Source organism: Ursus maritimus, unplaced genomic scaffold (genome assembly GCF_017311325.1).
Source record: "Ursus maritimus isolate PB19 unplaced genomic scaffold, ASM1731132v1 scaffold_19, whole genome shotgun sequence".
Lineage (NCBI taxonomy): Eukaryota > Metazoa > Chordata > Mammalia > Carnivora > Ursidae > Ursus > Ursus maritimus.
This window is the reverse complement of record NW_024424341.1, coordinates 23,674,658-23,818,836: the sequence shown is the minus strand read 5'-3', so window position 1 is coordinate 23,818,836 and position 144,179 is coordinate 23,674,658. Positions and strand designations below refer to the sequence as shown.

The 144,179-nt window shown below is 44.8% G+C and overlaps 2 protein-coding genes, 1 non-coding gene and 2 pseudogenes across 5 annotated transcripts in view; 2 read left to right on the top strand and 3 right to left on the bottom strand.

Annotated features, from left to right (window-relative positions):
- The window catches only part of TANGO6 (transport and golgi organization 6 homolog), a 176,946-nt gene extending 144,635 nt beyond the window's left edge, over positions 1 to 32,311 (bottom strand). The window contains exons 1-7 of one of the 2 annotated variants that reach the window (XM_040633505.1): positions 32,182 to 32,311; positions 19,577 to 20,217; positions 17,307 to 17,423; positions 15,362 to 15,503; positions 10,385 to 10,521; positions 8,495 to 8,657; positions 1,748 to 1,830 (exon numbers count right to left, since the gene is read on the bottom strand). In XM_040633505.1, the coding sequence (XP_040489439.1) occupies positions 1,748 to 1,830; positions 8,495 to 8,657; positions 10,385 to 10,521; positions 15,362 to 15,503; positions 17,307 to 17,423; positions 19,577 to 20,217; positions 32,182 to 32,278 (1,380 nt within the window). In that variant the 5' untranslated portion in view covers positions 32,279 to 32,311. Of the gene's footprint in view, positions 1 to 1,747; positions 1,831 to 8,494; positions 8,658 to 10,384; positions 10,522 to 15,361; positions 15,504 to 17,306; positions 17,424 to 19,576; positions 20,218 to 22,441; positions 22,567 to 32,181 lie in introns of those variants that run through there. The other variant, XM_040633506.1, reaches the window with a different exon arrangement.
- Positions 6,089 to 6,195, bottom strand: LOC121103570. Its single transcript, XR_005835821.1, has one exon. It is a non-coding gene; the product is annotated as a U6 spliceosomal RNA (small nuclear RNA).
- On the top strand, positions 6,347 to 7,546 carry LOC103673618 (annotated as a pseudogene).
- Positions 32,312 to 38,099: 5,788 nt separating the features above from the next.
- On the bottom strand, positions 38,100 to 113,975 carry CDH1 (cadherin 1). Of its 2 annotated transcripts, XM_008702415.2 has the most exons (16): positions 113,839 to 113,975; positions 112,854 to 112,968; positions 65,960 to 66,177; positions 62,044 to 62,187; positions 61,761 to 61,916; positions 60,878 to 61,022; positions 58,881 to 59,056; positions 58,489 to 58,617; positions 56,099 to 56,281; positions 54,601 to 54,845; positions 49,553 to 49,698; positions 46,328 to 46,552; positions 45,770 to 46,000; positions 43,061 to 43,191; positions 41,309 to 41,452; positions 38,100 to 39,706 (listed from the first exon to the last, which is right to left on the bottom strand). In XM_008702415.2, exons 1-16 carry the CDS (start codon positions 113,884 to 113,886, stop codon positions 39,497 to 39,499), a joined length of 2,646 nt encoding a protein of 881 aa, XP_008700637.2. In that variant the 5' UTR covers positions 113,887 to 113,975; the 3' UTR covers positions 38,100 to 39,496. The 2 variants fall into 2 exon arrangements, with proteins under 2 accessions (XP_008700637.2, XP_040489438.1); XM_040633504.1 differs by lacking the exons at positions 56,099 to 56,281; positions 58,489 to 58,617; positions 58,881 to 59,056; ... (4 more) ...; positions 112,854 to 112,968; positions 113,839 to 113,975 and adding an exon at positions 54,949 to 55,012.
- Positions 113,976 to 120,729: 6,754 nt separating this feature from the next.
- Positions 120,730 to 121,343, top strand: LOC103673626 (annotated as a pseudogene).
- Positions 121,344 to 144,179: the final 22,836 nt, after the last annotated feature.

Below are 144,179 nucleotides of genomic sequence, written 5' to 3'. Positions count from 1 at the left end.
GAATAAATAAAATCTTAAAAAAAAAATTGTATTGTGGTGATAGTTTAACTCTGTAAACTTACTAAAAATCATTGACTTGTACACTTAAAACATTATTTTATGGTCTGTAAAGTATATCTAAATGAAGTTGTTTTATAATAAAAGGTTTATTCTAAAAAAATTCTGAAGAGTGAAACAACTCAATTTTTTAAATGGGCAAAATATATAACTAGGCAATTTACAGAAGGGAAAATTACGAATGAATCAAGAACACAAAAAGATGTTCAACTCACCAGTAATAAGAGAACTGTTAATTAAAACCACAATGCACCTCAGGTAGGAAGCAAGGGAAATGTGACCAGGGGTAGGCAGATAGAAGATTTCAACTGAATTGGTAATGTTTAATTTCTTAAGCTGAGTGACGGGTACATGAGTATTCATTTTTTTGTATATTTAAATTATTTCATAAAAAACTAAATATTTACTCATTGTTCAATTTACTGCTATAGAAATGGGAAATGTAGAATTTTTAAATTATTGATGAATAATTCACATGCCATAAAATTCACTCTTAAAATGTACAAGTGGATTTTAGTATATTCGCAAGGTTGTATAACTATCACCACTGTCTAATTCCAGAACATTTTCCTTACCTCGAAAAGAAACCCCATACCCATTAACAGCCATTTCTAATTCCCCATCCCCAGGCCCTAGCAACCACTAATCTACTTTCTGTCTCTATGAATTTGTCTATTCTGAATACTCCATGTAAATGGAATCATACAAAGTATGGTCTTTTGTTTCTGGCTTCTCTTAAAGTTTAAAAATTGTTATTTTTAAGTGTTTGTGTTGTGGCATGTGTCCATACTTCATTCCTTTTTATGGCTAAAAAATATTCCATTATATGGATATATCACATTTGCTTATCCATTCATCAGTTGATAGACATTTGGGCTGTTCCCACGTTTTGGCTATTATGAATAATGCTGCGATGAACATCTGTGCACAGGTTTGTGTCTGAACATGTTTTCTTTTCTCTTGGGTATATACCTACGAGTGGAATTACTGAGTCATATAATAATAACTCCATGTTTAACTTTTTGAGGAACTGCCGAACTATTTTCCAGAGCAGATGTACCTTTTTACATGGAATATAATTTTGAAAGCTGTTTACTACTGTGGATATTTTTAATAGTAAAATACTATTACAAATTTATTGAAAAAAGAAGAATATTTACTTCAACTCCATCTGACCCTCACACAATGTATTTCATTTTGTCTAAAATATATGTTTCATATATATTTATAAGACTGTAATCATAGAGAACATACTTTTTTTCATTTTCAGTAATATGTTTAGGTAGTCTTTTGCAAGGTTCATTTATTCAGACTTTTTATGACGGTGATTACTATCAAAAGATATAAAGTAGATTCAATACTATCATACAGTTTTGGAAACCTACAGCATTGAAAATGTCAGCTAGTTTCTTCAAAAGACATGCTTTCATCAGTGGTATGTGCCAGTTAGAGAATCTAAGCAGTTTAACATTCAGAGTGAATGATGAAATTGACAGTTTCAAAATGTATCAGTTTTTTTTTTTTTTACAAACAGCTTATAGTTTCCAGTTTTCAAAGCGAAAAAATATTGATCATTTGGAATTCAAGATTAGTCATTCCAATTCTTGAAGTACTGATTAAAAAGGCAACACTATTTTAAAAGACTAAGTATAAATATTAGCTAAAAACATCAGTGACTCAAATTACCAACCTTAAATACATCCTCAATACATCTAGTAAGTTCTTCTTCTGTCACCAAAATGATCCCTGGCACCATGTCACTCTCTGGAATCTCTAGAGAACAAAAAACAAAATTACCCATACTCAGTACCTGACTGAATAGGACTCAGGACTTGAGAAAGAAAACTTTACTAGAAAGACAGTTCTGTAACAGCTAAAATTAGAGATTTGACATGGTTACCAAATACAATATTTTATGAAATCTATGATGCCAATGATTATAAACATTCATTATTATTTCGTGTATCACTAAAAAAGAAACAAGTAACCTATGAAACATTATGACTTGAAATTTTGTGAATTTAATGAATGAAAAATTGGGGATTGGATTAAATGAATATGACAGAGTCAGTGGTTATATTGAGGTGACTGGTACAAAGGAATTTATTAAACTTTTCACTACAGATATGTTTGAAATTTTTCCTTTAAAAAGTTTTAAAATAGGGGGGTGCCTGGGTGGCTTAGTTGTTAAGTGTCTGCCTTCGGCTCAGGGCTTGGTCCCGGCGTTCTGGGATCGAGCCCCGCATCAGGCTCCTCCACTGGGAGCCTGCTTCCTCCTCTCCCACTCCCCCTGCTTGTGTTCCCTCTCTCGCTGGCTGTCTCTCTCTCTCTCTGTCAAATAAATAAATAAAATCTTAAAAAAAAAAAGAAAGTTTTAAAATAGGGCACCTGGCTGGCTCAGTCGGCAGAGTATCAGACTCTTGATCTCAGGGTGAGTTTGAGTCCCACGTCAGGTGTACAGATTACTTAAAAGTCTTTTTTTTTTTTTTTTAAGATTTTATTTTATTTATTTGACAGAGAGAGAGAGTGGGGGAGGGAGGGAGCATAAGCAGAGGGAGCAGCAGAGGGAGAGGGAGAAGCAGACTCCCCCATGAGCAGGGAGCCCAACATGGGGCTCAATCCCAGAACCCTAGGATCATGACCCGAGCCAAAGGCAGATGCTTAACTGACTGAGCCACCCAGGTGTCCCTTAAAAATAATTTTTTTTAAAGATTTTATTTTTATTTATTTGACAGAGAGAGAGCACAAGCAGGGGGAGCAGGCAGAGGTTGCCTGCTCACCAAGCAAGAAGCCTGATGCGGGACTCGATCCCAGGACCCTGGGATCATGACCTGGGCCGAAGACAGACACTTAATGACTGAGCCACCTAGGCGCCCCTTAAAAATAAAATCTTTTTTTTTTTAAAGATTTTATTTATTTATTTGACAGAGATAGAGACAGCCAGCGAGGGAGGGAACACAAGCAGGGGGAGTGGGAGAGGAAGAAGCAGGCTCATAGCGGAGGAGCCTGATGTGGGGCTCAATCCCATAACGCCGGGATCACGCCCTGAGCCGAAGGCAGACGCTTAACCGCTGTGCCACCCAGGTGCCCCTTAAAAATAAAATCTTAAAAAAAATTTTTTAATAGACTTTTTAAGAAATTATTAAAAGAGGAGAGGTGGGTAAGGGAAAGGGTGAAATAGGTGGCGGGGATTAAAGAATACATTTACCATGATGAGCACTGAGTAACGTACAGAATGGTTCAATCAGTATATTGTACACCTGAAACTAATTTAACACTGTATGTTAACTATACTGGAATGAAGATTTAAAAACTTAATAAAAAAAAGTATTGAGGGGTGCCTGGGTGGCTCAGTTGTTAAGCGTCTGCCTTTGGCCGAGGTCATGATCCTGGCATCCTGGGATGGAGCCCAGTGTTGGGCTCCCTGCTCAGCCGGAAGCCTGTTTCTCCCTCTCCAGGTCCCCCTGCTTGTGTTCCCTCTCTTGCTGTGTCTCTCTGTCAAATAAATAAATAAAATTAAAAAAAAAAAAAGTATTGAGAGTTCTTTTATATTTACTTAGACAAACAGTTTAACAGTTTAACAGTTTTAAAGCTTATACATTCCTTGTATAAGCTTTTTAATTAGGATAAACCCAATAAGAAATTCTTGAAACTTCACATTAAAAGTCCAACTCTTCTGAAATATTTCAACACCATTACTGATATCCATATTTTGCCGTAATATATTGTCCTCTGTGCCATCAAGGGCGCAGGTGAAGTGACATTTCTTTTTTTTTTTTTTTTAAGATTTTTTATTTATTTACGTGACAGAGAGACAGCCAGAGAGACAGCCAGAGAGACAGGGAACACAGCAGGGGGAGTGGGAGAGGAAGAAGCAGGCTCCCAGCGGAGGAGCCCAACGTGGGACTCGATCCCGGAACGCCAGGATCACGCCCTGAGCCGAAGGCAGACGCTTAACGACTGCACTACCCAGGCGCCCCAGGCGAAGTGACATTTCTTAAAAAGTTCACCACTCTACTATTGTCTTCACGATGTTGTTCTGAGTTGCTGACATCCATTCTACAAGTTTTAATGCTCATTTGCAGACACAGGCAATGCCATGATTGCTACCTGGCCAGCAATAATTATGAGATGCATCTTGATATCAGAGTTGTTAAAATGTGAAAAATATATCCAAAATTAAAGTTTTTTATGTGAAAAGCATATGCACCCTAAAATTGATAAAATATAGTAATTCATCATAATCGTCACATAGTCTTAAAAATGTGATACAATATGAAAAATAAAATAAGAAAGATTAGATTGTTTTTCCAGTGGCAATGATGGGGCTATCTATCTAAAGCAGTCAGATTATTATATAGTCCCTTTTTGTTATCCACAGATTGTTGATGCAAAACATGTAGCTGGTGTTACAAATATAACTTAACATATGAAGAAATGCCTGGCAAACAGATGTCCAATAAATATTCCTAAAATGAATGAAAAAGGTCCAGGACAAAAACAATTGATCCACAAATGGACTGAATTTAGGCCTCCCAAGAATAGTGTTCTTAGACCAGGACTCAAACTTGAACACATATTTGAATTTCCCAGAAGGGCCTGTTAAAACACAGACTGTTGGGACCCACACCAGTGTTTATGATTCAGTAGGTCTGGGAGAACCATATTATATTTCTAATAAATAATAATAAAGTTGTATTTCTAATAAATCCCCAGGTGATACTGATGCTGCTGGGCCTGAGACCACACTATGAGAACCACTGCCACAGACTAGAAACCTAATCAGACCAGACAAGAGAATAAACAGATTAGTAATGAGGTATAGTCTTAGTACATGAAATGAGATATAAAAGAATTCTTACACCCTATTGCTGAAGGCCAACAGAAATAATATTTCAGGGGCACCCGACTGGCTCAGTCAGTAGAGTATAAGACTCTTGATCTCGCGGCTGTGAATTCAAGTACCAAGTTGGGTGTAGAGATTACTTAAAAATCTTTAAAAAGAAAAGAGATAATACTTCATTTTCTGAGCGATTTTTTGAGGAATATACTGATTCTAGACTAGATTTCTATAAAATATATAAAGGAATTTTAATTACTTATTCAAATATCATGTTCAGTTTGGGCCCATCCACGGACACCAAAAAATATATATAAACAAAATAAAATAAAGTATACACACACGTTTATCATGTTTGAATAATCATAAATTTTACTTCACCAGGCTCAATTTGGTTAAGTTTTACTATGCACCAGACTTGGACTTTCTTAGGGCACCTGGGTGGCTCAGTCGATTAAACATCCAACTCTTGACCTCAGCTCAGGTCTTGATCTCAGGGTTATGAGCTCAAGAACCTGCACTGAACTCCACACTGGGCGTGGAGACTACTTTAAAAAAAAAAAAAGAGTTAGACTTTATCCCTGGCCACCTCACCACCACACATGCTCAGAAAAATTTATACTACAAATGACTTTTTGAAAAAGTCTACACAGAACTAAATTTGGTTTAACCATAACATCAAACTTCTTCATTTATAACCTTAGGAACTGTTATCTAGAAAGGTTTTTCTTTTCTTAAAGGAAGAATGCTGAAATAATACTCTGTATCCAAGTATTAAATTCAGTAAAGTATGGGGGAAAAAATCCGGTATGAAATTAGTATGAAAACATACCAAGGGAAGTGGTAAAATGTCAATCTTCTAAGACATTAAAACAGAACTAAACCCACCAACCAAATATGGGAAAATCTGAGCATCAAAATGAATGACATGAATGTCTGGTAACCCAGCGAGCTAAAGAAAAAATCTCTGGGGGCGCCTGGGTAGCGCAGTCGTTAAGGCGTCTGCCTTCGGCTCAGGGCGTGATCCCGGCGTTCCGGGATCGAGTCCCACATCGGGCTCCTCCGCTGGGAGCCTGCTTCTTCCTCTCCCACTCCCCCTGCCTGTGTTCCCTCTCTCGCTGGCTGTCTCTATCTCTGTCAAATAAATAAATAAAATCTTTAAAAAAAAAAAATCTCTGAATCTATTTTTTTTTTAATATGGAACACTATACGAATTTATATGTCATCTTTGCACAGGGGCCATGCTAATCTTCTCTGCATCATTCCAATTGTAGTACACGTGCTGCTGAAGGGAGCACTGTCTGAATCTATTTGATAAATAATTAGTTTTTTAAAAGGGATGAGGTGGGGAACTTGGTTGGCTCAGCCAGTAGAACGTGCAACTCTTGACCCTGGGGTTGTGAGCTAGAGCCCCATGCTGGTGGGGTAGCTTGTACTTAAATTGTTTCTTATACCTTAAAAAAAGGGGGGGAGGGGATGAGGCAAGGAGAAAGAAAAGCTTCTCTTTATAGAAGAATATCAGCCTAACAAATTAGAAATAACAAAAGAAATAGAAAGCCACAATTTTACTGGCAAGAATCATTAACGGATACCAAACCACAATATGAAAGACTATTGGGAAATGGAATACATATAGTCTCAGACTATCATCCCGTAGATTACTTACAAATTACAAGAAAGGTATTTGAACAATGGAGAAATACGGCTACTAATGAAATGACCAAATTTAACATCATTAATAATGGGATAAACTGATAATGTGTGCCCTCTAATCTGATGGAAACAGAGAAAAAATAACCTTCATCCTATGTAGTACTGCTGCTGAAATGTTTAACCTGGATCTAATCATGAGGAAATAATTAGACATACAAATTGCAGAACATTTTATAATTAAGACTCTTCGAAAATATCATGAGGACAGATGCCGTCCCTCCTCAGCATGGCCTGAGTGCCTGGCTGGATCCCAGCCATGAGATGCTGCTACAGCTTCGAGAACAAGGACTTGAACCAGGACCGAGAGGAGCAGAAGCTGCTGCTGGACCCTAGTGCCCCCCCTTACCAAAGCCCTCAGTGGAGCTGAGCCCAACTACCACAGCCTGCATTATGGCTCGCACAGATGAGCGGGCCCTGCTCTCCCCCGTCTGTTAAGATAGCCAGCAACATCCCCGAAGTGTCTGTGCAGACTCCCAGGGCATGGGCAGCACGAATACACGGACCCAGCAAGGCAGCACAGCACCCGCTTGGCTGTGCGGAGCAACAGGCTGACCCGCGGGAAGAAGCTGCCACTGGAAGAAGCCGCTGCCGCCGCCGCCATGTCTCACCTACCAACCCCACCATGTGCAGGCCAGCGAGCCCGGCCCCTTCTCCGACTTGCAGCAGGTCTCCAGGACAGCTGCTTAGGCCTCCAGGGCACTTCCTCAGATCGGAGTGGACACAAGAGGAACTGGTTGCACAGTTTGGGATACATGAAGAGAAGGATCGTGGGACAGCTCTTTTCTCTACACCCGCACTCCACCCTGCCTCTCCTAGCCCCCAGCCTCACTGTGGCTCACACAGTACCCTAACCTGCTACTAATCCCAGAAAAGAGTGTGGAGGAGGAGAAGAGTGAGGCTGGAAGCCTGAGCAAGTGAGGACAGAGCAAGGGAGGGCAGAACCATTTGGGAATAGCCTTCAAGGCCCTTGCCAGGGATGGGGGTGGTCAAAAGGTTAGGACCTAGTAGGTCCTCACTGTCACTGGGAAGGTAGAGGTACCACTGTGAGGGTGATCCCTAGGGAGCCTATGGGGGCCCCTTCCCACCCCTTCTCTTGGCCTCACTCCTGTCCCCCTGCCCTGGTGCTCACATGCATCTCACTAGGGTTTGCGACTGCAGTCTGGACGAGCTCGAATTCAAATGAATTGAGTTTATATTTCTAGCACGCTGGGTTTTTAAATGTTTGGGGTTTGGAGGTTTTGTTTTGGTTTGTTACCCTTGATAAAGGAAGTATATTCATCTGGGAAAAAAAAGTCATGGTGAAAAACAAAAGACTAGGGAACTATTCTACATTAATGCAAACTAAAAAGATATAACAAGTAAATGAAATGCATGATTCTTGATTGGATTCTAGATTTAAAAAAAATAGCTGCAGAGGAAATTCTTGAGAAAAGTAGAGAAATTTGAATCAAGTCTGTTTATTATTTTTTTAACTTTATGTATTTTTAAGTAATCTCTATGCTCAACGTGGGACTCAAACTCATGAACCCGAGATCAAGAGTTGTGTGCTCTTCCAAGTGAGCCAGTCAGGCGCCCCGAATCAAGTCTGTATATTAGACGATCTCTGCAACTAACTCTCAAGCGCTTCAGAAAAAATGTACATGTATAATAAGAGAAAGATAAAATAAACATGGCCAAAAGGGTCAATCTAGGTAAAGTGTATAGGGGTGGTTCAATGTACTCTTCTTGGAACTTTTGTGAGGTGGATTTTTCAAAATAAAAAGCTGGGGAGAAAAGAAAGCACAACTAAAGTCACTGAAATACTACAGACTTAAGTCATTTAAACCTGAAACACTGAGGAAGATCCTTGAGAAGGACACCCAACCACCAGACTTCCTTGTTTACCTGCTGTATTTAAACATCGATGGAGAGGAGCCAGCACTGGCTGAAGCAAATACTTCGAAGCCAACTGTGGGCGTTCTCTTGACATTGTTATAAAGGTAGTGGTGGCAACTCTTTGAAACTGTCGCGCTGTCAATTTATCTTGAAAGTGAAATAAGTCTAGAATCTACAAGAAAAAGTACATGAGGTAAATAGAAGACTCTTTGCAAGGAGCATTACATTAACTAGAGAAAGCACTAATGTCTTTAGACCAAAAAATAAGCTTACTGCAGTAATACTGATTCAACAGATTTTTTTTTTTTTTTTACTTTTAACAACCCAGTATCAGAGGGTTTGAGAACCAAGCTATGCTTTTATCAAGGAATGCTATCTAATTTATAAAATACATGTTCATCATAGAAAATTTGCAAAAGAAAGTTTGAAGAAGAAAAATCATACCAAATCACTGAAACATTTTTGGTACATTTTTTCCAATCTATCTCTGTATAATATTTTTCTTTTTAATTGACACCACACAATATCATTTTACATATTGCTGAAATCTGCTCATATTGTTATAAATTTCTCAAAAATATATTTAGGCTGTATGAAAGAATTTATTAAATTATTTCCTAATATCCCAACATTGTTTTCTCTCAAAATTTTGCTATTATACTATACCTGAAACTAACACAACCCAGTTATGTTAACTATACTGGAATTAAAATTAAAAACGTAAAAAAAATTATCCTATAGCACCACCAAATGAAATTTCTGAATCAAGGCATATAAATATGTTTAGGGTCTGAAGAACTCTGAACTATCATGCCTGAACTATCCCACAAAGAATCTATCTTTTTCTCAAAGATAAATACAGTTCTCCAGTGTCTATGAGTGGTACACCCTAGTATAAGAAGTCAACAGAAAAATGTATTTCTAGGGGACACCGGGTGGCTCAGTCTGTTAAGCATCTGCCTTCGGTTCAGGTCATGATCCCAGGGTCCTGGGATCGAGTCTCACATCAGGCTCCTTGCTCAGTGGGGAGTCTGCTTGAAAGATTCTCTCCCTCCCCCTCTGCCCCACCCCCTAATTGTGCACTCTCTCTCTGAAATTAATTAATTAATTAAATCTTAAAAAAAAAAATCCTCTCTTGCCTTCTGCCCCTACCCTACGCTCTCCCTCTCTTAAAAAAAGTTATAGATATTAACTGCAGCATGGTTTGAAGCAGCAAAAGAATGGAAACAACTCAATGTCCATTAATAGGAGGCTGGTTAAGTGTGTTATGGTACATTAATACGATGAAATACTATGTACCCATGAAAACAACAGGGCAACTCTATATGAAATGACTCTTTACAAAATGATCCCCTACGTACATTGTTAAGTTAAAGAAGCAAAATGAAAAACAGTGTGTGCGGCACATTATCACTTAGATAAAAATTAGAGTATATATACAGATACATACACATATAATTGGATATGCATTAATGCACAGAATGTCACTGGAAAAAAAACAAGAAATTGGTAACGGTGACTACTTCTGAGGGACTAGAAAACAGAGATGAGAGGAAGACTTATTTTTGCTTCCTCTTCTGTGCTTTTTAAATTGTATACCATGTTAATTTACTTTGTTTACTTAATATCTGGTTTTTTTAACTAATTGAAAACACTGAGGAAAGATAATGAACAAGACGAAACTTTAGTTTCATATTCGAGCTCTGAGAGCAAGTGGGACTACTCATTTGACAATGGGGAGGCGTTCCTAAACCTAACAACAAGTGTTTATTCGCCCCTCACTGAAAATAAACTTAAATATTATGTTGCTTTTACCTCCACATTAGAGAAACATTAAAGTCTCCTTTCTGTGAATAAACAGATAATCCTCACCCAGTGAAAAGAAACAAAGCTGTTTACCTGGGGGCAGATATCCCTGTAGTAATCCTCCGGGGAAAGACACTGCTGAGGACAAGAGGCCAGGATCTTTGCAATCAGGTCACACTTCTTCCAGTCAGCAGCCGCTGCCTCGCCATCACTCCCACCGGCCGCCCCAGCTGTCAGCAATGGACACAGATGTCAACAACAACTCATACCAGTTGCCCTACACGGCTCCTTAAAATTTCAGCAAAAAAGTGGTTTTTCTCTACTGAAAATTGCTCATCTCTTTTATAAGATAATCTACCCCTCTGCACTTCCATGTTGATTTCTGCGTAGTTCAGAGGAAAAAGTCACACTTAATCATTGTAATGTTATTATCGACATAAGTTGAATACTAGCTTCTTCTCAGTGTTTATTACTTTTATTATTATTATCATCATTATGTCTCTTTATATGCATCTTGTCATTTAAACTGCCTTAAACCAAAGCTATGCAGTAACAGCTACCAGATTTACCCTACCACCTTACATTACTGGGAAACTGGACAAAATATATAAACAATGGTTTTCAGACACTGGACAATGGCAGCCTAGGACAAATGACCCTTGAGACAAAAGAAGCAAACAAGGTGAGCTCCATGAATACCCTAGCCTACTACTACCTAGAGAGAGTTTTGAGGCCACAACACAGCAAAGGGGAACCCAAACAAAGCCTGGCATTTTGTTGAGTTAAAGAAAGATAGTTCACAGTTCAGGGAGGCTAAGGCAGCTACAATTTTCAGGGTAAAATACCAGAGATGAGGTATGTAAAGAGAGAGCGCCAGAGATCGGCAAAGGAGTCCTCTTTCAAATCTTTAGTAGAGTACAACTTGTGTATATGTGCAAAAAAAAAAAAAAAAGAAAGAAAGAAAGAAAGAAAAAGAAAAAGAAAAAGAGGGGTGCCTGGGTGGCTCAGTCGTTAAGCGTCTGCCTTCGGCTCAGGGTGTGATCCCGGAGTTCTGGGATGGAGACCCACATCGGGCTCCTCCACTGGGAGCCTGCTTCTTCCTCTCTCCCTCCCCATCCTTGTGTTCCCTCTCTCGCTGGCTGTCTCTGTCAAATAAATACATAAAATCTTAAAAAAAAAAAAAAAAAAAAAAAAAAGAAAAGAAAAAGAAAACCAAGGCTGAGGCAAGAATCACCAGAAAAAAGTAGGGGGAAAATCCCTAAAGCTCACACAGGGCTGGGAATAGTTTGTGTTCCCACTAGTGAGCATGGAAAGGCCTCTTAGTATACAGGGCATCAAGCAAAATCTCAGAATGGTATTGGCTCAGAAGGGGGCCAAATTACCTCAGATTAAAGGCTACTCTAGACACAGAGTAACAAGGCTTAAAAGCCAGGATCAAAGAGATCAAACTGAGTCTAAGAAAATTAACTGCATCCCAGAACAAAGCCTAACAAAGAAATACAACAAAATCTAGCAGCCAACAGTATAAAATAAAAATGTCCAGTATCCATTCAAGAATTTCCAGGCATATGCATACGATGGAGTATTATTTAGTCAGAAAAAGTAATAAAGGACTGATTCATGCTACAATATAGAAAAACCTCAGAAACATACTAACTGAAAGAAGTCCAACACAAAAGAGCACATATTGTATGCTTCCATTTGGACTAAATATTCAAAATAGACAAATCCATGGAGACAGAAACTAGATCAGTGCTTATAAGGGGCTGGAGGAAAGCAGAATGGGGAGTGATTGCTAATGAGTATAAGGTTTTGGGGGGGAGTGGGGTGGTACAAACGTTTTGGAATTATATTTTGGTGATGGTTGTACAACTTTGTGAATATACTAAAAACCATTGACCTGTAAAGTGGATTTATGGTATGTGAATAATTTCTCAATAAAAAAAACTTACAAAGCATGCAAAGAAGCAAGAAAGTATGACCCATAATCAGGAGGAAAAATCATAGAAACAGACTCATTAAAACAGAGACAACAGGATTTGGAAACAAGGACACTAAAACAGTTTTACAAATTTATTCCTTATTTTCAAAAAGATAAAGAATGATCATGATAAGAGAAATGCAAGATATAAAAAAGACCAATATGGAACCTCTATTAATGAAAAAGAAAATATCTGTGGGTCGCCTGGGTGGCTCAGTCAGTTAAGCATCTGCCTTTGGCTCAGGTCATGATCCCAGGGTCCTGGGGTCAAGTCCCGCATCAGGCTCCTTTCCCAGTGGGGAGTGTGCTTCTTCCTCTCCCTTGGCCCCTCCCCCCAACTTGTGCGTGCTCGCTCTCTCTCAAATAAATAAATAAAATCTTTTTTAAAAAAAGAAAAGAAAATACCTGTAATGAAAAATACACTGGATGGGATTAACAGCAGATTAGACACTGCAGAAGAAAAAAATCAATAAACCTGAACTCATAGCAATGGGATTACCCAAAATGAAAGAGTAAGAAAACTGAAAAACAAAACAAAAAAACACAGAGCATCAGTAACTTATAGGACAACATTAAGCATAATATTAGGTGTAAATCAAATTCCAAAAAGAGAGAAGAGGGGCACCTCCCTGGCTCAGTGGGTAGAGCAGCACACAACTCTTGATCTGGGGGATCATGAGTTCGAGCCCCACATTGGGTCTTGTACTTTTTATTTTTATTTATTTTTTTTGAAGATTTTATTTATCTATTTGACAGAAAGAGACACAGCGAGAGAGGGAACACAAGCAGGGGGACTGGGAGAGGGAGAAGCAGACTTCCTGCTGAGCAGGGAGCCCAACGTGGGGCCCAACCCCAGGACCCTAGGATCATGACCCAAGTCAACAGCAGATGCTTAACAAGTGAGTCACCCAGATGCCCCTGGGGCTTGTACTTTATTAAAAAAAAAAAAAAAAAGTTTTAAAGAGAGAGAGCTCTCAGAGAGGATAGAAAATAATATTTGAAGACAATGTCTGAGCAATTATTTCCAAATACGACAAAAACTATAAATTCTCAGCTCTAACAAGCTCAAGAAACATTAAGCAGAAGAAACCTAAGGAAAATCACCCACATCAAGGCATACCATAATCAAATTTCTAAAAACCACTGACAAGGAGAAAGAACCTAAAAGCAACCAGAAGAAAAAAGATACATCACGTATAGAGGAACAAAGACAAAAATGACAGCAAAAATATTTTCAAAAAGGAAGGTGAAACAAAGACTTTTTCAGATAAATAAAAGCCAAAGGAATTCACTGCCAGCAGACCTGCACTGTAAGAAAAGCTCAAGTTCTTCAGGCAGAAGGAAATTTGAATTAAAATTTGGATCTACACAAAGAAATGAAGAACACCAGAAATGGCAAATGTGTGAGTAAATATAAATTGCCTCAAATCAGTTTTGAAAAGAAACAAGATTTAAATAGATAACAAAAAAATATATACATGCATAAGTAGAGGGAAAAAAGCTCATAGCAAAAATAAGGCTCTATGTGTCTTATAACAGCTCTCCAATTTCCATGACCTTGGGTGAACTCTAACTTTTCTTTAGCAAAAAAATTTGCAAAGACCTCTTTGCACACAGCAACTTCTCTCAGATAACTGGTAATTTTTCATTTCATTGACCCTGGAAGGCACGGCTGGCAGAACTAGGAAGCAACATTACAGTCACTCTAGACCAAATCTATCAATATCTGCCTACCACGCTCACCTCACCTTTGTCTGACCGGACCAAGGTACATTTACCACACTAGAAATGGAAAGTCAAGATTGATTCTTCTGTCTCTCCTCTTTCCTCTCCACATATCCAGCCCTTCATTAAGTTCTGGCAATGCTACCTCTTTTTTTTTTAATTCATTCACTCATTCATTGAGAGAGAGAGCACGCACACACATGCGCAGGCCGAGGGGCTGAGGGAGAGGGAGAAAGAATCTGAGGCAAACTCCACACTGAGCGCAGAGTCCAACCCAGGGCCCAATCCCATGACCTGAGCCGAAATCAAGAGTCAGATGCCTAGCCTACTGAGTCACCCAGGCACCCCTGGCACTGCTACCTCTTGAATACTTCTTATTGTCATTAATTTCTCTCCATTTCTATGGCCACTGCATTGATCCAAACCATGGGATCCCTCAGATGACTGCTTCTTAACTGATCTCCCTGCTTCTGCTCTTACCCAACCAATTCTTCACAATACATCCAGATAGATATTTCTAAAATGTAGATTTGATCATACCTCTCTCCTTTTTAAAACCTTCCAATGGTTTCTCACTGCCCTAGAAATAAAGTTCAAAATCCTGAACACCACACTCTGCCCTCACTGCTCTACCCACACTGAACCTTACTCAAAAACATTATGCTTTTTCTAAGTCAGTCCCTTCATACATGCTATTCTCTCTGCCCATGTCAGTCTTCTTTCACTCTTCAACTGATAAATTCTTACTCAGCCTTCAGGACCCAGTATAAATATCATTTCCATCAAAAAGCCACTAAGTATGCGGTAATTTGTCACAGCAGCAATAGGAAATGAATGTGCATGAGATATGGGAGATAAGCGACTAAACACAAAAGAAAGGCAAAGGAATCACCAAGATAAAGGTGAAAGGAGATCCCAGGAGGTTTGCTGTGCAAGAGATAATTAGTCCAGATTAGAGAAGACTCAGAGAGAGATGTCTCCAAGAAGATCAAATCAATAGAATATTGGGTGTATTCAAAAACACTGAAAGGAGACTTAAACAACAGGGAGAGAATCTGAGAACAGATTAGTCGTAGGGCTTGATTCCAGGACCCAGAGATCATGACATGAGCCAAAGGCAGACACTTAACCATCTGAGCCACCCAGGTGCCCGTAAGCAGTTTTAGAAAAATAGTCTGTTTTTGAAAAAGGACGAGAAAATGAGTTTCTGTGAAAAAGAAGTTCATTAAGATTTCATCTCCAAATCTAACCTCCTCAATCTCCACAAAGGCAGAGATGAGTCACAATCAGACCTTACAGTCAAATGCTAAAGACCCTGAGCAGAAGGAAACTGGATACCGAAGTAACAAAAACATATTTCTTACCCCCTGCTCCTTCCAGAATACCTCGGACTACTGCCTGAACACCACTGGGTCTCATCAACCTTTCAGAGAGCAGTTGCCCACATAGACGCCGAAGCCAAGCTGGGGCCCGATACCTAACTTGAGTCTTCTCATCTGTGCAGGGCTGAAAAAGGATGGAAAAGGCATGAATTCAGCGTCAGTGAAATAGACAGGATGTGTAGAAATCATTAAAATATATAAATATATACTGAGTCATACTGACAAGTAACAGTATGATAAACAGACTTCGGAAGAACACCATTTTTTTTCCAAAAAGAAACCTTCTTCAGCATCACTTATAAGTAGAAATACCATAAACTTCAAGCAAAGTATCAAGTGAAATTTCAAACCCAGAAATAGACAAACACATAGGTGAGTAAAGTACAGATTTTAGAAACACAAAGTTAATGTAACCCATCTCTGAGTGCAGTCCTTCCAATCAAATCTAGTTTCCATGTAAGAGTCCTATGAACGTTACTCACCACTAAGAGCGCAGTTCGTGACAGTAAGAGGCCATGCTAGTCCTTGCCTCCTTGGTCTTAGCTACTCTAACTCCTTGTGGCACAGCAGTTTTCAAAAAAGAGTTGAATTTCTTCAAGCACTCCTTTTTGAGAGCTCTGTGGAGCCACTATGAACAAAACAGACTTGGGGTCTCTTGTTTTGGGTCTAGAATGCAAACTATGTTGCAGTCAATCATGGTATGTAACTATGTGAACATAAAAATTAGTGACAGAAACATTTACTCCTATCTAGCCTGTCCTCTCTCTTTTATTTAAGGAGGACTAATAATTACCACTTATTGAGGGGGTTATGATTTGCCAGGCACTGTGCTAAGTAACTCCCGCATCATCTCATAATGGACTTGAAAGGAGTTACTATCTATTGTTAGGGAAACTGAGGGAAGGAAAGGTTTACTAACTCACATAACTGCGTGCTGGGGGGTGCTGCACTCCAGAGTATGCTGACCTCCAGAGCATCTGCTTTTCACCATGTTCTTAGACCGTATTGATTTAATCTGCCAAACCGTGGAGTCACCCAGAGAAGTGGGTGTGAGGCCAGAGGGGCCCAATGAGAGGCTACAGTAATATTCTAGAGATGAGATGAAAATGACTTCATCTAGGAGATATCTTTGCACCCAGCTTCAGCTGGTCCTTGTTCCTGACCTACCACTAATTCCCTTGGCCCTTCACTCTTTACTCAGCTATAGTCATAACTAAATGTAGATACTATAAACAAGGAGGTAACTTCATCTACATCATCAATTAAAACATTTCAGATAAATAATTATTTTTAAGGAAAAAAAGAACTATCTTATACTTAGCAGAATATATACTGATGTTTTCAAACAAAGGAGATAAAAATAGTCCCAATGATAGCCCTAATGTTAATGTCTTGACTATATATATTCCATTCAAAGAATAAGATGTCTAAATATTTCTGCCAGAAGAATGTATTGTCAAACAGCCAAATTTTAGTATTAAAAGAGTCCCATTTTCAGAATGAATAAAATATATTTTCAATAAAATTGCCATATTCTAAATTTAAAAAATGAGCAAAAATTCAAAATAAATAAATAAAAAGGCCATGTTCTTGGAAAAAGTGGCCATAATTCCATTAACAGAAAAATCCTTAAAAAATTACCCTAACGGTCGTGGTGCCTGACTGGCTCAGTTGTTAGAGCATTCAACTCTTGATCTTGGGGTTGTAGTTTCAAGCCCAACGCTTAGTGTAGAGATTACTTAAAAATAAAATCTTTAAAAAAAAATTATCTTAAGGATCAATATAACTTCGTTTTACAAATATCATTTAGCAATCTAAAGGATGAAATAAGACTCAACTAGATTATCAAGTTTCCCAGGAGAAGACAACACTCTCTCTGCACATAATCTTTAGTGATCCACCCACAAAAGTCCCCAGGCCTGAATACCTGGGGTGGTCCTCCCTGGAGGATAAGTAATTCTCGGACTGCTAATGGTTGATACACTTGATCCAAGATGTCTCTCAAGGCCTCCCTAGATAGCGTTCTTTCCTCTTCTGTTAAAACCTAAAAGAAACACGTACTTGGCTTTAGCAGGCAATAGAAGGTAATGTTTACAATACTGTACAAAAACATTGATGAGAGGACAGGAGAACAGGCTTCTTTTCCTCTTGACTCCCTTCCACACGGAGGAAGTTATAATATTAAAACGCTCCTGGCCCCCTCTGCATCCCCTCACTCACTTCCGGGCAGGAGATCTTAGGCACTTATCTTATTGGTGAGTTTGGAATAAACTTACTGACTGATGAGTGCTGGCATGTACGACTTGGCTCGTTCCTATTCTATGTCTTGGGAGCAAGTGCGCGTTCTGCTCTGCTCTTCCTTGCTATGGATTTTACAGAGGCATATCCCCTGCCATGGGGGAGCAGAAGGTGCCGCAGTTTCCTTAAAACTGGGTGAGTGGTAAGTGTGCTTAACTCCGGAAAGCACCGTTAGGAAGCCCAACTGTCTGCATCAATAAGCTGTATCCCCAACTCTGCCCTCAGGAGCAACAGAGATGACATTTTGAGTTTTCATCTCACTTACTCGGTTAACTTTTAATTCATTCAGAAGTTGGGTAGCAAAGAGGGGTGCTATTTGTTGGGTCCCCTTGAACCTCAACAGTACTATTCCCCTTCAGTAAGTGAGTAAGGCAGTCAGGATTGTGCCCATTAGCATCCAGCAATGTGAAGCACACGCACCGCTTAGAGCAGCTCCTAATGCTGGCACTTGCCCAGCTTCAAAACACGCACCCTCTGCGTTTCCCCTTCTGTCAATTCCCCTTGCCTTCCTACGTGGTCCTTTCTGTGTGCTTCCCTTTTCTCCCTCCTGCTCCACACTCTGGGGCATTGCTTAGGTAATAGTAATAAGACCTCTCAATCCAGACCCCCCCCCCCCATCTCAGAGAACTGGAGGCAGTAGGCATGCATAGTAGTAAAGAGCACAGTGCCCTGCTTCCCATAAGATGAAGCTACTGGGGGAGCTCACAATTTCATGTCCCTGCTAGGATGATAGCAGCTTTCAGACAAATGTTTGTGAACATATGCAGGAGACAGAAAAGAAAGGGAAAAACAGAAAAGAAACAAGATTAGAAGGTGACAGAGAGAGGTGACAGAGAAATGAGGTAGGTGGGCATTATGAATCTGGCTGTAGGGGCTAAGGAATTAGCATAGCCCACACCTAAAACACACTGACCTTTGATACATTTATATCTTTTTTCTTTTAAGATTTTATTTATTTGACAGAGAGAGAGACAGCCAGCGAGAGAGGGAACACAAGCAGGGGGAGTGGGAGAGGAAGAAGCAGGCTCTCAGGGGAGCAGGGAGCCTGATGCAGGGCTCGATCCCAGGACCCCGGGATCACGCCCTGAGCCAAAGGCAGACGCTTAACGACTGAGCCACCCAGGCGCCCCTCGATACATTTATATCTTAACCACTTCTTCTGGCTAGGCTCCTATGCTGATGCTGGTGGCCTTCTCACGAGGGACTAGTGGTCCCTGCTATGTTGTCTTGTCTCTTCAGTTAATGTCTTATGCTTCTGTAACCTCCACAGCACCTTTACAATCCAGGTACTCAAATCCTCACTATGTCAGCAAAAAAAACAGGCAAATACCCCTAATAGCTAATAATAACAATGAACAGTGATTGAATTATGCAGTGTACCCAGTGCTTTACATACTTCATTTCATTTAATCTTCCCAAGAACTTAATGAAGGAGAGATGAATAGTTTAAAACTAATATTAGTAGTAATTACTTTTTGATGAGCACTACTGGGGATTGGGCTAGGTACTTTACACACATTATCCTTAATCCTCACAACCACCTTCCAAGGCAGGTATCATTATACACGTTTTATTAAAAAAGAAACAGAGGCAAAAAAAAAAAAAGAAGAAGAAGAAGAAGAAAGAAAGAGAAAAAAGAAACAGAGACTCAAGAAAGAGCCCACAAAAATTGTCACAAAATGACAAGAAGAAACAGGTGTGCTAAGGACTAGCATCTAATACGTGAAGCTCCAGCCATCTAAAAAGATTCATTTATCCACTAGATATGCTTTGGCATTCAACAGGAATTCACCGTCTTTCCAACAGCCCTTTTCCGAAGAACTAAGAGTTGTCTCTTATGACCACACACACAAATATACACACATTCACCAAGAGAGACACACACTCATGTGTGTTTACCTCTTCCTCAGGGTTTAGTGGTTTTCTCTTGGTTGGGCAGAATCCCAGCTGGCACAGACCTGCAGCAAGATCCCCAAAATGGCGGCAGAAAATCAAGCTCCCCAGAGATGTGTGATGCGCAACATTTAGAAGAACCTTGCAGCTGCTGTACAGTCTCCGGGTTGCGTGAGGAGGAACATCGAGACACACCACGTCCTGAACGACGGCCCCAAACTCAGTTCTGCATCTCAAAGGGACTCCAACTCCAGGCATGAGATAGGGGCAGACACCCAAGGTGACTACGAACTGCAAGGCTGACTGGACAGTCTTCTGCTGTGAGATGCTGAGTGTATCTGGGCTCAGGGCAGGAGCAGCTTCTGGAGTCCTCAGGTTGGGTTTACCTGGACTGAAGTCAGCTGCAAGGTGGATCATGGTTTCCTTCAAGCACAACAGCAACAATAAGGCTTGAGAGCTGAAACTCCAGGTGACATCCACAGAGTTTTGTGGCCATTCTGCCTTATTAGCAATTTCATCCCTTAGGAATTTCAGTTTCCTCCAGTGAGGATCCTTCAGCAATTTGTCCTCCAAAGTAGACAGGTTAGAATTCAAAGTAACCAACAGGAGATCATGTTTTGTGATCTGTAGTGAACCTGAGTCCGATCCTTTTGAAGAAAAAAAAAAGGATCACATACATGGGAAACAAATGGTACTTTTCTCTGTGTGGAATGCCTTACCCACTCCAGCTCATCCTCTGGGGCCTGGCCCAGACGTCAGTGCCCCTGGAAAGCCTCCCCCAGCTGCACCACCCAAGCCCCAGCAGAATTCAAGACCACATTTTCTGCCTTCCCAAAGCACTTTGGAATGTGGTTAGAACAGTGTACCTAACGCATTATACTTCATCTAGTTTGTTTCTATTCCCCATGTGTTCTGAGGGCAGAGGCCATGTCTAGCCATCTTACTGGGCTTAAATTGTAGCCGTAACAGAAAAATAAAAGGCTGAGTATTTACCACAGAAGATTTTTCAAACTGTTCTAGGTGCCAGGGAAAAAGTACTGAACAAAACAAAGTTACTTCCTTAATGGAACTTATATTCTAGTGAAGCAGATCACAAAATACAGGCCTAAGGTTCAGAGGGATTCATTTAATCACCTCTCCCCCACAAAATATCTATTTTCAATTCCCCTCCAACCCTTTCTAAAATGGTCTTGTCTGCCCTCTACTGGTGAAGAAGCCTTACACGCTCACAGCAGTAGCTGACAGAGCTGACAACTCCCTCCTTGAAACACAATCATCTCTTGGCTTCTGAGACACCTCAAGGGCCATCCGTCCAGTGCCTCTGCTGGCGGCTCCTTTTCTACCAGGTCTCTACATTCTGCAGGGCTTCTCCTGAATTCTGCACTCCTTTCCTCGAGGATCTTCTCCAGGCCTGTGGCTTTAAAAACCATCTGTAAGCTACCAACTATGAAATTTGTATCCCCAGCCCATGTTGACCCTGTAAGTATCAGGATAAGTAAAAAGAAAATCACATCTAGGCACTAGATATGAAGCACTACATATGAGGGACGATGCTGTGAGTGTGAACTTATGAACGGGACTGCTAAAAGATGGTAGAAAGGCATCTTTAACACACTGACAGAACAGGGGCACCTGGGTGGCTCAGTCAGTTAAGTGTTAAACTCTTGATTTCGGCTCAGGTCATGATCTCAGGGTCGTGAAAAGGAGCCCTGTGTCGGGCTCCTCGCTGGGTATGGAGCCTGCTTAAGGTTCTCTCTGCCGGGGCGCGTGGGTGGCTCTGTCGGTTAAGCGACAGACTTGGTTTTGGCTCAGGCCCTGATCTCACGGTTATGAGATCAAGCCCTGCATCAGGCTCCATGCTCAGCATGAAGTCTGCCTGTGTCTCTCCCTCTGCCCCTCACACCACCCTCCCTCTCAAATAAATAATTTAAAAAAAAAGAAAAGATTCTGTCTCTCCTTCTCCCTTTGCCCCTCTCCCACTGCTCGTGACACTTTCTCTCTCAAAAAGATAAAATAAAATACTGACGTAAGAAACAAAATGTCAACTCGGAATTCTAGATCTAGTAAAACTAACTTTCAAAAATGAAAGTAAAATAAAGACATTTCAGATCAATGAAAACCAAGAGAAATGTAAAATAAAGACATTTCAGATCAATGAAAACCAAGAGAACTGTCAGCAGATCTGCACTACAAACAAATGGTAAAGAAAATTCTTCAAGCTGAAGGAAAATAATACTCAGTGGAAACTGGGATCTTCCAGGAAGGAATAAAGAGCATCAGAAATGGTAAACATGTAGGTAAATATAAAAGACTATTGTCTCTCTTAATTTCTTCAAATATATATATGTCTTAGGCAAAATCTACAAAACGGTATTGGGATTTGTAACTTCTATATATATAATAAACATGAAAATCATAGCACAGGGGCGCTTGAGTGGCTCAGTTGGTTAAGCATCTACCCTTAGCTCAGGTCATGATCCCAGGGTGCTGGGATGGAGTCCTACATCGGGTTCCCTGCTCAGCTGGGAGCCTGCTTCTCCCCCTCCCACTGCTGCTCCCCCTGCTTATACTGTCTCTGTCAAATAAATAAACAAAATCTTTAAAAATATATGTATAAAATAAAAAATTTAAAAATCCTATCATAAAGGTCAAGTGGGGGTGTGGGAGCTATAAAATGACCCTTATAGTTGCAAGGTTCTTAACTGTTATGTGAAGTAATAACAATATTAATTCTAAGCAGATTGTGAAAAATTAAAGACATATATTGTAATTCCAGGACAACTATTAAAAATACAATACAAAAAGGAAGGTTATGGTTAGAAAACCATAATAAAATGTTGGTAATGTAAATAAATATAAGAAGTAACACACCTCAAAACTAGTTAAAACACCTTCTAAAAAACAAACTAGAGGCGCCTGGGTGGCTCAGTCGTTAAGCGTCTGCTTTCGGCTCAGGGCGTGATTCCGGGGTTCTGGGATCCAGCCCTGCATCGGACTCCCTGCTCTGCTGGGAGCCTGCTTCTTCCTCTCCCACTCCCCCTGCTGGTGTTCCCTCTCTTGCTGGCTGTCTCTCTCTCTCTGTCAAATAAATAAATAAAATCTTAAAAAAAAAAAAAAAAGAAACAAAGGATTAAAATGAAATAACTAAAAGAGTGCTCAACAGCGCATTACCTATAATAGCATAAAATAAGAAATATATATTCAGTAACAGGAGATTGGATGAGTAAATAACCGTCTACCTGTGCCTAACATACTCTATGTAAGTGTAGTATTTATTTTATTATTTATTGTCTCTTTGCCAACTACAATAAAAGCCACTTGAGGACAGGAATGCTGCTCTGTTTTGTTCATTGTCGTATCCTTCTTGCCTGAAACAAGGCCTGTCAGATAATGTAGTATTGTTCAAAATAGGTAGTAGTTGAATGAATGAATAATGGAATATTTGTAGCCATTAAGTTATGTTGAGAGGCACGTGGCTGGCTTAGTCAGGACAGCATCTGACTCTTGATCTTGGGGTCATGAACTTGAGCCCCACATTGGGTATAGAGGGATTACTTAAAAAAAAAAAAAAAGTCTCAGGGGGCACCTGGGTGGCTCAGTCATTAAGCGTCTGCCTTCGGCTCAGGGCCTGATCCCAGAGTCCTGAGATTGAGCCCCACATCGGGCTCCTCCGCTGGGAATCTGCTTCTTCCTCTCCCACTCCCCCTGCTTGTGTTCCCTCTCTCGCTGGCTGTCTCTCTTTCTGTCAAATAAATAAATAAAATCTTAAAAAAAAAAGTCTCATTGAATATTATTTAATGACATGCTCATTAAATACATTCTAAAGTGAACAGAGGGGTGGGACGCCTGGGTGGCCCAGTGGGTTAAGCAGCTGCCTTCAGCTCAGGTCATGATCCCAGCGTCCTGGGATCGAGCCGCACATCAGGCTCCTTGCTCAGTGGGGAGTCTACCTCTCCCTCTCCCTCTGCCCGCTGTTCCCCTGCCTGTGCTCTCTCTCTCTGTCAAATAAATAAATAAAATCTTAAAAAAAAAAAGTTAACAGAGTATGAAATACTATATGAGCAAAAGATATGAACAGTTTACAGAAAAAGAAATGCAAATGACTTCTAAACATAAAAATATGATCAACCTTGCTCATAACAGAAAAGTAAATTAAAACTATACTGAAATAGCACTTCCCATTTATCAACTGGCTAAAATCCAAAAGTTTCTAACACATTTTGTGGCAAGGTTTTGGAAAATCACGCACTGTCATACATTGCTGGAAGAAACGAAAATGGTAACATTCCTGAAGAGAGCAATTTGGCAATATCTAGCAAAATTACATACGTATCTAACGTTTGGCCCAGCAATTCCACTTTTTAGGAATCTATCCTATAGATAAACACACGGGCAGAAATGCAAAATGACATATACACAAGGCTATTCATTGCAGTGCTTCTTGTATTAAGAAAGGACCTGAGACAACCCACATATCCAGTAAAAGAGAACCGACTGAATAAACAATGGTATATCCAGATAATGGCATACTTGTAAAAGAGGAAGACTGCTGTGAACCACTATGTAGTAATCTCTAAGACATAGTAAATATTAAAGGTAAGGTATAAAAGAATGTCTATATGCTACCTTTTGTGTAAGAAAGGAAACAAATATAAAATACATTATTTGCTTTTGTTGTCCAAAAGGCAGTGAAAGAACAAATTAAAAAGTAAAGTGAGTTATCTACAGAGAGAAAAGAACAGTGGGGAGGAGCTAGGGACAAATTATCCAGTTTCAGAGTTTTTGTTTTGGAACCTTATGCTTTTCATAGTTAAAAAAATTAAATAATTTTTTTTCAAAATAATTCCTAAAAATCAAAAACATACAAATGGATCTAACAATTCTGTACTTCATGTCCAAGGTTGTCAAACTACAACATGGAGATCAAATCTGGCCCACCACATTTTCCATTAAGTTTTATTGGAACATAGTCATGCCCATTTATTTATATATTATTTATGGCTGCTTTCAAGCCACAGCAGCAGAACTGAGTAATTATAACAGATTATATGGGTCACAAAGCCCAAAGTATTTACTGTCTGCTCCTTTACAGAAAAAGTATGCAGACTCTGGCTCTATACCAAGTTAGCAGCATAAATGCAGAGAATTCTTTCAAGTGACTTGAAATATAAAACTTTAGGGGCACCTGTGTGGCTCAGTCGATAGAGTATGCGACTCTTGATCTCGGGGTCGTGAGTTCAGGCCCCACACAGAGTACAGAGATTACTTAAAAATAAAATCTTAAAAGAAAAAAAGAACTTTATGCATCCTGAGGACAACAAACAAAAATCCCCTAAAATAAGTAGGTTTGTTGAGGATGGTGATGTAGGATTTGTTATTTTAAAATATTATATGCGTGTGTGTGAATGTGTTAAGCATATACTTATATATGTATGTATATATATGAAATAAGTAAGCTAATTTCAATTCACTAGATCCAATATTTCCAGATAAAAGATACAAATACAAAACTATAAATTATAGAAGAATGGCTAGGTGGACAAATATGTGATAGAGAAAGAATCTATGTCATGGTATATGGGTTTTCACTGGAAAACTCTGTCCACTTTTCTATAAGTTTGAAAATCTTCATAATGAAATGTTAGGAAAAATTTAAACTCCATATTTCATTTTTATGTTTTTTAAAGATTTTATTTATTTATTCGACAGAGATAGAGACAGCCAGCGAGAGAGGGAACACAAGCAGGGGGAGTGGGAGAGGAAGAAGCAGGCTCATAGTGGAGGAGCCTGATGTGGGGCTCGATCCCATAACACTGGGATCACGCCCTGAGCCGAAGGCAGACACTTAACCTCTGTGCCACCCAGGTGCCCCCATCATATTTCATTTTAATTGGGATATCAGAACTGTGGATTTGTTTTGTTTTCTGAAAATCCACATATTTCCTAGCTCTAATAATTTTTTTTAAAGATTTTATTTATTTATTTGACAGAGAGAGAGGCAGTGAGAGAAGGAACACAAGCAGGGGGAGTGGGAGAGGGAGAAGCAGGCTTCCTGCCGAACGGGGAGCCCGATGTGGGGCTCGATCCCAGAACGCTGGGATCATGACCTGAGCCGAAGGCAGACGCTTAACGACTGAGCCACCCAGGCGCCCTTCTAGCTCTAATAATTGAAGAAGTCTGTAAGTAATGACACCAGGAACAATGAATATGCCTAGTATCCATATTGGGGTCTCTAAATACCACTCCTCCTTAGGGGCTCCTGGGTGGCTCAGCAGGTTGAGCATCTGACTCTTGATTTCATCTCAGGATTGTAGGATCAAGCCCTGTGTGGGGTCTGTGCTGAGTGTGGAGACCGCTTGAGAGTCTCTCCGCCTCTCTGCCCCCCCCCCCGCCCACTCATACTCTCTTTCTCTTTCTCTAATAAATAAATAAATATTACTTCACCTTAAAGATAGCTGTTTTCAAGAATGGGGCAAGAAATGTGTAAGATGAGTCTGAGACATCTTGTCATGCTTGAAAGCAAGAAGGCTAACAAAGACTACTAGAGTCATGTCAAAGAGCCCAAGAGCCAATCTGGGAGTAGCTCCCACAAGCCACAAATGGACAATTTGAGTATCAAGACTAATGAGTACAATTTTTGAAACATATCATATACACAAAAAAATCTATTAGTTCATAATAAAACAAAGAAATTACTTCATTGGTTACCTTTGAAGATTGACACTATCATTCTGAAAACTGATCATAAAGGAACACTATGAACCTGTTATTAAAATATGCATATGTATATATACATATATACACACATACAAAGGGTCTCAAAGGTTATACGTCGAAGTATTAAATGATGACCTCTGAGTGGTAGGGTTATGGGTGATTTTTCTTTTTTGCTTAATTATATTTAAAAGTTTTTTCTAGAGTCAATATGTATAGTTTCTGTACTTAAAAAACTTATTTTAAGGTTATGAAATAGTATATAGTCTATCCATTTTTATCAAAAAGAAAAATATTTCCCAAAATGCAATCTCCAGATAGTGGAAATTAAGGTAATTTTAATTTTCTTCTTTCAGTTTCCATAAGGAATATAAACTATTTCTATATAAAGAAAAAGGAACATAACCCTACTGGTTAAGAATAATGAGACTGATTGGGGCGCCTGGGTGGCACAGCGGTTAATCGTCTGCCTTCGGCTTAGGGCGTGATCCCGGCGTTACGGGATCGAGTCCCACATCAGGCTCTTCCGCTATGAGCCTGCTTCTTCCTCTCCCACTCCCCCTGCTTGTGTTCCCTCTCTCGCTGGCTGTCTCTCTCTGTCGAATAAATAAATAAAATCTTTAAAAAAAAAAAAAAAAAGAATAATGAGACTGAGAAGAGTAAGAATTTTTCAGTATTTCTCTAAGACCGTCCAGGGCAAGTGTTCTATGCGGTAGCATATCTGGTTCCTTTAGCTAATATGTACCTAAAAAGGAAAAAGGAGTGCTCTCCTAACTTGTCACCATTAACCATTAAGGTCACTAAACAACCTCTAAGTGACTTCCTGCAACTTTGTAAGATCTTTGAACCCAAACATGGGACACAAAGAAAATGATTTAAAACAAAAGCTATTAGCTGTTTTTCAAGAGACCCTTAATAAAGTAGTCTTGTCTGCCCTCTAGTGGTGATAAATACCATCTACTTGAAAATAACAAAAGCATCCCCCAAGGCTGTTTTCAAAATAGGGTATAGGGGCTCATGTTTTGAGGGGTTTCAGATCCTCCGGGAGTCTGCAAGTTCAAAACTATTTTCATATTAATACTAGGCCATTATTTGCCGTTTACGGTCTCATTCACTCTTGAGTGCGCCAACTGTGAGAAGTTCATTCGGTTCAGATTCCATAACCCAACTAACCTTCCAGATATTAACCTCCTGTTCAGTTTCAGTACGGTATGAAAAAATACACACAAGTAACTGAAAAGGCAATTGAGTTCTTCCTTTTCCAACTACATATCTACGGGAGTCTAGATTTTCTTCATCTATTTCAATCAAAACAACCTATCATGACACTAAACAGAGAAGCAAATATGAAAATCCAGCTGTCTTCTAATAAGCCAGACGCTAAAGAGATTTGCGAAAATCAAAACAATGCCACTCTTCCTGATAAGTTAGCTTTTGATCACTACTCTACACGATGCAGCCTCAAAATGCTACGTACATAAAACCATCCCTATCACACTTTGGGAAATGCTGTTCTTATGGACATTATTTATTCTTACCAATCACCAATTTAAATGCCTATGCCTTGTGACATTTAAAAGCAGACTTCAGTTTGCGTGGTACTTTTTATTATGTTCAAAGTGCAAAGCAATATGGAACGCAAAAATCAGTGTGGTACAGCTTATTTACAAATTATCAAAATTTTCGGCCCCTTCCCAACAATGTAATTCAAATTTAATGACAGAGTTCAGTGAATCTATATTTGGTATAGAAATTTATAGTTAGGAAAACTGTTGCTGAGATGGTCTCCATTTCTTACAAATAAAACTGCACTAAAATTGCCAAACCCCTGGGCACCTGGGAGGCTCAGTTGGTAAAGCATCCGACTCTTGATTTCAGCTCGGGTCATGATCTCTAGGGTCGTGGAATTGAGCCCCGATACAGGCTCTATGCAAAGTCTACTCGAGATTCTCTCTCTCTTCCCTCTGCCCCTCTTCAACCCTTGAAATAATAAATCTTTAAAAAAACATTGACAAATCCCTTTCAAATGTTGCTTAACACATTTCCTAACAACAGAGGTGAAGATACTATTATTTGCCCCATGATAGAGAATAGAAATGGAAGGCAGAGGAAGAGAAAAAGCTAAATGCAGCAGAACACTTCATGGCTCAAAAACGAAAGACCATTGACATCTTCCTTCCTGTCTATGTAATTCCCAAGAGACTGAATTCCTCTTCGTCTTATAGACTTCCACAGCTCCACTCCTGATGACTCCTCCTTTTTCCAATTGCTATCTACACCATCCTTTCACCACTAGCATTATCCCACCATGTTGAATCTCTCTCTTGGTCTATATGCATAGTACCATCTCTCCCAAGACAGACAAGATACTTGGGAGCATAAATTTTTATGTAATTTTGTTTCTCCAATAGCAGTGAGGTCAGACTACTATATACAGATGACTCCCAGTGAGTATTACCTCAAAGGGAGTCAATTTAAAGGCAAATCAAAAATAGTTTAATCCAGCTGGATGTCATTTTAACCAGTACTTTCATCCTGACTCCTCAATACCTCAGTCCATCAGGGACATCTGAATACTCATGATGCACAGATGTTTTTTAATTCCCTCAGCAGCTGATATGATAAAAGGAAACAGCAGGCAGATGCACACAATATATAATAGACTGGATGTGCAAAATCATTTTACCACAGTACATACTCTTTTTCAAATAGGAATGCTCGAATTCCTGTATGTTAAATGAGTACATGTACGTAACTCTACCACATATTTAGAGAGCATCTTTTATAAATGTGGTTTGTGTATATGTGCTTTGTGATAGATGATTATTTCCAGATTTTTTACTCATTTAACCTCATTCTCAGTCATTTCCAGATTCAGTTGCTAGACAAGTGACCTCTCAATTAGCAAGTTCAACTATGTTTTGCAGTTTACTTCTTCACTGGGGCAAAGTAGTATAGTTATCATACTACAGTGGAAGGCACCTGAGTTCAAATCCTGACTCTATTAAAAAAAAAGTATCCAAAATATATAAAGAACTTATACAACTCAACACCCAAAAAACAAATAATCTAATTTAAAAATGGGCAGAAGACATGAACAAACATTTCTCCAAAAAAGACATCCAGGGGTGCCAGTTGGAAGAGCAAATGTTGAATCACTCCTGATCTCGGGGATGTGAGTTTGAGCCCCACGTTGGGTGTAGACATTACTAAAAAAGTTTAATAAACTTAAAAAAAAAAAAAAACATATCCAGGGTACCGGGGTGGCTCAGGTCATGATCCCAGGGTCCTGGGATCGAGTCCCACATCAAGCCCCTGCTCAGCTGGGAGTCTGCTTCTCCCTCTGCCTGCCACTCCCCCTGCTTGTGCTCTCTCTCTCACTCAAAATAAATAAAATCTTAAAAAAGAAAAAAAAGATATCTAGATGGCCAACAGACACACAAAAAGATACTCAACATCACTCATTATCAGGGAAATGCAAATCAAAACTACAATAAGATATCACTTCACACCTGTCACAATGCCTAAAATCAGAAACACAAGAAAGAACAAGTGTTGGTGAGAATGTGGAGAGAAAGGAACCCTTGTACACTGTTGGTGGGAATGCAAACTGGCGCAGGCACTGTAGAACTAAACAGTTTGAAGTTTCCTGGAAACATTAAAGATAGAACTACCCTACAATCCAGTAATCACACTACTGGGCATTTACCCAAAGAACATGAAAACACTAATTCAAAAGGATATATGCACCCCTATGTTTACTGCATTATTTACAATAGCCAAATTATGGGAGCAGCTCAAGTGTTGTCCATCAACAGATGAATGGCTAAAGATGTGGGGTATGTGGGTGTGTGTGTGTGAGAGAGAGAGTATTATTCAGCCATAAAGAAGAACGAAATCTTGCCATGTGCAACAATATGGGTGGAGGTAGAGTATAATCCTAAGCAAAGTAAGTCAGAGAAAGACAAATACCATATGATTTCACTCATATGGTGAATTTAAGAAAGAAACAAACAAAAACACAAGCAAAGGAAAGAGAGCGAGCGAAAAAACCCCAAGAAACAGACTTAGCTATAGACAACGAACTGATGGTTACCAGAGAGGAGGTGGGTGGAGGGATGAGTGATACAGGTGATGGGGATTAAGGATTGCACTTGTTGTGATGATCACCAGGTGTTGTATGGAATTGAATCACTATATTGTACACCTGAAACTAATGTAACACTGTCTACTAACTATACTGGAACTTAAAAAAATAATTTAAAAAACATCCAGGGGTGCCTGGGTGGCTCAGTTGGTTAAGCATCTCTCTTTGGCTCAGGTCATGATCCTAGAGTCCTGGGATCAAGCCCCACGTCAGGGTCCCCGCTCAACAGGCAGTATGCTTCTCCCTCCTCCTCTGCCCCTCCCCTCAGCTTATTTTCTCTCTCTCAAATAAATAAATAAAATCTTTAAAAAAACAAACAAAACTCATCCTGGCTATGGCTGTCTGACTGGCTAAGTGGATAGAGCATGCCACACTTGATCTTGGGGTTGTAAGTTCAAGTCCCACACTGGGCACAGAGCCTACTTAAAAAATGAAAATAAAAAATATCCTGGCTTTGGGGGCCTGAGTGGCTCAGCTGGTTGGACATCTGTTTTTGGCTCTGGTGGTGATCCCAGGGTCCTGGGATCAAGCGCAGCATTGGGCTCCCTGCTTAGCAGGGAGTCTGCTTCTCCCTCTCACTCCTTCTGTGCTTTCTCTCTCAAATAAAAATCTTAAAAAAAAAAAAAAAAATCCTGGCTCTACTACTTAATAGACTGACATTGTACCAACTTCCAATGTGCCTGAGCCTTGGTTATTCATCTGTAAAATGAAATACAATAACTATCTCACGGGATTGTCCTGAGCATTAAATAATATACATACAAACAGCATGCTATTGGGCCTGATACTTAGTAGGCACTCAGTTACTATTATTAATGACTTCTTTTCACTTCTCCCAGGTATGGTACAATGTTTGGGGGAGGTTTTGAATTTTGGGGGGTATCTCAAAATCTGAGACTTGGAACATCACTTCCTACAAACCCCAGCCTGCACATATACAATCCTATCTCTTGTGTCCTTTCTCAAAACTTCAAATAACATCAGAGGCTCCACACTGAATAATTTGTCTTGGTTTGAGAATGGAGTTCGGCAGACCTCCATTCTGGGTCCGTGTTCTGCCCCTAATTTGACCACATGATCTGTAGCAGGTTACTTCATCTCTTCAGTAAGCCTTAAGTGTCCTCAGGTGTAAAAGGTCCGTGCCAGGCTCAACCACTGCCAAGGTCCCTTCAGATTCTAAACTGGGAAGATCTTGTCAACTCATCACGAAAGACTAAAAGTGACTGTAAATCCCTCCCACACACTGTATATCCCTAAATACTCTCCCCAAATCCAGCTCAAACGCCACTGCTTCCTTTTTCTATACGCCTCGGCAGTCCTACAAATCTCCAGCGTCCACATTAGACCCAGCGCACTCAAGAGGCTGGACCTCACTTTCGGAGTCACAAGCGCCTACCCTTTTGGAAGCTCTCGCCGCAGTCCCTACCTCAGAGGGTGATAGTAAGGAATGAATGGAATCATGTACCCAGGGCGCTTAATAGTGAGTGCCTGGCACAAGGTAAGCGCTCAGGAGACGTCGGTTACCATCAGTATTCAGCGGATCCCATCCCCTTCTTGATTCGGCTTCCTCAATTAAAATGAGGCTGGACGGACAATGCCCAAAGCCCCCAGGAGCCGGGCGGGGCGACCTCATAGCTGGGGATCCCAGGGAGGGCCTGAGGGGCGCACACTACGGAAGGCAGGGCAGCCCGGGAAGACTGGCGCCCTGAGAGTCCCGAGTGCAGCCCAGAGCCGAGATCCGTCCTCTCACCTCCCGGGCTCAGCAGCAGCTTCAGCGCCTCCAGAATGCTCTCCAGACTGCACTTTTCCAGAGCCTCGCCGCCCGCGGCCTGTCCGGGGGCCGCCATGACTGGAGTGGAACGCGCCGCTAGCGACCGGCTCAAGCGCCTGGGCGGACCGGAATTGCCGTCATATTGAATGTGGCGGAAGGCGCTAGGGGGCAGGGCCCGCTGCAAGGGGCGGGGCCTGTGGGGCGGGGCCGACGTTGTGGAGATGGGCGTTTTATAAATATTTTCTCAGGCCTCGTTTTACTCCCTTGGGGAAAGAAAACTGCTGACACAACCTGCCTACACGCACAATTTCAGAAATTCAATATGATTAACCACTAAATAAAGAATAAGGAACAGAGAGGTACAGTAGATAATCATGAAATAATACGTATCAGTATGAAATAATACGTATCAGTATGAAAATAATTGGGTAACGAAGCACTAAAAGATAATGAAGTAAACAGATGCTATGCCTGTTACAATGAAGTCTGGATACATAAAACAATATTCAACTGAAAACTGTTGAATTTCTTTGTGAGTGATAGTTAAAAACAAGTGCTAGGGGTGCCTAGCTGGCTCAGTTGGTAGAGCATGTGACTCTTAATTTCAGGGTCCTGAGTTCAAGCCCCACCTTGGGTGTGGAGTGTACTTTAAAAAAAATAAAATTAAGTGCTAAACGCAAACGCATCATTTTGAATAGCTACAAATATTACTATTGGTGATGGATATTTGAAATGGACTAATTACAGTTCCCAATAAACTTTAAATCTTTGCTCTATTTACATTCTTGGAAAATTCTGTGTGTATTAAAATATGACCCCCATCCCCACCTGAAGAGTGTTAACACATAAAATAGCATTCATTTGAGAGTCAGACCATCAGAGACAGGTTTTCATCTATGTGAATCCTGGTGGGACATTTTTTGTTTTTAAGATTTATTCATTCATTTTAGAGAGAGAAAGCAATGGAGGGACAGGGGGAGAGGCAGAGGAAGAGAATCTCAACTAGAATCCCAGCTGAGCATGGAGCCCCATGCTGGGCCAATCCTACAACCCTGAGATCACTACACGGGACTTGAATCCACCACCCTGAGAGCAGGAGCAGAGGCAGACACTCAACTGACTGAGCCACACAAGTGCCCCTCCTGGTGGGACATTCTAAACTCAGGTTGTCTGAAAGTCATGCTACAAATCTAGCAGAGCACTTTTTTAAATAAATATTTAATATTTAATATATTTATGTATTTAGAAATATTTATATATTTAATATATTTATTTAACAAATATTTTATTTATCGATCCCAGACCCCGGAATCATGACCTGAACTGAAGGCAGGTGCTTAACCCACTGAGCCACCCAGATGTCCCTAGGGCTTTTTTTTTTTTTCTTTTAATTTGAGATTTTAAGTAATCTCTACACCCAGCGTGGGGCTTGAACTTATAACCCTGAGATCAAGATTCACATGCTCTACAGACTGAGCCAGCTAGGCACCACAATCTCCATTTATTTTAAAGGAAAGATTTTCTCTTTGTATTACCACTCTCTTTAGTGTCAACCAGATACTTACCGGAGAGGAAGAACTTTTCTCTGTCCTGTTAGATTCTAAATAGGGAGGCCTGTGAATTACACTGACAAAAGATTAGTGAGAGAAGGGGCGCCTGGGTGGCACAGCGGTTAAGCGTCTGCCTTCGGCTCAGGGCATGATCCCGGCATTCTGGGATCAATCCCCACATCAGGCTCCTCCGCTATGAGCCTGCTTCTTCCTCTCCCACTCCCCCTGCTTGTGTTCCCCCTCTTGCTGTCTCTACTTATCTCTATCGAATAAATAAATAAAATCTTAAAAAAAAAAAGATTAGTGAGGGAAAAAACAGATATTTATTCACATCCAGGGGAGTTCACAGAAAAATGTGACTCAAAGAGGTGGTTAGAATTTGGGGCTTATATTCCATCTTAATAGAGAAAGAGCACTTATGGGAAAACCAATGATTTTGAGAAAAGATAAATGAGATGAGAGATAGGGTTTTTTGACAGTATCTCTTCAGGTGATTTTTTTTCTTTTTGAGAGAGAGTGTCCCCCTCCCCCCCCACACACACAAGCAGGGGAGTAGGGGCAGAGGGAGAGGGAGAGAGAGCATCTCAAACAGACTCCATGCTGAGTGGGGAACCCAACACGGCTCGATCTCACGACCCCTGAGATCACGACCTGAGCCAAAATCAAGTCACTCAACCCACTGAGCCACCCACGCCCCTGCTGAGGTGATTTCTTATCCTAGGGTGCCAATTTCTAATCTCTGGTAGTAGGAGTCAATCCTCCTTCCTTATGAAACTCCATGAGAGGGGAATTTATGACTGCTGAATTGGGGGGGGGGCTCTGCTTTTACGCAGGTGAGTCCAGAAAATAAACAAAAAACATCTCTTCGCAGTGGTATACTCTGGATCCCTTCATTCTTCTTTCAACTGCCAAAGTCTCTTTATTGTCTTAGGTACCCGCCCCAGGCCGACTCATCACCCCTGCAAATTCCCAGAATGCCACTTTGGATCAAACAGTTGTCCTGCTCACACTTCGGTGGTTCTATTGGACCCATGAAATCCAGTCCAAAACAGAACGCTTAGCCTTTTCTCTCCTAATACTCTGCGTTTGCTTAAGTGATTCTTTCTACTCAAAAGTCCCTTGCTGTGCCCCTTATTTTATTCAATAATAGAAACAAGAGCTCACATTTAACAGGGCACTGTCATGTGCCAGGCACTCTTCTAAATGCTTTATATGTATCGACTCAGTGCTCACAACCACCCTACGAAGTCGGCCCAGTTCTCCCTTTGGCGATAAGGAAACAGGTAGAGAAAGTAACTTGCCTAAGCCCACAGGGGGAAAGGACAGAATCAGGATTTGAACTCAGGCAATGCGGCGCGCGCGCGCGCACATGTGTGTGTGTCTCCTCTGAATATGACCTCGTCAGGCCTCGTCAGAACCGGCGGAACCAGCGAGAGGGAAACAGGTGCAAACACCACCTGGTAGTCTTCCTCACGCCACATTTCCTGACCGGTGTAGCCCTCTGCACACGGCAGGCACTTTGGTATTTTATTTTTCCCTAACCTCTCGTATTGTGGTAAGATATGCACGACATAATGCCAAACCCAGCGTCATGGTGTCTATTTTCTTCTGAGGGTTTTATAGTTTCAGCCCTTACATTTTGAGTCTTTGATCCATTTTATTTCTTGTATATGGTGTAACAGTACCTCTCATTTCATTCTTTTGCATGTGGACATCCAATGTTCCCTGCACCGTTTGTTGAAAACACTGTCCTTTTGGCGGAGCATGAGGAAAATAGTGATTATCGAAATAGCGATAGAACAGGACAGATGGCAGCTACACTTGTGGTGAACACAGCATAATGCATAAACTTGCCAAATCACTAAGTTGTACACCTAAAACTAATATTGTGTTAACTATATCCAAAATATATATGTATACATACATACATATATACACACACATATATACATACACATATACATTCATAGATAGATAAATGGTCATCTTTGTATTACCAAAAAACCTGTCCTTTTCTCACTGAATGGTCTTAGCACCCTTGTAGAGTATGACTCGACCATCTATGCAAGGGTTTATTTCTGGCTTCCTTATCTCTCTCCAACTTTTAATTTTGAAATACTTTAAACCTGAAGAAAGACCGACAGGCTAGTACATGAACACGTGCATACCCTTCACCTGATTTAGTCGTTATGAACATTTCGTCACGTTTGCCTTTGTGCTACCACTCTTGACGTACTTTTTTGTTGAACCATTAATTTCCAGACATCACAACACTGTATCTCTAAATTCTTCATTATTTATCCCCTAATAAGGTTCTCCTAGTGAACTATGTCCCCCAGAAGACCAGTATTTATTCAGGAATATCATCCACTCTAAGATCCGTATTAAAATTTGCCTAATTTCCAGGGCACCTGGGTGGCTCAGTCAGTTAAGCATCTGCCTTTGGCTCAGGTCATGATCTCAGGGTCCTGGGATTGAGCCCCAAGTCAGGCTGCTTGCTCAGCGATGAGTCTGCTTCTCCTTCTCCCTCTGCCCTTCCCCGTGCTTGTGCTTGCTTTCTCTCAAATAAAAATCTTAAAAAACAATAAAATTTGCCCAATTAAAAAAAATGTCTTTTATGGGTTTTAAATTTTCACTCCTGGACCGAATCTAGGTCTATATGTTGGCAGCTTCTCAAACTACACATAGAATTACCAATATAACCTAGCAATTCTACTCCTGGGTAGATAATCAGAATTTAAAAGTTTTTATATGCCAGTGTTCACTGCAGCAATCATTTACAATAGCCACAAGGTAGAAACAACCCAAGGTGAATGGGTAAGTAACACATGGTTATAGGCATACATACAATGAACAATGCGTCCTGACACGTGCTGCAATACCGGTGACCCTGGGAACCATGAGGCCAGGTGAAACAAGCCAAGTTTAAAAGGACATGTATTACATGACAACCCTTACATGAAATACCTAGCAGAGTCAAATTCATGATGACAGCAAGCAGAATGGAGGTCACCAGGGCTGGGAGGGGAGGGAATGGAGTTATTTATTGCCATGGTTACAGAATTTGTTTGGGATGCTGCTGAGGTTCTGGAAACAGAAGTGATGGTCATACATTTTGAATGTACTTAATGTCACTCAACTGCACCCTTGAAAGTAACACATTCAGTAGAAACTATACTTCAAATTTTGATCTTGTCGTGGGCTAGCGAAATATGGTCGGGCTCTCGCGTGATGCTGGGCAGTGGCAGCCACAGCTTGTCGGTCCTGTGATCAGGAAGGTCAACAACCAACGCACTTACAATCATTGTTTCTCACGGTCCATATTCAATAAATTACACAAGCTATTCAACACTTTATTATAAAACAGGTTTTGTGTGAGATGATTTTACTCAACTGTAGGCTAAGTGTTCTGAGCACACCGAAAGTGGGTTAGGCTAAGCTATCATGTCTGGTGGATTAGGCATATTAAATGCATTTTTGACATATTCTCAACTTACTATGGTTTATTGGCACGTAACCACATCAAAGTCGAGAAGATCTATATATTTCACCACCATTTAAACACACACACACACACACACACACACACACACACACACCCCTCCAGCAGAGGAAAGTCACAGAACAGGGTTTCTCAACAGCAGCACACTGGCGTTTTGAGCCTGGTGATTCTTTGTTTAGCAGCGTCCCTGGCCTTGACTGGATGCCAGTAGCACCTCCTCAGTCATGACAATCAAAGTATCTCCAGAAATTGCCCGTGTCCCCTGGGGAGGAGGCCAGAGTCTTCCCTGATGGCGGACCAATGGACTACACAAACTTTGCTGACCGACTGAATGTTGTCTGAAGCTCTACTTCGGTCCCTCAGCGCCGCCGACAGGTTTTTCCATTGACGAGAGAAGAGTTTTAATGGTTTTTCCACATACCACATAGGTATTCTTCAAATAAAATGACCTTTTAAATGCACTTTTCTGCACTCTGCCCGCCAACAGAATGACACCAAGTTCTGGAGAAGTCATTTCAACATGAAGCATCCTTCTCCACGTTTTGAGTGAGCTCAACTACCACTGGTCTTGCCTGGAATTGTGCGGTAACCAAATAAAGCAAGTGTCTGACAATGGTTTAACAAAATTCTTTAATAAAATTTATAAAAATGAGTATTTAAGAATTTTCTCAGCTTAAATTGTTTTCCTTTTCCACCCCCAAAGAAAATACAAAATTATCCGCACCCACACACATATACACTCAAAACTATAGTAACATTCTCTATGCAGGACTACATTAGAGTTTCATTTGCTGAAAAATCAAGACAATTCCAAGAAGTGATTGCAGGGATGATTTTTTTTTTCCTTTGAAAAAGAGCTGACAGACAGTAAAGCAATTTAGATAAAATTATTTTCCGCGGTTGTCAAAAGTTTCTTCAAGTTCCCATTTCAATTAAAAGAAGATCCAAATCAAAGTTCTCCCACCCTCCCCTTGCTAACACCCTGTAGGGCCATATTTTCTTCCTGCCCCTAAGGGAAAAAAACCTGGATTTCCTAATATTCTTGATTTTCTATGCACACTCAGAATTTGGGGCAGATGTGTCCAGATCGGCCAGCATTTTCTGTAGACATCAACAAAAACAGGCAGTTGGGGATTCTGGGCTTCAGGTACAAACTCTGGCTTGAGGATCCTGATAGCACACACATGTTAAGATTCTTACATTCTTCAGAATTTTCAGGACTAGAGGTAGAGCCACCTCAATCATCCTCAGCCTCACTTTGCTCAACTGCCAGGCTCAATGACACATCTCTCCCGCCACCTCCAAGCCCATCTTTCACGTTGCCCTCAGTTGTGACAAACCTCCTTCCGTCTTTGGCTGCAGCACTCAGGCACTATCCTAAGTGTCCAAAGAGATCACTCTTTTGAGTGATAAATGAACATTAGAAGTTGAGTGGCACCTGAAAACTCACCACCTTTTCTGCTCAACGCACCCTGTTTAGAACCAACGTACCTCAATAATGACATACACGTAACAAACACACTTATGCAGAACAAGTAAGTGGATGGACACCAATTTCAAGTTACGTACTTAGGAAATAAAAAAGAAGAACCATTAAAGGTCTTACGAGTCCACGATACCCAGTCACACTATGGCCAGACGAAGACCAAGTCTCCTACCCTGAAAGGGCCCAACAATTTCTCCATCAGAGAACTCCTATCTGGGGCAATGTAAGTTCAGAAGGAGTAAGAGTGGGTATGAGAATAGGGGACACCAGTGCAGTGACAGGAGGAAAAAAGATCACAAATTAAAAATAATTATACATATATACATACATACACACACACACACCAACAACAACAACAGGGCAGGTGAGTCCTCCCTTCCTTTAAAAAAAAAATGAGACAAAAGCCTATAAGGAAATCTGCAAATTGCTAGCAGAATCTAATCTTCAAGTTGCTAGTAGAACCTTCTGGAGGCTGAAGCTATTCTTTTGAAATATTAAACATGTGGGGGTCTTTTGGACAGCATCACCATTTAAAGAATGATGAAAAGAAAAAAAGCTTCAAAGAATAGGTCAAAATCGTTCTCACATACACAGATTAGATCTATAGAGTGGTCATCCTAACTATCCTAACTGCATCACTGAGCAATCTCTCTTCCCCAGAAACTCATCTCAAGTGAAGGGAGCTGAAAAACAAGTACCCTTGCATTTTCCACCACACGGTGTAAGGACCCCTCTCCTCCATTTGTCTCAAATGCCCTAGTCGTCCTCGCCACCTCCGTACATGTCCGCCAGCTTCTTGAAGCGATTGCCCCATTCGTTCAGGTAGTCATAGTCCTGGTCTTGGTCTGACTCTGAGGAGTTCAAGGAGCTCAGACTAGCAGCTTCAGAACCACTTCCCTCGTAGTCGAACACGAGCAGAGAGTCGTAAGGAGGAGCGGTGGGGTCGGTGTCCGCTGCCTTCAGGTTCTAAGAAGAAGGAAGACGGTAGGATCTTTCAATGAGAAGAATCGCACACCTATCAGGCAAGATGCCTTCTCTAGGTGCCTCCAGCAACATGTAATGCCCAAGAACGCAACCATCCTATAGAACACCAGGAGCAATTAGCCCCAATAAGGTAAATGGATACAGACTGGCAAGGAAGACACACAACATACTGCTGATGCAAAGAGAACGCTACGGGTAAAGATGCAGAATGTTTTCCCCTAAACTAATGATAAATTTTATGTAGGCAGGAGAGAAACAAGCCAGTCAGGTTGGACAGAGGCTGAAAACAATGACGACAGTCGTACTGGTCCATACAGCATTTCCACCTGGAAAGGTCTGGAAGGATGAATGCCAAACTGTTAACAGTTAACTCTAGAGAGTAAGGTTGGGGGCAGTAACGAAGCACCTGCATTTTTTTCCTTCATATACATTTTCAAAGTTTATTATTTTATTTTTTAGTAGCAAACACTATTTTTGTAATTAAAAAAGAAAAAAAAAGCAAACTACTATCAGCTATGATGACACACAAATGATTGTGAATGGAGGAAAGGACCTGAATTCAGATTTATCTAAAAAGGGAGGTTTTAACTGGCCCTTTCCATTCCCAGCTTCCTAGAATATCCAGCCTGGTCACTTCCAACACTGCTTTGTGTAGTTCCTGGTGAGGACCCCCACAGCAACTAAAGCAAATCCAGCCTCTATCACGAAGACTTGCTGAGGGCCACTGGACCATCAGACAAGCACTTAAAATCATTCCAGTAACTGAGCAAGGCATCAGGTAACATAGTTTAAGGAAATAGATTCTATTGGACTATTTTCTTGCTTGGTTCTTTGCTCACTCCGACTCCAAATTTGTCCTCATCTTACCCTAAGCTCATTAACAATGCCTCATTACTCATTCTCCCTTGCAGATAAGGACCATCTTGTGGCAGTTCTGGCCAGTACCATATAGAATGAACTCCCCACTTGTATTAACAGTTTGCTAGAACAAAGATTTTTAGCCTCTGCTCTGCCCTTCCTACTTCTTCTTGACTGGAATACAGACCCAAGGCCTGGAAGTGTGGCAGCCATCTTGTGATCATGTGGCAACAAACATGAGAGCGAGGATTTATGAGGTTAATCTCATATCTGTTTAAGCTCCTGAAATTCATGGCTGAATGCATTTCCGATATACACCAACTGATATTATTTTTCTGGCCCTTAGGTAGACCTGTGATACATATTTAATATCATATCCCAACCAGCAGTGGGATGCAGGGACAAAAAGACCCATTAGTGAAACCAAACGGGATCTACCAAACAGGATCTCCTCTGAATCTCTTTAGTTTCATTTCTAGTTCTACTAAATCCTTACAAGCAATTCGTGGTTTTGCCATATGGATATTGCAAATTCACTAGGAACAGTGTGAAGTGCTTTTAGTTCTGAAATTCAGATGAGACACAAATAAAAAATAGCATTCAGGGAGCAGGCGAGGAGAAAACGTGGTAAAGCAAAGGATCTAAAGACTTTTTCCTCACTTTCAACCCAACTGCTCCTGAGTTTAGAGATAAGTTGCACCTTGGCTTTTGACTTTGCTAACTTACTTCGTCAATGAAGTTTCCAATTTCATCGGGATTGGCAGGGCGGGGCCGATACTGGGGCACACTCAGGAGGGTTGGCGCCACATCATTGCGAGTCACTTCAGGCCGAGCATCCAGGCCCCTGTGCAACTGGCTCAAGTCAAAGTCCTTTGGAGAAAAAGGTAAAAATAGAGGAAAGAGTTTAAAAAAAAAAAAAAAAACCCACAAGTCCAGGGCTATATTTGGATTATAGATCCGGTATCAGATAATGCCCTTTCAACTGCATGACAGTAATAAGCATGTGCCAATGCAATCTGAAATGACAGTTTTTTTTTTTTTAAGATTTTATTTATTTATTTGACAGAGAGAGAGAGACAGCCAGCGAGAGAGGGAACACAAGCAGGGGGAGTGGGAGAGGAAGAAGCAGGCTCCCAGCAGAGCAGGGAGCTTGATGCGGGGCTCAATCCCAGGACCCTGGGATCACGCCCTGGGCCAAAGACAGACACTTAATGACTGAGCCACCCAGGCGCCCCTGAAATGACAGTTTTCAACCTAGGAGTTTCCAAAATAGCACTAGAAGGATAAACAGCATAAAAGCGTTGTGAGGAACAACTGTGGGATTGGTTGTAGACTGTTACATCTTACTAAGTCCCAGCCCATCTACAGATTGAAAGCCTAGGTGCCACTGACTGAATGTCTGTGTCCCTTGCCAAATTCACACATTGAAACTTAATCCCCAATGTGGTGGTATTTGGAGGTGCGAGTTTTGGGAGGTGATCAGGTCAGGAGAGTCGATGGAGCCCTTGGAAACAGGATTAGTGCCCTGATAAAAGACACTTTAGAGTTCCCCTTCCGCCATGTTGAGTACATGTGAGATTATGGCTGATGGTGAACCCGGAAGCGGGCCCCCACCACACACCAAATCTGCCGGTGCCTCGATCTTGAACATCCCAGCCTCCAGAACCATGAGACAAATTTCCATGGTTTTTAAGCAACCTGTCTGTAGCATCTTGTTATAGCAACCCACACGAACTATGACACTAGCTGAGATCAGCAGTTATCCCACAAACGCCTGAAGGACATGTCTCTGTACCCCCTAATATGTTGTACAAAGCAGGTACTGAAATTCTAATCAATGGCTGTTATTCCAGACCAGAGAGCTCAGCAAATATGCTCTTGCATGGCCAGAGTCAAAGCACAACTCCGAAATGGGGCCCGAGGTTCCCTTTCTAAATAGAATACACTTTTGAGAATTCTCCAAAAGTCTCCTGGCTGGCCCAATCAGTAGAGCATCTAACTCCTGATCTCGGGGTCATGAGTTCAAGTTCCACATTGGGCACAGAGATTACTTAAAAAAAAAAAAAAAATTTCCAGAAAACTCTAGGCTAAGGCAAGACTATCTTTAAAATCAGGGAAAATCAAGAAGGCCTAAAGATTTAACATGTACAAAAAGAAAGAAGAAGTTTAGCATACCTACAAGCTCAAGGGAAATAAAATATTACAACGGAGTAGTTGCTTTATGTCGATGATAATTTGAAGTTTGTGTCCTGAGAAAAGTGGCGGGGAGCCTAGGCCCTGGAGTCAGACGACCTGGTTCTCCTGCTTCCTACCCGTGTGACTTCGGGCAAGTTTACTTAACTGCCCTTTGCCTCTGTTCATTCATCAGGGCGCTCAACAGAACAATGCTATTTCAAATGTTTACCTTCTCCTAATCATCGCTTCTTCCAAATAAAGAGATCGCCATTTTAGCTTTTTATCATGATTTTAAAAACATACCTGATCCTCTTCTCCACCTCCTTCTTCATCATAGTAGTAAACGTTGTCCCGGGTGTCATCTTCTGGGGGTAGTAAGGGCTCTTTGACCACCCCTCTCCTCCGAACAAACAGCAGAAGCAGCAGGATCAGGACTGGGGTGGGGGAAGAGAACGAGAACAGCCACAGGTCAAGAAGGCCATAAAAAGCAGCTATCGCAGAGCACCGCTGCCCTGCCTACCCGACTGATGGCTGCCAGACAACCCACACGCTGATGCTCACACACATATTGGTGTGACGTCCTGCACAATGACATGGGAACTCAAGGGCGGGCTTTAACTGGCCTTAAACCAATCAATCACTTCCCAGAATCTGAGCTAAAATTCTCCAGGCAGAGGCAGGAGCATGACTGACTGGCATGACTAAGGAGAGGCGAGGTCAGCATGGCATAGCAGGGTGAGGGAGGGAGGAAGAAGTGAACAGGAGTTCCAAGAGGTGGCCAGGATGTGGTGACTACTGGAAGGACTTCGGCTTTCTGAACTGGAACCATGAAGGTTTGTGAGCAGGGCTGCGTCAGCCTAAATGCGATGGACAGATGCATATTAGTTTTAATCTGTTCCAAGGAAGGGGACATATACCATTCAATAGCCTGGTATATTCCTTATTTTGCTCTTAAGATAAAAAAAAATCATATAAGCAAGCACTAAAATCTGTTTAATTTCCCAAGTTTTCATCTGATCTTGGGATATTTATAGGATATATATGATAAACAATTAACTGTTAAAAAAATTTTAACTGGGGCGCCTGGGTGGCGCAGTCGTTAAGCGTCTGCCTTTGGCTCAGGGCGTGATCCTGGAGTTCTGGGATCGAGCCCCACATCAGGCTTCTGCACTAGGAGCCTGCTTCTTCCTCTCCCACTCCCCCTGCCTGTGTTCCCTCTCTCGCTGGCTGTCTCTGTCAAATAAATACATAAAGAATCTTTAAAAAAAAAAAAAAGAATTCTGGCCTTGTTTCCACTTTCAGTACTGTTCCAAATTTGAGCACTCTGCAGTGTTGCTCTTGTCCTCTGTGCCTAATAAAATGCATCCGAAACACGCTGAGGTAATGCTAGGACTCAAAAGTTCATTATTTTAAGTGTAACAACAATCTTCAATACTTTCCTTAGAATGAAAGTACTAGTTAGTAACCGCTGTCCCTGAAGCTGACTGGCCCAGTCAAATATAATGGGAATAGGAAGTGTGGGCAGGCAGGGCTGGTATTACCACGCCCATGATGGTGACAGAGAAGGTGAATTCACCTCATCCCCCAGTGGCAATAAAGCCATGTGAACGCTGAGGAACAGAGATCCAGAAAGCTCACTGAATTCTGAACATCGCTCTCCTTCCTTCTCAGTTCTGAGGGGATGTCGGGAGCGAATCAATCTGCTGAGGCAGCAAGCAGCGGCCTTAAGAACACCCGTGTTGAGTCTAAACTGAACTCCCAGAGGTGGTCCCACTGCTCCCGCTAAGAACTTTGTCCTACTCCAGCCACACTGGCCTCCTCTTTGCCCTCCACTGTCCAATCGATCCTTCCTTTCTGTGCCTTCACTAGTGTGGGAACCCTCACAAAAGCCCCTCTGTCCATCTGGATGCCACCAGCCTCCGTCCCAACCATCCTACACCTTCCACCAAACCTCCCTTGAGGTTCAACTAACATCCCCCTCTTCTGATCGCAAAGGCATTCATGACCTGGACCACCCTTTCCAGCCCCTAATTTATAAACTATATTTGAAAATTTTCTAAAGGATTTGCCATCACAAGCTTTTAGAAATGGTAACAGCATCTGTGTCAACCCTAGGGACCAGCCTCTGGGTGGGCTCAGGTGATATCAGTTTGAAGGACTATGGTAGAAACTGCCACGGCTCCCCCCAGTATCCTTTTCCTGCTCTGTCCTTTTAGTCATTGATACTCACTGCTCACGCTACACTCCACCCCCACCTTCTGCCAAGTTTTAAATGGGCACATGGCCACCAGTTGAAGTGGGAAAGTGTACGTGTGGCTGTGTTTGGGCCAGTGGGATGGGAGTGAAGGCGACGTGTGTCATCTCCGGATATGTGCTTTCCACTTTCTCTGCCATCCCTTCTCTAGGACGGAATGTGGAACATGGAAGCAGAGGTGGTGGTGGTGAGCTGGGGAGCTCGAACCATGCTGGTGAGGAGAGGACCCCAAGGCCTTGCTGCTCCAAATTGGTCCAAGGACCCGGGACATCTGCACCACCTGGGAGCTGGTTAACAATGTGCAACCTGAGGCCCCCACCCCAGACCTCCTCAGAATCCTCATATAGGTGCAGAGCATGACAAGCACTGCCCTGAGGGACTGAAAGAACAACAAAATAGAAGGACTGGGCTCCTGCTGATCTCATGCAACAGGGCTGCCTTCCAGTCTCAGCCAACTTATTTCTGAACTGTTCAGTAAGGGATAAATCTCCCCCATTTTAGGGGCGCCTGGGTGGCACAGCGGTTAAGCGTCTGCCTTCGGCTCAGGGCGTGATCCCGGCGTTATGGGATCGAGCCCCACATCAGGCTCCTCTGCTATGAGCCTGCTTCTTCCTCTCCCACTCCCCCTTCTTGTGTTCCCTCTCTCGCTGGCTGTCTCTATCTCTGTCAAATAAATAAATAAAATCTTTAAAAAAAAAAAAAAAAAACCTCCCCCATTTTAGAAGCTAAAGGCTGAACTGCTTGCCAGGCATCCGTACTTAGTAAAGCGAGGATTCCTCCAAGAATGCCCAGGATGGCAGGAACCTGCAAGCCTGCTTCGGCGTAAGGCGCCGTCCTCTTACAGCTGTTGACGACCCCTTCGCAGTCGCACACGAACACATCCAGGGTGGTCACCTGGTCCTTGTTCTGATTATCCGTGAGCTTGAGATTTATTTTGTAGTCACCCAACTCTAAGGTTTTCTTCGGCTTCAAAATTAGAGATTCATGGGCTGGAGGAAGCAACAAAAATAAATGATGGGACAAGGGGAGGAAAAAACCTCATTCTAGAATAAAATTATTAGGATCAAGAAAATTGGAGCTGCTCGGGTCACAGATTACTGGGCAGCACGCTACTGAGTCAGATACCAGGAAAGGAAAGGGGCCTCTCATGGAATGCCTCAAATGCAGAAGGGGCAAATGCACACACATCAAACAAAAGCGGTGACATCTGGAAGCTGAGAAGGGAATTTCAGAAGGGGGGAGGGCAGGAGCAGGGATGGGAACAGGGAAAGTGTGAAGTCAGAGCAAAGTTTCTCAAGTAAGATTCCAGTTCCCACCTTGGTCATTGTACTCAATGGTCCAGTTGACACTTGCCCCGTGTGTTAGTTCTGCTGTGAAGGGAGATGTGTTTGGGGGAAGATCTGGATCATTGATGTTGATGACACGAGGCTGTGGATTCTTCTGGCAGAAGTCCATACTTCGAGGTTCTGGTACGGGGCCATTGTCATTCACATCAGAGAGTATGAGGAGAAGGGTTCCTGTTCCAGTAGCAACTGGGGAACCTAAGAGAAAATACACAGGAAATACCACAGCTCAAGAACATTCATGAAGCTCTACTGACTCCTATCAGACCAAATCCCAGTCTTGGCTTGGCTCTTTCGGGACCCATCAGCAGGCCCTGCCCTCCCCATCACAGGGCATCTTCACTTCAGGTCCGGCTGCTGGCATGCTTATTCCCTGCTTCGACTAGAATTATTCAAATTATCTTCACACCAAGGACACCCCCTTCCCTTTTCTACATATATCTTTATACACCCATTTAATTTTAACCACGCCAAGAATTCCTCATTGCCCCCTCTACCAATTCTCCCTTTTCAGAACTTCTATGGCTTGAAGGTCATTATCAAAGGGTTGAGCTTTTTATTTTTTTTTAAAGATTTTATTTATTTATTTAACACAGAGACAGCCAGCGAGAGAGGGAACACAAGCAGGGGGAGTGGGAGAGGAAGAAGCAGGCTCATAGTGGAGGAACCTGATGCGGGGCTCAATCCCATAACACTGGGATCATGCCCTGAGCCGAAGGCAGACGCTTAACCGCTGTGCCACCCAGGCGCCCCGGGTTGAGCTTTTTAAATCACTGCAAGTTGCTTTTCAAAATATATTTGGGGGAAAAAACCAGACTTGGACACTTTTGTGTCCACTTCTTTTACATACTGACATAGCACCTAGCATACAGTGGTAGAAAAAGCAGACACTCAAAAATTACCATCAATATTAGTTTATGATAGGAAAAAAACATAGGACTCTTATCTCAAACCTATAAATAATTATGCCTGGGTAGCAAGACTGTGGTGACTTTTTTTTTTTTTTTACCCTTTAAAAAAATCGTGGTTAAAACAAACCACGTAGCATAAAATTTACCATCTCAACCATTTTAAAGTTCATTTTACATTTTGGGTTCAACAGCGTACATAGATTCACATTATTGTGGAACAGATCTCCAGAAGCTTGTCATCATATAAAACTGAAACTCTGTTCCCCTTAAACCACTCCCCACTTTGCTTTTCCTCCCAGCCCCTAGTTACCACCATTCTACTTTGTCTTTATGAACTGGACTGCTTTCTTTTTTCTTTTTTAAGATTTTATTTATTTATTTGACAGAGAGGCAGTGAGAGAGGGAACACAGGCAGGGGGAGTGGGAGAGGGAGAGCAGGGAGCCCGATGCGGGGCTTGATCCCAGAACACTGTGATAATGACCTGAGCCGAAGGCAGATGCTTAATGACTAAGCCACCCAGGCGCCCCTGAACTGGACTGCTTTCATACCTTAAGTAAGTGGAACCATATGGTATTTGCCTTTTTGGAATACAGTTTTTACTTAGCATAATGCCAAGATTTATCCAGGTTTTAAAACGTGACAAGAGTCCCTTCCTTTTTTAAGGCTTAATAATATTCCATTGTATGCATATACCATATTTTGTTTATACATTCATCAATCTTTTTTTATCATATGAATTTTTAAAAAAAGGGGGGGGTCATTTAAAATTTTTTCTAATTGAAAAAGAAGCTAATAGATTTTCTAAAAAACCTCATTCTCCTTCCTCTTAGACCTTAACATTAAAAAGTACTGAGTCATGCACAAAGCAATACTTAAAGGAATCATTCAAAACCATCACACCTGAGCCATGATTATCAGGTCAGGGGTCAACAAACTAAGGCCTTCCAGGCAAATGAGGAAGGCAGCTGTGCCGGTTCCCTCTTTACAGATTGTTTATGGCTGCTTCTTGGCTGCAAAGGCAACCAAGACCACATGGCCCGTAGACACTAAAATACTTACACCCCGGCCCCTCCTTTACAGAAAGTTTGCCAACCCACGTTCAGGAGCCATTTCCTCCACTTACTTCCATGCAGCCAGAAGCAGCTGGCCAATGCGGCTGAAGCCATGGGCTAGCTTTCCCTTCAGACAAAAGCACTGTGTGAATGGGACACCATCATGCCTTACTTGTCTTGCTCTCTGCTTTTAACCTGCTAACTCCCAAATACAGCTAAAGGAGCAGGCTTTAGATTCTAACTGAGGAGGCCAGGCTCATCCTTCCCCAGCACCGTCACAAGGCGATGGACGTTGCATCATTCAACAGCCACCTGTCCAGCCCCATCGTGGCCTCACCTGCCTTGCTGTGTTTTCTAGATTGTCAAGCCTGGGATTACTACCTCGAGAAGCTGGGGCGTTAGCGAGGGAAAGAGAATCCATCACAATCACAGCAAAATGAGCAGTTTCTAACAGTAACTCTGTTTCTAAATATCCAGCCAAGGGAAATACTTACTCACAGAGGCATGGACAAAAATGTTTCCTTATCAAACTCATGGCAATAACGAACAAATGGAAACCACCCCAGTGTTCCTCAATGTGTGAACGATTAAAGTATGCTATATCCAGATAACATTATTTTATTACAGAGAGGTAAATTTATAAGGTGCCAAAGGAGATCTGTGTCTTTAAAACATATTATAAATAATAAAAAATTAAATAGCAAATAAATTAAAACTTTAATTTAAATGAACATGTATAAAATAATGGTTTTTATAATGAAAACAAAGCCAGGCTGTAAACTAGACAGCAGCTTTATTACCAACTCTATTTCTATATGCATATAAACATATTCAAATACACAGAGTCTGGAAGGAGTCCCATTTCACTACTTATGATGATGACAAAAATTATGATAGTCTTTGTGGAGCAGGCACTCTACTAGGGCACTTTCTAAGTGAACGCATTAAAAATCCAGATGGGGTATTATTTATCAGATAGAGGAACTGAAGGACATAAGCTTTAGTCCTAGGATCTAGACCCAGGCAATTTGGCTCCCATGGGGAAGGAGTGGGTTCAGGTATGAAGAGCTTCTGCTTGACTGGATTATCTGCACTTTTGAAAATCGTACGCTTTTGTTTAAGAATACAAGAAAAAAAACGAACTCTTGCCTCTAAAAAAAAAGGGTAGGGGGCAATGAAGCACACTAGCCAGGAGGGTGAGATGGCAAAGGTCACATACAAAGGGCACACTTACCGTTGTCAATGGCTACAATGATGGCCTCATACGTGCTGTTCTTCACATGCTCTATGTCCTCTCTGTCCAGCTCAGCCCGAGTGAAAATGGCACCAGATTCTGGATTAATCTCCAGCCAGCTGGCAGCATCCCTCCAAATCCGATACCTGAAAAGGCACGAACTCTGGCTTAGAACAGTACAGCAAACAGCACACAGCTGAAGGCGGCTAAGGTTCCTCTTTGTTGCTCGATCCCATCTACAGCAGAGTATGAACATCCATGTCCCCTTCATCTGGATTCACCCACCGTTGAAGCATTTGAGAGTAAGCTGCAGACATCCTGTTCTTTTACTCAGAAATACTTCAGCGTGTTATCCCCTAACAACAGAGGCATTTTCTTATATAATGATAATTTAATTTCAGGAAATACAACTTTGATATCATACTATCATTTAATATATAGCACATGTTTAAATAGTCAATTTCCCCAAAACTGTCCTCCAGAACACCCCTGCCCAGATTCTGGATCCATCCATGCATGACATTTAGACATCACGTTTCCCTAATTTGGAACTAGTCCTTAGCCTTTCTTTTCTCTCTCAACACTTTATAGAAAGTGTAGGCCTGGGGTGCCTAAGTGGGGCAGTCAGTTAAGCACCTGCCTCTTGGTTTCTGCTCAAGTCATGATGGGTCATGAGATCAAGCCCCGCATCGGGCTCTATACTCAGCCCGGAGTCTGCTTGAGCTGCTTTCTCCCTCTCCCTCTGCTCCTTCCCCCAGCTCTCTCTCTTTCTCTGAAATAAGTAAATAAATCTTAAAAAAAAAAAAGTGTAGGCCACTTGTTTTGTAGAAAGCCCCTCAATTTGGGTTGGTCGGAGTATTCCCTCCTAAGTAGTTTCAAGTTACATGAGGGAAGGGGAAGCAAGAACAGTGTGTAGGTGACGTGTGTCCTCAGTGTATCAATCGCATTAGGAGGCACATGACAGCTGTTCTTTTGGTGATGTTAACTTCAATCACTTGGGTTAGGCACAGGCAACCAGATCTCTTTACAGCAAAGGTACCTTTTTTTCTCTTGGTAATTAATCTATGACCTGAGGGGAGAAAATGTGACAACAGTTTGTTCACCAACTGACCTTCATCCAATAGATTTAACGTCTATGGAAAGTTTTTTTTTTTTTTTTAAAGATTTTATTTATTCGACAGAGATAGAGACAGCCAGCGAGAGAGGGAACACAAGCAGGGAGAGTGGGAGAGGAAGAAGCAGGCTCACAGCGGAGGAGCCTGATGTGGGGCTCGATCCCATAACGCCGGGATCACGCCCTGAGCTGAAGGCAGACGCTTAACCGCTGTGCCACCCAGGCGCCCCAGGAAAGTTCTTGCCTGAAGCAATGAATACTATGATCCCATGTGTGTTTAAAAGCAGACTCTTTCAGACCAGCTCCCCAAGGGGTACGGTAGCTCTCCAATGGTGGCAACATGCCACCCAGCACCCCCACCATGAGCATTATGAGGTCTGGGCTGACATGGTGGCTTGAGGATGGGCTGCAACACTGGCCTTTGTTGGTAGGTGCCAGAGAGGCCCAAATTCCTTCCCGTCTTACAGAGGGAGAAAAAAGTTTTACTCAAAAAATCCTGTTAAGCTACACCTTATTAGGAGTACCAGAAACATTCAATCAGAGGAAACAAAGGCATGAAAAACAGAGATAGGGGCACCTGGGTGACTCAGTTGGTTAAGTATTTGCCTTTCACTCAGGTCATGATCTCGGGGTCCTGGGATCAAGCCTCAAGTTGGGCTCCCTGCTCAGTGGGAGTCTGCTTCTCCCTCTCCCTCTGCCCTCCCCCCACCATGTGCTCTATATAAATAAAATCTTTAAAAAGGAAAAAGAAAAACAGAGATACAATGCCCAGTTATCTGCCAGGGTCATGGAAAGACTCAGAAAAGGAAACAACCTAAAAAACGAAAGGGCTTGGATACCTGTGGGTACATCCTCACCTCTTTACAAGTGCAAAGCCATGAACCACAGAGTGGTCTTTATTCCAGGGGTAAGGGCCTCTACACACATTAGTAAGACTTGGTCCCTGTACTTGCTCAAAGAGAAGTTTTGTGGTTTTTTTTAAGATTTTACTTATTTGAGAGAGAGAGCACACACACAGAGGGAGAAGCAGACTCCCCAATGAGCAGGGAGCCCAATAAGGGACTCGATCCCAGGATCCTGAGATCATGACCTGAGCTGAAGGCAGACGCTTAACCGACTGAGCCACCCAGGTGCTCCTCAAAGAGAAGCTTCCAACTACCCATTTCACTACTACAAGCTAAGATGTCAACCCAGCCTTGAAACCATATACTCCAAGGCTTCGTCGTCACTGAACAAAACCCCTACAGTATTGTCTTCCGGTTTTCCACTCTCCTTTTCAAGTCTGATTATAAACACTATCTTCCTAGGGGCTCCTGGATGGCTCAGTCAGTTAAGCATTCAACTTTCTATCCTAACTCAGGTCTTCACCTCAGAGTGGTGGGTTCAAATCCCACCCTGAGCGCCCCACTCAGTGGGGTGGTCTCCTTGAAATTCTTTCTCCAGCCCCTCCCCCACTGCACTTTCTTAAATAAATAAATAAATAAATATTTTAAAACAAACATAAAAACACACGCTAGGTTAGTGGAGCACCAGGTGTGTAGATCTGCTGCCATCCAGACTGTGGGGTGCGGCCTGGGGTCTGCAGCCATGGCTCTGCATGACACTGTCTCCGTGGGCCTCAACAAGGGCCACAGGGTGACTAAGAACATGAGCAAACCGAGGAACAGTTGCTGCAGCAGGTGCCTCACCAAACACACCAAGTTCATGCAGGACATGACCCGAGAAGTGTGTGGCTTTGCCCCACACAAGCAACGTGCCATGGAGCAGCTCGAGGTCTCCAAGGACAAGCGCACGACCTCAAGTTCATCAAGAAAAGGGTGGGGAAACACATCCATGCCCAGAGGACCACAAAGGAGCTGAGCCATGTCCTGGCGGCCACGAAGGACTGAACCCCTCCCCTCTGTATGTAATAAAGCCTTTTTGGAACTTGGAAAAACACACACACACACACACACACACACACACACACACACACACACACTGTACTAGCCCTTATATTTTCGACCACTTAGAAGAATCCTCGGATTATGAGCAATACATTGAATGTGTGTACGAAATGAGAGTATTTTATTTAAAGATTTTATTTTTAAGTAATCTCTACACCCAACGTGGGACTCAAACTCACAACCCCAAGATCAAGAGTGACATGCTCCACCGACTGAGCCAGCCAGGCGCCCCTGAAATTAGAGTATTTTAAAGCAAATCCCAGATGTCAAAAGATTTCTCCTCTAAATACCTTAGCACATATCTTATATAGAAAAAGTTTAAACAAACAAACAAACCTAATCAGAATGCCACTAACACATCTCACAAAAACAATAGGAATTACTTACTGTCATTTAATGCCAAGTCCATGTTCAAGTACCTCTAATTGACTCAAGGGTCAAATAACAAAAACCCCAAAACAAGAACACACTTTATAGTTGGACTGTTGAATCTACATTCAAATGTAGTCTACACATGACCATTGGTTCACTTGCCTCTTCATACTCTCTTAATCTACAGCAGTCCCCCTACTTCTGCCATTCATTCATTTCATGGAGAAACAGAGCCATTTGTCATATAGTTCCCACATTCTGTGTTTGGCTGCCTGCTTCCTTGTGGTATTTAACTTGTTTCTTCCTTCTCTGCACTTCTTCAAAATCAGTTCCTAATGCTTGACTACATTCTGTCCCAACTTTTGTTTTCTCCAAAAAACATTTCCTTAGTGGCACTGTGTGCATGCTGCTGTCACATCAAGTTCTGTTGTCCTTGCCTTTTTTTTTTTTTTTATAGTAAATGTTAAAAACAATCAGAAGGTTTTGGTGTTAGCAGCCTCCCTTTAAAATTTCCCCATCATCCTTGACCGAAGCCTTTAAGATCACTACCTGCCTCCTTTTCTTAGTTCCTCCTGTACAGGGCACACACGCAGTCTATAGAGGTATTCAGGAGCTCTTTCACTCATGGCAGATCAGCATAAAAATTTCTAGAATAAAGGCGTCTGGGTGGCTCAGTCGGTTAAGCGTCTGCCTTCGGCTTGGGTCATGATCCCAGGGTCCTGGGATGGAGTCCCACATCGGGCTCCCTGCTCAGCGAGGAGTCTGCTTCTCCCTCTCCCTCTGCCTCTCCTTGCTCCTCGTGCTCTCTCACTCTCTTTATAAATGGATAAAATCTTTAAAAAGAATTCCCAGAATAACCTTAAAAGCTGAAGTCACACATAAGCTCTTTTTGTTTGTTTGAAGTTTAACAAGTCAAAAGCATTGATGCTAAAACACAAACACCCCCCAAAACAAGAACACACTCAATTAGTAAGCAACACGCTACTCTAGATTTGTAGAACGTTTTTTTCTATATAGTTCATTGTTATAGTTTCCTCTAAAGTAGATGTTAACAGGTAGGAACCTCTCTTGAGAAGAGGAAGCAGGCACACTGGCCACGCCCTGTTAGCCCTGGAAATCACACTATTATTAACAAGACACACGTGTCATGTTGGGATTTGTGCTCGAATAGTTTTTTTCCTAGTCAAATCCAGCCCTCAAAAGATGAAGGAGGACACTGTTTGTTATACATGGTCACGGGGTGCTGCTGTAGGTTTGCACATGTGTTTTCAACATGTGTGGGCGTGACTTAGATTACGGAGGTGCCTTCCGGCTTAAAAGGAGAGGAAATAGTGAGCTACTTATAACACAACACCATGCGTTTCAATTAAAACCACATTCCTGCCTTAGTGCATGAGCTCGAAGAGAGGAAGCACAGTAAATCTAGAATGGCTGGCTATGGAGGGAACAGAGAAGATGTGGGGAATGGGAATTTTAAAAAAAAAAAAAAAAGCCAAATAAGAGAAAGGTCTTGCACAGACTGACAACAATAAAATGCTATGAACTAAGTATTTTATACATGCACATACAAACACACCCAGTGGCTGCAAGTCTGTTGAAAAAGTCCTCACACTCACGTTATCCTCTGTTCCATATACTTATCCGGATCCTCGGCAGTGTAGGACGTGATTTCCTGGCCCACCCCAAAGTCTTCAGGTATTTCCACAACCTTCGGGCAAGGCTTAAAGACAGGGGCTTCGTTCACATCTTCCACGTCCACAGTGACGGTGGCTGTGGAGGTGGAGAGAATGACCTCAAACGGGGCTACGTTCACCACAGTCACGTACAGAACATACTGCTGCTTGGCCTCGTAATCCAAGCCCTAAGGAGCAGGAAAGAAAGGAGTTTAAAAATGCGCTTTATGTTCATGTTTTTAAAAAAAAAAAAAGATTACATCCTTAACTGTTGCTGTTGGTTAGCAATACCTCGTGGTTCTCTGATCTAGCTGCGTTAGAAGAAGTGACTTGAAACTTCCGGAGACAATGAAGGCCCCCACCCTAACCCAGTGAACAGTCATTTCTGAGGGCAGGGCCCGGCCCAGGATGTTTTTCAAAAGCTAACACGCAAGCATACTGAAGACGATATTTAAGACAAGAACCCTAGTGGAATAAAAACGAATTATGTGGAGCCTCAAACAGCAAAACCCAGTTTACAAACACTTGTACCTTAAGTCATTTATTATCCAAGACCACTAGGAATGCTGATATCCTAGGTGACGTGTTGTCCACGTGACAGCAGACAGACAGAAGACCCTGCTTCTGACCCCACTGACCTCTTATGAAGTTTAGTGACAACGTGCAGTTCAGAATCAGCCAGCAACAAGGTCAAAGCCCAGCTGGGCCATTTCCTAGCTGTGTGGTCCAGGCAACTTAACCTCTGGGTCTGTTTGCACACCCAGATACATACGACAAGGAACTACTTCACAGAGTTGCTGTAAGGAATAAACTGGGAACTTTTTTGAGGGACTTTGTGTTCGGTAGGGGCTCATTTTACTGGCTTCTTTCTTTTGTTGGTAGCAGAGAAAATGCTGACATCGAATGTTTGGTGTGAGATAAGGTTATGTAGTAAGTGACGCAGAGATGAACGGTCTTATTCACTTGCTCAGTAGGAAGTCTAAGTTCGGGGGCTAATCCAGAGATTGGTTAACTCTAACTTCGACAAGGAAGTCACCCAACTTCTTACTTTTCAGGTTTCCAAGACATCTTTCAAAAAGTCATTTGTCCCACTTCTAAAATAATCCAGCAAAATGGCAGAGACCAGTAAACCATTTTTTCCCCTCATTTGCAAAATGGATATAGGGGTAGGCAAACGTTTGAGGGAGAAAGCCTTTTTTTTTTTTTTTTTAAACAGATGGTACTTTCTTTCTCCTCAATTTCAAGTGACTGCGTAGGAACTTCTCACATGTGCCTCAAGAGTTCCTGCAAACCCCAAATGGCCCACCAGAACCTGGGAAAGCTGCCCACCCCTAGCCCACCAACGCCATGCTAATCTACTTCTGAGAAGACACCAAGGGACAAGGGAGTGGGCGGCTAGCTGAGATGTCAGTTTCTGCATCTTGCCAGGCACCATACAAACCTTAGCTGTTTTCAAAATGCCGTCGTTGGTTACTGGGTCTGTAGTGACGACAAATTGCTCATTGTTATTGTTCAATATGGTGTACACGGCCTGCCACGCTGGGGTATTGGGGACATCGGCATCAGTTACTTTGAGTACGGCGATTTCAACGTCAGCCTTGTTCTCAGGCACCTGCCCCTGGTACTACAGAGCAAAGGAGAAGATGGGTCACTGACAACATCCTGACACCTAACAGATGAGCTAGGCCCAACAGGGCTAAAGGAACCCTTTCTGAGCCCAAGATTCAAGGGGAATCTGGGAGGAAGTGCCCACACCACCAGCAGAGCCCCTACTTCCTGTTGGTGGAGTAGCCAATACGACTCAAGGTGCATCACCCTTCAAGACTACCCGAGCTAGCTTCTTAAGGACCTGGCTACCTGAGCCCCTCGGCACACTCTGGCCCCGTTGCTGACTGTGATCTTAATCAAATTCAAGACATTGTAGCATATCCACTACTTCCCCCCTCTCCCATCATTCCCAGAGGTACCAGTAGTTTTCATAAAACAAAAGTCTGGAAGGTACAGTCCTCTGCTTAAAACCCTTGATGACATCCCCTTGCACTCAAGATAAATCCTGAATTTCTTACCTCCATCTACAAGGTCCTATAGGACCCAACCTCATTTGGTTCACTACACAGACTGTTTTTCAGCTCTTGAAAACTTTTTGTTGACTCAGGGCATTTTGCATATGGTGATCCCTCTGCCTAGAACACTCTTCCACTATCCCCTATCCCACATTTGACGACCTCCTTTCAAGTCATACTTTTTTCTTTTATCATGGTTATTTCATATTTTATTAGACTGATGTACATCTTACCCTTTCTTGAGATGTAAAGCTAACCCGGGACTAAGAATGTAGAATACTAAAGGGGGTAAAGCCATCCAAAAATTTATTGAGTAAGCTAGAAAGGTATGTAAACCTTTGGTTTGGAATCAAGGGTAAAACCTGTTCAGAGCTGAAGGAAGGTCCTTGGTTTCTAACAAAAATCTCCGAAAGCCTCTACTAATATAAGGGTCAGTTTATAGAATAACTATGAATTACACAAAACCCCATTAAGAGAAATGGTCAGGACAGAAAGCCGTGGGCTCTGCAGCAGAGATGGCCAGGCTAGAGGCTGAGGCTTAGGCCCAGGACCTGTAGGCAGGAGCAGGCTGGAAGAAGTCTAGAGACAGAGGTTAGTGTGTTCACCCAAAGCCCTGGCTTTCCAGCCGGTCTCTAGGATACTGATGCTTTCTTCAGATAAGGCCTTTCAAGTCTTACTATAAATGTTACGGGCTTTGTGAAGCCTTCTTGTACTCACGATGCCTAGGTTAGGGCGGCAGACACTGCTAATTGCCTAGTAAATATTCACTTGCCCCTTTTTCGCAAACTATACTGCTGGGAGCAGCAATGTGCCCAGACAAAATATTTTATTTCCAGTCATCCTCAAAGACAGCAGTTGCTAATAAGAAGTAAAGGAAACTTGTGGGATGGATCTGCACAGAAATAAACCTTGACTTAGCAGCAATGCCTTTTGCCCCCCATGCCCTTGCCTCCTTCCTGAATGAAGCGCAGAGATAGCTGGAGCTCTAGCAGCCATCTGGGGCCACTGAGGATGGAAGCCATGCATCAATGATCGTGGGTCAGCTGGACTAAGGAGTTTCCACCGACAGTGTAGATCCTCTAGCTTTAGGCTTTCTGTGACCCGAGAGAAAGTTCACCCTATTTGTTTAGGGCACAAGAGTCAAGTCTCTGTTACTAACCACTGAGACTATTTCTAACATGAAAATTAAGGGTTCTTTCATGTGGCTTTTGGTACCTTCGCCTCATCGCCACTTAATATAATTGTACACAATAATTTGTACAGGTTGTCAAACATCTCCCTAGCTAGACTATCAACTCCACTGAGAACAGAATCTTTGTCCTATTGTGATAATATCTCCAGTGTGTAACACAATTCCTGTGTTATAAACTTAGGAAGTATTTGTTCAGTGAATAAACAAAACCTGGTAACATTTGCTACTAGGATGCACAACATGAGGACATGAGTTCCACAAGTGCCTTTAAAAAAAACAAAAAACAAAAAACAAACTCATCTCTACAACCAATGTGGGGCTTGAACTCAACCCCAAGATCCAGAGTCGCATGCTCCATGGACTGAGCCAGCCAGGCGCCCCCAGTGCCGTGTGCAACTCCGCAAACCTGTGTCAACAAGGCTCACGCAGAGGATGACAGAGACGACTGCCATCCCAATCTGCTTGCTCCTTAAAATTTACTAGTCTGGGGAAAGTTTTCAAAGCGTTCACCCATGAGCAGCTGCAAAACAACAGAGGACCTTTCTTTGGAAACCGTCCAGGGGGCTGCAGAATTACCGTGGTGGGTTTGAAGACAGGGGGGTTATCGTTGGCGTCAGTGACCGTGATCACAGCTGTTGCGGTTGTACTTAAGCCTTCACCTTGCAGGTCTGCAGCCTCAACCACCAGGGTGTACGTGGGAATAGTCTACAGAGAGATCAAACACATCTGAGTCAGGACCAACAGCCACAGCAAGCCCAGCCCAGAACATGGAAACAGTGTATCTGGTCATCTGCTTCAATGCCAGCCTGCCTTCCAGCTACGAAACCTCTCCAGAGCTGTTTAGATGCAAAGCTCAGACTGTAAACATACTAAGTAGCAACTGGCCTCAGCAGAGTTTTGCATTGTCCATATGATTTAAGGGATGTCTATTTGCCCTCAACCCCCTCTAGACCCTCCTGACCCCTGACCTCCCGGTCCAGCCCGGTGGTGAGCACGCTGATGACTCCCGTGTCCTTGTTGATAGTGAACATCATGCTGCTAGGCAGGGGGGGGTCTTGGGTGACGATGCGGTAAGCGATGGCGGCATTGTAGGTGTTCACGTCGTCGTCCGCGTCTGTGGCTGTGACCTGCATCACGGAGGTGCCTGGAAGGGCCGAGGGAGAGAAAGATTTGGGGAAGCTGCACTTGGGATTCTGGTCCACATTGCTCAGCTCGATTCTGTCCAGAATGTTCAAGGAGGAGCCCTGGGGATGGTACCATGTTATGGCTCCTCCATTCTCTAATTTCCAATATTTTTACCAAAGTGGTAGCGGAGGAAGCAAGCATTCCACCCAAAAAGCAGTGGTTCCAAGGACTCGGCTTTTCCAACAGATATTTTGGATGGGGGCTGGAGGTGAGGAGAATGGGGAATAAATAACCTTAAACTAAAACACTGTGCCTTGTCTCTCATACTGAGTGAATGAGGTGAAATATAGAAAAAATCCCACCAATATCCACAACTGGCTTCTCAGGCACAGCTTCACCAGAGAGAATGGTCATCTGAGATCACAGCCTTCCAGATGGCAGAGAACAGTTACAGCACATGTGATTCTGCCAAAGGACTCGTGCCCACGACATCAACACAATTCCTTAGGGCTCCAGAGGAAAAGGACAAATAGCCCAAGGGAAAAAAGGAGCAAAAGACTTGAAGAGACAAGTCATAAAGAAGAAACCCAAATGGCCAGCATAGAAAATGCTTAATTAGCCCATTAATAAATCAGAGAAATGCAATTTAAAATTGTACGGACATACAACTGCACACCCAGCAAAGCTAAGAAGTCTAACAATTTTAGGATATCGATTGCTGGTGGGAGTGTTAAGTGGTTCAACCACTCTGGAAAACAGTTTGTCATCATGCGGTCTCATTGAACAGGCACATACCCGACAATGGAGCAATCTGCTATGATGGATACACCCTAGACAAAGCCTTGCGTATACGCATCAGGTAATACATTAAAGAATGTTCTGAGAACACTATTTCTATTAGCAAGAAACTGAAACAAAGTCAATTTCCATCAAGGGGAATAAAGTGTTTTATATAAATACAAAAATACTGAATACCATGCAGCAATGAGAATGAATGACCTTGGACTGCTATGGGCACCAACACGAAGAACATTACGGACGTGAAGCTGAGTGAGAGGAGCACACCACAGAAATACATGTAGAGTGTGACTCCATGTATACAAGGTTTGCAAAACATGCAAAACAAACAGGATATTATAGAGGGGTAAATATACATGGGATGAATAAGATAAAGGAAAGCAAAGGAATGATTACCACAAAAGTCAGGGCAGTGGCTACCTTTACCAGGGAGAGAAAAGACTGTGGTCAGGAATAGCAAGGATCTGTTTCTTAATCAGGGAAGGTTCTTAAACTGCTCCTTTTTGGGAGGCGGGGGTGAGCTCTATGCCCCATGTGGGGCTCGAACCCACAGCCACAAGATCAAGAGTCGCATGCTCTACTGACTGAGCCACCCAGGCACCCCTCTTTTTTTTTTCTTTTAAGATTTGTTTATTTATTTGAGAGAGAGAACGGTGGTGGGGGGGAGAGGGAGGGAGGGAGAGAGAGAGAAAGAGCGAGAAAGAGAGAAGCAGACTCCCCACTGAGCAGGAAGCCCAACATGGGACTCGATCCCAGGACTTGGAGACCATGACCTGAGCCATAGGCAGCCGCTTAGCCGACTGAGCCACCCAGCCGCCCCTCCAGGCAACCGTCTTAAACTGCTCCTATTTTATAACACACATTTCTGTAGAAAGAATGTTTTACACACACGTGCATGCACGCACACACGCACGCACACACACACTGGCTTCCAAAGAAGTTCTGTCCCTATGAAGGGCCTAAGCCCAAACACAATCCCCAACACTTTGAGGTCCAAAGAATCGGTCTTTTTGAGTATTCAGCCCCTCGTTATTGGCCATACCTGGAAGAGCACCTTCCATGACAGATCCTTCGAAGACCTCCTGGGTGAACTCAGGCTTGTTGTCATTCTGATCCGTCACTGTGATCACGATCTCCATGGGGTCTTCAACTGCATTCCCATTAGAAGACACGGCGTGAGAGTAGAGCTGCAACAGCCAAGTGAGGGTTACTTGGGCCCCAACAAGGAGAAAGCAATGGGAGAAGTCGTGTGACTAGAACTCCAGCTGCCCTCCATTCCCTCCCACTCTCAAAGACCCAAGGATGGACACCGCCCGCAGAGAACTTTTCTCACACATGTGATGTTGTGACACTGGTTGAGGTCATGATATGTAAAGATTCATGGGCTGCAGAACACACCCACCAGGTCAGAGCTCCCATTTCCCACAGGAGGGCTAGGGAGCCAGGCTTAAGAGACAAGAGTGGAGGCCTGACACACTCTTGTTCCCAGCAGGGTAAAATCTGCTCTGGCTTCTCCAGTCTAGTGTCTCTCCCAGATTTTTCTGCATTTGGCCTCAATGCAGCTCTCCAACTCCCAGCTCTCCAAGCTCACACTGCTACCAAAGCCCAGGAATGGCTTTTGCTCCCCAACATCGTAACTGGCTTCTTCCATTGGATCAGGGACTTTTAGCCCCAAGAGTTAAGCTGGTATCTTGGGTCTAAACTCATGTATGATCCTAAGGTCTCTCCTCTCTTTATGCCCAATGGAAAAAAATCAACCCCTTCTCCCATTTTTCCAGACTCTCCTGTCAGCTCCCCTTGTCAACAGGTATAGAGGTATCCAATTACATGTCCAGAGCATCTGATCTAGGGATCCAACATGGGCTGACCAAAGAATTTTGGGAGGATATGACCCCATTATTAGCAAGCTTCTGAGAGATACTCACAATGTACTTGGCAATTTGTTCTCTATCCAGAGGCTCTGTCACTTTCAGCCATCCTGTTTCCCTTTCGATAACAAACACACCAACAGGAGGTGTGTCAGCTCCTTGGCCAGTGATGCTGTAGAAAACCTTGATTTCTTTGTCCCTGTTAGATTTGATCTGAAGACCAAACAGAAACAAACAGAATTATCAAGGAAGGATCCTGACATTGGGGCTTTCCCTCTTTTTCTTCTAGGTCCTTCTCTGCCAAATTTCTCCCAGAGACACAGAGAACTTCCTTCTCTACCTGAACCAGATTTTTAGGAAATGGGCCCTTCTCATTTTCTGGGCAGCTGATAGGAGGGATAACCCAGTCTCTCTTCTGTCTTCTGAGACCACGCTGGGAGTTGGGAAATGTGAGCACTTCTGTCTGGGTTTCAGAGAGCGTGTCCTAGAAGGAAAGGAAATGAAGAACAAAATCAGATAATTCAGGAGAGGTAATACAGGCCAAACAGTCCCACCTAACCAGCCAGGATCTTCAGCCTTCTTGGGGGCAGTCTATGGTTTTAACTTAATAACAAAACACAACCCAATGAACTTCTCTGCCATATAATAAAGAAGATATTCTCTTTTGATTCTCTTCTAGTGTCCAGAGTTCAAGCAATCATTATGTATACACAATTATACAATTGAGGGTTTAATACTATTTTGCAAATTATTTCAAGCCTAAATATATTATATCTGTTGTTTTTAATAGAACACTGCACTCTGATGATTTAACATCAGAGCTTATTCAACAACTAGATATGCAAGCATTTCAATTTTCTTTTATGTTTTTCCGTGGGGTATAGGTCCCCAAAGTGGAGCTCTCAGCCAAGATGAGTTAAATTTTAGGAATTGATACTAAGAACTACTTTGTGATCGATACAAATTCTTTAATCTCATTGTATCATTTTATCTATTTGGTTTCCATTTGTTCTAACAGAAGCTGTTGGGATAGGAACCAAAAACACCCTCTGAGACTTGTATTGAACAGTTTTCATGTGTGATAAAGCTAACTTTATGCACACACAGGGAAATAAGATAGTTGAAGATGGAAGAAAAACATCCTCCAAGCTGCTTAAGTGCTTTAAAGTGATTAGCGGTAATACATAAAGGTTCTAGGGAATAATTCTATCTCCCACTCCCCACATAATCCTGATCACTGTTTGCCAAAGGTGATTCAAGCGCTATTTCCTGGCTTTTTAAATATGATTCAAAATGCACAAGATCCAGGGGCCAGCCCACGACCTCCCGCTGGGGGAGCAGCTTCCCTGCAGGACTTACCCCACCCTGGGTGCCAAGAACTGCTGAGCAGCAGGGACTGTCATCCTGTCCTACTGCTATCCACCCCCACCCCTCCCAAGGCTTTCATCCCAACCCCAGGCCCAACTACCCACCCTTTCTTTCGGCCAGACCAGATGCAGCCACAGGTCCCACAGCTCCATTACCAAGAGATCATACCCCCTGGTTCCTGCATGCCACAGGAGCCGAAACCAAAGAGGGGGAGGAGGTCATGGATGGCCCCAGAAAAGGACAGCCACTCACACTTGTGATTTTGTGGGCTGCCAGAAAACCTACACGAAGAGTTCTCATCTCAACGCACACTTGCGAACCCACACAGGCGAGAAACCCTACCACAGTGACCTGGACGGCTGTGGGTGGAAATGTGCCCGCTCAGACCAACTAACCAGCACTATGGCAAACACACTGGGCACCACCCTCTCCAGAGCTAGAGGTGTGACCAGGCCTTCTCCAGGCCAGACCCCCTCGCCTTACACATGAAAGAGGCACTTGTAAAGCCCAGAACAGTGGATATGACCCACCCTGCTGGCAGAGAATTCAGTACTTTTTTTTTTTTTAAAAAGCCTTTCACACTGGGGCGCCTGGGTGGCACAGCGGTTAAGCATCTGCCTTTGGCTCAGGGTGTGATCCTGGCGTTGTGGGATCAAGCCCCACATCAGGCTCCTCCACTATGAGCCTGCTTCTTCCTCTCCCACTCCCCCTGCTTGTGTTCCCTCTCTCGCTGGCTGTCTCTGTGTCGAATAAATAAATAAAAATCTAAAAAATAAAAAAATAAAAAAAATAAAGCCTTTCACACTGTCTCCCCCCCCCCCGGGGGGAGGGGAGGAACCCAGCTGGAAAGCACTATGATCACGGTCAAGTTCCCAACAAGCCCACTTGTGAATGGTTCATCAGGAGACACAAGGAAACCAGAAGATAAATCAAAGAACTGATGGGGTCTGTGACTGGATCTTCAATCATTCCAATGCTAAATCTAACTTGACTATTCCTGGATTTACAAAACACCCAGGGGGTGACTGGAAGGTGTGGATATCAGGGTATAAATCAGAGCCATGAGTTGGGGGTAGACAAGACCAGAATTCCCTTGAATTGTGTTTCAATGCAATGTAAGTATAAAGATCACCTTGTATTCTCTTTGCCTTCTAAAAGCCACTATTATGATATCAGAAGAACAGGAAGAAATTCAGGTACAGAAATTGTGTTTTAATAACCTAAACAATGGTGCTTGGTGAGTCTTGGTTCTCTAAAGGTACCAAATGAGGAAGCCAAAGTTCTCAAACTGCTGCATACTTTGATAAGGAAAATCTATTTCTGTCTTCTAATCTACATTTATGACCTAAGTCAGGTAAATACAGCTGGTTTACTTAACGTTTTTATGCAGACAGTCTGTTATGCACTGTGGTTTCAGATGTGCAATAATTTGTACAATGATTTATTCCCAAGTATGCCTTAAGCAGAACAAATGTTTTTTTCTGTATAGTTCCTTGCCTTAATAAATACGTAATATAAATTTTAAAAAATGCACAAGATAGACATAAGACATCATCACAGAATCCTTTCCATTATTGCATTCCTGCATATTGGTTTCTCTCTCTCCCTCTCTCTCCCCCCCACCCCCGCATCCTTGGATTATTAATATTCTAGATAAGTTGTCCCTCCTGAGCCAAGGGCACCGTAGAATCAGGCTGTCTATCTGTGAATCCTCATTACAGCACCTACTTCTCTCGGGGAGATTATTTTTCTCTGTTCCACAGTTCCTGCAACCTCAACAATCTTTGAGGAGAAAAACAGGAGCCACCCTGAAAGACCTTGGTACTTTCAACACATTCCATATTTTTAAGGCAGTACCAGGATACAACTAGAACAGCCTCCAGAGAGACATTTTGGTAGGAAGCACCATGGGAACAGTTTGGAAACTAGCAAAGGTGTCTGGCTTGGGTAACAATACCCAGAAACATTCTTGTCAAGAACTGGGCAGACATATATCCTTTCATTCATGGCCAATTCACCCATCTGTCCATTCAATATTTACAGGGCTCCTGGTGTGTGGCAGACTGTGGGCCAGACACTGCAGACACAATGGGGAAGGATATTGTGCAGATTACAGTCCAATGGAACAAAAGCTTCCCATTGATTCTTCTCTTCCCATCCCAAGACCCTACCCACTAGAAAAACAAAGAGTAAAATGGGGAAAGAAAAAAAAAGAAAAGGATGTTAACTACCTAAATTTTAAATTAAAAAATAATAAAAAGAGTAAAATAAAATGATCAGAGAATTGATCTCTTGTTCATTCTTCCTCCAAGAAAAAGACAGTTAACAATTACTGAGTACTTCCTGTATGCCTAACACAGTTGTAGCATTTCACGTGTATTAATTCATGTAGTCATTATTCTCTCCATGTTACAGATAACCTCTCCATGCTGGGAATTCCTTGGGTGAACTCTCCCACAGCTACTCAGGTAGTGAGTGGCAGGACTGTGATTCAACCCCAGGCAGTGTCCGCACTCTTACCCACAGAAATAAAGACATTAACACTTCGCCACCATTGCACCTGATCCCTCCCCACCAAACACAAAAAAAAATCCCAGCAGAAGTAGCTCAGTTAGACCAATGGTTCTCAACCAGAGGTGACTCCGCAATGCCCCCCACATCCCCCCAGCGGGCACTGGCCATGTCTGGAGACATTTTTGGTTGTGATGACTAGGAGAGTGCTACTTTTTGCCGTCTGTCCAGTGGGCTAAAGCTGGGAGGCTGCTAAACATCACGACAACAAAAACAAACTATCCAGTCCCAAATGCGAAAGGCGCCAAGGGTAGAGAACTCAGATTAGGGAACAGACATAAAACAACAGTGAACTTGCAAGAAACACTCCAACATACATGACGGTGGTGGTGGTGGTGCTCGGCTGCCTTCAGCGTCACTCTGGTGGACAGCTTCCTGCGGCTGGAGTCCCAGGCGTGGACCAGAAAACTCATCTCCGGTTTATGAAGCTGTAGAGGCCGCTTGACGGTCACCACACCGTCTGTGCTCACTTTGAATCGCGTGTCGTCCGCAATATAGGCTGTCCTTGGTTGACCGGTGCATCCTTCAAAACTCACTGCAGGGCATAAATCACAGTGATTAGGAAATGGGGCAGATTCAAGACAAGAGCATTCCTTCTCTCCAGAGCGAACCTGGGGGCGCCTGGGTGGCTCAGTCGCTGGGCGTCTGCCTTCGGCTCAGGTCATGACCCCAGGGTCCTGAGATGGAGTCCTGCGTCAGGCTCCCTGCTCAAGGGGAGTCTGGTTCCCCCTCTGCCCTTCATCCGCCTGTGCTCTCTCTCGCTCTCTCAAATAAATAAATAAAATCTTTTTTTAAAAAAAGTGAACTCCGTTTACCCACCAAAAGCCTGACTTATACAAAACAAACACAAGCCAAACAAGCCAGTCTGATGACAGAACAGAAAGAGGGCAGAGTCAGTATTATCATTATGTTCTTCAGCCCTCTAGGGGGACTGTTAACTGTGGTCTCATTTCTTTCTTATCTCCTTGTGAAGTACAAACACTAACCTGTCTAGAAAGTAACTTCTTTTTAATACCAAAAAAGGACCTCTCCTTCAGCTGGCTCTTGACAATATGAAAACAGACCACCAACATAACAGAGACAGGATACTCACTAAGTCCGAAAGTTAGAGACTATGGGACAGTGAGATGCTGAGGAAAGTCTACATTCAAGTAACGGTTTGTATTTCAATAAACAGTGACAGATAATGAGAGAGAGAGACACGTGGCTTGATGGTTAAGAGTGTGGGCTCTGGAAGGGAGTAGCTGGGTTCAAGTCCCAGCTCTGCTTATTATTAGCTCTGTGACCTTGGGTAAATTACTTAACCTCCCTGTGCCTCAGTCTACCCAACTGTAGAATGAAGGCAACAAGAGCAACTACCCTGAGATCGAGATTCTCTTTCTTCCTCTATCCCTCCCCACTACTAGTGTGCGCACATGCACACTCTCTAAATAAAATCTTAAAAAAAAACATTTGAAAATGAAAGTTGCTTTGCTTAGCCATTTATTCGACCCTCATGAGTATTCCACAAAAGACACTGATAACCATAAATACTTATTGAGTGATTTTATGCTTATTATCTGAGGCACACAGAGGTAATGCCTGCTTACAATCTGAAGGGGAAGAGAAACTGATCATTTTCAGGGGAGATAATTAAAGTTATCTTCAACTCGATCACACAGGGTACCAAGATAAATACAAAAAACAGAGAAGGACTACTTGGGTGGGGGAATGTTATGACCAATGACTTAGAAACTCTACTTCAAACTTCATAGCTATGGAGTATTAAAAATTACCAATACCCAAAGCTGGAGATGTTGTGGTGAAGAATGTCTACACTAAACTTCAGAATCCCAAAGGACTCGTTCTACAGGGTTTCACCAAGCTATATGTCAAAAACTGTGCTGAGCTCTAAGGACAAACTTGTAAGCAAGACAGACAACACACCTTCTCTCACTGAGCTTATGCTCTTGTGGAAAACGTGGACAAATACAGAAACCAATCATTTCAGGTAGTGATAAGTGCTAGATGTAACGGAATTAAAGACGGTGATACAAGAGTGATGGGGGGTGGGGCCCACCTGGGCAGCTCAGTTGGTTAAGCATCTAACTCTTGATCTCGCCTCAGGTCCTTTTTTTTTTTTTTTTAAGTTTGTTTGTTTGTTTATGAGAGAGAGAGAGAGTGGGAGAAGAAGCAGAGGGAGAGGGACAAGCAGACTCTATGATAAGCATGGAGCCAGACACGGGGCTTGATCTGAGGACCCTGAGATCATGACCTAACCCAAAATCAAGAGTTGGACGCTTAGCCAACTGAACCACTGAGGTGTCCCTCAGGTATTGATCTCAAGGTCATGAGTTCAAGCCCCACCTTGGGCTATACACTGGGCATGGGGCCTACTTTTAAAAAATTAAAAAAAAAAAAAAAAAAGTGATGGGGCAAGGGGGATTCAGAAAGGTGTGACTCATATTGGATGGTGAGAGCAGGCCTGCCTAGGTGGAGGTGACAGAGCCGAGACCTGAAGGGGCAGGTCTTGCAGACACCTGGCTCAAGAGCCGAGGAGGCAGAAGCAACAGCCGATTCCAACACTTCATTCTGGGAAACTCTCAAGGTGGCCTCTTTTCATACCTTTCCAATACTTGCCCTTCATTTCTTCAGTGGAATTTCTATTTTGTCCAAGTGATCTTTTATAAAAATTCCAGCCCTTGAATCTATTTTAACACAGCTAGACACCTCTGCATTCACGATTATCAGGTCTCTGCCAGAAAGCCCTAAAGCCATGCTCCATACCCAGGCTGCAGTTTTCAGTTTTTTCCACCAGGGGCCACCCTTGCAAACGTTTCTGAAGCCCAAAGCCCCACCCTTGCCGAAAGAAGCAGGTGACTGGGGTGGGAGGGTGAGCAGTACCATCATCACTCCCTTCTGAAGACTAAGGCTTGGAGAGCTTAAGAAATTTGCCTGACATCCTATAATAGTGAAGGGCAGAGCTGGGACTGACCCTTAACCTGAGTTACTCAGTCTCAGGATTATGGTCCCCCGCCCCTGAAGGGACCCTGTTAGGGCCTTGGTTATTTTAAAGGATAGTTTTGCCTCCTAGCTAGAATCCAGGGAAATCTGGGGCCACCGCGTGCAGTAACTGGTAACTGGGAGTCTCAATCTAGCCAAACAAAGAGGAGTTCACAGGAAGGGAGCTGGGTCCTTCAAATAATCACTCACCCCAACCCTCTCTCCTCCCTGTTTGCAAAAAAAACAAAAATCAAAACCATATCTCCACTGCTACCTCACCTCTTGGCTGGTTTTATAACTCACTTCCCAAACTTTAGGAGGTGGGGGTAGGGTGAGAGGGGGAAGGCTGTAGTAAATGACAGGAAACGGGACAAGAAGAAAGGGCTGATCTCCAAGTCTTGTGGCCAGATAATAAGCTCAGATTCCACCATGTTCCTGCTGAGTGGCCTTAAACAACGGGCTTAACCTCTCTGGGCCTCAGTTACCACCACAGAGGCAGCCTACCTTTTCAGGGTTTTTGTGAAGATTAACAAAGACGGTGAATGTGATCACATTTTGAACATGGGCATGACCATGTTTGAACGTTGCAAGAGCAATGCGAGTAGAACATGATAATTATTATTTCTGTGCATTTGGGTAGACAAGTATTTGCCAGAAGCCAAGTATTTGCTAAATGAACACAGGAACCATAAAATGACAAGAGAAGCAAGAAATGCAAAATCCTTGAAGATGGGCAGATACTGCCTTTTATGTCTAACATAGGAATTTCATCTCAAACTAGCAAAGCAAGATGATTTTCAAATAACCCTCCCCTCAAACTCCCAGAAGTAATGGGGTGACCTGTGTTTGGGGGATTGTCACATAAACAGGGAGCAAGAGCTGCCCTCGTTTATCACACCAAATTAATCCCTTTCCCCAGCTGGCCCCAATCTGGGCAGTGAAAGTTGGGACAAGCAAGACGGGACTTGCCAAGGGTGGCAGCCTGAAAAATTGAAAATGGTTTTGCAAATAACTTTGATGCAAGACTTTTAACCTGTTTGGGGGCATCTTGTCTTGATGGTGGCTAAGCTCCACCCTTTGAGAAGTGACAAAGAAGTGTGCGGAGCCCCAACCTGAATTTCTAGGTGCTCATTAAGGCCCATTATCTTTCTGTGCAACCCGATCTTCTGGGCTGATAAACCAGAAATTACAGGAAAGATGTGGGCATCTCTAGCTCCAGGAAGGCTCCGGGAAGCTTGCTTCACCCCTGACAAAGGCTAGGCAGTGTCTCAGAGCCACAGTGACCACTACTACCAGCCTGTGAAGTCGAGCAAGAACAGCAAAGTATTGAAATGAGGACTGGTACATGGGGTTTTTAACGTTTCAAAATAAAAAAATTAAACAAAAATGAAACCAGCAAGGCATTAAGTATTCTTAAGTCAGGATGACCTCTTTCCTAAAACCTGTCATTTGGGTCACTAGGTCTAGAAACCAAATCCCAGTGACAAGAGCCAAGAATCCAGGTGGCCATCTCTAGGTGTGAAATCTTTTTTTTTTTTTTCTTTTTTAAGATTGTGCTTATTTATTTGAGAGAGAGAGAGCACGAGTAGGGGGAGGGGTGGAGGGAGAGGGAGAAGCAGGCTCCCTTCAGAGCAGGGAACCTGATGTGGGCTCGATCCCAGGACCCCAGGATCACGACCTGAGCTAAAGGCAGATGCTTAACCAACTGAGCCACCCAGGAGCCCCCAAAAATCTTTTCATCACAATAATATCATCACCATCACCATCAAAACACCACAGCCTCAACTAATAGCTTCAACTACCTTTGACCTCCTGTTCTCTTAATATATTTAAACATTTATAGAACACCACATGCCAGGCTCCATTCTAAGCACTTTACCAATATTAACTCACTTCACCCCAGAACTCTATGAAGTGGCTACTACCAGTGTCCTCTTTTTACATGTGGGGAAACTGAGGCAGCTCCTAAGGTGCAGAGCTGAGACAAGAACCCAGGCAGTCTAAGACTTCTCGCTCCTAAATACTGTGCCTCAGGCCTCTCTCTACAAGCCAGACCCTTGCACTGAGCTCTTTATGTCCAACATTCTGATTTAATTCCTCCAGCCACCTCCAGCCACTTTCTTGGTCCTGACATATATGCTTGTGAGTGGAGGGGCTGGACTGTCTGGCTCCAAGGTCAGTGCTCTTCACCACTGTTCCCACTGGCAAAATGGGGCCATGCTTCCCAGCAATAATAAAAAGGAACATTTATTAAGGGGGAAAAAAACTTTAAAAACATCCCAGAACAGTAGGGAATTCTACCCACCAGGAGGTTAATGGTAATTAGGGTGGAGGTTGGGGGGATTCAAAGTGTGGTTGGAGTAGGGGCAGGAGGCAGTTTTTTTTCCAACACATTTTTTTTTATCTTTGTAGATATTATTTTGTGCATTACAATTATAGCAAATTCCTTTTTAAATGACAAAAATAAGAATGACTTTTAAAGCGTGTATTTTTTAAATATTATATTTATTTATTTCAGAGAGAGAGAACACAAGTGGAGGAGAGGGGCAAAGGGAGAAGGAAAGGAAGACTCCCTGCTGAGCAGGGAGCCCACCACTGCAGGTCTCGATCCCAGGACCCTGAGATCATGACCTGAGCTGAAGTCAGAGGCTTGGCTGACTGAGCCACCTAGGCGCCCCTAAAAGTATATTTAACACATTGTGATTCTTGTGTGTTATTCAACTTATAAGCGCCCTATTTTCTAACTCACTTGGCAGAAATGACTTAAGTTCAAAATAAAAATTAAAACCAGGTTCGTGAAAAGCTTTTGGTCCCAGGGCAGGGCTTTGAGCACTGAGCAACATTCTTTGCTTGGAATTGCCACCGTGACTCTAACAGTCTTGCTTTAAGGATTCTGTTCCTTCTCCCACCCCTGCCAAGCCCCGTGGCTGGAATGTGAGTGGGTAGAAACCAGACAGTCTCAAAAGCCTTCATATATTGCTGGGAGAAGTTGAGATTTAAGAATAGGGTCCGACAATCAAAGCCAGCTAACCATAGTTGAGTTATTTGGTAACTAGTTTGGGATAACCCAGTCTCTTAGCAGCAACTACTTGAAAGCAGTGTTTTCCCCACACGACACACAAAGGCACGCATTATGGATTGTTTCTCTCTCGTTGGAACACATTTCCCATAGCCAACACCATAGAACCCTGCATTTAGATTTATTTCAAGGACCATTTGAACTTGAGCACTCAGCCTTATGAAGAGAAAGTCGCACACACAACAACAAGATCAGAGAGCCTTCTGAGGCTCCTGGGGGTCATGTCACCACTGTGTACCCCAAACCAAAGACTGGTTTCTAACTTAAATACTGAAGATAAAAGACAAAAAGTTTAACTTGATGGACAAAAGGAATCCTGAAGAGACAGACATAGTATCACTCAGCTAGGCAGCAGCTTCTTTTTGCTGGGTAGGTGTGGTGTTCCTAACTCTAACCACAAAAGCCCCAATTCTCCACAGATACCGCTGCCTGTAAAATTTTTTTCTAAGTTCCATTTTCTTTGATGGCACTGGGTGATTCTGGAACATCTTCCTTTGATGGGTGTCCATGAAATTACTCAACATTATAGGTTTACTGAGCACCCGTGCTTAGCAAAATTTTAAAAAGCGTGTATAAAAAAAAGTGGGGGGGGGGACTGGGTGGCTCAGTCGGTTAAGCATCTGCCTTCAGCTCAGATCATGATCCCAGGGTCCTGGGATGGAGCCCCAGGTCGGGCTCCCTGCTCAGCGGGGAGTCTGCTTCTCCCTCTCCCTCTCATGCACCCTCCCTCACTTTCTTTCTCAAATAAATACATAAAATCTTAAAAAAAAAAAAAAAAAGGCAGGGGGAAGGGAAGGATGATGGGGCCTCCAGGTCATTCACACTCAGGAAATGTTGAAATTCAAGTTATAACAGGAAGGCTATCTTTTTAGCCCCTGTAAGTATCTATACGTGTCCATTTGCTACCAACTAGCAGCCTAATATCACAACCTAATAGCCATACTAGATACGCTGGCCCTGGATGGTAGGAATTTAGCAGCCCTGGCTAGTAAATGAGGAAACTGAGAATAAATGAGGAAACTGAGGCTCAGAAGTCTCAGTGGAGAGACCTGGCCAAGCCACACAGCCACAGAGTGGCAGAGCCTGTGGTCCGAGGCGACTGTCAGGAGTTAACCACCTTAGTATCCACAAGCCATCTGTCAACTAGTTCTTAGCTGAATGAATAATGGAAAGTTAGCTCCCACAAGAGAACAGGACAGGTGGAGTATCTAAGTAATAATAACCAAGTGTCCCTTGTCACCATCTTCCCCTCACACACATACTCCTTCTCTCTCCTTGAAGGAACACTGCTCCAGTCCCGGAGCCACAGAAAAACACAGCGACAGTCAGAGAACCAAGTGAAAGAGGAAGCTTTACATTTCAGATCCGAGACTGTTCTGCTGTAGATCACCACATTACAGAAGCTAAAATAAGTCGAAGTTCCTCTCATCAGTCCGCTTAAACCTCAGACGTTTTTCTGGGGGAAAAGGTAAGCAGCAGCTTGTATTCCCAGTAGACCAGCAGACGTGCAGCTGCCGTCCACAAAATCTGGGTGGTGTGCTCCTGGAGCGCCGTCGGCTGGGGTGCCCGCGCCCCGCCCAGTCTCTCATGTTGACAGGCAGCTCCCACAGGATCTCAGGGATGGGAAGTTTACTTTCATGAAGTCTACCACATTCTTTCTCCCAGCCTCCCAAGATGTCCTCACCCAGAACAAATCATAATCTCAGATGTGGTCTGTGTACACACACACACACAACGGAATATTACTCAGCCATCAAAAAGAATGAAATTTTTCACTTGCAATGACATTGGAAGGAGAGTGTATTATGCTAAGCAAAGTCAGTCAGAGAAAGACAACCACCACACGATTTCACTCACCTGTGGAACTTAAGAAACGAAACAGATGAACATAGGGGAAGGGGGGGAAAAGAGAAGGAGGCAAACCATAAGAAACTATTAGCTACAGAGAACAAACAGCTGCTGCAGGGGAGGTGGGTGGGGGCTGAGCGAAATGGCTGATGGGGTTTAAGAATGGCACTTGTGATGAGCACTGGGTGTTGTATGTAAGAGATGAATCACTAAATTCTGCTCCTAAAACCAATATTACACTATCTGTTAACTACAATGTCAATAAAAACTTGAAACAAAATAAATGAATACAAATTATTTAAAAATAATAAGTTGTCTCTGCATTTAACAAACACCCTAAAAACAGACGTCAACAATGAACCCAGCCTGGGTAGAAAGTAAAGAGCAGGCTCTTTCACATGTTTCCATCAGAACAGCTTGAGGGGGCGCCTGGGTGGCTCAGCTGTTAAACGTCTACCTTCAGCTCAGGGCATGATCCCGGGGTTCTGGGATCAAGCCCCGCATCAGGCTCCCTGCTCGGTGGGAAGCCTGCTTCTCCCTCTCCCACACCCCTTGTGTTCCCTCTCTCGCTGTCTCTGTCAAATAAATAAATAAAATCTTTTAAAAAAATAAAAAGAAAAGAAAAAGGAAAAACCCTCAAAACAACAACAACAACACCCCCCCCCCCACACACACACACACCAGATTTGAGGTAGGGGGCGCCTGGCTGGCTCCATCAGTAAAGCATTTGACTCTTGATCTTGTTGTTGTAAATCTGAGCCCCACACTGGGTGTAGAGATTACTTAAAAATAAAATCTTAAAAACAACACAACAGATTCAGGTGGGGAGCAGGGTATCCATGCAGACAGAAAACAGCGAGGTTACAGATCAAGGAAAAATTAGCTGAGGACCCTCTGAAGGGGAGCCAGCAAGGTTAAAGGGGTGACCCATCACCCTTGATTTCTCCCTCTTTGTTTTAAGGTTAGTCATGCCATCTGAGTCACTGTGGCAGATTTTTGCTTCCCAGTCATGTTTCTGCTTGGGCTAATGCTGTGTTATTTCTCAAAGGGCAAACACCATGGATGTTGACCAGCACAGTAAAAAAAAGGTCATAAATGGCACTTCTGGAGTTGGTAAAAAGCTAGTGCAAATACTTTTATGGTTGCACATTTGTGTGAAGGGGTTTCCCAAGTCAGGTTCAAACTCCAGCTTTGTTTCATTTGTGCCACGGTAAGCAAGTCACTCTGATCTTCCCTGAGCGTCCGTTTCCCCATTCTGGAAATGGAGGCATCCTCATCTCCTCTGAGGGCTTGCTTCAAGGATTCTTTGTTCAGCAAATATTTACTGAGCCCTGACTCTTAGCCAGGCATCATTCTAAGGCCTGGGAAATACAGCAGTAGACGAAGTAAGGTCCCTGCCCTCACAGGGCTTCCTTACATTCCAGGGAGGAAAAGATAATTAACAAATAAGTTAGTAAGTATCATGAATGAAAAGTGCTAATACAGAAAAAAAAGCAGGTAAGGGAATTCTAAGGCTTTACACAGAGCCAGGGTGGAGGGGATAATTTAAGAAAGGGCATTTAGGGAAGGCCTCAAGATGGGGCCTTTGAAGAGATTGTCCCAGTTTCTGGCTGCACACCAAAGCAAGGCAGTGAGCTGCATGGCGGGGGAGTTCCGGGGGTCTGCTCAAGCCCCACACACCTAACACACCTCTGCTGCTCTAGTCCTGAAGACCCAGCTGCGAACAGAACAGGAAACAAGTCCTTTCCTCCGGGGCTGAGTGTCCAGTGGAATGAAAATGACAGCAGCATGTGGCTCCCACACAGGCCTGAGCTCAGCATCAGCTCCTGCTCCTCCAGTCTAGAAGGGCCAGAGGACCTCCCCGTTCCCCTTGTCCTTTTGATATCAAGGCCAGAAAAGAACTCAGGTTTCAATCTTTTGTCTTTCCAGGCCTCCACTGGACAGTTCAGCAATGAGCCAGCACCCACTGATAAAACCTCACTCAGTTTCATCTCGATACTCCTGTCTTCATGGGGCTCCCGTGGCTCAGCTGGAGAAGCTAGGAGAAGCTCTCTGCTTCTCTGCTCAAGTCTGAGAAAGAGGGCTTGGCTTCAATTTTCCAGGCTGGACACCAACCAGCAACCGATCCCATCTCAAGTCGTTTAAAAAAGGGAAGTGGGCAAACACAGAACTTCACTCTCACAGGACCTGGCAACTTGCCCGTTGCAGAGGTGAAGTGGGGACCTCTTGCCTGACTTAGGGAGGAAAGCTTGTTTGGTTTCATCAAAAGAACAAAGAGAATTGGCGGGGGGGGGGGACGGGGGGGTGGCGGGGGGAGGCCCTCTGGCTTCCACACTAAATTGGAGTTTTACTGTCCCTGCTTCTGGCTGCATGTAAAATACACAAACCCCTAACCCGCCTGACTAAATACAGGGGCGATAATTGATCATTCCCACAGGCTGCCATCCAGGATGCATTCCTGTGGCCGGCTTGGGCAACTCCAGGAACTGTTTGCTTATTGATTAGAAAGAAAAGGTTCCCTCTCACACCACAGTCATTGCCCGCTTTTCCTTTCTGTTGGTTTCCCTGAGGCCAGGGAGGGCCCCATTTTCCAAATTCCAAAGCAGCTGAACCCCTCCTCCCTCTAGCTCCTGCTGACCCCTCACAGGTAAAGGCAGCTGACAGGCCTGGGGTAGGGACCAGATGGATCCTAGGCCCTAATGCCGTAGGAAAGGCCCCCCTGGTCTTAGTTGCCCACTTGTGCAATAAAACACCTTGACCAAAGTATCTCTAACATCAGCTCCAACCAGGGTATAACATGCCCTACACATAGATTCTCTGGGATGTTTTTAAAAAACCCAGGCCTGGGCATATTTTAAATCTTCCCCAGGTGCTTACAGCACCCACTCCCTTTGTGCAAGGAAAGAGGTAGTTGCACATTTCATTAGCACAGCAACCAATTAGGGAAGGATCACTTCCAAAGTCATCAGTAAAGGCTCAGAGATGTTAAGTGACTCTCTCCAGGTCACACAGAAAATACACGTCTAGTTAAACCCCAGGACCATAGTCTTATATAGTCTCTTAAAAATCCTTGCATAGTCTCACTTCTCCACAGCCTAATCTGTTTTGGGACCTCCTCTCTTCTTCACCGCAGGGCGTGAGCATACGCAGTGATTTCCCTTCCATTTACTCTGGGCCACCGGATGCTAACATCACGGGAAAAACGCACACACCTCACATTTCCTCAATCACTTTCTTGGTTTTTGGTTTTTTTTAACATTTTATTCATTTATTTATTTGAGAGAGAGAGAGAGCATTAGCAGAGGAAGGTACAGAGGGAGAGGGAAAAGCAGACTCCATGCTGAGCACAGAGTGCAACATAAGGCTCGATCCCACAACCCTGAGATCGTGACCCGAACCGAAATCAAAAGCTGGATGCTTAACAGACTGAGCAACCCAGGCACCCCTCCTCAGTCACATTTTATCAGGGTGCTTTGTTACCCACATCTATCCCCTCCCAAAATCCTAGTTTTTTGTTATTTTCAAAAGCAGTGCCTTGTATCCATCAGAGGAAGAAAGTAACAGAACACAGATGACATCACAGCATTATTCATAATAGCCAAAACGCGGGAACAATCTCAACTGATGAATGGATCAAATGTAGTCTATCCATATAAGAGAGTATCATTCAGCAATAAAAAGAAATTAATTAGGGATACATGCTACATTATGGATGAGACCCGAAAACATTTCACTAAGGGAGAGAAGCCAGTCATAAAAGACTATGTTTTGTATGGTTCACTTTATATGAAATGTACAGAGTAAGTAAAGCTATAGACCAAAAATCAATTAGTGGCTGCCTAAGACTGGGGGTGTGGGGGTGAGGAGAGTTGAGGAGTGACAGCCATGGGGGGAGGGATTTCTTTTTGAGATGATGAAAATGTTTTAAAATTATTTGTGATGGCACAACTGTGAATATACTGAAAAGCCATTGAATCCTACACTTTTTTTAATCCTACACTTTAAATGGGTGTTAATATATAATCTGAGAAGTATAGCTCAATAAAAGCTTTTAATTTAAGAAAAAAAAAAAAGGACAAGCCAAAGCACAAAGCCCTCACGGTCCCATCCATACAAAGACACTGTCTATGGTTGTAATGTGTCCCTCAGATTCTGGTCTACACCCCCTCCTAATTCACTTATGTCCCCTGCCCTGCAAACCCTTGATAGCCTGTTTTTCTAAAATTAGGGTATGGGGGGATGCCTGGCTGGCTCAATCGGAAGAGTTGGGTGTAGAGATTACTTGAATAAATAAAAACTTTAAAAAATAAAAATAAAATTAGGATATGACACTACTGTATTTTTAAGAACCTTCTTTCCTAACTTTCTTCTTTCTCTCCATTTACCCATTAAAAAAAAGTAAATTAACTAACCTATGCATGGTGTAACTACTCTGCAACAGAAGGGAACGGCACACTACTGAGGGTAATAGCATCAATGAACCTTAAAGGCATTACACTCAGTGAAAGAAAAAGATCAAAGACTGGAAAAGATCGCCAGCCCTGGAGATACGGATTCAGTTAGTGTGGGGTATGGCCCAGGCCTGGGTATTTTTTTTAAGTGCACTATAGAGTACTTTCTTATTATATGAAAATTCTAGAAAACAAAAGACAGAAAGCTGATCAGTGGCTGTCTGGAGCTGGGGGTGGACAGAAAGCATGGGGCCTGACTGCCAACGGGCAGGAGGGAACTTGGGGGTGATGAAAGCATTCTAAAAGTGGATTGTGGTGATGCCACACAGCCGGGTACATTTATAACAATTATCTTCCTGTACACTTGCAGTGGGTAAATTGTGTGGTAAGTAAATTACATTTGGATGAACCTGTAACAAAAGTAAGTTACTTGGGAATCCTCAGAGTCAAAGTCCCATGGTTCAAAAGAAGTTGCAATCCATGCACCCAATAACGCCAAGGTCAGAGTTATGAAAAAGTGGGGAGGGAAAAGAGAAGCCATAAATAATTCTTAATTAATAATTAGAAGAGTGAATACCCGATACAACAACAGTCATGATGTGCAGGCGTTGTGCTGAACACTTGACAAACCTTGACTCCTAAACTGCTATAAAGCAGGTGGGGTTCTTTAATCCCTTGATGCTTTTGAGCCAGAGCCCAGAAAAGCTTAAGTCATTTGCTCAAGGTCACAGAGCTGGTCATGTCTGAAGCAGAATTCACACCCAGGACCAGCCACCACTGGCTTAGCCACTAGGCTAAACCCGCTCCGCCTTGAGGAAGGAGAGAGGCTCCAGGGGCAGAGCAACGTGAGATGGCTGCAGATCCACACTGGGCACATAGGGAGAACCGCTGAAGCCAGACTTGTTCCCTGTAAAGAACTCAACCCGGAGAGAAATACGTGCCAATCTGGGGCAGCATTTCCCAAGCCCTGAGTGACACAGAAATGCGCTGACTCCGGCTGTGGAAACACGGAAATCTGCTGTAGTGTTCGGAATGTGCAATCCTTCAGGGAACTCAGGAACAAGGGCTGGAAATCTCTTTCACAAAGCAGAGAAGGCTTGCACCTTTTCCAAACGTGGGTTGTGCTGGAAAAGCATGGGGGCCTTCTGCCTCTGACATTTGCAACAAAACTCTTCAAACGGCTCAAAAGAACAGCTGGAAGCCAAAGCTGCACAAGTTAGGCATTTCCCACAGAGTCTCTAGGTCACATGCGTTTGCAGATGACTCCGAAACAAGTGCTCACTTGTCCAATAAAGCTTACAAGAGGAGGCTTTCTCTTTTTTAATAGATGCTAGCATCATTTTTCATTATCAAGAACAAATGAGCATTTATACGAAAGGCCGTTGCTTCCAAAAGTGTTTGGTAAGTCTGCTCAACTGGCTCTCAAGGTAACCGCTCAGCCCCCACGTGTGCCTTTGCACAGGCCCCTGGGAAATAAACCCCACGACCAATCCTGCTTCCCTCCCCATGCCTGGAAAAAGCAGACATAGCTCAGACGGGGGTGCTCACTCCAAGAACTCCAAACCGATAAAACAAATGAAAAGGACGTGAAGACGAGCCCAAGGGCTCCAGATGTGGACTCTGCCATCAGCTTGTGGCACAGCCACGGGCCACGGGCCACGTGATGCAGCTGTATGGTTGCCGCTGCCACAGGACCTGTGGCACCTCTCCCAGCAGCAGCCCCCAGACTTTTCTTTCTCCTGGTTAGAACTCTTTCAAGACATCTGGTTACAACTCTTACCCAGCCTCTTCCCATTTTCCAACGTGATCAAAATTGGAACGCTGTGCCCCTGCAAAACGATCTGTGTACAACGTTATTATTCACTAAGGCATTGGCTGTAGAAGCAAATCATGGGAGACAACTCAAACAGCCATCAATAGAGGATTACATAAACTATGGCATTTTCTCAGTTGCCAATGAAATACTACAGTGGCTGTAAAACAAATGAGAAAGCTCTTTATGCACTACCATGAAACAAACTTTAAGACATATTGCTAGGTGGAAAAGGTGCAAAGCAGTGCAAGGGTTAAGAATATATATTCGTGGGGCACCTGGGTGACTCAGTCAGTTAAGCGTCTGCCTTTGGCTCAGGTCATGATCCCAGGGTCCTGGGATCGAGCCCCAAGTCCAGCCCCAAGTCGGAGGGCTACCTGCTCAGCGGGGAGCCTGCTTCTCCCTCTCTCCCCTGCTCATGCTCAATCTCTTGCTCTCTAATAAATAAATAAAACCTTTTAAAAAAAAAAGTATATATATTCATATCTGCTGATGTTTGCATACAAAAACTTTGGGAAAAAAAACCCATAAGCAAAATTACAGGGGTGCAGGAGGGGCTGTTATTGGACCAAAACAGGACAGGGCAGGAATACAACTTTTCACTGTATATACTTTTTATATTATTTGATTTTGCAGCCATGTGAACATATTACTCATTCATAAAAAAGAAAAAGAAGAATTGTAGGGCACCATATATATTGTTTAAGGAGTAGGATTTCTGTTTTTACAAGTGCTCAGAAGACGGGTTTCTAGGGAACCAGAACCCCTCTGAGAATCTCAGCAATCCAGGATGCAGGAAACCCTAAGGAGGGGTCTACATGGGTGGTGGGGAAAAGGGGATGACGCACACATGACCAGAGAAGGAAGGGGTGCTGCAGGGGAGGACTCTAGTCAGCTGGTCTAGGGAGGAGAATGCTGGATGCCACGTCAGGTGACCAGATTCTCTGTTGGGGGAGCAGGGAGATGAACACTCAAGCCAAGTCCCCTTCGTTCTCCCTGGGTTAGTTTTCTCATCAGTAATACACACAGTCTGAACTTTATCAGTGAAAATGTGGGCTCGAAGGCTTTCTTCTTGGACATCGTGGCAAGGAGAACCAGAATGCCTTTTGTGGAGGGCATTCTGACCACGTTTGCAGATTTTTCATTCTTACCACCTCTTGTCCAGTAAAGCCCGCTGCTACGACCTTATCCCACAGCTGGACTCACACATGTGAACAAGGACAGATGTTCAAGGAGAGTCACTGCAGGCGTGGTCAAAGTGGCAGGAGACAGAAACAGCACTGACAGAGGACTGGTTAAATGAACAAGAGGCATCCACTCAACAGAAAATTGGGCAGAAATAACAAGTTAGTCATTAAAAAGAATCAAGTAAATCTATGTGGAATAAAAGGGGAGGAATTTGCCTTTAAATAAAATCAAAAAGCAAAATGGGCTGGAGAAAACACTTAGAATATCTTCAGAAAGATAAAAAAGACTGGTAACTCGGGTTGTCTCCAGAGGCAACCTGCTGACGGGAAAGCAGATGGGAGACTGGCCTTTAGATCCTTTTGTACCATTTGAACTGGTTCATGTTTGCTTTCTATATTCACATAAACCGACATTTTTCTTTTCTTTAACGAGAGACTTAGGCTGAAGGAGGGATGGTGTTCAGTTGACTAAGTTCAACGAGCAAGCCCTGCACTCAGGCTTCCCAAAACCCCTAATGCAGACTTCAGTTGCATTATCAGAAACAAGACACTCAGGGTATGAGAGGCTAGCTGGTCCTGTTCTGTCCAGTTCCATCTGTGGTTTGAGAAGTACATTCTCAGGGTTGCAATCTAATGAGCTAAATGATGAATGCTTTTTTTCTTTCCAAAAGCCATGCTTTAAGAGGGACACTGACCCATGGAACTGGTCCAGAGGCAAAGGGGCAAGGATGGCAACTTGCCCTCTACAGAGTGAGGGACAAACTGGGGGGAGAGACAGACTGTCCTCAAGATGTATAGGGCTGACTCCTTCCAGAAACGTCCATGACAATGGCACCAGAGGGCAGATAAGGGCCAGCGGGAGAGCAGAAATAGTGAGACCACTTGAGAAGAGAAGGAAATGTCTTATGCTAAGAGGTACCCCAAAGAGAACTGCGCTGCCAACCTCCCAAATGCCCCTCACTCACTCAAGCACAAAAAGCTTTAGCAGGTGCAGCCTCCACACAGCCCCGGGGTTCAGGTCATAAGCCCGGAGTCCAGATACCTCTGGATTCTAATCTCAACCATACCTCTAACCAGCTGCATGACTTCAGGAACGTCACCCCGAGTCTCCATTCTCTTGATTTTAGAAGGTCCCTACACACCATGCAGTACACACCATGCAGTCTGTTGGGAAGATAACGAGTTCTCCTCAAGGGCTCAGTCAGTGTCCTATGTAACTGACCCTGTGAACTTTGATGCGTTATTGGCATCATACAGATACACGGCACAGAAGCTCCGGCATGCCTCTGGGGCCTCCCTGCAGGGTGAAGCAGGGCCACCAAGGTGATGGAGGCTGTGGGGCCCTCCCAGTAAACTCAAATCCCATCAGTGCCTCGGTCTGGTCTTATCCATACCCCTTCCGACCTGCCACTCCTGCTTTTGGGTGTAGTGGCTCCTTGCCTGTGGGCAAGATCTAAACTTGAGGAAATCAATCCTTTCCCACCTTTCTGACGAAAGTTAGGTTAACACAGGGAGCAGTGCCCGTCCCTTCTCAGGCCACCTGGAAACATCTCCATGCCTATGAAAGGCAGCCTCCCATGACTGTTCTTTGCCCGACCCAATTCTGAGGACATAGCAGTGACCACCTCTGAACTGAGTCAAGGTTCTGGGTCTGTGAATGGGTGTCAGGGAAGGCGTGAGCCCCTGGAATTACCAGTAAAGATGTGGACACCAGTAGCAGGCTCCGTGGCCTTTGATAATTTCCTCAAGGGGCAAAAGATCCCCAAAGCGAAGCTCTGGCCTAGAGACACACTGTGTGTATGAATGTTGGGAGGGAGAATGAGAGAATGAAGAGGCTCAAATAAGGCCACAGTGATTGTTTCCAGTGCCACCCCAACCTTCCAAACACCAACAGAGAAATAACTCCATACCTCCTGCCAGCACGCTCTGAGTGCTATGAATGATACAAACAAAGCACAGGTGAGAGGCTGGGGCAGGGGGATCAAAATGGGAGGTGAAAGAACACAGAGAGAGCCAAACACTCAACCCTTATTTCCCCATAGACTCAATCCATCTCTCGATGCCCAGACCAGTGCAGTAGCCTCGTAATGGCCTTCCTAATTCTGGCCCAGGTTCCTAGCACCTCTGCTCTACACAATGGCCTGTTACCACCAGTCAGATCACAGTCTGCCTAGGATCTACTCTGTCATCTACTCACAGCCCTCCGAGGATCCCCATTTCTCTCCCAGATAAAAGCCCAACTCCCTACTGTCAGGCCCCAGCTACCTCTCTGACGACCTGACCTCACTCATTCTGCTCCAGGCCAACATGCTGAATATGCTCCTGCCCAAGTCATCAGATGCGCTCTTTCCTCTGCCCAGGTGACCATGCTCTTCATGGCCCCCTCCCTCCTTCCCTCCAAAGGTTAAGGTGAAGGTTATCTTTGATGCAGGCCCTGAACATTCTAGTTAAAACAGCACTCCACTGCCTCTAGTATTCCCTTTCTACGCTTCTTCTCTGCTTTATTTTTTCCTAATAGCATTTACCACCTCGTATTTACCAGACCTATTTACTTATTTATTATTTACCTATTATCCTCCCAGTGGAACATAAGGTTCACGAGGGCAGGAGTTTTGCCTGCCCCTGAAATGTGGTTATTACCATATCTCTACAGCATGTACAACACTGCCAAGCATTTAACAGGTACTCATTAAACACCTGTCAAGTGAATAAATGGTGCCTTTGCCTTCCCCGAACACTGGTCAGATCCTACAACCCAGATGGCCCCAAAGCCAATCTGAGAGCAAATAAACCCTGACGAGTATATCAGCAAGAGGTGAACATTTTTTCCAGAGACCATGCTGGAGCCTGGGAATGGCCAGTAATTGAGGGCTTTGAATTCACAATTTTAGACACTGGCTATGGGACTTGGCGTCAGCCCCAGCATAAAGGGGACAAAGATGCTCATGAGCCAGGAGTACCCACCTTAACTTCATGAGTCTTCGCAAACAGCCTAACACAGTATGTATCATCATGATGATTTCACGCCTATGGTTACTAATTAAGTGCTCAACTACTGACCTTATCATAAGCACCGTGCAGATTCTTAATCATCACAATCCTAGGAGGTAGGTACTGTGGTCCCATTTTACAGGTGAATAAACCAAGACTCACAGAGATGAAGGGACTTGCCCACAGTCACACAGCTAACAGAGAGGAGAACTGAACTCAGGCCAGCCTGACCCCAAAGCCTTTAAAACCTCCATTTTGCCCTACCCTCTGATCTGTTCTGTCAATGGGTCTCCTCCCTGGTTCTATCTTTTCACTTTCTGCCCAAGGTCACCAAATGGGAGTGTCAGGTTCCAGATAGGAGCGGTTTGTTTCCCAGACAAGCTACTGGGGCATCTCATTAAAGCTGGCACTCCAGGTAGAGGCTAAGTGCTGATGGGGCAGGCAGTCTGTTGACATCAGACAAGGCCCATTTAGACGAGATCTTTGGGGAATTCCAACAGCACAAGAACTGACTCTAAGAGCTGTAAATAAAGTTGGCTCGCTCAACACCTTGGCTGGTAATGGGGTTCGCTGGCCTTGGCAAACCTGGAGGGGCCACCTGGCCATCCCCAAAGGCCTTCATTCCTTAAATGAGAGGGCAACTTTCAGATGTTAATTCCCACAGAACTTCTTGCTTTCTGACCTAAAGGAGCATGCCAGGCCAGAGGAGCCAGGAAGAGAAGAAAAACCTCCTTACCTCCATTGATACCATGGGAGAACTGTGCATTATCAAACCCTGTACAAGGCAAACACATGCCATTGAGGCCAGTTTTAAATACTTTCCCTTCTCCTTCTTAATGCTCTGTTTCTGCTGACTGGGCAGGAGTGGAGACCAGTCAGGATGCCATTGTAAACCCCCTTTAAAGCCATTAGCTTATTAGGCTCATGGGGAGCGCCTGCCTGCCTTTTGATTACACAATACATCAAACTTATCTCGGGTGTTCATTTTCTTGGGCAGGTAGGTGACTGTGGTTTCCCAGAATCCCTCTGTTTATGAAAAGCCTGCAAACCAAGGTTCTTCAGGGGATGGGGCCGGTAGTAGTAAGAGCTCTACTAACTCAAACAGGAACTGTTTCACTAATTAATGATCTCTCCCTGCCCCACCCCACCCCGGCAATTTTAAAAATCGAGATATAATTCACATCACATAAAATCCACCAATTCAAAGTGTATAATTTCAGTGGTTTTTAGGTTATTCCCTATGTTGTGCAACCATCACTACGATCTAATTCCAGAACATTTCCATCACCCCAAAAAGAAAACTGCACTCATCAGCAGTCCCAGTCCCTCTCCTTTTCCCCCAGGTCCCTGGCAGCCACTCATCTATTCCCTGCCCATATGAATCGGCCTATTCTGGACATTTCGTATGAATGAAATCACACATTATGGAGCCCTCTGTGTCTGGCTTCTTCCACTGAGCCTGTTTTCAAGGTTCATCCATGCTGTATCAGGCATCAGTGCTCTGTGCATTATCATGGCTGAATACTATTTTTTCATGGCTGAATACTATTCCATTGTACGGACAGACCACAGTTTGCTCATCCAGCCACCAGGTGATGAACATGTGATTTGGTTTTTGTTCTGTTTTGCTTTTTTACTACTTTGAATAATGCTATGAACATCCATGTACAAGTTTTTGTGTGGTCATATGTTTTTAAGTCTCTTAGGTATATACCTAGGAGTGGAACTGCTAACGTGAATAGTGATTATGTTCAGCTTTTTTAGGAAATGCCAGAGGTTTTCCACAGTTTCACGTATCCACTAGTGCATGAACGTTTTAATTCCTCTACATCCTTGTCAACAGTGGTCATTTTCTGGTTGTTTTATTAGAGACTGTATTTTTAAGTAACTTCCATACCCAATGTGGGGTTCGAACTCACAACCTCGAGATCAAAAATCACATGCCCTACTGCCTAAGCCAGCCAGGCGCCCCTCTGTTTGTTTTTCAAATGATAGCCATCCTAGTGCGTGGGAAGTGCTATCTTATTGTGGTTTTGCTAATGATCTTATCAAGAAAACTGTCACCTCCCCTAGAAAATCACGGCCTCACAAACATGGGGTTGCTTTGAAGGCAACCCTGGCAAAAGCGTTTTGGTGGTGGTTTCACAGCAACTAGTACTATTACTTCCACCACCGACACTTTCTACAGCACGTACTATGTCCCATGCTCATTATATTAGACATTTAACCCTCACAATAACTGTAACAAGTCCTATTATCACCTCCATTTGACAGGTGGGAACAATGAGGCACAGAGGGGTTGAGTAACTTCGTCAACATCACACAGCTTTTAAGTTACTAACATGAAACTGGAATTTGAGCACAGGGCAGTCTTGGCCCCAGAGCTCTGGGCCACTATGCCTTCAGAGATAGGAAGCACAATGCCAACATGCCTGAACACCACTGCCGAAACAAGCCTCTAAACCAGCTCATGATACAAGGCTTATTACACCAGCAGTATGTTTGTGACAGGGCTCCCCATGGCAGGGAGTGGCAACTGGAAGTCACAAACACCTGAGCTGAGCTTTCAGCTCCACCACTCAGACCTCCAGTTCAACCTAAGTCGTTTGCCAATCCCGCAGGCCTCAGTTTCCTCATCTGGGAGATGGGTCTAACGGTGACTTCTAAATCCAAGACCTGAAGTGAGGTGAGGATTAAATGCGAAAGTGCAGACAGAAAAAGATCAGCACCCTGGCTGACATACAAACCTGTTGGACTCGGATTTTATGCACAGGTTGTTTTGTTAAAAATGGGGCGGACCTCAAAAGGTGCTGAGTTTTCCTGTAAAAGTAGATGTGAGGGATTCCTATTCTTTAAAAGTCACAGACAAAATGAGACTTTACTATGTAAAACATTATAGTGCAATTTCAAGTTTGAGTGAGTCAGATCCGCACATGAGTGTGCTGTACAGTGGCGAGGGCTGAACTGCGCGCCCACCAGGCATTATGCTAAGCGCTTTCTCATTCATGTTCATAGTATAATTATTCAAAATAGAAAAGTAGATCAACTGTCCTTGTTACCTGCTACTACATTAAAAGAAACCAAAAATAACTCTTTAGGCACTTTCTAACTTTTGCTGCTCAATTCCTCCCCTGTTGGAGGTCTGTGGATGATAGATAAAAAGTGGAAAGGGGGTGCTCAGCTAACGCAAAACACCCAAGTATCATGAATGAGGGTTCTGGAAAATGCTCACACCAGGACTTACACTGTCTTGACCTTGAGGTCTAACTTCAGGGCCTATTAAAACATAACCTTTTATTCCTTTTGAAAGCAACATGCTGACACCACTAGCTCTGTTTACTTTAAAAGCTTCAGCTCTAGAAATGCCAGTATATTTCTTTCCCCTGTAATAAAGCATAGCTAAGTCTTTTTAAATTACAAACTTGAATTCCATGTGCGGCTGGCGTGTACGTGGATACAGCTTACATGAAACTCATGTCCTTATAAACAAAAAACAGAAACTTCCATCATCTCCTTGCATCCCACAGACGCTTTACGTTCTATTCCCGAAGCGGGACAACAAAAGAAGGCCAGTGGCTCCAACTGGAAGAGAAGAATGCCACCATTTCTTCTCACATTCCCCACTGCATACGCTGTGATCCCAGAGGCCAACATGTTAAATGGCTTGCACACAAGATTCCATAATAAAAGACATTCCTGGGAGAGTTGGGGATATTCTGAATATGGAGTGGCTGTTAGAAGAAACTGTAAATTTTCTTTGTTGGGACAATGGTGATTTTTAGCTGTGGTTCAAAAGGAGACTATCCTTACTCTTGGGAGATGCAGGCTAAAATATGGAGTGGTGAGAGGTCCATGACATACTTTCAGATGGCTCATGGGGCCAACAAACACACCAAAGCCAAGCATGACTGTGCCGACTGTAAAATGAAAAGTACTCAAGTGTTCACTGTACTATTTCTCAACTTTTATGTATGTTCTAAGTTTTTCATAGCTGAAAACGTCGTGGGAGTGGGGGAAGGTTCTAGAGGAAGAAGTAACCAAACTAACGGACCATGCATTTACTGAGGACGGAATCAGGACTGCTGTGCAGCTAGGAAGCAGGGACACAGCCGCACCTACGACTGATAAGCTGACGACGTCCCCTGTCCACGGTAAGCAGCCTCCGTCCTGAGCCTCCTGGAGGCATCCCCCATGTCCACCCTCCTCCAGCTGCTGCCCAGGATCTATCCGTGTAACACTTAATGCCAGGCATCCACTTTGACTGCAAAGGGTCCATGCTGTCCTGGACATCATTCAACATTTTAAAACATCCATTCCTGAATGTTCGTAACTACCAGCCATTTGCCAAAGACCAGTCTTTCTCCTTAGCTTCCAGAGTCTCTGCTCTTGGCCAACTCTGACAACATCACTTGCTTCCCTTGACTAAGAACAGGGAGAGCCCTGTGGCACAGAGGTTAAGCTCTGATACGGACTTGAGTTCAAATCCCAGCTCTGCCATCTCCAAGCTGCATAATCCTGGGCCAGTCACTTCACTTCTCCAAGACTCGGTTTACTTCACTGCAACATAGACATAATACAGTCAGTTCTATTGTACTTGTTTCAAAAATGCAAATGTGCTCCAACACGAATGCCTTATTAGGGAACAATCTGAGCATAACTCAAATTTCAAGTTTGCTCATGTGTGTAATTTTGTCTGTGAGAAACACTAGGTGAATAGAGCGCAGTATACTCTGCTGAAGGGTAGGAATGCACAAAACACACACAGATGTTCCAGCCACACCCATCCGCATCTGGTGTTACCATTTTTCATCTGACTTCACATTATCTTCCTTCCACAAGAACTCAAAAGATGCAGCCCCACCAGACCTACTCCCACAAGCAAACTTTTTTTTTTTTTTTAATGTATTACAGTGAAATTTTTGGGTGCTGTGTCTCTAGCCATTTCCCCATAAGCCCTGTGGCTTTTTTCTGGGCGATTTTGCAGGGTAGTGGTTTTCAGGGTGGTGGTGTTCAGGAAGGCCTTTGTCCTGTTATAACGTAGCAGTCAGCGCAGTTGCTACCTCACAGAGTGTGGTGAGATCGATACAAGACACGTGTCCCAGGGGGCTGGCTCAGTTAGAGGACCAGGGGACTCTTGATCTCAGAGTTGTGAGTTTGAGCCCCACAAAGTTTACCTAAATAAACTTTAAAAGAAAAAAAAGAAAAGAAAAGAAGAGAGAGAGAGAGAAAAATTAAAAAAAAAAAAAAAACATGCATGGAGAGGTGAGTCCAGGCCTGGGCACACTGCTCGTACTCAATAAATGCTGGCTCACAGCGGTCTCACACTCTGATTGCAGAGCCTGGTGCGTGAGAGAGGCTCAGGGAACACTTACTGTTCCCTTTCCTTGAAAGGTGCTATGGTTTATTTATCTCAGTGGACTAATTAAAGAGACTTATCCTTCTCTCCCAAGAGGTTGGGAGGGGCAGCAACTGTCAAACTGTAAATTAGAGATGAGGCTTCAAAGAATTAATGGAGCCCTTCCCTTCCATGCCTGGCCTGAGAAGGAGAGGAGTCATGAAGACAATGACCCTGTCTGCAAGGAGTCCAGGATATAATAAACTCTTGGCCATCGTGCAGCAGTATGAGGTCAACTGTGAGACAGTATCCTAGAGTCCTACTGTAGGTCAAGGCCACAGTATAGTATTAAGTGATGAAGAGCCCAGGTGAGAGGTCAGATGACTAAATTCAAACCCTGACTCCATCACTTACCAACTACTTCCTCCCACCACACTTTCCTCACCTGCAGGCAAAGATCGCCATGGTCCCTATTTCCTAGAGGGGTGAGATGATTCAACAAGCTAATCCACGTAATCCACAGGCTCAGACACAAGAGAAGTTCAGTGAACATTAGCTGCTATCCCAGGCCTGTTAAGTCGCATGCGATCGTCGACAGAGCTAGAGCAGGAAACCGTACAGCTGTATAGTAGCCAGAGGAGGCTGGATTTAGCTGGAATTGAGAGACAGGATACAGTGGATACAAACTCATTTTCATCAACCATCCACCCCAAATCCTCTCTGACACACAGCCTGCACTTAGCTAGCCACATTCATTGAATACACTTAATGTTCTGGTCTCTCGCACATCATTTCCTAAAGAAATAGACTGGGCCTCCTCCAGTTGAGGACAAAGGTTCCATGATTAACCAGAAGGATAAATCAGTTGAATGGAATGGTTCAATCACTTCATCTGGGTGGAAGCTGACACAGTGGTATTTACCAGTCTTTCAAAAGAGACTATCTTTATTCCGTCATAAAGAAAGAATGAAATCTTGCAGCACCTGGCTGGCTCAGTCGGAAGAGCAAGGGACTCTTGATCTCAAAGTTGTTGATTTCAAGCCCCATGTTGTGTATGGAGATGAAAGGGGGAAAAAATAAAAAAAAGGAACAAAATCTTGCCATTTGCAACAACACGGAATTTAAATATATTTAAATGTGAATGAATGAATGAATGAATGAATGAATGAATGAAGACACCGTCTGACCCAGAAACAAGATCTGGTCTCTGCCTTCCCCTCCAGTGCATCTCCCACCTGCTACCACATTGCAGCCAGCAGGCCCTTGCCACGTGGGCCTCTTCCTCCCTCAGAAAACTGCGCTCTTTGCTGTCTCGGGCTCTTGGTCCTGGCTATTTCCTCTGCTTCCAACAGTTCTTTTTATGGCACCTCCCCTGCAGCACTACACGTAACACACACTCCCTCCTGACGACCTGCCTGACCCACTCTTAGCTACATTACACCCCCTCCCCACTCTAGTTACTCTCTACCCATTCCTCTGCTTCATTTCCATCACAGAATGTGCCATTCCATGAAATCCTACTTATTTACATGTTTCATGTCTATTTAGACACTAGAACTAAGTTCCCTGAAGGCAGAGGCCTGGTGCGCTGCCCCTTCTGCGGTACCCCAGTACCAGCAAAAGGCAGGCCCAGAATAAACATGGATTGACGGATGCCCACTTGAGGGCAGATGTGGAGTCATTCATCCACCTATAAACATTCCCTGAGTGCCCACTAAGTGCTAAATACTGTGTTTGGGGCTGGGGGGTCAGGGTCAGATAGAAAAGAGACCAAGTCCTTACCCCTGGGGTCCTTGTAGTCCCAGGGGAAGGATACAGGCAGAGGGAGCCTGGCCAGGGGTGGCATCCATGGGTAGTAGGCCCAAGTCCAGAAGGTAACATTTTTAGGATGGGAGGCAGAGCTCCCAGGAGCACACACCTGGTGGTGGTGAGCAAGACTCTCAGGCCAGCAGGTGGAAAGCTTAGCTTGACCATCTAGGCCAGAGAAAGGGTTGGACTAAACGGCCCCCAGGAGCCCCTCCAACTCTGAAACTACTGATCCTCAGGCAAAGGTGAAGAAAACATAATAGTGGCCAAGACAGTCCTAAAATTTGCCTGGAACCACAGAAGACCCTGAACAGCCAAAGCAATCTTGAAAAAGAAGAATAAAACAAGGTATCACATGGGATGCCTGAGTGGCTCAGTTGGTTAAGCGTCTGCCTTCAGCTCAGGTCCTGATCCCAGGGTCCTGGGATCGAGTCCTGCATGGGGTTCCTTGCTACGTGCGGAGCCTGCTTCTCCCTCTGCCTGCTGCTCCCCCTGCTTGTGCTTGCTCTCCGTCTCACTCTCTGACAGATAAATAAATAAAATCTTAAAAAAAAAAACAAGGTACCACAATTCCAGATGAGATATACTACAAAGTTGTAGTGATCAGAAAATTATGGCACTGGCACAAAAACAGACACACAGATCAATGGAACAGAATAGAGCCCAGAAATAAACCCACGATTTTATGGTCCATTAATCTACAACAAAGGAGGAAAGAATATACAATGGGAAAAAGAAAGTATCTATAAATGGTGTTGGGAAAACTGGACAGCTACATGCAAAAGAATGAAACTGGACTACTTCCTTACACCCTACACAAAAATAAACTAAAAATAATAAAATAAATTCAAAATGGATTAAAAACCTAAATGTAAGGCCATAAAATTCCTAGCAGAAAATATAGGCAGTAATCTCTTTGACATCAGCTATAGAAACATTTTTCTAGATAGGTCTCCTTTGTCATGGGAAGCAAAAGCAAAATTACTGGGACTACATCAAAATAAAAAGCTTTTGCACAGCAAAGAAAACTATCAACAAAACAAAAAGACAACCCACTAAATGGGAGAAGATATTTGCAAATGATATATCTAATAAGGGGTTAATATCCAAAATACATAAAGAACTTCTACAACTCAACACCCAAAAAACCAATAATCCAATTTAAAAATGGGCATTAGACATGAACAGATATTTCTCCAAAGATATAAAAATGACCAACAGACACATGAAAGGTGCTCATCATCAGGAAAATGCAAATCAAAACCACAATAAGGGGGCACCTGCATGGCTCAGTCGGTTGAGCATCTGCCTTCAGTTCAGGTCGTGGTCCCAGGGTCCTGGGATCGAGCCCCACATTGGGCTCCCTGCTCGGTGGGGAGTCTGCCTCTCCCTCTCCCACTCCCGCTCCTCCTCCCCCTGCTAGTACTCTCTCTCTGTCAAATAAATAAATAAAATCTTTAAAAAAAAAAAAACTTGAAACATAAAATAAACTGTGGAAGGGATGATCCAGTTCATCAGGTCGTACCATGAAAAGGACAAAAATGGCCTTAAGACCTTTCAAGCAGCTGATGTACCGGTCATGGTGAACCACATGCTAAGTGAACTTCTCTGGGCCTCAATTTCCTCATCAGAAATGGGGTGGAGAACCTACTACTCCCACTGAGTGATCGGGAGAATTATATGTTATTATACAAATGCTGAGGGCAATGCCTGGCATACAGTAAGAGCTTTGTCAGTGTTAATAATAAAAACAGTGATTACGCTTTACAGTTATCAGGGATAGCAGTAAGTACTACTGTTTCTGAACGCCCAGTGCTTGCCCGGCATTTTGCACTGTTCATCTCATTTAATCTCCCCAATAACCTTATAAATAAGTACTCCTTTTTAAAAAAAAAAAATTTTTTTTTATTTATTTATTTGACAGACAGAGAGACAGCCAGCGAGAGAGGGAACACAGGCAGGGGGAGTGGGAGAGAAAGAAGCAGACTCCCAGCGGAGGAGCCTGATGTGGGGCTCGATCCCACACCCTGAGCCGAAGGCAGATGCTTAACGACTGAGCCACCCAGGCGCCCCATTACTCCTAATCCCATTTTTTAAAAGATTTTATTTGAGAGAAAGCGAGAGAGCACAAACAGGGGAAGGGGCAGAGGCTGAGGAAGAAGCAGACTCCCCACGAGCAGGGAGCCCAATGTGGGGCTCGATCCCAGGACCCTGGGATCATAACCTGAGCCAAAGGCAGACGCTTAACAAACTGAGCCACCCAGGCGCCCCACTACTAATTCCATTTTGCAAAGGAAGAAAATTAACAGGAAGACAGGATACCCTTGCAAAATCACTTTATGAATGTCCCAGGAATAGAACCCTGAGAGCCCGGGCAGCCTGAGTCAGTTATTTCAAGGAAGGGAAGCTATGCATCCCAGTAATTAGATGAAAATCGTGAATCCTTGCCCTGTCACAAAGCAACCAAGAGGACCTCACCTCTTTGAGCCCCAGTCTCATCTATAAAATGGAAATAATTATAACAGGGTTAGCGTGCAAACTAAATGAGCTGACAAATGTAAAGCCAAGTGCGTGTCGGTAACTGAAAGCTTCTTGATAATGGTCTTCAATTATCTGACACTTCTACTGAGGAAGATTCACTGAGAACAAGGCATAAAACAGGAGAAACCAGATCCAATTGTAATAAGGAAATTCCCCATGAGAGAAAAATAAATCTTTAAAATGTGTTAAATATCTGAAAGTCCTAACATGTCCAGAAATACTTTGTTTTTTTAAAGGAGATAAATCACCTGTCTTAGGGCAAATCTTTTTAATAACCCACGAGTCCTCGGGTTCATGATTAATTGCCCTCTAAAATATCAAGAGTGCATTTAGAATCACATTTCTGAAATGCCTTACACATTCGCCGGATCTGTTATCAAACTCCAGGTGGATTACTCATAACCAAACCCCACCCCCTGCCCCCCACCCAAAGTAGAAAAGCACCTGTACTCCCTGTTCACGGCAAGGAAAGTCCCTAAAATTCTTTCTTATTTGGCCCAACCTTAAAACTGAAACTGCAGCTGCCTTATCTCCATGTTGGATCTGTTTTCTGCTAGGCTTGAGTTTCATGCCAGCTTCTTCAGGACAGCAGCAGGGCTTAGCAATGCATCTTAATATTGGCTGAGCAACTCTTTGTAACACCTCAGTTCAAAACCCAGTAAGTTAGTTTGTCAAATCATCCACTTGTCTGAATTATCCAGGCTACCCTTCCTGGACTAGCAGCCTGGAGACGGCGGACGCCCTGGGACTACCTGAAGGGAAGAACGAATGATGGGAGAAAGGAAGGAAGGAAGGAAGGAAGGAAGGAAGGAAGGAAGGAAGGAGGGAGGGAGGAGGAGGAGGAGGAGGAGGAGGAGGGAGGAGGGAGGGAAGGAGGAGAAGCTCAGGTGGCCATTCAAGCTCTCCACTCCACAGACAATAGAATTCTTGCTCCCCCAGTTTTTGTCATTCTGTCACATGTCTTGCATATTTTGTTCATATCTGCTTCTCCAAGAAAACATGGGAAGTTCACAGTGCTCAACGTCATTGCTCTTGCCCTCTAACCTGATAGACACTGGGGCTGGCTCCCACTTGGGACTGGCTCTGGTGCACGGAGCCAAGTCTTGAACACCTCTTTTCAGGGGGAGTTGGATGCCTCAAAGTCTGACGAAAGCCCTGGACCCGGTTCTAGTGCACTTGCGCACACACCCTCACCTTGTTCACATCCGGGTAGGTTCATGGATTCCCCACCCTCACCAAGTCCAATCAAGAACCACCTGATGAGAGTGTGTGTTTTTTCGGTTTTTTGTTTGTTTGTTTTTTAATGCGGCAGTTCCCCTCAGACCTCTTGACTCTGGACCTCTAGCAGGGAGGCCCCTCCTAGTCTGCACTTCAAGCTGTCTGGGTGAGCCCAACTGTAGCCCAGGTTCCCTTGAAGCGCAATCCCAGGACCTCCATCCAGGCAAAGGCTGGGTTTATTTAAAAATGCCAATTCCCAGATCCCACCCAGATTTACAAATGGGGATCTGAGGGGGTGGGGCCGAGCAGTCCGCATTTTTAATTAGTTACACAGGTGGTTTTGAAGCACAATAAAGACTGAGAACTATTTCTCAGAATTACAGCTGAAGACCTGTAAACAATTGCTAATTAACTAATCAGCATTTCAAATAGAAGGGCATTCAGGGTATCCACATTCCAAGGAGTAGGGAGAGGAGCACGGGACATCCCCCCCTCCAGTATTGACTTCCCTCCTCCACTTCCGGGTCCCTCTCCTTTCCTCACCCTCCCAGCCACTTCCTCAACTGTCCGCTTAAGCACCCTCGGGACTGCCAGTCGCTTCCCTCGCTAAATCAGTCATCTGTGTATATAGGAATGTGGGGGGGGGGCAATGATGGGTCTACAGAAGCAACCCCCACCCCCAAAAGCCCTATCCCACCCACCCTACCCTGCTTTACTCAGGTCTTTTTCGTCAACTTCCTTCTAACGTACTTGACTCAGTTTGTTGTCCCTCCACCTTCTAGAATGGAAATTCTGCACAGGGGGTGGTCATTTTCAACAGCGGCCCTGACTTCCGGAGACTGCCTGGCAAAGGGCAGGCTCAGTAGGTTAAGAGTGGCCAAGTTTTGATCTAAGTGGCCGGCTGATACCAAACACTCTAAAAAGTAGTAGCAATCACCGTAATTTCCCTTCATTGTAAAAAGTGAGAAATTGAATACTTTAAATTAAGCTGCTTTTTACACCTGATTTATTTTAGGAAACAAATAGTGGGTTGGGGGGACAAAACTTTTAAAATTTCCCATTATTGTTTAAAAGAATGGCCAGAGGGATCGTATCTAAGCTCAGCTGAGAGTGAATTTTTGTCGTTTTTCAGAAGAGGAAGAGCAAAATGTGATCGAAAAAATAAGAGGTCTAGGAATATGACTTCCTCTTCTACATTATAATGCACTCCCCCCACATGTCCTCAAAAGATGGACAGAGGTCACCCCAGCTCCACGGACCCCACAAGCCTGATTCTCCCCAGTGAACAGCCTCTCACCAAACATTACTTACTGAGTGCCAACTATATTCTAGGTGCGATGCTGGGGACACTTCATGGGGCAGCCAGCTTGCTGGGAACAGAGAACTCGGGGGATCCCAACCTGAGAAGGGGCTGGGGGGAGATGTCCTGACCAACGCCTTGAGGGTAGAAGGCCTTGAGGGCAGAAGGTCAGGGAAGGCTTCCTGGAGGCAGCACCAACTGAGCTGGCCCAGAAAGATGAGTGAGCCAGGCAGAAGCACAGGGAAGTGCTGCTGCTGGTGGAAGGGACAGAGTCTAGCTACTCTGCAGAGGGACCAGCAGCACCATTAGAAATGTGACTCCAAGGGCCTTACCCTGGACTATGTATGGTCTTGAACTTGAGCAGTCAGGGGCCAGGGTCCAAGCTATTAACCACTCGCCCACTGAAGAGCCTTTCATCAAACAACTACTTACTGAGTATTGCACTGCCTGGAATGGAGAAGAGAAGAGGTAAGGCAAGGAGATAAGAAGTGGTGGGGGAAACTCCACTGAAGGGGTGGAGAGGAGCCAGGAGTTAAAGACAAAGTCTGCACAGGCCTTCCACCCTGGACCATCCCCCTCTGCCCTTCTATCAGCCCCTCCACCTCAGTCACTCAAATCCATGTACACTGGCCTTCTTGCTCTTCCACTCCTCTTCAAGGCCTGTGACCTGCTGTTCCATTGATCTAGAACACCCTTCCCCAGTAGCCTGATCCTTCGCCTTTCTTGGATCTTTGCTTAAATTAAATGTCCCTCTTCAGTGAGGCCTTCTCAAACCACCACCCCAACTGCTTCCCGGCAAGTACTCACTCGGGCTCACTTTTCTTAAACATTTGTTGCCACCCCAACACCCTAAATGCTTTACATATTTATTATGTTTCCTGCCTGTTCCCACCAATACACTAGACTACAAACTCCACCTGGGTGATTTTTACATGTCTGGTTCTCTGCCGTATCCCCAGTCCTAGAACAGTGCTTGGCTCGTAATAGCTCTTAATCATTATTTACTGAATGAATGAATGAGCAAACGAATGAATAATGCACAAATGGGCAGACAGGATGGGTGGCGCCATTTGCTGAGGTGAGCACCTGAAAGCAAGGCTGGGGAGAGAAGAGTGGACTTGGGATGAGCATTCGGGTGGCTGTGGGACATCCGGGTGAGCACCATGGATCTGATACCCCAGGCCAGACCATGCTGGCCTCTCTGGGGGCCATGTGGGTGGTTTAGTTCTTTTCTTGTTCTCTGTGGTCCACTCCAGACTGCTCCAGGGCAGGCAGAGAGAGGAGAACCTGCTGCTCCTGTTCTCCCAGCTTGCTGGGCCTCTGCCAACAGGGCCCCACCCAGCCAGCCAGTGGCAGCCACATTACTGTCCTTCTATGGCCTGTTAGGCCCTATCAGCCCTAGAGGCCAGGCTCGAAGAGCCAAGGGGTTGTTTCCTCATAGCCCCCCACCCTTCTAGTATGACTCCAGGGCTGGGAGCTCAGTTTCATCAAACAAACATCCCCTTTGTCATGTTCCTAGCCCCCAGAATCTGCATGGGAGGATCCCTCCACACCCACCTTGGCTAATGGTACCCCCCTCTCAGCCAACAGTAGACTCCTCCCTACCTTCCCGTGCATATGCTACCCAACACCCCAGGCCCAGCTCCACCTGACTCCCCCTGTAAGAATCTTCGCCAGCTGCTCCAGCCCACACAGGTCTTACCCCACCTGAATTCTGAATGTGCCCATTGTCTGAAAACCTGACATCTCAGCATTTTCTGACGCTCCTGGACAGATCACCAAACCCCACCAGGACAAGAGAATCCTTGTGCCTGACACAGAGCACACAGTAGGCCCTCAAACACTGTACTGAGGGGAACCTGGTCAGCTTCTAGGATATTTAACATACCTTCCTCAGGTTAAAGAGAATGAGGGGGAGAAGTTTAACCAGTGATGTGCAAAATTTTCCAGGACATATTTATAAAGGACGTGCAGGCGAAGATTACATTGTGCAGAACAATTCGTATTTCCATTTACGGAAAGCTCTCATTTAAAAGAGGAAAAACCTTTGGGGCGCCTGGGTGGCTCAGTCGTTAAGCATCTGCCTTCAGCTCAGGGCGTGATCCCAGAGTCCTGGGATCGAGCCCCACATCAGGCTCATCGGGCTCCTCCTCTGGGAGCCTACTTCTTCCTCTCCCACTCCCCCTGTTTGTGTTCCCTCTTTCTCTGGCCGTCTCTCTGTCAAATAAATAAATCTTTAAAAAAAAAAAAAAAAAAGAGGGAAAACCACAAACAGGGACACACATGTTCTGTAAGTGTTTAGAAAAATGTCTGGGGGGATATACACCAAATCGAAAAACAGCAGCCACCTGAGAAGAGGAGGGAATTTTGCAAGGTGTTTAAATTTTCTTTTATACATTATTCAGGCTTCCCTTGTAGAATTTAAGCTTTATAATGGGGAATTTCAAACATGTCCAAAAGTCGAGGAAACAGTATAATGAGTCCCACATATCCAGCACGCAGCACCAACAATACTTAACTCGCGATTTCATGTATACCCCGACCCCCAACTCCTTACTCATCCCAGACACCTCCTTCCATTTGTAAATAAATCAGTGTCACCCACCGGAGGATTAAGACCGCTCCCCCACCTCAAAAAAATAATCCCTATCCACTACTACTGTTAAGGTTTTTAAAAACAAAATACTTTCTGTCCAATCCTGCTTGGTAGGGATCAAGGAAGCTGTGGTGTGCACAGGTTTAAAACCTTCACCCCCCCACACCAAGTGATTAAGAAACTTTAAGTAGAAGTTTAGAAAAGGAAAATATAATAATTAGCCTAAGAAGCTCGGAAATGGTGGCATGCTAACTTGTCTCTTGCCACACTTCCCGGTTCAGATTTAAAAGGGAGCCCAAGGGCACCAATGACACCCCTTTTGTTCTAGGTTTCCAAGAGGGAGGGGATCTTGAAGCTTCATTTACCCCAAGGGCTCAAACTGGTCAAGGACTTTGAAGGCTGCAGGGGGTGGACCTTGAGTCTCCTTTCTAGGCTAAAGTGAAGAATCTGGAATGCAGGTATTCCCAGAAATGGAGCTGAGTACAGGTAAGGTTAAAAGCTGGCCAAGTGCCTCTAGCTATATGATCCTGGGCTGGTCAACAACATCCAGAGTCTTCCGTTTTATTATCTGAAAATGGAACTGTCATACTACCTACCTCAAAGGTTAGTGTAGGGATTAAAAAATGAGATCCTACATCAGCAGTGGAATAATCAATACATGGGTGCCATGATTACTACGGTACAGTTTAACAATATTACTATTCTGACACCTACCAGCTGTGTAACTCTGGCCCACTCAACGAACCTCACAGAACCAGCCAATTCATGTATAAACTAAGAAACCAGATGATTCTTGGGGTGCCTGGTGGCTCAATCAGGTTTGTGTGTTAGAGCCCCATGTTGGGTGGAGAGATTACTTAAAAATAAAAATCTTTAAAATAAATAAATATCTTTTGAAAGAAAGAAAGAAAGAGAGAGAAGAAAGAAAGAAAGAAAGAAAGAAAGAAAGAAAGAAAGAAAGGGAGAAGAAAGAGAGAGAGAAAGAAAGAGGGGCACCTGGGTGTCTCAGTCAGTTGAGTGACTCTTGGTTTTGCTCAGGTCATGATCTCAGGGTCCTGGGATGGAGCCCTACATCAGGCTGCCCCCTCAGCAGGGAGTCTACTTGGAATGCTCTCCTTCCCTTTCCCTCTGCCCCTCCCCCTGCTCGATGGTGCAGTTGGTAGCATTAAGTATCTATACATACCTAATTCAAGAAACACTGGGAAAATATATAAATAATACCAGTAGTTATGAAAGGGACTGAGCAGTTGGAATTCACAGAAAAAGCACCAGCTAGGTACAGGTAGTAGAGAGGTGGTGACCTAAGCTTTGATTTAGCAGACCAGGGTTCAAATCACTGTCTGCCATTTCCCAGCTCTGTGGCCTTGGGCAAGTCACTAGCTCTGAGTCTCAGTTCCCTCCTCCATAAAATAGAGGTAGCAGTAGTGTCAAGCTCTTAGGAGGGCTGAACCAATGGGTGTGACGATAAATAAAGTGGCTTCATGATGGTGTACCCAGTTGGCAGTGCTAGACTTGTAGACAATTTGTGCTTGAATGGGTGTTGGATCAAGTATCTTAGATATGGGGAGGACAAGGAGCAAGAGGATGTAGCCTTTCCTCACCCTTAATCTTCCTCTCTGGCTCCTCCAGTCTCTAACATTTACACATTTTTTCACCCCCTTGACACAAATATAAAACTGAAACATTTAATAATAAAAACTCGATACTTCAAAGCGTTTGTTATATGCCAGGCACCGAAAACGCTTCAGACATGCTAACTCACTGCATCCTCTCTGAACCTGGTGAGGCAGGAACTGCAAATTTATCCCCTTTTTACAGATGAGAGGACTGGGGCACAGAAGGGTTGAGTAACTTGCCCATGGTCATGTGGCAAGTAAGAGCTGAGTCACAATTTGAACCCAGACAATCCTGCTTCTCATACTGCCCTCCCCAAATCATCTTTAGTCCCGGAGGGGGCTCAAGGAGCCTCTTTTCCTGGGGCGCCTGGGTAGCGCAGTTGTTAAGCGTCCGCCTTCGGCTCAGGGCGTGATCCCAGCGTTCTGGGATCCAGCCCCTCATCAGGCTCCTCCGCTGGGAGCCTGCTTCTTCCTCTCCCACTCCCCCTGCTTGTGTTCCCTCTCTCGCTGGCTGTCTCTCTGGCAAATAAATAAATAAAATCTTTAAAAAAAAAAAAAAGGAGACTCTTTTCCTTTGCTTCACAGGATAAAAGAGAAATAAATGCTGAAGATTAAAGTCACAACCTTGACGTCAGAGCTCTGTTGAAACACCTAGTGCAACCTCACACCTGGTAAGCGAAGTTCAGTTTCCTTGGTTGAACCATCTCCCAGGTATTTAATTCCCAAAGTTTTTACTCCCATGGTTCAGGTGAGAGGATTAGCAGAAAGGAGGAAGAAAAAAGAGAGAAATAATAACTAGATTCCAAAGTCCAAAGAAAAATCAGCACAATTTACATGAAAGTTTCCAAATCAAAGACTCTAATGACAAGCTCTGAAACACCCATCTGCGAGGCAGGCAAGAGCATTTCTCTATCAATGCAGACTTAAGTCGGAAGGGGCAGGAAGTACACCCACAAACTCCAATTTCTCCAGAAAGTTTAAGTCATTACAAGCCCAGGAGCTGAGGCGGTAATGAAATCGGCCACATGAACTTCACCAAGCAGCTGTGGAGCCCTGTCATTTCTGCAAAACCTCCGGCTCCTGGCTAAGAGGAAAGAGACCTGGGGCCGGTACCCTGGGATTTATGACTAAGAACAGGTACCGCAAGTCCCTGTTCTGGTGAGGGTGAGGTCGCAGAGTGGATTCAGGCTGCTCCTGAGCACCTCACCAGGAGAGGCCGCTCAGGCCGGTGACTCAGGGCTCCACCCTACCTGTCAATAAGCACCCGGGCTATTGTCCCATGGCTGACTCAAGCGGTGACGTTTTCTACAGAAAACGCACAACTTTTCCCACAAACAACTTGGTCATCTTGTTCCCTTTTCAAACACTCCCACACAAGTGGGATGAAGAATTTGCGGGGGAGTTAGTCTGCAGCCTTTGAAAGTCCCCATACTTCATTCTGACTAAGAAGGTCTTGGGACAACGGTATATGTGTAAATGTGCCCCCCCCCCAACCCACATGCCCAAATGTGCTCAAGAGTCATGATGCCTTTAGGACAATCTCATCCCTCTGCATGAAGAGGTTAAGAAAAACCAGATTTAGAGCCCTATTCCTCTTGGGCAATACACCAAGGGGCAGGTGGCATGGAAAGCGCATTAGATCTTGGTTTAAATCTGATACCCTTTAAAGGAGATGTAGGGACAATTAGCTCTCAGGATTATTCCTCTAGAAAAATACCTGCCCAGAGATTAACCTTTTCTTTTTCCCCCTCTGAGGTGTAGCTGACATACAATATATTCATTTCCGATGTACAACATAGTGATTTACATTTATACACAAAGAGAACAGTCTTTTATTTTTTTTAATAGAATAGTCTTTAAATGGCATCAATACAGACTTAAAACAATGTGGGAAGCCCACCTCCCTCAAAGACCTAGTCCAATTCCAACACCTCTTGAGCACCTTACTTCCTTCAAGTCTTTACATAAATGTCGTTTAATGATGATTCCCCCAAACCCCTCCACTCCAACACTCTTAGTTCTATCCCCTTTCCTCCTGTATTTTTCTCCTTCCGCAGACCACCATGCTATCTCCTCCTGTCTCCTCTGATTAGAGGGGAAGCTACATAAGGGAAAGGATTTGGGGGTTTTGTCCCATTGTATCCTCAGTGCCTAGCTAAGCACAGTACTAGTGCTGGCAGGTGCCCAACATGAATTTGTTCGGTGATCAGACAGAACACCGCCGTCTGGAAGGACTCCTCTCCCCCTGAGACCTTCAGAGCAGGAATTACCCATCCTCCACACCTGGCCAATCACAGACCATCTGGTTAGTTGCCTTTTTCTGCTGTAAAGAGCACTGGCTTTGCTGTGCCCTGGAGTCCAAAAGCCACGAGAACACCCAGCCAGGCTCTCCTCTTTCCTGTCTGCCTGACCTCAACTAGCTTAGCCTCTCAGAGCTACGACGGTCACTTCTCACTGGCTGCTGAGGTTTAAAGGAGAGAGATAGCATATGGGAAGATCTGGACACAGCGTAAGTACCTGTCAGTGCAGTGTTGTTTATGAGAATATAGGATGAAATGATAATGATTTTTTCAGTAAGTATGTCTCAAATATTGCATGGGACATACTAATAAAAAAAATTAGGGGCGCCTGGGTGGCACAGCGGTTAAGCGCCTGCCTTCGGCTCAGGGCGTGATCCCGGCGTTCTGGGATCGAGCCCCACATCAGGCTTCTCTGCTATGAGCCTGCTTCTTTCTCTCCCACTCCCCCTGCTTGTGTTCCCTCTCTCGCTAGCTGTCTCTATCTCTGTCAAATAAATAAATAAAATCTTTAAAAAAAAAAAAATTAGTCACTATCTGAAATTCAAATATAACCGGGTATCCTGTATTTTTATTTGCTAGACCTGGCACCTCTACACATTAGGTAGTTACCCTCCTAAAAACAGGGTGATGGATCTTACATAATGATTTCTACGATACTGCCCTACAGTACCATCTCAGTATTTTTTTAAAGATTTTATTTATTTATAAATAAATATAATTGGGAGAGAGCGAGCAAGTGAGAGCATAAGGGGGGGGGCAGGAAGAGGGAAAAGCAGACTCCCCACTAAGCAGGGAGTCGTTCCCAGGACCCCAGAATCATGACCAGAGCCGAAGGCAGATGCTTAACGAACTGAGCCACACAGGCGCCCCACCTTCTCAGCATGTACTGATTAGATGGATTTTGGAGTTGTGAGATTTGTATTTTGGCCGTGAGCTAATTAAGATGGCTTTATATTTTTGTCTTGGGGGTTTTGTTTTTTTGCATCTCACAACAAGTTCCTTCCAGGCTTCTGTGCATTGCCAAGAACGAGAAGAATGGATACCAGGTCTTAAAAAATTAATGGCCCCGAAGGATGCTGCAGACACCCAGGAAGAAGGTGTTGGGTGCATCTGGGAGTCTCGCTCAGGGAAGGGGTTACCTGGACAATAGGAAACCAAACAGATGGCTCTGGCCGGCTCGGATCTCTGTTTAGATTTTGATCTGGTGCTTCCTTACACCAAGAAGTGTGGGGCAGAAAGGGCTCCTCTGACCTTTAGACTTTAGATTGCAAGCTGTTTCGTGACAAGACAATTAGGTAAGGTTACACTAGGGGTGTGCAGGGCTCAGAGAAGCTGGGGAGTGCCAAGCACAGACACATGCCTGTGAATATCCCCTCCTCATGTCCTTCTATGGCTCATACTGACAAAGTTCTCTCTTTTCTTTAAAACCAAAAGCACCCTGGAATAGTTTCTACATGTAAGAAATATGTACAGATGTATACATATACTCTGAAACGTCTTTTGTTCATTCAACAAACACTTCCTGAGTACCTGTTATGTGCCAGGCATTGTTCTAGATGCAATATAGCCTGAACTAAACAAGATGAAATTCCCTGGCCTCCTGGAGCTTCTATTCTACTGGGAGGAGACAGAAAATGGACAGAAGAAATAACTGAAATACATAGCATGCTAGATGATGAAAAGTGCTATGGAGGAAAATCAAAAGGAGGAGGAAGGGGGCTGCTAGGAGAAGGGGTAACTATCTCAAATAGTTTCAAGGGTTTCAAGAAAGGCTTCACTGAGAGGGTGACATGTGAGCAAAAACTTGGACCTAAATGAGTGAGACATGAGGTGTCTAGCTGGCTCAGTCAGTAGAGTAAGCAACTCTTGATCTCAGAGTCTTGGGTTCAAACCCCGTGTTGGCCATAGAGCTTACTTAAAAATAAATAAAATAGGTGAGTGAGCCATGCAGATATCAGAGAAAAATATTATAGATAGCAGTAATAGCCAGTGCAAAGGCCCTGAGGTAGAAGTGTGCCCACTACATTCTAGGTACAGTTAAGAAGAAATGACGGTAAGGAGTGTGGGAAGTGTTGGGGGGTGGTGCAGATCAATGGAAGCTTTGCACATCATAGAAAGGACTTTGACTTACATTCTGTGTGAAATGGGGAAGCCACTGGCAGATTTTGATTTTTAATTTTTTTTTATAAGGATATGACCAGGAGTCTCTCTTTTTTTTTTTTAAGATTTTATTTATTTATTCGACAGAGATAGAGACAGCCAGCGAGAGAAGGACCACAAGCAGGGGGAGTGGGAGAGAAAGAAGCAGGCTCATAGCAGAAGAGCCTGATGTGGGGCTCGATCCCATAACGCCGGGATCACGCCCTGAGTCGAAGGCAGACGCTTAACCGCTGTGCCACCCAGGCGCCCCTGATTTTTAATTTTTTTTAAGATTTTATTTGTCAAAGAGAACACAACCAAGGGGAGTGGTGGGCAGAGCAAGCAGAGGGAGAAGCAGGCTCCCCACTGAGCAAGAAGCCCGATGTGGGACTCACTCCCAGGATCCTGGGATCATGACCTGAGCCAAAGGCAGTCACTTAAAATGACTGAGCCGCCCAGGCGTCCCTAACGTTTATTTTTTTTAATTGAGGTATAATTGACATAGTTTATTAGTTTCAGGTGTGCAACATACTATTCACTATTTGTGGTAACTTAAATTTTAAAAACCATCACTCTTGGCTGCTGGATGGAGAGAAGACTGTTGGGGGGAGGGGCAGAGGAGACAGGGAGACCGAAAAGGAGGCTGTTGCAATCCAGGTGAAGACACTCTAAAACTTCTTTCGGGAAAACTCTTCCGGGAACAGAGAAGGTGTATGAGTGTGTCTGAATGCCAAACCACAGAAACAGGTGTTTTCCCTAGCCTTCAACTTGCCTAGGTACCATAAATCTAAAAGGCTTTCGGCTTGTTACAAGCTCTCCTAATTACAAAGCCCACTAATTATTATCTAGCCCTTGGCCAATTATCCCACAGGGTCCTGTGCTGGCCACTGTTTATGATTTTGCTCATGGTGAACAGGTTCAACACTTCCAGACAGGCTAGATCCCAGCAGTAACACCTGAGCTCACAGGGATCCAGGCCCAGATCTCTCTCACACCTTGCAACGTCCCAGTTGGAACCTCAGTTAGTTTAGGACACTTTCCCTCCCAACCCCTAATTCTGAATGCCAACTGAACTCCATTTTCAGAGATCCAGAAATTTGAAGACACTTCAGCTAGCATTTATTTGGAAGTGGAGGTAAAAGGGAAACAGGCTGGAAATTACCCACATATGAAAGACAAGAGGCTCTTCAAAAGCAAAATCAGCTGAATTCCAGCATCACAGTTAAAATCAGTGATACAAAATGTATAAACACATCTTTTCCAAGAAGAAGGAGGGAATTCCTTACCCTTAGAAAGGTGACTTAGATTCCACTGGAGATGCAGTTTGGCAACCAGGCACAAGAAGGGCACGATGAGAGCGTGGGTTTTGGAAGATAAAAGTACAGGACTGTCTCCCCACCTCTGCCACTTCCTGGGTTGGGGTGATAAGGAGGCTTTTTCACTGTCGACCACATGTTTTTTAATATATATATATTTTTTTAACCGAGTGAATGATTTGTCTACTAAAAGAATAGAAGGAGGGGGAGAACAGAAGGAGAAAACCCACTGGCTGGCTCAGTGGGTGGAACATGGCACTCTTTATATCAGGGCTGTGAGTTCAAGCCCCACGTTGGGCACAGAGATTACTTAAAAAACAAAACACAAAACAGAAAAAACCCTCTATTAACTGCAGACTAAACTCCAAGGCCCTGGGATAGCCTGGCTGCAGCCTACATAGGCAGTCACATCCTGGGATCCTCTCCTGCGAGCTACCCACCCACCCTTGTCCAAGAAAACCCAGCTCCAGCCTGGCTCCTTTATGCCCTGCCATGCCTTTGGGCACCCCATTTCCAATTCCTGGAGAGCCTGTTCACCTTCTCTGTCTGGCTGAAACCCTCTCACTCCCCAAAGTGACTGCTGAACACTTCCCCACCACACAGCCCTTCTCAGAAGGTACTGAAATCACCCTCTGCAGGGGTCTCAGAGATTTCTGCATCTCCCTGAGAGCAAGGGCTGGGTCTTAAGTCAGTATCCCTAACACTGGCTACACACTGGGGAGGTATATGTGCACTGGCTGCATCTCTGGGTCCCCTCATTCCTACCCCACTGATTCCATTCCACACCCACAGAGCACTCCTTTGCCAGCATGGCAGAAGGACCAGCCTTATTCCTTCTGGATCCACGGGTCCCTTGGATCCCTGGCCTTACTTAAGCTGGACAATCAGATGTTCATACCCCAGCTGGCACCAGGTATTTACTTATCAAACATTTCTGACCTAGCTACTGGAGTTGTCCAGGGCAACGAATCTGGTGGCAGCAGTGGACACCGGGGGGTTGCACGTTACATCCAGAACCCCACTCTCAGAGAATGGAGCTCAGTGAATTTGCAGGAGGACAAATCTGCATCTTTGAAGCGTTCCAGGTCATTCAACACTTAGCCGTGCAGGTGAGCTGTACTCTCAGGGGCTGGGGCTGAGCATTTTTGGCAATGGGGAAACAGTATCCTAAAACATATGTATTACGAAATAATTTTATTTATTTTTTAAAAATTGAAAGCCCCAACGTGGGGCTCAAACTTCCAACCCAAGATCAAAAATCACATGCTCTACCTACTGAGCCAGCCAGGTGCCCCGTGAAATAATTTTCAAAACTAGACAGAAGGGGTGCCTGGGTGGCTCAGTCAGTTAAGCATCTGCCTTCGGCTCAGGATGTGATACTGGGGTCCTGGGGTGGAGGGGTCCTGGAATTGAGCCCCATGTCATCAGGCTCCCTTCCAGGGGGAGTCTGCTTCTCCCTCTCACTCTTCCCCTCCCCCCATGCTCGCTCACTCTCTCTCAAATAAATAAAATCTTAAAAAAAAAAAAAACCACTATAGACAGAGGCTAACAATTTCAAGGTCATTTTGATTTTCCCATCCCAGCTGCTCTTTGCACCACTCCTCCCACTCCAATTGCAAACAATATTCATGAGCAGGTCCACAGGCAGCCCCACCCAGGTACACTGCACAGTGGCAAGCAAGAAAACGCTGCAGAATTGCCTTTCCTAGCAAATGGCACTTTGGTCTAGTCACTGTTTGCAGAGCAGTGTTTGCTTTAACACAGAAGCAGGGAGAGTGAGGAAACTGGTTTGGCTGGTTTACTGGGTGGGAAGGAACACAGCAAAACGTTTGAACCAAAGGTAAAACACAGGGTAGAAACTCAAACAGAAGGCACCAAATACACCAGGGGCTTTAATATTTAATATTCATTGAGTACCTGGTACTATTATGCCCATTTTACAGATGAGGAAACTAAGGCTTAGAGGGTAAAGTCCTTGGCCAACAACGCCTCAGTGGGCAAGGGGTTTCCCTAGGTTTCAATCTAGGCAGTCTGACTCAAGAAACTTCTGATGGAAATGTGCCTGGGGGGGGGGAGATTGGAGGTAGGTAAGAGGAAGAAAAGGGAAGACGAAATGTGCAAAAAGAGAGTGGCTAAAGCTCTCCCCACAGTAGCAAGCCTGAGCTAAGGTGTATAAAAGGTAAACTTAATTAGCAAGAAAAGAGGGAAACAGAGACAGAAAAAGGAAGAAAGCCTACTAGGAGAATTTCTTTTAGTTGACCAAAGATGAAAAACACTTAAAAATGACTACCTTTCCCCTTCCAGATTCAGGTTTGAGGGCTCCCGCCTCTGTGCTCTGGCTCTCAGAGAGAAGCACTCAGCACACTGTATCCCTGGGACACACTTATCGAGGTAGCGCAGTTTCCAGAACCACTGAATGAGCAGGCAGTCCTCACAGGAGTCTTAGAAAGTTCACAGACTCACCTCTAACCAGTCCATCTGGACTGGCCTGAGGCCAACGAGTTTAAGAGGGGACAAAAAAAAAAAAAGTATGTGGGATAATAAGTATTTATTAATTCATTCATTTGTTTAAAATACCTGAGTGCCGGGGGCGCCTGGGTGGCACAGCGGTTAAGCGTCTGCCTTCGGCTCAGGGCGTGATCCTGGCATTATGGGATCGAGCCCCACATCAGGCTCCTCTGCTATGAGCCTGCTTCTTCCTCTCCCACTCCCCCTGACTGTGTTCCCTCTCTCGCTGGCTGTCTCTATCTCTGTCAAATAAATAAATAAAATGTTAAAAAAAAAAAATACCTGAGTGCCTACTCTGTCCTAAGAAATATGAGGCACCACCTAATGAATCTTTCATGTTTCTTTACCTCATCTCACTTGCTTTATGTTCAGCCCACATCTGCTTTATTCATCACTGTAACCCCAGAGTCTAGCCCAGTGCTGGCACTCTTACTTGCTGTCTAGCCAAATAAACGAACAGACACATTTAAGTCTCACAACAAACCGCTAAGTATTATTGCCCCCGCCATTCACAGGTGGGGAAACCGAGGTTCACTGAAGTAGAGTGATTTACCCAAGGTCACACAACTAGGAGCTGAAAGGCAACCTGGATCATCTTCTTTTAAGATTTTATTTATTGGGGCGCCTGGGTGGCACAGCGGTTAAGCGTCTGCCTTCGGCTCAGGGCGTGATCCTGGAGTTATGGGATCGAGCCCCACATCAGGCTCCTCTGCTGTAAGCCTGCTTCTTCCTCTCCCACTCCCCCTGCTGTGTTCCCTCTCTCGCTGGCTGTCTCTATCTCTGTGGAATAAATAAATAAAATCTTTAAAAAAAATAAAAGATTTTATTTATTTACTTGAGAGACAGACAGAGAGAACGAGTGGGGGGAGGGGAGAAGGAACAGCAGACTCCCCGCTGAGTGTGGGCTGGGCTAGATCCCAACCCAGGGATCAGAACCTCAGCTTGAAGTCAGACACTTAACTGACTGAGCCACTCAGGCACCCCAAACCTGGATCTTTCAGGTGCTTACTCAAACTACCCTGACCAGACATACAGACTTCATTCCCCTCCTTGAAAGCCCAAAGCCCTGAAGGGAGATGGAAGTTGAGGCAGAGTGGAAACCCAGAAAGTCTGAGCTGTGACAGGTGCCTCTCGGGGATTTTAGGGTTTTGGCAGCTCCTGGGAGATGTGAGAGCTGATTGCTTCAGCGTCTGGCTTATCTGGGGCTACGCTTGGAAGGGAATGTGTAACAGACACCAAGATGAGCATTTTGGAAGAAAAGATCACCCAATATAAAGCCCCGGAGAGCAAACAGGGATTTCCATAACCACCTGGCAGAGGCATGGCAGGTCCGACAGGCCCCAAGGGGGAGCCAGGCAGACTCCTTACCTAGGAAGTATGTAAGGAAGCCTCCACTTCTCCCTGACACGAAGGAGACCCAGGTCTCCTTCCTCAGTGAGCTCAGCCCAAGCCTTGTCAAGATGTGAGTAATGGGGAAGTGAGTCTGAGGGTGGGAGAGAGGGGATCTGATGATGTAAGGGAGATCCCAAAGCAGGTTTCTGTAACTGTTTTTTTCTTTTAAAGCCTAGTTTAATTAGGACGTCTGCACACTGTTTCTACCACCTTTCAACACATCTTTTAGAAAGGGGAAATGGATGTATTTAATCCACACAAGTGGGTGCTTGTGAGCTAGGTCAATTCATCAAGCAGCTAGAGCTCAAACCCAAAACATAAACCCTGTTTACCCAAAACCAGGGGGTGGAGGAAGCAAAGAAAGGAAGCCATCAGTTTAAAAGGCTGCCTTTTTCCCTCCACACCTCGATCAACTTAAAGCTGAGGGCACTACAAGGCTACTTCTTAGATCCCAAACTGTCTAATAGCCTGGGTTTCTCAAGCCAGTTTGTGCTAGGAAAAAAGAAAAATAATCAGAAACTCTAGAGAACCGGCTTACCGTTGTTTGTTTTTTAAAACATTCTCCATTCTAGAACCTGAAGAGAAACCAATGAAATAAATACAAGGCTGAGACTGTGGGGTGAACCAACTCACAGAAGACAACCATCATCCCATCAAAACACTGCAGGGTACCCTGAGTTTGGTCAAACCCTGTTTTCCCTCCATTTCCTTGGACTGTCCAAAGAGTGAGGCTACCACCCTAACTCTCCTAGCTGCCTTTTTAAAATCACAAAGCCAGTTCCTTTGAGGTCACATGTGTGATTTTGCCAGAAGGGCACTTCTATCCTGGGATAATTGGGGAATTGTACACAGACTGGTAGGAAAGCCCAAAACAGTGAAATGTCAGAAAATTTGTTGAGTGGGGTGGGTCTTGGATACAAAGAAACTGAAACCAGCCACCTGAGGAGCTCGCAGAGGTGGCCTCTCCCACCAAGATCACCCACCACAGACCCCTTGCACTTTCCACCTGGTCTGACCCATCTCCATCACCACCCCTCCTCTCCTCAGGGTCTTGCCATATCAACATCTCCACTGTCTCAGGCACACAGTGAAGACGACATCTACTTCATAGCGGACACTAATTCTCCAAAGCTATCTTCCCCCCCCACCAAGATTATTAAGAAGGGGAGAGAAAAGGAGAAAGGCCAGCTGTGTATCTCTGAGCAGATTACTAAATTGCTTTATGTTTCCATTTCCTCACCTGCAAAAATCGACAGAAAAATGGTGCCTACCCTCATAAAGCAAAATTAGGTAAAAGGAAGCACTTGCCCCAAAGTCTGGTTCAAAAGGAATAGGTGCTGCTACTAAAAATAACGGTAATATTTATATTATGTACTAATATTATTGGCCAGACTGACCCACCTATGAAGCTACCAAACGTCCTGGTGCAGGAAAACAAAGTGACCAGCACTTGTCTTGGAACACCGCCATACAGACACGCACTCACACTCCCAGTTTCTAACCCCTGCCTCAATCTTCAAGGCTGGGTCAACTTTGTCTCCCCCAAGAAGCCAGTCCTCACTGCCCACTGACAGCCATCAAAACAACCCACATTCTTTGGCACCTAATGCCCATGTCCCACGGTGCCCTCTAAGTGGGTTCTGGGGCATTCTCCATAATCTGCTGGAATGTGACATACCAAAAGGAGGCTGAAGTGTCTCTGTATCTGTTCAATTCATCCCTGGGTGCCCAGCACAGAGCTGGGCAGAGTATCAACCATCGACTAATGGTGGACCCACTGCAAAATCAGACAAACACTTCCTTTCTGACTCAATAGAGAGCTCCACACAACACAGGCCCCAGAAAAGCAAATACGTTTAATCAATGAAGCTGCAGTTTGTTTAAAAAAAAAAAAAAAAAAATGCCGCCCACTGTTGGAACAACTTCCAAAATTCAAAAAATCTTCACATAACATAACAGCATGATTGCTGCAGTTTTCACGTGACCAAAGACTGGGAGAATACAGTGAATTCCCTCCGGGAATCGTGGGTGACTTCTCACTTGAAAAAGTGTTATAATACTCGCCCCATCAACTAAGATCAAGAGGAAGAAGTCGTTTGGTAGGAAAGAAGCATCTGGGAGTCAGTGAAACCAGAAGAGAAACCAAGCTTCCCTTGCTCTCTCTCTCCTGGGGAACAGTTAAGTACAATACAGCAACCTTCTAGAATCCTGATTATCATAGTGATAAGGCCCAGAAACACATTGCGTGCCTTTTCATTCCCTGAGTCAGAGCTATCGGGCTTTTTTTAAAAAAACCATTATTCCTTGGGGGAATAGTAACTGTACGGAAATGTTTTCACCTCTTTGAGCAAATGCCAGAACCTGATAACCAAGAGAGGGCACCTCATAACTGAGATGGTGCAGAATGGGGCCTGAGAGTCAGACCTCCTTCAAATTCCTGCTCTGCTGACCTTGGGCAAGTGGACTCCACCCTCTAAGCTTCCATTTCCTTATCTACAAAAGGGGAATTACTGAGCCCCCTCCTCCCAATACAGCCCGAAATGACAGATGGTCTCTCAAGTGGTCAGGGCAATATGAGACACATTAAAGGCTTCTAAGTAAATGTCCCCTCCCCAACGTCACCATACGAGGATAGCCCTCTCAACCACAGTGCTCAACCATGGATAAAATTTAGATCCCTACATCTGTGTAAATTCCAAAGGGGTATTGTTTGAACCAGGAAAAAGGGGCTTTGCCCAGGGGCGTGGGAGTGCAGACCCTTCCCACTCCCACCTCACGCGGCTCAGGACTCACCTCTGCCCAGGGCTCGGCCTCTCTCCAAATGTCGCCGGGGCACTGTGAACGTGTACCTGTCAGCGCCAAAGCCAGGACGGCAAGGCTCCGGCTCCTGGCATAGCCATGATGAGACCTGGAGTAGGGGAAAGGTATGAAACCAGGGTGACCTGGGGAGGGGGGGTCCCCTCCCGCCCACACCGAAACCAACTGCGCCTCCCCTCCCTCGCTCCCAGCGTCGGCGTTGCAGGAGGGAGCCACCCTCACCCCCACCCCCCAGGGCAGGCAGGCAGCCACGCCAAACTCTTTCATTTCGAAACCTGCTGCCGCCAGGCCCCCAGGTACTCCCGGGAGAGGGGGCTGCTGGGTCAGCTCCTCCCCACCAAGCACCCCTTTCCTTCCCGTCTTTTTCATTCCACTGGAGGCATCTTTACTCTTCCCCACTTCACTTTCCACACACCGGGAACGCCCCCACTCCTAAGTCTACCTCCTCACAAGGAGGGGCGCTCCAACACCTTTTGAGCCCTTTATTATCCAGGGGCGCCTCCATACCTGTTTACCCTTTCTTTACACAGCAGGTGCCTTTATTTCTACTGATTTCCCTTTCCTTACCTCAGGGGTCGTCCCCACTACTCCTGGCTCCCCTTGACTTGCACCGGGACTCCCCTTTTCTGTATCCCAACCCCCCACGACCCCCACTGCCCGCCCCTAGCCCGTACTGCGGCCACCCCGGGGTCCCCCGAGTCCTCAGGGAGGCTCGCCCCCACACCTCGAGTATTTACGCGAGTGGGCGAAAGCGAGCTCGCTCTCCACCCGCTCCCACTCCCACCTCCGTGGAGCACAAGAGCGCGACGCAGCTTCCAGGCCGTTCTTGAAACTAAACTTTCTTAGAAGAAGACGGTGCGACAAGAGGGAGGAAAGGCCGATGATAGAGAGGAAGGGGGCCGGGGCGCATGATGGTCGGGGCCGGAAGACGGCCCCCGCAAAGCCAGGGGACGCTACGTACCTGTAGCAGCAGCAGGAACGCGGAGACACTAGGGTACCGAGGGCCCATGGCGGGCCGAGCGGGGGTCGGGTCCAGCGGAGCTTGGCGGGGCGACAACACAGCTGGACTTCCGCGAACTCAGGTGCTCTGCAGTTCCCGAGGCCAATGAGCTGGGCTGCGTCCTAGCCGCCAGGTGAGCCTGGAAGGCACCGCCCCCGGCACCGCTGATTGGCTGAGGCTACACCTGCGGCCCACAGCCAATGAGCGGCGGGGCTCGGCCTCGGCCTACTCCGCCGACTGGGGGCGGAGTGCCCGCCCCGGTTCCCGCCTCAAGCCTCTCCCGCCCAATGACCCAATACCGGCAGTTGCTAGAATCAGGATGTGTAATAGGGGTTCCTCGATTCCTGTTACCTCCAAGTTCCCTCCCAGCCTCCCGGTGCCTCACAAACATCTGGGGACAGAAAGGAATTTACTCTTCATGTAGTTTTGTCGTCGTCTTTTTTTTTTTTTTTAAGTAGGCTCTGCCATCAACGTGGAGCTTGAACTCAGGACCCTGAGATCAAGAGTCACTCCTACCGACTGAGGCAGCCAGGTGGTCCACTTAGCTGTGCCTCTTTTGGGGGGTGGGTTTTGTTTGTTTGTTTGTTTGTTTGGGAGAGAGAGAACAAGCAGGGGGAGGGCAGAGAGAAGGAGAAGCAGGCTCCCTGCTGAGCAAGCAAGGAGCCCGATATAGAGCTGGATCCCAGGATCCTGGGATCATGACCTGGGCCTAAGGGAGACACCTAACCGATTGAGACACTCAGGCGGCCCGCCCTCCGCTTTTTAAAAAAGATTTATTGATTGATTGATTGATTGATTGATTGGGGAAAGAGAGATAGCGAGCACGCGCACGAGCGCACAGCGGGGAGGGGCAGAAGGAGCGGGAGATAGAGTCCCAAACAGGCTCTGCGCTAAGCACGGAGGCGGGGCTCGATCTCATGACCCTGAGATCACCACTTGAGCGGAAACCAAGAGTCGGTTGCTTAGGTGGAGTAGCTTAGGTCGCTTAAGAACCGAGCCGCCCAGGCGCTCCTAGCCCTGTCCTTTTAACTGCTGGTCTCCATAGATCATGAGTATGCAAATCAATCCACTGGGTAGGACCCACCTTTCAAACCTCAGTTTCTCCACCTTCCAAATAGGAACAATAATCACGAACTCCTTCCTATGTTGTGAGGTTGCCATACAATTAACAAGACCAATGTTTCCTGCGCCATAAAAGCTCTATACAGATGTGACGGGTAATAACAGCAACAGGAGGTGCAGCGCGCTGAAAGTTTCTGTGCCAGGCTCTATGCTAAACATTTAACATGGACCCTCTCATTTAATATTATCTCAAAACAACGGAAGAGCTGTTGTTATTCCCATTTGATAGACACGTAACTGACACATAAAGAATTAGAGGCCAGTAGGAGGTGGTGGAGGACTGGAACCCACCCCACTCTGATTCCAGGACTCTTCGTTCCATTACCTTCACCTCATGTAGACTCCAGATCATCTAGGAGCTGGAGCTGTAGTTTTCAACCTGTCCTTCGATGTTGACCTGGAAAAGACCCTTTAAAGATCATTCAAACCTGTTATCGGCAAATTAAGTTCCAATGTCCCATAGCAAGTCAATATCAAAGCCAAGACTACTGCCTAAAATCTCCTGATCCCCAGATTGGGGCTCTTAACGCCACACTATTGTCACCACTTCCTTCTCTACAGAATTCTGTCCTTAGGAAAATAATTTTAGAGTCAAAAAAAGATATGCAAATGTTAGGTCAGATAGCTTCTCTGTCTGCCTGCCAGGGGCCAGCCACATGTGTGTGGTTTGGCTACCCTGACAAGGACACTATGTTTCCCTTCAGCCCCTAAGCATGCTCAGAACTAGGAAACACTGTATGGAGTAAATTGCTCACCAGCTGCATGACCTTGGGCGGCTAGGTGCTCTTATCAGTATAAATGGGTCGATGGGAGCTATGCAAGAAAATCACTAAACAGAATACTTGGCACCTGGTAGTGCCCGCTCAGTAAATGTTTGGTGTGTTGGTTGTTCTTTGGAAGGGATCACTCCCCCCCCCCCGCCCCCGTCCTCATGGGGAAGACCATGTTTAGAATACTTCACCCAGAGCTTAAGGTGGATCTGAGCTCACTGAGGCTACTTTCTCACCCCAGAGGAGAGGTGTTGTTGCAAACCAAGGCAGTGTTTTGAATCAGCCCAGCCCCCCTCCCCCACCTGTCCCCTCAGTTTAATGGGTTTCCCCACCTGTCCCTTCAGTTTTAATGGGTTTCTGAGTACACGCCCAGGCCATTTGGATTTCTGCATTTTGGCTCTCTCTGCCTCTTAACCCACCAGGAGGCTCACAGGGAAAGGGCTCCGGTATTTCCTTTCCCACTGAGCCTCCTGCCTGACTGCGCATTAAACAAGATAATGGAAATACAGAAAGAGGCGTTTCCCCCACGGGGCCGCTTGTCCGTTTATTTTTTTCTCCCAGTTATGTAAAAATACATATTTTATACCATTGCTCGGCCCAGGGAGCCTTTAGGGCTTTGCTTTTCTCCACCCAGCAAGCCCTGGCCTTGTAACTCTGAAGCGACTCTCATCGACTCTTCCATTACACTCTGATAATTCAATAAAAATGATTTTAGAAAACAATTAGGGGCAGTGAAGACAGGTCGGCATGATGCTCTCTTCAGACTTCTCAGCAAGTCCTTCAAGCTCCAGGGAACAGTCATGAAGGGCTGCTGGCTCTCAGCTGTCCGGAGTGAGGAGGGAACACTCAGGAGGTTGGAGGTGGAGCACTGAGTGACTATGGCCCTTGGTGAATTGCCTCAGTTTCCTCTTCCATCAAAAAATATTTTCTCTGGGGCATCTCGGTGGCGCAGTCTGTTGGGTGTCTGACTGTTGGTTTCAGCTCAGGTCATGATCTCAGGTTTGTAAGATCGGACCCTGCATGGGGCCCTGCACTCAGCACAGTCTGCTTAGGACTCTCTCTTCCCCTTCCTCTGCCCCTCCTCCCTCTAAAATAAATAAATAGATCTATTTTTTAAAAAAGGATTCCTCATTGTAAAGATCAAAGGAGCTGATGTTTGGCTATGCTGCTGATGCTCGTTGACCTCAAGCTGATGGAGGCTTCACATTCCCCTCTACCTGGGGAGGGGGTAGCATGTCACTTGATCCTTTCCAGTCTCAGTTTCCTCATCCATAAAATGGGGATGCTAATAGCACTTAATTCACAAGATTCTTGTAAGTGCTCCATAATGTTAGCTTTTAGCATTCTTGGCTCAAGACCTACCCTTCCCAGTTCTAGGCCAAATTGTGAGCCCCTCCCCACCCCCAGGCTCTGCTTTCCCCAGTGCCACCCTTAAAATCTCTTATGCTACCTCTGGCTGCTGCCCGGGAAAAGCTCTTTGACACTGGCTGGTTAGTCTTTTCAACCTTCCCAAGGGTCATTTGCATTTTAAAGAGGGCTTTAGGGCGTGCTTCTTTCAAAGGAATGAGAACTTAGGAGCCAGTAAACTCTGCCCAGGATTCTTACAGTGGTGTCCCTGAATGGGCTTCTGGGAGGTCCGTGTACCCCCCCCCCCCGAGATTGTATGCAACTGTGTCAGTGCAGGTGGTAGGGTCCACCGCATTCATTAGCTTCTCAACTGAGGGGAAGAAAAACCAAAATCTTGGGAGTTAGATCTCTCTGAGAGCCAGTCCAATGTTAACGGTAGAATTTCAAGTATCTACAGGGAAAAGAAGGTTGACCAGAGGCCTTCCTGGTGCCACACCCAGTGGATGACAGCCCCTGCTGCTGATGCTAACCAGGCATCCATTGCTGGGATGAGAACTCCAGTTTTCCTTATTACAGGGTGTGTCTCTGATGAACTTCCATTTCCTGGGTGTTCTGGCCACTGGTCAGCCAGGAGGTTAATGATTAATCCCCCAAGGAGTCCCATCCCTTTCGTTTTCCTGGCAATGGTGCGGTAATAATAGTACTCAGACCTAAAGGGGTACCCCCTCCCCAAGCCTCTCTGAGAAGAGTTAACCCCCACCTGGCTGGAGAGGAATCCCTGGAAATTGAAATTGCCAGGGGCTGCAGCCAGATCAAGCTCCCAGTGGTGTGGGGGAGAGGAGGCTCTGCTCCTGGAGGTTCCTGAAGCTTCCACAGGCCCGGACTGCCAGCTAGCACACAGGGGAGGGAGCTGGATATCTAGCTTCGGCTTCCTGTGAAAATAACGGTAACTGATAGGGGTGCCGCCCCGCCCCTTGCAGCTCAGCCACTCATGTCTGCAAAAAACATTTTTCTTTCAAACACAAAGAAAACAGCGTACTGCATACCATGTGGAGTACTGTGAAACACCACGTAGCGATCATCTAGCTCCAATCATTATTTTTCGCCATTTTTATAATTTTGTCATTTGTAAACTTTGTAATTGTACCAAATCTTGTCTCATCGTTTCACCCCTGCATTTAAAAACAAAAAAAAAATGAAGACTTTTTTAGAGCAGTTTTATGTTCACAGCAGATTTGAGAGGAAGGTACAGAGATTTCCCAAAACCCCTTGCCCCCCACACATAACACAGCCTCCCCCAGCATCCCTCACCACAGGGGTACATTTGTTATAACTGGTGAACCTACGCTGGCACTTCATAATCACCCAAAGTCTATATTACAATCCTAGGGGTTTGAACAAATGTATAATGATATTTATCCACCATTATAATGGCACACAGTCATTTCACTGCCCCCAAAATCCTGTGCTCAAAACAAAACAAACAAGATCCTCTGTGCCCTGCCTGCCTCTCATCCCTTCCTCCCTGCTAACTCCTGTCAACCATTGACCTTTTTTACTGTCTTCGTAATTTTGCCTTTTCTAGAATGTCATATAAGTGCTTGGGGGCACAAGTCAGCCCCCCCATACACCATTTTGGCATATTGATTATTCTGAATTACCGAAGAAAGAGCCAGTGCAAGAAAGACACTCAGATCTCCCTTTGCCCCCTGAAAGCAAGAAATAAATCTCCCACGTGAAACATACCCTCCCTGTGCCAGGAGGTAAAGAGACATCCTCATGGTAGGACCCAGAGAATTCAGGGCCAAGGAAGCTTATGTAAATAAACCTGGTCAGTTTTACTAATTCACTACCCCAGCACAAATTCTTTTTTTTTTTTTAAGATTTTATTTATTTGACAGAGAGAGAGACAACCAGCGAGAGAGGGAACACAAGCAGGGGGAGTGGGAGAGGAAGAAGCAGGCTCATAGCGGAGGAGCCTGATGTGGGGCTCGATCCCATAACGCTGGGATCACGCCCTGAGCCGAAGGCAGACACTTAACCGCTGTGCCACCCAGGCACCCCTCAGCCCAAATTCTGTTTAAAACTCCCTACTAATTGGCGCTCCCAAATATAAGTTTTCTTTATGCTGTCAATTCCTCCCAGGTTATATTTCTTCATCTAAAATGTGTAAAAGCTTGGGGCGCCTGTGTGGCTCAGTAGTTAAGTGGCGAACTCTTGATTTTGGCTCAGGTCATGATCTCAGGGTTTGAGATACAGCCCTAAATCGGGCTCCAGGCTAAGCATAGAGCCTGCGTAAGATTTTGTCTCCCCTTCTCCCTCTGCCCTCCCCGCTGCTTGCACACTCTCTCTAAATAAAATAAAATAAAATAAAATAAAATAAAATAAAATAAAATAAAATAAAATAGGAGTGCCTGGGTGGCTCAGTCGGTTAAGCATCTACCTTTGGCTCAGGTCATGATCCCATGGTCCTGGGGTCAAGTCTCACGTCCCTGCTCAGCAGGGAGCCTGCTTCTCCTTATCCCTCTGCCTGCTGCTACCCCTGCTTGTGCTCTCCTGCTCTGTCAAATAAATAAATAAAATCTTCAGAAAAATAAACTGGCTTCCTAAGTGGCTGCACCATTTTGCATCCCCCCAGCAGTGAGAGTTCCTGTTGCTCCACAGCCTCACCAGAATGCGGTGTTGTCCGTGTTCCAGACGTTTTGGCTATTTTGGCATTTTTATTTTTGCAAAATATATTTTTTTAAAATCCCAGATAACATATCACTTCTTCTAAAAATATTTCAGTCTGCATCTCTGAGAAAGACTTTTTTTTTTTAAGTAGGCTCCATGCCTAGTGTGGAGCCCAATGCAGGGCTTGCACTCACGACCCCAAGATCAAGACCTGAGCTGAGATCAAGAGTCCAATGCTTAAACCAACTGAGCCACCCAAGGGTCCCGAGAAAGACATTTTTTTTTTCAAGATTTTATTTATCTCTGACAGAGAGAGAGAGAGACAGCACAAGCAAGGAGAGCAACAGGCAGAGGGAGAGAGAAGCAGACTCCCCGCTGAGCAGGGAGCCCGATGAGGGGCTCAATCCCAGAGTCCCAGGATCATGACCTGAGCCAAAGGCAGACGCTTAACTGACTGAGCCACCCAGGCGCCCCCAGATTCAATTTTTTAGACAAAAATATTTCATATGTGGTTCTGAGTACTTCACACAACATCATATCAGGACGCAAGAAATTATCTGGTTGGCTCTATTAGAATACTAAGATTCAGTTAATGTCAGCTGATTCCCCATTATCAACTTACCTATCAGCCTTTTACCTTGTGGTTTTAGCATCATAAATGATGGCTGACCAGATCCATTAGCTCACTAGGACAAACAAACATTTATTAAGCACTCCCATGGGCTGGTACTCTGCTCAGCACTGTGGACACAAAAGTAAACAAAGTATGTTTCCTGCCCTAGGGGCGCCTGGCTGGCTCAGTCAGTACAGCATGCAGCTCTTGATCTCAGGGTTGTGAGTTCGAGTCCCATCTGGGGCACAGAGTTTACTTAAAATAAATAAGGCATCTTCTTCCTGAATGGTCTTTGGTGTGTTCTGTCTCAGAGCTGCCCATAGCAAGATGTCTTCAGGAAATGCCAAAATTGGGCATCCTGTCCCCAACTTCAAAGCCATGGCTATGATGCCAAATGGCCAGTTCAAAGACATTTGACTACAAAGGCAAATACATCGTGTTCCTTTTTTACCCTCTTGATTTCACCTTTGTGTGCCCCAGGGAGATCACTGCTTTCAGTAACAGGGCAGAAGAATTTAAGAAACTCACCAAATGATTGGAGCTTCTGTGGATTCTCATTTCTGTCACCGGGCATGGATCAACACACCCAAGAAACAAGAAGGACTGGGACCCATGAACATTCCCTTGGTATCGGACCCCAAATGTAGCATCACTCAGGACCATGGAGTCTTTTTCTCTTTCTTTTTAGGACTATGGAGTCTTAAAGGCTGATGAAGGCATCTGGTTCAGGGGCCTCTTTATCAGTGATGAGAAGGATATCCTTTGGCATCTCACTCTAAATGACCTTCCCCTCGGCCGCTCTGTGGGTGAGACTCTGAGACTAGTTCAGGCCTTCCAATTTACTGACAAGCATGGGGAAGTGTGGCTTCCCAGCTGGCTGGAAGCCTGGCAGTGATACCATCAAGCCTGATGTCCAGAAGAGCAAAAAGTATTTCTCTTAGCAGAAGTGAGAACTGGGCCATTTTAGGGCTAGGCTGCAGTGGGTGTCCATGAAAACAAAATCTCTTTTGTACCACTGTCATGCTTAAAACACGGGACTTCAGACTCAGTGCAGGTGTGGTATGGGGCAGGACAGGCCTTTCCTGCAGGGGCTGGGGAGGCCAGCCTTTCCTCCTCTGGAGAGAATGGCCTGAGCTGTGCTACGGGGCAGGCCAACCAATGTGTGCAGTGGGGCACCACTTCTGATCTTTCGTTGTTTCTATTAAACTAGAACTGAGAGAAAAAAATGATCATCAAATTAAAAAAAAAAGTGTTTCCTGCCCTTAAGAAGCTCATAGGCAATGAGGGCTGCAGACAGGTCAACATTCGTCCATTTATTCATTGAATGCTGACTAGGTACCAGCCATGATGCTCAGTGCGAGTAATTGCAATATATGATATGATAAAAAAGATAGCTACCATATCTTGGAGCTCATCGTATTCTATATGCCTTCTCTCACCGGTCCTCATACATTCCTTTGGGTTCTATCACTACATCCATTTTAGCAATTTGGAAGCAGAGGCTCAGAGTAGTAATACGATTTGTCCAGGGTTACACCGTAAAAGTGATAGAACTGGAATTTGAACCCAGGGCCACTGGTCTCCAAAGTCTCTTAATCTCCATGTTATACTGCTAAGGCCAGGGCAGGCTTTTATTTATAGGTACCAGTTGAACTGAGAGGCAAACCTTGCTTAATTTAGCAAGAAATGATCTGTCAAGTTGACCGGAAATTCCAGACCCCAGGGCAGCCGAGAGACGGTGGTTAAGAGCATAGCTCAAGCTGAGCAGCTTCCCTCCATGAAGGGATGGGGTGGCGGAGGGATGACCAGAGCCAAAACCAGAGGGGCAGGCCCTGGATAGGCCACGTGGTTCTGCAACCTGCCTACGGAGCAGAACATGTGATCCCCATTTTCCAGGGGAGGTGAGTGAGGCTCAGAGAACAGCCAGGTCATAGCAGAGGTGGGCTTGAGGCTGCTGCAGCTCCAGGACCAGTATGCCAGTATGGGAAAATGGTTCCCAGCACGGACGTAGGTGCTCATTGCCCGAGTCGGAATCCTGACCTTCCACTAGCCAGTTTTAAGCCTTTGAATGAGTCACTTAAACCCCCTTTGGTCCTCAATTTCCTCATCAGTACAGATGGGGAGAACAGGAGCACCTACCTTGTTGGGTGGTTGAGCGCAGCACACAGGAAACGCCAGATGAGCATTAACTATTTCCACACTTCACGCTGCTCAGGGTTTTCCCGGAGTGTAGTCCGTGGGCCGCAGGCTCCCTCCAGCCTCTCGCTCTCTCCCAGACCTGCTGAAAGAGGGGGAGCTCCATGGCTGGCTGGGTGCCCTATCTTTGCACAGGTATCTTTGTAACTGGTATCTCAAGAATGACAGATAAGGCGCTGCAGGATCCAGGCTCAGGCTGGCCGCACAGACCTGGGCTTCTGATCTCCCAGGAGCAGAGGAGGTGCCACCCCTTCTCTTGGAACCCAGGATGCCATCCACGGATGGATATAGAAAGACCTTCTTACTCTCACCTTCACTATTGACAAGGCCCACCCTCCAGCCTCTGCCAATGAAATTCTGTGAAATGACTCGGTTAGCCCTTAAGGATCCTTTAGTCTTTTCTTCTGCCTCTAAAACATAGGGCTTTGGTGGGGCGCCTGGGTGGCTCAATCAGTTAACCTTCTGCCTTCAGCTCCGGTCATGATCTCGGGGTCCTGGGATCGAGCCGCACATGGAGCCCAAGTCCAGCTCCGTGCTCAGTGGGGAGTCTGCTTCTCCCTCTCCCTCTGCTTCTCCCTCTGGTTGTGCTCTGCCTCTGTCTCTCAAATGAATAAATAAAATCTAAAAACAAACAAACCAAAAAACCATGCTTAAATAAATAAATAAATGCTATGACTTTGAGTTTCTTCATATTGGAAACTGTGTCACTGAGCAGGTTCACTTTCCCTTCTCTTGGGGGCCAGGGGTTCTCAAATGACTGACATTTATGGAATCATGATGCTTCAGTTTTAATTTTTTAATTTTTTTTCAAAGATTTGTTTATTTATTTGACACACAGAGAGAGAGAGAGAGAGATAGCACAAGCAGGGGGAGCGTCAGGCAGAGGGAGAGGGAGAAGCAGGCTCCCCACAGAGCACGGAGCCCATGTGGGGCTGGATCCCAGGACCCTGGGATCGTGACCTGAGCCGAAGGCCGGCGCTCAACCAACCGACTGAGCCACCCAGGTGCCCCTGCTTTTCAGTTTTTAGATTCAACTTCCCAACAAAGCACAGAAGACTTGTAGTCACAGAATAAAATGTAAATATTATTAATAATATGTAACTATTAGAAATTGGGGGGGGAAGACTGGGAATCTCTTGAGAGGGAAGCTGGGAAGTTTGGTGAGGACACCAAATCCTCATCCAACAGATATTTCTTTGTTCTTTTTTTTTTTTAAAGATTTTATTTATTGAGAGACACAGTTAGTGAGAGAGAGAGCAGGAGTAGGAGCACGAGTGGTGGTGGGGGGAGGAGAGAAACAGAGAGGGTCAAGAAGACTCCCTGCTGAGCAGGAAGCCCACACCTGGCTGGATCCCAGCACCCTGGGATCATGACCTGAGCCGAAGGCAGCCGCTCAACCGAGTCACCCAGGCACCCCAAAGTGTTTTTTTTACTTAACTAATCTCTACACCCCACATGGAGCTCAAACTCATGACCCAGAGATCAAGAGTTGCATGCTCTTCCCACTGAGCCACCCAGGCACCCCCAAACAGATATTTCTGTGGAGAGGGAAATTTGGGGTGAGTGGTGAGCTCACGATTACCCATTATATTATTTATTATTTACTATTTGCTTTTTTTAAAGTAGGCTCCATGCCCAATGTGAAGCCCAATGCAAGGCTTGAACTCACAACCCTGAGAGCAAGACCTGAGCCACAGCCATCAAGATTCGCATGCTTAACTGACTGAGCCACCCCCATGCCCCTCCCCATTACATTATTTTGTTTAATAATGTATATGTGATATATTTATTCTTCTAAAAAGATGTCAAATATTATCCTTTTTTTTTTTTTTTTGACAGAGAGAGACAGAGAGAGAGCAAACACAAGCAAGGGGAGCGTGAGAGGGAGAAGCAGGCTTCCCGCCAAGCAGGGAGACCGATGTGGAGCTCAATCCCAGGACCCTGGGATCACGACCTGAGCCGAAGGCAGACGCTTAATGGCTGAGCCACCCAGGCACCCCAAATATTATCCCTTTAATATATATATATATTTTTTTATTTGACAGAGAGACAGCCAGTGAGAGAGGGAACACAAGCAGGGGGAGTGGGAGAGGAAGAAGCAGGCTCCCAGCGGAGCAGGGAGCCCGATGTGGGGCTCAATCCCAGGACCCTGGGATCACGCCGTAAGCTGAAGGCAGATGCTTAATGACTGAGGCACCCAGGCACCCCAATATTATCCCTTTAAAACAAAGAAAACATAAGGGGTTCTGGGCTGGCTCAGTTGCTGGAGCATGCAACTCTTTTTTTTTAAGATTTATTTATTTAGGGCACCTGGGTGGCTCAGTCAGTTAAGCGTCTGCCTTCAGCTCAAGTCATGGTCCTAGGGTCCTAGGGGGATTGAGTCCCATGTCTGGCTCCCTGCTCAGCGGGGAGCCTGCTTCTCCCTCTCCTCCCCTGCTCGTGCTCTCTCTCACTATCTCTCTCTCTCAAATAAATAAATAAAATCTTAAAAAAAATTTATTTCATTAGAGAGAGAGAGAGAGAAATAGAACATGTATGTGCAGGGGGCTGGGCAGAGGGAGCCGGAGAGAGAGAATCTCAAGCAGCCTCCCCTCTGAGCTCAGAGCCAGATGCATGGCTGGATCCCATGACCTTGAGATCATGACCTGAGCAAAAATCAAGAGTCACACGCTTAACTGAATGAGCCACCCAGATGCCCCAAGGGAGCATGCGACTCTTGATCTCAGGGTTTTAAGTAAGAGCCCCACATTGGGTGTAGAGAATACTTACAAATGAAATCCAATAATAATAATAATAATAATAATAATAATAATAATAATAATAATATAAAGAAAAACCAAAAAGGAAGGGCAAGATAAAATGTTCAAATATAATGAATAAGATATAAACAGATATAGCAAAAATAAAAAAGCATTTGGGTGGCACCCGGGTGGCTCAGTCCTTAAGTGTCTGCCTTCGGCTCAGGGCGTGATCCCGGCATTCTGGGATCGAGCCCCACATCAGGATCCTCTGCTGGGAGCCTGCTTCTTCCTCTCCCACTCCCCCTGCTTGTGTTCCCTCTCTCGCTGGCTGTCTCTCTCTCTGTCAAATAAATAAATAAAATCTTTAAAAAAAAAAAAAAAGCATTTGGTCTCTGCCTCCGCAAGTGCAAACTTGTTCTGACTATGCTAAGTGTTTAACCCTTTCTAGATATATCTAAAAGGGATTGAAGGAGGGTGGTGGGGTGTTGGCTATGAAAAGGAATGGAGCTCTGATGCACGCTACCACCTGGATGAACCTTGGAAACATGATATGCTGAGTGCAAGAAACCAGACACAAAAGACACATATTATATGAGTCCATTTTTACAAAAAGCCCAGAACAGATGAATCCATAGAGACAGAGAATAGATTAGCGGTTGCCTAGGGTTGGGCAGGACTGGGGGGTAAAAGGGACACTGGGAGTGACTGCTAATGGGGAGGGGACTTCCTTTAGGGAGCGAGGCATATGTTCTAAACTTATACTGTGGTGATGATCGCACAACCTTGTAAACACACTAAAACACAATGAATTGAATGCTTTAAATGGGTGAATTGTGTGGTTTGTGAATTTTATCAGAATAAAGCTGTTTTCTCTTTTAAGTGGAGAGGAGAGTTTTGCTAAGAGCAAGCTTAGCAGAGGGGTGACTTTGGTAGTCCTCTACCCCTACTGTTTTTGTTTCACAAATGGAAAAATCTAGAAACCTTTCATCCACACACACATACAATTATAACAACAATAATGGCTCTCATTTATATAACAGTGTATTCCAGGGGCTAGTACCAGGCACTTTCAGTGTTACTGACTGATGCACCTCTGTGAGGAAGATACCATCCTATCCTCTCTTGAGGAGACCAAGAGGTGAAATGATTTTTCATGGCTAGCAAGTGGCAAAGCTGTGGTAAACCCACTATATGCCAGGTCCTGGGCTCAGCACCAGCAACACAGAAGTCCATCCTGAAGACCATCACCCCTCCACTGTCCATGAAGAATGACCCAACCAACCCAGTGCTAGAGAGACCATCCCTGTTTGCCAGGGACAGAGGGGGCTCCTGGAGTGTAGGACCCTCAGTGTGTAAGCCAGCCTGAGGGAGTCACCTTACCACAGTAGTGAGCACGGTGATGGTCCACTCCTGTGCATGTGTGTTTGCGTGTGCATGTGTGCACACATGTACATGTACTCATGGGTTCATGAAAGAAAGGGGTACGTCTTTGTCCTCCCAGGATCAGCAGCTCTCAGTGAGAGTCCAAGTTTCTTGGGAAGGGAAGGTGAAGCTGAGCCAGACGGTGGCAGGTGGAAGGAACCTCCCACAGGGGTGTAGACCAGCAGAGTGATAAAACCTGGGCAAAGAACAACGTTTCCATGGCAGGAAGAAACTCCCGAGTCCAGACTGAGGGTGGGGAGGGGCCCATAATTTTCCAGAGTGACTCTGTAACTTCTCAGGCTGCATTCACCCACTCACCCATCTGTTCATTCATTTGGTAAACACTCATGGGGCACCTAGCATGTGCCAAGCGTTTTGCTGCTGAGGGGAGGGCCTTCCTGCCCTCAAGGAGCTTTCGCTCCGGTGGAATAAACAGACAAGGGAACCAGGTATTTACAATCTCCGGCAATAAGCAAGAATGACATTACTATTTAACAACTGGTAGAACCTGGGCACCACGCACCTCAAAATAAAGACCAGCCCTTAACCCCAGAGCCGGGTGCCAGGCCCCTACCTTTTGGATTACTGGGTGGCAGGGACGTCTGGGGTGTACGGGAAATAGCCCCCAGGTGTGGGGAGCACTTGAGGGACTCGGGGAAGCAGCTGATGGACAATGATATGGCAAAATTTCAATAGAGTATCTTAGCAACTAGAATAGCTGTATCAGTTGGAGACTAGTGCTGGTGGTAATGATTCAAGATTAACAAGTCACGTGATGGGAGGGCACAAGGGGCTCAGGGAAGGCTTCCTGGGGGAAGTGACATCTGAGTTAGCCAGAGTGCCAGAAGTCACCACCTGGGCAGAAGCCCAGAAAAGAGGGCTCAGAATTTTCAGGTAGTTCAGTCTAGCTGGAGGAGGGAGATGCAGGAGACTGGACACAACAGGCAGGAAAGGAGAGTGCTGGGTGCTCTCACTTCTGGTCAGCAGCTGGGACTGTGTCCTCAGAGCAATGAGGAACCAGTGCAGGATTTTAATTAAAATCAGGGGGAAAACAACAAAACAACTGAACTAGATAAAAGGCAAAGTCCTTTCTTTTTCTTTTTTAAAGATTTTAAGTAAGTTAAAAAAAAAAAAAGATTGTAAGTAATCTCTACCCCATGCAGAGCTCGAACTCACAGCCCTGAGATCAAGAGTCACATGGTCTACCAGTCTACTGACTGAGCCAGACAGGCGCCCCAAAGTATGGTCAGTCTTTTAAATTCAAGCCATTCTAAAATCTGTATGGTGGTATCTTATTCTGGTTTGACTTTGTATTTACTCAATGACTAATGCTGAGCACCCTATATTTTTCCTTTCTTTTTTTTTAATATGCTCTCTTAAAGATTTTATTTATTTATTTGAGAGCAAGAGAGAACATGAGCAGGGGGAGGGGTGGAGGGAGAAGCAGACTCCCTGCTGAGCAGAGAGCCCTGCAGGGTTGGATCCCAGGACCCTGAGGTCATGACCCGAGCTGAGGGCAGATGCTTAACCCACTGAGCCACCCAGGCGCCCTTTCCCCTTCTTTAAAAAAAAAAAATTATACAAGTAATAAATATCCACAGTAGAAAAAAAATTTTAGGGGTTCCTGGGTGGCTCAGTGGGTTAAACATCAGACTCTTGGTTTCGGCTCAGGTCATGATCTCAGGGTCATGAGATCAAGTCCCACGATGGGGAGTCTCCTTGAGCTTCTCTCCCTCTGCCTCTGCCCCTCTCTCCCCACTCCCCACCACTCATGCACACACGTGTGCTCTCTCTATAAAATAAATAAATCTTTTTTTAAACGTTTTATTTTATTTTGAGAGAGAGTGAGAGAGAGAGTGCATGCGAGAGGGGAAGGGGGAGAGGGAGGGGGAGAGGAAGAGAAAGAATCTCAAGCAGACTTCCCCACTGAGCATGGAGCCTGACACAGGGCTCAATATTATTGCCCTGAGATGGTGACCTGAGCTGAAATCAAGAGTCAGACGCTTAAATGACCGAGCCATACAGGTGCCCTTGCAGTCCACATTTTTAATGCAGGCTTGTTGGGTCCAAGGGTCCAGAGTGAGATCCTACAGGACCAGCCAGAGGGTCCTTGGCTTCACACAGGATAGAAATCAAACATGAACTGAGAGGAAGTGAGAAAAGAGTTTATTGAAGACATAGAGAGTATAGATACGGACGGAGTGTACAGGAGACTCAGGAGAGTGAGTCTCCTTTTTCTTTTTTTAAGATTTTAATTATTTGTCAGAGAGAGAAAGAGAGAGAGAGAACACAAGCAGGGGGAGCGGCAGGCAGAGGGAGAAGCAGTCTCCCTGCTGAGCAAGGAGCCCTGTGCAGGACTCGATCCCAGAACCCTGGGATCAATACCCAAGCTGAAGACAGATGCTTAACTGACTGGGCCACCCAGGCATCCCAAGAAAAAAAATTTAATGCAGAGATAAACAAAAAGAAAAACTAAAATAAAAACCACCTGTTATCCTAGAGTTAACCACAGTTGACATTTGAGTTATATGCAAGATATACTCAGATAGATATAGATATATTTACTGATATATAATTATTACTAATTTATATGTAAATGATTATATATATCTATATTTGAGTAAGTAATACATGCACCTGGTACAAAGTTTGAGAGGACTGAAAAGGTGAATGTTGAGAAATAATTCTTTCACTCATTCAGTTGCCAAAGGTAAGAAGTCTAACTAAACAGGGTAGCAGGGAACATGAATTAATAGCATCCTTTTAATGTGCTGGTAGGAGTGTAAACTGGCACAATTCTAGTAAAACTGAACATTTACAAACTCTACACCCCAGAGAGTCCATTCCTCAGCATTTAACCAGGGAAACCACCAAAAGCATGTGCAGCATGAGACCCATACAAGAATATTCATAGATGTATTATCATAAGAGTAAAAATTAAAAAAAAAAAATCCCACAACAACCCAGATGTCCATTGACAGGAGAATGGGTTTTTAAAATGCAATGGCGCCTGGCTGGCTCAGTTGGAAGAGTGTGCAACTCTTAATCTGGGGGTTGTGAGTTTGAGCCCCACATTAGGTGTAAAGATAACTCAGAAATAAATTCTTTAAAAAAAAGTAATATACAAAGGATGAATAGAAAGTAATGAAAAAATGAATGGACTTCAGCTACATACAACGGCATGAATGAATCTTAATAATACCATGTTGAATGGAAAGACTGGTTCCAAAAGATTCCATACAGCATGATACTCTTCTTACAGAGGATAGAAACAACTAAAAGTACACAATATATTGTTTAGACCATATGTGCAAAAGTGATCAAATATACAAAAGAAGCAAAGAAAGGAAAAACACACGGGGTGCCTGGGTGGCACAGCGGTTAAGCGTCTGCCTGCGGCTCAGGGCGTGATCCCGGCGTTCTGGGATCGAGCCCCACATCAGGCTCCTCCGCTATGAGCCTGCTTCTTCCTCTCCTGCTCCCCCTGACTGTGTTCCCTCTCTCGCTGGCTGTCTCTATCTCTGTCGAATAAATAAATAAAATCTTTTAAAAAAAAAAAAGGAAAAACACAAATATCAGAAGAGTGGTTTTCACTTAGGGGATGGAGCACATGGGAGGGAGAAAGATCCCACAGGTAAACATGAGGTATCTTTATGTTCGATTCCTTGGGCTGGATGGAGAATTAAAAACAAATGAACAGGGGCACCGGTCTGGCTCAGTCAATAGACCATGCGACTCTCGATCTTGGGGTCATGAGTTGGGCATAAAGATTACTAAAATGAGGTAAATAATTAAATAAACTTTAGAAAATAATAATAATAATAATTAAAAAGTAACTCTTCCTGGGGTACCTGGCTGACTCCAATCGGTGGGGTGTGTGACTCTTGATCTCGGAGTTGTGAGTTCAAGCCTCATGTTGGGTGTAGATATTACTTAAAAAAACAAAGGAAAAAAATCCAAAAAAATTTAAAAAGTACCTCTTCCTCTCTGGTCCCCCATCCACTCTGTTCCCCTCCCCAAAGGCAACTACTGTTACCATTCTCCATGTACGCTTCAGGAATAAACTACCTAATTCTACCTGTTCTAGAAAGTAACCCGTGTTTTTACTCAACAGCTGTTCATGGGCAGACTCCCACATCAATAAACACAGATTCCCAATAGCATTTTCATGGCTGTGTAATTTTCCACTGTTTAGATGCCTATAATTTATTAAACTCATTGCCTTTCCAGTAGACCTGGAGTTTTTTCCAGGGTTTATTCTTGTAAACAATGTTGTGAGCAACCCCTTTATATATACACCCTTGATGACTTCTATGGTAGGTCTTGAGGATAAATTTCTCCAGAGGAGTTACTGGGTCTCAGAGAATGTGCATATTTCGGGATTTGAGCCACGCGTTGTGCCCACCAACGAGGAGAGGGGATTGCCTGTAGGAGGTTTGGCAGCGGGCTTGGTGCCACGAGGTCTTTTGTTCCTAAAGCTACCCCAGAGGTTGTTCATCAGCAAAGCAACGTTCACCATGCTCAGAACCTCCCTGTGGTGTAGCAGGACATGGGGTGGCTTCTCTGGCAGAAGAAAACAAGTCTTTATTAAATGCTATTCACCAAGAACGCTTTATTAGCAGAGTTCTTGGCCTTGCATTTGGGCAACTCCCTGCAGTCTGGCGTGGGACTATGTCTCCTGGGGGAAGATGAGCAGGAGTCCAGGGTGCGCCGGGCTCCTTTACGTCAACTCTACTTCCGTCCGCTCGCTTATGCAGTTGCTGTCATGCGGTGGGTAAGAGCTGGCCCTGGGGCCCGACGGCCTGGATTAAAATCCTCGTTCCTTCACTTCCTGGCTGTGTGACTTTGGGCAAGTTTAGAATCTCTCTGGTTTCAGTTTGCCCTTTCAGAAAATGGAGCCAATGATACCCACCTCAGGGGGTTTTTCTGGCATTTAAATGAGTGGTACACAGGGGTACCTGGCTGGCACAGTCAGAAGAACATGCGACTCCTGAGCTCTCTGGGTCCTGAGTTCGAGCCCTATGTTGGGAGTAGAGTTCACTTTAAAAAAACCAGTTTTTTAAATGTGGGAGTATATGTACAGTGCTCAAAACACATTGGGCATGTTGAAAGTGCTAATTATTAACTATCACCACCTACTTGCCCTGAGTGCATTATTGTAGATGTTAAGGAAACGCTCATAGGAGGGAGACTTCAAACCCAAAGACTTCCTGGAAGAAGTGACATTACAGCAGGAACCAAGTCACCTATAGGCTAAAGGAGGGGCAAAGTGGTATTAAGAGTTCAGAGAACAGGGGCGCCTAGGTGGCACAGTCGTTAAGCGTCTGCCTTCGGCTCAGGGGGTGATCCCGGCATTCTGGGATCAAGCCCCACATCAGGCTCCTCTGCTGGGAGCCTGCTTCTTCCTCTCCCATTCCCCCTGCTTGTGTTCCCTCTCTCGCTGGCTGTCTCTCTCTGTCAAATAAATAAATCTTTCAAAAAAAGAGTTCAGAGAACAGTTAGTTAGTTATACCAGCTATTAACTCCCTTTACTGGAAATTGTGAAGATGGGATTCAGATGTTTTCATTCTTGGATTTCAACTCAGCATTTCTCAGCACCTGCCTGGGTCCTGGGTCCTGTGTGCAGTGCTGCGATATGAGTGTGTCTGGAGGGACACTTGGCTGGCTCAGTCAGTGGAGTGTCTGACTCTTGATCTCGGGGTTGTAAATTTGAGCCCCACATTGGGTGTAGAGATTACTTAAAAAAAAAACACCTTTTTTTTTTTAAGATTATTTATTTATTTGACACAGAGAGAGCACAAGAAGGGGAAGGGGCAGAGGGAGAAGCAGGCTCCCCAATGAGCAAGGAGCCCACGTGGGACTCGATTCCAGGACCCCGAGATCATGACCTGGGCCGAAGGCAGATGCTTAACTGACTGAGCCACCCAGGTGCCCCTCCAAAAATAAAAATCTTAAAAAAAAAAAAAGAGTAAGGCAGAGGCTCTCAGTGAGCTTAAGACCTAAAGAGGGAGATGGACACAAAACGCCTAAGAGTTAGACTCTCATGAGCTCTAGTAAGAACAAAAAGTCAAGGGAGAAGCTAATTCTGACTCTCCCAGGACAATATGGAAGGCTTTGCAAAGGAATCGCTTAAAAGAGTTATCAGATTCAGGGAGGGGTGGGGTGAGAAGGAAAGACTACCAATGTAGGGGAACAGCACAAGCAAAGGAGAGGGAATGGGAGAGCCTGTGCTCTGGAAGAGTGAATTGTCCAGTGTGGCCTATGGGGCCTGTACCTGGGGAGAGGTTATGGGTGGGCAGGAATGAAAGCTGGAAGGTCAATTTAGGCCAGGGTTTTTGGAGGGCTTCACATGACAGCCTACTTGGACTTCATCTAGTAGGTCATGGGAACGGAACAGAAGTGCTTAAGCAAAGAAGGGACATGATGAGATCTATGTTCTGGAAAGGTCACTGTGGCACAGATGGGGGGAGGGGTAGTCCTTGGGCGGCAGCACAACTCAAAAGCCACTCTAATTGTCTAAGCAAGAAAACTGGTGGGCATAGAGAGGATGGATAGTGTGTCTGTAAGCAGCCATTTGAAACACTTGCAATTAAAAACCTGAAGTTATTCCCTGGTGGCTCATGAGTCAAGATGTCTAATACCCCTGGAAAAATAAACTTGCTCCTGACCCCAGCCAGCAGGAGCAAGAGCAACCTGATATACTTGTTGATTAGGATTAGGGGAACTTTTCCTGTTTAACTGAGGGTCAACTGAATTACTAGGGGAAATAAAAAAGAGTGACATCTAAGAATGAAATGACTTGGTTTTATTGTTTTTTCCTTAATGGAAACAATACATGAGATCCACATTTAAAATATTTCTCAAGGATCATAAAGTGCATTCCACCAGAAACAGTCTTGACTTCATTTCCACTGAGAAATAGAGACGGAAGGAGAGTAGAACGGAAGGGTGGAGAAGGGTGGAGAACTAGCGGGGGGTGGAATGCTGGCCAAGGGCCAACAGCAGAAGGAGCGAGAAATGCCAGGGAAGGGAGGATGATGCATTGGGCCCAGAAGTGGACTGCATAAGGACCTCGGGATTAGGAAGTCCTGAGTTCAAATCGCTGCTGTTTCCCTACCATTCTTATCCCCATTTTCTTTTTATTTCTTATTTATTTTTTAAAAGATTTTATTTTTAAGTAATCTCTGCCCCCTACGTGGGTTTGAACTTACAACCCCAAGATCAAGAGTCGCATGTTCCACTGACTGAGCCAGCTGGGTGCTCCTCCTTATTTTCTTACCTGTCAAATGGGGGTCATAATATCGTTATCCTCTGGCACAATGAATGTTATTGGATCTGTGTCTTTAAAGGTTTTATTTATTTATTTGAGAGACGGCACAAGCAGGGGGAGCCACAGAGGGAGAAGGAGAAGCCGACTCCCCACTGGGCAGAGAGCCCCATGCAGGCTCAAGCCCAGGACCCTGAGATCACGACCTGAGCCGAAGGCAGCCGTTTAACCCACTGAGTCACCCAGGCACCCCGCATCTGTATCTTAAAAAGATTAGATTGCTCTGGCCACCTGCTTGGAGTGGGATAAAAGGAAAAAGAAAGTACAGGCAGATTACCTGGTTTTTCCAAGTTTTCTTAAGCTCTTGAGACAAGAGGATTATTACTATTACTCTGATAGCTTGACTTATTATCATTTCCTTTCGAAGTTCTCATTGGCTACTTGTGATTCAGCTTTTCAGCTGTTCTTGTGAGTCTTGAAACTTTCAAACTTTCATAGACTCACTGATTCCTGAGGTGACGCAGGAGGGAGGGGCTCTCTTCAGATTTTTGCCATGGGGGTTGGGCCACTGACATCTTACTTTCCCGTCCCCTCATTTTCTCACTGCCCGGCCTGTGAGGAAGCACCAGGGTTAGACAGGGTGCCTTGTTTCTCTTACTTCCCCTGCCTCCCAACTGTCTGGAAACTCATGAAATGACACAGCGGGGTCCCTGAAGCTCTCTCCTCCAGGCCCTGTACTCAGGCCTCACCCCTCCGCTTTAAACCACTCCACAGAGATGGGAATTATGAAGTAAACGACTTGAAGAGGCCAACACTTCTCTTTTATTCTTCCTCTCTAACTGGTGGCAACTTCCTTCTTCCATCTCTAGTGAGAAGCAGGATGATGTGGGAAGCTAGCAGCAATGCCCCTCCCTCCCAGGGTCCTTGGGCCCATGTGCAGCCCAGACCTCTCCCCACAGCCTGATTCCAACAGGACTTCACTCACCTCAGCATCTGCATTCACATGTACCACCGGCACCTCAAAATACAGGCAGGTCCAAAACCAAACATCACTGCTCTTCTCCAACCTGTCCTCTTTCTGTTTTCTTCATTTCAGAAAATGGCACCATTATCAAACAGTTGCTCAGGCCAGAAAACTGAACATCTAATCTGTAATTCCTTTTTTCTTTTTTTTAGTAAAATCTCCCCCCAATGTGGGGCTTGAACTGCCAACCCCAAGATTGAGAGTCACATGTTCTACAGACTGAGCCAGCGAGGCGCCCTTCTAACTCCATCCCTGCACTCACTGATCAACCCACATCTGATCAGCCATCTAATCCTCCCAAATACCCCTGAAACTACTCACTTCGGTCTACACCTTTGTCCCACTCATCGTCACCCCTACTTGGGTGACAGCATCATCTTCTGAGCTCCGAGTAAATTCCCCTTTCCACATGTGGCTTTTTAAAGTTTGTTTGTTTGTTCGTTCGTTCGTTCATTCATTCATTCATTCGTAATCTCTACCCCGAACATGAGGCTGGAACTCATGACCCCAAAATCAAGACTTGCATGCTTTTCAGACTGAGCCAGCAAGGCAACCCTCTACATGTGGCTATTAAGATTAAAAGTTAATAATTAAGTAAGTTAAATGAAAAAATTCAGTTCCTCAGTCACACTAGCCATTTTTTCAAGTGTCAACTGTGGCTGGTGGTTACGGTGTTGGTCAGCACAAATATAGAACATTTCTATCATTACAGAAAATTCCATTGGATGGCTATTCTATTCTATCCTTGAGTTTCTCTCTGCATGTTCAAATTAAAAAAAAAATTCATAGTCTAATTTTCCTTTTTTTTTTTTTTTTACAGAAAAAGTAGCATACTTTTCACATTGCTCTCCAACTTGCTTTTTCACTTGGCAAGATACCTTAGAAATCTTTCCACAACAGTGCATTAAAGAGCTTCCTCCTTCTTTGCTTTCAGTTGCAGAATAGCCATACCATGCTCTGAATGTGGCAGAGTTTATTTAAGCAGCCCGCCCCCCAGGGGGGGGGGCGTAGACAAAGGGTTATTACCAATCTCTTGCTCTTATGGACAGTGGAACAACAACAAGGGTAGTGGCCTTGTCCATCTGGAATTTTGCATGTATGGAGGGTTATATCTAAGACACATGCTAGAGGGATCATTCTAGAGCAACAATTTGGTCAGGCCTGGGCCCCTGCTGAGCACATGCTGTTCCTCCTGATCTCCTTCCCTAGCCCCTGACAAACTTCTACACAGCCCTCAAGTATCAGCTTGGGTGTTTCTTTTTTTTTTTTTTTAATACTTTATTTATTTATTTGCCAGGGAAAGAGAGAGAGAGGGCACACAAGCAGGGGGAGCAGCAGGCAGAGGGAGAAGCAGACTCCCTGCTGAGCAAGGATCCCTATATGGGACTCCATCCCAGGACTCTGGGATCACCACCTGAGCCAAAGGCAGAAGCTTAACCGACTGAGCCACCCAGGCGTCCCATGGCTGTTGCCTCTTCTGGGAAGCCCTCCCTGACTCCACACCAGGTCAGGCTAAGATCAGCCTGCATTGTAATTGCCTGATTCCTCCTGGTCTCTTCTCTCAGTCTAGAGCTTTATGAAGGAGGCATGGGGTGGGGTTGTCTTGTTTTTCCATATATCCCCAGGGCCTGGCACTCAGTAGAGGCTCAATAAATATTTGCTGAATGATGAGGCAGACACCAAGTTTTCGTGGTTGTTCTTTCCAGCACTCTGTGGGCTCCCACGCTAATGGAGCTGGAAAGGAGAACCCCCAGAGAGCAAGTGATTCAAACGGGAAACTGAGGCAAAAGAGGTGGCAGCCTTTTGATCAGCATTCTTGACTCCAACCTCTTCTTTTTTCCCCAGCCCACCCTATAGTTAATAACAAAAACTACAAGGATTAATATTTATTATTCGCTATGTGCTAAGTGCTGTTCTAAGTGTGTTATATCCATTAACTAATTGGTTTGTTGTAGCAACTTTGTGAGGAATGCTCTCTCATTATTCCCTTCTTAATGAAGAGAGAAATCAATAACTTGTCATGAACGGCAGAGAGTAACTTGAACCCAGGCAGTGGGGCTTCAGAGCTCGTGCTCAAACGCACTCTGCCTATCTGTCAGTTGTTCTTGGGGGCTTCTCCCCTTTTCCAAAGCCCACTGTGGCTCCTTACTGCCTCCATCCCAAAACTACTTTTGTCGTCTCTTCCCCACCCCCGTTGCCACCCTGGTCCTTGTCGTTCCCCCCTTACCCTGCTACCCTGGTCCCAACCCTCTTGGCTTGGCTTACTTTCTCCTTCATTGGGTTCCCTCAAGACCTAAGTCAGACTGGGCTCCCTATCCCTTGCAATAGCTACTGCCTGGGTGTCAGTTTTCTTATCTGTACAACAGGTTGATCGCAAGTGAAAGCATGGGACTCGTCTTTCTTTCAGCCCTTATCTAACTCCTATACATCCTTTAAGACCAACTCAAAGGGCTTCCTCCTTCAGGAAGACTTCCTGGATTTCTCTAACCCCTAAAGTACCCTCCTACTCTCCCCTGAACTGTAGGCAACTTTTAACACCCAGATTAGAACATACTTTATCTTTTACTTGCTGGATGTAAGCTGTCACCCACGCCAAAGAAAGTGAATACTCTTTGAAAGAACATATAAAATATAGAGGATGGATTTCAATTTTATGGCTCCTTTCTTTGAAATACCACCTTCACTGTTGATGGCATCCCTGAGTTCTAATTTTACTGATCTTTACGTAATATTGTTTCTTTAAGTGGATTTAGTGTTTACAACTTAAGGAAATATATTTTTAATTTTTTTAATTAAAAAAATTTTAGGAAATATATTTTAAATGAAAAACATTTAAAAAAGAAAAAAAACCATTAACAATAGTGTAAATGAAAAACCAGCATCATTTGCCACAACTAGAGAATAAAAAAATACAGTGACAGAACAATGTTGTTTAAATGCTAGTCTTTCCTTCTCTGGTTAAGAGAGAGAACTATAAGTCTTAAGTTGTTAGACTTGCTAAGCACAAAAAGGAGGATTTCTCCTAGATGCAAGCAGGACTGAAAGAAAATTGGAAATGGAATACCTTTCTTTCTGTGTGATTTAGGATTATTTAATACTTTAATACCTGCCTCATGTATCACCTAAAATCAGCTCACCTTCCAGGAACCAACAGCTTGGTCAGAATAGACAGAACCAGCTTCCTCTCCCATCTGTGCCCCTCTCCAGCCTCAATTGCTCCTCTGTAAAATAGGCTGATCATGACCATCCCTGGGACAGCTGTCAGGGTTAAACGAGATGTCACACATGCTGTTCCTGGATTCTCTCAGCTCTGCTGCCTACCATCTGCACAAGACCACGGGTGACTTGCCCTGCTTCCCTGGGCCTCAGTTTCCTCATTTCCAAAAAGGAATGTATAAAACCTGCCGTAGAGAGTTGTAAAGCTCCCTTATTTAACAAATATTTACGGAGGGTCACCCGGGTGGCTCAGTCATTAAGCATCTGCCTTCGGCTCAGGGCGTGAGCCCAGAGTCCTGGGATTGAGCCCCACATCGGGCTCCTCCGCTGGGAGCCTGCTTCTTCCTCTCCACTCCCCCTGCCTGTGTTCCCTCTCTCACTGGCTGTCTCTCTCTCTGTCAAATAAATAAATAAAATCTTTTTAAAAAAATTAAAAAAGTAAAAAGTAAAAAAAAAAAAAAACAAAAACAAAAAAAACAACGAATATTTACCGAGTACCTACTATCTTCCAGTCACTATGCTGTGGGTTGAGGATGCAGCAGTGATGATGAAGAGGGACAAAAATCCTGCTCTTGTGGAGCTAATCTTCAAAGGGTGGGGGGAGAAGAAAAATGAAATAAGACAATAGATAAAATATACAGTACAATTTGGTGGGAAATAATAAATGCTATAGAAAAATAAGGCAGTGTGGGGGCAGGGTTGCCAATTCTAAAGAGGGTAATCCTGGGATAGAATGTCTGACTGGCTGACATTTGGATGACCTCTGTAGGTGAGGGCCCTGAGATTTCTGGGGGACCGGCCTGTCAGGCAGAGGGCACAGCAAATGCAAAGGCCCTGAGGTGGGAGGCACCCTGGGCTATTTCGTTGAGCAGGAGGCTGATGTAATTGCAACAGCAGTGTGAGCAAAGACAAAGAACAGCAGGAGGTGAGGTCCCAGGGTCCCCCAGGCAAAGGGGTTTGATCCTGAGCACATTTTGTATCTCTGGTTTTGATCTGGATTGAAATTTAGCATATCTCCTGGTACATGGTAGGTACCTAATTCATAGGAGCTCTAATGATAATAATTCCTGGCATTGCTTAGCACTGTCTTCTCTCACAGGGCCTCTGTTGTCAGGCTCCAGGGTGACACACAGCGACACACACACCTGCCTTACCCACTGGCTCTGCTTTAGTGGAAGGCAGCGGGGACAGCATGGATGGAACCCAGCCCCAGCATTCCTCACCCACCCATTCCCTCTTGGATTCCTCGCCAGGCCCTCCACACCCCTGCAGCTGGCTGGGCAGTGGGCACAGGAATGCTGAGGCCGCCGTGGGTTGGGCTGAACTTGGAAGCCTAAGGACAAGCAGCAGCCACAACAGCGGTTCACATTTACGGAGCACGACCTAAATCCCCGGAAAGAGCTGAGTGCTTCCCAAGTGTTCCCTCCTAGCGCTCTCTTCCCAGCCCTCTGAGAGAGGGGCTGTCTTAGGAAACTGAGGCTTGGAGAGGTCACACCCTCAGGTGAGACACCCATTCTGCAACCTCTAGGGGCTGCACTCTTTTCCAGGACTCTGCCCCACAGGACTCTGGGGACCCTTTCTGACCAGACTCCCCTCCTGAGAGAGAAGAATCTTGCAGCTCCTGCCGGCCAGCTCTGCAGCTGCCTGCAGGCCTGGGCAGGTCCTGGCTGGTGCCTCCTCAGTGGCTGAGGATGGAGCAGAGGGGGAATCAGGTTTCACCAGCTCCAGGATAGAACCCAGGTTGCTGAATCAGGCCTTTTCCCAGGGCTTCTCGGACTCAGCCTCCAGCCCTGCAGTGGAGGCGGCCCAGCACTGCGCCCCCTGGTCCCCCCTCCTTACCAGTCTGACTTCATCTCCCACTGCACTCTTGCTCTTTCTCTGCTCCAACCACAGGGGCCTCCCTGCTGAATCCCACCAAGCACACTCCTGCCTCAGGGCCTTCGCACTTGTTCCTTATATTCAAACATACCTGCATACGTGCTCTCTAGTATCCTCCAGCCTTTACTCAAATGCCACCTTCTCAGTGAGCCCTGCCTCCAGCCCCTCCTTCCTGCCCCCCCACCCCAACTTGATCTTCCTCTATAGCTCCACCTTTCACTGTGCCATGTATTTTACTGATTTGTCTTATTTATGGTCTGTCTCCCATTGAATGTTAGCAGATCGCCCTTAGACTGGGCAGGAAGGGCCTCTGCACTGTGCTTTAGAAGGCCCTGCTCTGGCCCTCCCGCCCTTCCATGAAGCCAAGTTGTGACTGTTAGAACCTGGGTCTCCCTCCCTGCCCTCTAGACCATTCCCTGCCCAAATGGTCCCAGGCCCTTCCTAGGGCTGTCCGGAGGGCAGCCAGCATAGCCCAGGTGTATATTCCTAGGCCCAGGGGTTAGAAGGCTGTCTATAGGGATCAGTGGACCAAGCTTGGATGCGTAGGCTGGGGTGTACACACAGGAACCTCACGGTGTGGGTAGAAAAGTGGACTGACCATTGCTCCTGGGCTGAGGGCTAATTCTGCCCGTGCAGTCACATTCTGGACCAGTATTCCAGATGTCTGAATATCCAGATTAAAACCTGGCCTTCCAGATCGCTGTGAAGACAGGCTTGTTCCAGTAAGAAGATAGAATATCTTTCATTTAACAGTTTAGTCAACTCATATGGTATATGGGCCCTACACACAATTTTGCCCAGAGCCCCCAATATATTAAGGATGGGACTTTGAATATTTTCTGCATTTCTGTATCTCCAGCACCTAGACCAGTGCCTAGTGCAGAACACATGTTCCGTAAATAGTTGTTAAATGAACCAAAAAGCCCTGGGGCGATGCCCCCACATACTCATGGGGGCCCCAGAAGTGGCTGAAGTGCTGTGGCTTTTCTGTGTCAGAGCCTCAGAGTCTCGGAGTCGGGAGGGGCAAACCATGCCTTGCGTGGGGGGCCCTATGCCATATATGAAGACCCTCTCCTACCGCCTGCCTGCCCCCACGCCCCCATTATAGCTGCAATCTCTGAGCAGAGAGACCAATGCGGGGCTCAATCCCAGGACCCTCGTATCATGACCTGAGCCAAAGGCAGATGCTTAACTGACTGAGCCACCCAGGCACCCCACAGAGTTTAATTCTTAACAGTAAAAAGCTCATACTTGAGAATCAAAGAGACCTGGACTCCAAAGCTATCTCTATCACTTCCTGTGTATGGCCTTTATTCTCTTCACCCTCAATCTCCTTTTAAAAAGGGAAGCATGAAACCTCTCTCCCGGGGTGGGAGAATGTAGGTAACTGACTCCAGGCACATGAAGGGTATGGCCGGTCATCGCCCAATATTGACTGCCGCCGTCGCTGCCACCACCTCCACTATTATCACCAGAACGTGTTGCAGGACTGCTCTGCCCCCAGACTCCCTTCCTGTAGACCTTGCCCTCTGTCTCCACGCTGGAAGGCGCGTGGGCCGTCCTACGGCTCTGGTGAAGAGTGCCCTCTTCTGGGCGCATGGGGAAGGGCTTGCGGGGAAATCCCTGCCGCCCTGACCACTGAAGTGGCTTTCTGCAGACAGGAAATGTCTCAGTCCGGGTGAGACGTGCAGTTTCCACTCAGTGGAGATAAAGGAGCAGTAACTGGCCCTGTCAGTCTGTCAACAATCACCACAGTAGAGATAACACTTAGGCGGCTTTGTATGCCAGGCATCCTTGTAAACGCTTTACAGATGTTAACTCATTTACTCTTCCATTTTACAGATGAGAAGAGTGAAGCACAGAGAGGTTGAGATTTGTCTTAAGGCGTCATACACTGGAAGTGCTGGGATTTGAACCTGTGTCCCAAACCATGCCTCCTTAGTGGAAAGTGGAAAGTAGTTCTACCTTTAGCCAAAAAGGAGTTGGCTCACCCCAGTGAGTATGGAACTGGACATAGAGGGTGTGGGCTGAAAATGGGGATTTCCATAGTGACTGCCCCCACCCACTCAATGGCAGGCGAGCCACTGAGCTGACCTCAGCGCCCCCTCCTGACTGGCCATCCCTCAGCATTTCCCTGCCTGGATCTACTTACAGCATCCCTGTGTGGGCCTAGGGTTAAAGGAAGGTCTGTGCCTAGTACAAGAGACCACGAATTTGAGGCCTCAGCTACTTGCCCACCTTCCAAGGATCACAGTCATTTCCCTCAGGCTCCCTCAAGGGCCTGGACAAAGCTCACCTGGGGAGATGGGTCCTATCTGCAGCCGGTCTGCTCAGGTCAGCAGCAAGGGAAAATGGAGGAGGCCTGAGCTCTGCCCATCTCAGCCCTGCTGGACGGATCCTGGGGAATGCCTGCTTTTGGAAATGATCTTTTCCCATCTGAAAAATGACAGGGGTAAATTGGTGGCAATTTTCAATGCTCTGCATTTGGGGGTTAAAGAGAATCACTGGGAAGATGAGGCCGAAGACGCAGGTCTCTTAGACACCTGACCCCTTCTTCCAACAATTTCATTAAAAAAACTTTTTTAGGGGCTCTTGGGTGGCTCAGTCGTTGGGCGTCTGCCTTCGGAATGGGTCATGAAACTGGGATCCTGGGATCAAGCCCCGTGTTGGGCTGCCTGGTCAGCAGGTAGTCTGCTTCTCCCTCTACCCACACCCCCTGTCTCCTCTCTCGTTGTCTCCCTGTCAAATAAAATCTTTAAAAACTTTTTTTTTAAAGTTTATTTTAGTAATCTCTACACTGGAAGTGGGTGTAGTGATCAAGATCAAGAGTCATAGGCTCTACCGACTGAGTCAGCCAGGCACCCCTACAATTTCATTTTTTCACTGGACTAGGGATCTGTGACTTTGACTTTTAAGTATGGGGGATCACTTAACAGTATGAGCCCAAGGGGTCCTTTCAGCAGCAAGCTGTCATCCTTGACTGACCCCTCCACTTGGAAGTGGGCAGCCTTGATCCCAAACAGGGCCATGGGGACCCCTCTCACCCATCCCTAATCATCAGAGGACTGGCTTTGAAGCATCTGCAGAGCTGGATACTCCAGAGAATTTGTTTCAACATTGTTAAGGGCAAAAGACTAGAATCATTAATGTCCATGGATGGTGGTGAGCTTAAATAAATGCTAACACATCCCACCTGGCCATGTCACAGACAGCTGCCTCCTAAGCCGTGTTGTGAAAGGGATAATGCAAAATGTGTGCGAAACGTGGGGAGAGGCTGGAAGGATGCAGACCAAATTGTTGCACCATAAAATATGAAGGATCAACATTCCAGGTGTGTAAGGTACGTGAAGGCAAACATTCAGGCGGTCCCCACCTGGCCAGCGACGTTGGTTATGGGGTACTAAACCCTGAGTGGTTAGCATTGGTAACTACCATATCGTGAATTCTTATTATAGACCCTAGAGACCGGAGTGCTAAAATTCCATTTTGCAGAGAAGCAGGCCCGGAGTGAGAGGGATGTAGGATCCATTCCCATCACAGAGCCCAGGTTTGTTTTTTTTCCAAATCACTCAGAGACTGGTGAGTAGTTCCATTGCCAGGGGAATCTAGATCCATCCACAGAGCTCTGGGTCGGCTAGAAAAGGCCACTTTTCCTCCTCAACGCCCTCCAAAAATCCCAGGGGAGGAAGGCCAGCCTGCACAGTGGCTGTTTGGTTTTATTATTAGTCTCAGCAGAAGATAGGGTTTCAGGCTTTATTTAGGCTTTTCAGAGAGGAGTTTAAGATAAGGGGCAGCAGGTGTTTGCTGGCTGAGACACCTAATCCTCTCACCTTATCGGCAAGAGCAGCAGGGCCCTGGTGGAGGGAGATCGGAGGCCATGGAGGAGCCCGCCACTGGAGGGAAAGGCAGGAGGTGGCTTTGACCTGCAGGCTAAGGCGCTGTGGACCAGGAACAGGTGAGAAGGTTTCTCACCCGACTGAGTTCCCCTTCGATTTCCCATCCAGGGCCTGAGGCTTCAGGACACCCTCAGTCT

Excerpts from the sequence above, each read along its gene's own strand:
- CDH1 (XM_008702415.2), bottom strand. The coding sequence starts at position 113,886 with ATGGGCCCTCGGTACCCTAGTGTCTCCGCGTTCCTGCTGCTGCTACAG. Across the intron at positions 61,023-61,760 it reads AACAAATTGCCAAGTACATT|CTCTACTCTCACGCCGTGTC; the intron begins GTGAGTATCTCT and ends TGGCTGTTGCAG. Across the intron at positions 58,618-58,880 it reads CCACCGGGCTGGACCGGGAG|ACTATTCCCACGTACACCCT; the intron begins GTCAGGGGTCAG and ends ATCTCTCTGTAG.